This window comes from Sciurus carolinensis, chromosome 3 (assembly GCF_902686445.1).
Source record: "Sciurus carolinensis chromosome 3, mSciCar1.2, whole genome shotgun sequence".
In the NCBI taxonomy this organism is placed as follows: domain Eukaryota; kingdom Metazoa; phylum Chordata; class Mammalia; order Rodentia; family Sciuridae; genus Sciurus; species Sciurus carolinensis.
Genome location: NC_062215.1, coordinates 124,882,185 through 125,026,363, shown reverse-complemented (window position 1 = coordinate 125,026,363; position 144,179 = coordinate 124,882,185). Strand labels below are relative to the sequence as shown.

At 33.9% G+C, this 144,179-nt stretch overlaps 1 protein-coding gene across 4 annotated transcripts; it reads left to right on the top strand.

Annotated features, from left to right (window-relative positions):
* Window positions 1-45,145: 45,145 nt before the first annotated feature.
* Window positions 45,146-121,653, top strand: Lnpk (lunapark, ER junction formation factor). Of its 4 annotated transcripts, XR_007107894.1 has the most exons (15): window positions 45,146-45,196; window positions 51,106-51,194; window positions 54,154-54,194; window positions 54,914-55,101; window positions 64,852-64,910; window positions 73,811-73,851; window positions 80,413-80,496; window positions 80,580-80,631; window positions 101,047-101,259; window positions 109,020-109,125; window positions 110,303-110,373; window positions 111,369-111,539; window positions 112,912-113,137; window positions 113,228-113,310; window positions 119,135-119,185. XR_007107894.1 is itself a non-coding variant. In XM_047547022.1 (14 exons), the coding sequence occupies exons 2-14, from the start codon at window positions 51,188-51,190 to the stop codon at window positions 119,141-119,143; spliced, it is 1,125 nt and encodes a 374-aa protein (XP_047402978.1). In that variant the 5' UTR covers window positions 45,146-45,196; window positions 51,106-51,187; the 3' UTR covers window positions 119,144-119,271. The 4 variants fall into 4 exon arrangements, 3 of the variants coding, with proteins under 3 accessions (XP_047402978.1, XP_047402977.1, XP_047402980.1); XM_047547022.1 differs by lacking the exon at window positions 112,912-113,137 and having other exon boundaries at window positions 119,135-119,271; XM_047547021.1 differs by lacking the exons at window positions 112,912-113,137; window positions 113,228-113,310 and having other exon boundaries at window positions 119,135-121,653.
* Window positions 121,654-144,179: the final 22,526 nt, after the last annotated feature.

Genomic DNA, 144,179 nt, shown 5'->3' with positions numbered 1-144,179 from the left:
ATACATTTATTTTTAGGATTATTTGTTAAATGTCTGGTTCCTGCACTGGACTCCAAGCTATGTGAGAGCAGAGACCATGACTTTTCCTCAGCACAGGTCCTTTGCTAGCACATAATATGCATGCTATAAGCATGTGGGAATGAATGAATGGATTTGTCTTGACTCCTATTCAATACTAAGAACTCTGGGCATGGGATGTAGCTCAGTGGTAGAGTGCTTGCCTAGAATTACACAAGGCCCTGTGTTTGATTCTCCAACACCCATTCCCCACCCACACACAAAAGAATAAATTAGCCAGGTGCAGTGGTACATGCCTGCAATCCCAGATAATCAAAAGGCTGAGGCAAGAGGATTGCAAGTTTGAGGACAACCTGGGCAACTTAGGGAGATGCTGTCTTAAAATAAAAAAGGCCGTAGATGACTTGATGGTAAAGTGTGCCTGGATTCAATATCCAGTACACCCTCGACCCCCAAAAAAGAGAATTGTTAACTTCAACTAGCTTCAGAATTGACATGGTACTGGGGAGGTAGGAGATAAAAATGAATACTAAGCTTGGGGCTATGTTATAATGTGACCAAAAACTGGTAAGAGCAACAGAAAATATACTCCAGGAATTACATGGATTAAGAGACTCAATGTTTTTGTGAATGATACTGTCAAATGCCAGTTCTGTGTAAAAAAATCTTGTCATTGTAATGATATTCATCCCGGCTCTCTTATTATCAAGGTTATATCTCAGAACAGAGAAAATTTTAAATGCACTTAAACAGTCCAGGACTATCTTGCTCTTCTTCTAATAAATTACATGTCCCAGAAATGCATAGTCAAGGAACTGAGGCAATAAAGAGATTTTTATCTGGTCTAAAGAAATTATCATCAAACAATGGAACTCAGGTCATTCAATATTTGCATTTTGACTCCTGGCTGTTTGAAATTTTATTTTCATATTGATTTTGGTTCAGTTTTCAAATAAATGAGTTTAGGAAAAATCAGGTTTCAACATTTCAAAATATTCATAACACTAAAATGTAGGTCTACTCCATCTCATCAAACCTCAGCATCTGGTTAAAGATATTTGGAGAATCCATTTATAGAACATCAATTAAAATAGTTGAATTATTTGGTCAGTTTTAACACAATTTCTTCCTGTTTTTCAGTGGGAAAAACTCTCATTATTTCATTGGTCTCAGATAGACAAAGAAGTGTTTATTGACCACTATTTATGATTTTTTACTCACATTTTAACATAGACATATTTTTGTGCTATTGTACATGACAAAGTATCATGTTTCAATTTTTATTAGAATATGTGAAGAAATTTATATTTACTTTGATTTCATATAGTCTTTTATGTGTTATGTCACTTTGTATTTACAGAAACTGAAAATTTTAGTTCAGTAGTAGTGCTATAGAAATTCAAGATTTGAGTGATATTTTCTCCATAGGGAATCTTTTATTAGTATTTGATATGGAGAGTGTGGGCTAATCTATTAAATACAATAATTTCACTTTGTTAGGCAATCTTCAGGTATAACTACTTATTTGAGAAAATAATCAATCCAAAGGGCTCCTTTCTCCTCTTGTCCTTAACCATTATTTGTCCTTAGTATTGGTTAAAATTTATAAGGCTCCCATTATTTGAAGAAATAAGGACCATATGTACACTTAAAAAAATAAAAACACCAGGACATTACATTACAAAAGGTGTATATATATATATATATATTTTTTTTTTTTTTTGATTGTGTAAGATGTAGGTAAAGCAAAGAGGTAGATTTTTGTGTATTTTAAGAATTTGTTGGACTGGGATATAGTTCAGTTGGCAGAATTTGTCAGCTTTTTGTAAGTATGGTGGGGATCACGTTTATATCTAAATTTTATTTTTTTCACAAAACACTACAGATATCTTTGAAATCATAACCTTCACAAAACCAAAGCAAGAAATTGGTGTTTCTTGAAAATATTTTATTTTATTTTGTTTTATATATTTATTTATTTATTTTTGTGGTGCTGGGGATTGAACCCAGGGCCTTGTGCTTGCAAGTCAAGCACTCTACCAACTGAACTATGTCCCCAGTCCAATATTTTATTTTTGAGATGCTCTTGGCTGTTTTCCAAATCCAAGTTGGGTCTTTAATATCTTGTTAAGAAAATGAGCTTAGTGTGGCAAGATAAAATTTAACTTTAGGACTGTGTCCCAGTCCTATGTTAGTGGTGACTTTGTGAAACTATGGGAATAACAAATTAAGTTGCTTCTATATTTGAATAACACAGAAATGCTTCTGTGATTTTTTAAGTGTGTGGAGTTTCCCACAACACCAAGAAAGTAGTCCTTCATCAGTAAAGACCAACTGGGTGTATTCTAGTTCAGTTCAGTTCTGATGCTGTTTACCTGGAGACAGCATCAGTTTCCACAAGTCAAAGGCCCCAAGACTACCCTCACCCCCACTTCAGATGCCAATTACAAGCCCAAGGTTGTGGGTTGTTTTAACTGTGCTTCTGACTGACTCTAAATTGAGATTCCCATAACCCCCTTCTTGCCTCCAATTAACGTGATAGAGTGCCTCAAAGAACTCAGGGAAATACATTTCCCAGTTTATTATAAAGGATATTGCAGATGATCCAGATAAAGAGATGCATAAGCCAAGATATAGGAAAAGGAACACTGAGCTTCAATGCCATCTCCAGGCACATTACCTTCCAGGGACCTCCACATGTTTTGCTATCTAGAAGCTCTCTGGTTCAGACTTTTTTTTTTTTAAAATACAAAAGTTTGATTATGCAGGCATTATTGGTTAAATCATTGGCTGTTAGTGATCAACTTAACCTTCAGTCCCTCTCCAGTTTAGAGCTTGGGGGTTGGAGCTCTAAGTTCCAATCCTCTAATTCTGCCTTAGTCTTTCTGGTGACCACACTCTGAAGTCATTTGTCAACTCATTAGTATACAGAAAGATGTTTGTCACTTTGAAGGTTCTAAGGATTTGGGGAGTTGTATTCCAGGAAATGGGGACAGGACCAAACAGATATTTCACAATATCACACTTCAGGTAATGGCCTAGTATTCCTTCCTTCCTCCCTACCTACCTATCTTCCTTCCTTCCTTCCTTCCTTCCTTCCTTCCTTCCTTCCTTCCTTCCTTCCTTCCTTTCTTCCTTCCTTCCTTCCTTCTTTGTTTTTGTGGCACTGGGGATTGAACCCAGGGGCGCTCAACTACTGAGCTACATCCCTAGCACTTCCACCATTTTTTGAGACAAGGTCTTGCTAAGTTGCCCAGACTGGCCAAGAACTTGTGACTTCTTGCCTTTGCTTTTGGAGTAGCTGGGTTTATAGGAGTGCATCACCACTGGCTTACTACCCAATATTTCTGTGCCTCTGTTTTTCCATCCATAAAATATTTTTTAGTAGGTGCTCAATGTTTGTTGAATAAGTGAGGGAATGGATGAATGAATAATAACAAAAACTTACTGAGCGCTTTATGTTCATTGTTTCTAAGCCCTATGAAGCAGATGTTGTTTTTAACTCTAATTTAGAATGGCTATTATCAAGAACACAAACAATAATAGATTGTTGGCGTGGATGTGGGGAAAAAGGCACACTCATACATTGCTGGTGGAGTTGCAAATTGGTGCAGCCACTCTGGAAAGCAGTGTGGAGAATCCTCAGGAAACTTGGAATGGACCCACCTTTTGACCCAGTTATCCCACTCCTCAGTTTATACCCAAAGGACTTAAAATCAGCATACTACAGTAACACAGCCACATCAATGTTTTTAGCAGCTCAGTTCACAATAGCTAGATTGTGGAACTGACCTAGATGCCCTTCAACAGATGAATGGATAAAGAAACTGTGGTATATATACACAATGGAATATTATTCAGCCACAAAGAAGAATAATATTATGGTATTTGCAAATAAATGGATGAAATTGGAGAATATCATGCTAAGTGAAATAAGCCAATCTCAAAAAACCAAAGGCTGAATGTTTTCCCTGATAAGTAGAGAATGATATATAATGGGGGTGGGGGTGGGGGTAGTTAGAGAAGAATGGAGAAAGAAACTTTAGATTATGTAGAAGGAAATGAGAGGGGTGGGGTATGAAAAATGGTGGAATGAGACAGACATCATTACCCTATGTACACGTACGATTACATGAATGGTATGAATCCACATTGTGTACAACCATAGAAACGAAATGATGTACCCCATTTGTGTACAATGAATCAAAATGCAGTCTGTAAAAAATTAAAAATATAAATAATTTTAAAAAGTAAAATAAACATTTTTTTAAAAAAGAAGAAACTTGAATTTAATGAACTTGCCTCACATCATCAACTTGCAATGAATGAGATTTGAATCCAGGCTTTCTAAGGGGGAAAGTCAGATAAAGGCAACTGGCAATACTCCAGCAGTCCTTTGCCTGGTGAATTTGACTCTGCCTTGTAGTGTCACATCACACTGAAAAGGAACTCAGCAGGGCTGGAATCTCTCACTGTGTGGTTTCTAATCTTGAATGAGGAAAACTCTTACCTTTTGTATCTTGAAGAGTGCAAAACTAAGGTCCTTCTAAACCAAAGTGACAGGGTAATCTACCTCAAAGTATGTACTACCCTTTGACCCCTTTGGGGATAAATGAGGGGCATGGAGCTAAGTTTTACTGCTCTCTTGTTCAGAAATCTAAATATAACACTCTCAAAGAGAGATTTGAGTCCTGGTGAAACCAATGGTCAATGGATGCTTCAGACTCAGATGTCCATGCTCTGCTGCTGTTTATTGAAGCCACGGATGGTATTCTAATTAATATTTAGAAAGCATATGCATGGACATTGAGATTGAGTTTATATAACTCTGAAAACCTTCATTTCATTTTGCAAACAACCAGTGCCACTTAGTGACCTTGCTATGTGGCATTTGAAATGAGATTCTGTGTTTTTCTCTGATTTAGAAATGTTCCATATTTTGGAATCATATGGAAATCTTATTATATAACAAACACATTCTAGGACATAAACAGAACATTTTTATAAAGCTGCAGTTAAGTGAGAGTGACTCTAGTAACTCTGTGTCAGGGTACCTTGTGCGTCTCCAACAAAATTGGAGCTTTGACTATGTGTGTGAAAGGCCAGGGGATCTCCCAACCTATGGGTCCGATGTGAGAAGCAGCACAACTGAGCCAGGTTATATTTTCACTAATCTACTTTAAAAATACCTTTTTAAAAGTGTGGGATGAAGGCTGGGGACATAGCTCAGTTTGTAGAATGCTTGCCTAGCATGTATAAGGCCCTGGGTTCAATTCCCAGCTACACACACACAGACACACACACACATACACAGAGTTCCTATCCCAAGTAAGCAAAGAGGTTGAGATAGTTAGGGAGTAGAGAACTGAAAAGAAGACAGAGGAACTCAATTTCTGAGCATTTTCTTTTCTTTTTCTTTTTTTGCCTAAAATCACCCATCTAAAAGTGTTTAATGCATCATAAACTCTCACAGGTACTTATCAAAATACATAAGATATTTTTAGTCTCCTTTCCACCTTCCCTTCAAAAAATTATATTAAGACTGATGCAAGCCAGTAGGAAGTAAAATACTCTGTTAATTTTGGAAGCCAACCATATGTCATCTTATACAATAGAATGCTGTTTTAATGGCTCTCTTAATATCCTGTGGTGTCTGAGTATTGGATAACACACTATCTTTCTGGTTTAATTGTGCATTTCCTTGCTTCCTTTGATTTCTGCCTGTCGAAATAAATATTCTAATGTTGATGCGTATACATATTAAAAAGCTTAATGGTTAATAATGGAACAATTTAAGATGCATTAAATATTTTTAGAACTCCAAGCAAAGCATACACAAATTTTTAAAAATTCTCAATAGGAACTTCTAAAGTTTACTATGTAATAATTTATTTTTCAAATTAGATTTGAGAGAGGTTTTTGTTTGTTTGTTTCCAATAATAGGTATTGAACCTAGGGATACTCTATCAATGAGCTATATCCCCACCCCTTTTTATTTTATTTCTTATCTTGAGACAGAGTCTTGCTGCAGTTGCCCAGTCTGACTTCAAAGCTGCAATTTTTCTGCCTCAGCCTCCCAAGTAGCTGGGATTATAGGCATGTGCCATCATGCCTGGCTGAGATAGGTTTTAAGGTGGATTATAGGCATGTGCTTGCCACCATGCCTTGCTGAGAGATGTGGAAAAATGGAGAGAATGAGCTCTGAAGAAAAGTGTAAAACTGTTAAAAAACAATAAATGGAATTAAATTGTTAACTCATAAAACTGAGTGCCATAAATATGTACCAATGAACATTTATGATGTCTTGGCAAAATTTACTTGCATTTACTCCTTAAATGGCATTCTGTTCTTTTCCGTCAAAAAGGCAAATACAAGTATTTACTCCTTACTGCCTTGTGCAAAATATCTAAATAACGGCACTTTAGCAGTTTAAAATACATTTAAAATGTACATATTTAAGATACTATGTTCATGGAATCAAAATCTAATAACAATGTCTAAATGTTTAATTATATTGCTGTTTATTAGGAAAAGTTGAAAAGATGAGAAAATTTAAACCAATATTAATACTAGTACACTTAAGAATGAGGACAAACATAATTCTTCCTTGTAATACCAGCTAGGCCAAGATCATCTTTCTTCCTCTCCACCAGCTTTCTTATTTCCTTGTTGAACTTAAAAGAAACTGTTTTATTGGGGGCAGGTACCAGGGACTGAACTCAGGGGCACTCAAACACTGAGCCACATCCCCAGCCCTATTTTTTATTTTATTTAGAAACAGGGTCTCACTGAGTTGCTAGTGCCTCACTTTTGCTGAATCTGGCTTTGAACTCATGATCCTTCTGTCACAGCCTCCCCAGTTGCTGGGATTACAGGCATCTGCCACCGTGCCCAGTTTAAAAGAAAATTTTTAAAGAATTTCAGGATAATGAAATGTCTATTGACTAATTGAATAATTGAAGAGTCTGAGTAACAAAAAATCAATTGCCACACATATGAAACTTTTAGTTCTGAGTTATATTTCAAAGAAATAGAATTAAGATGATCTTAATATTAAGATTAAATCAAATGCTTGCTTCTAGCAGCACATATACTAAAATTGGAATTATACAAAAAGAAAGCCTAAATAAAACACAATTTTAACTGCTCTGTGGTTTAGAAGGCAGCTTCTTTGTGCAGATTCTTAGGTCATCCACAGGAACCTAAGTTATTATTAATGACTGCAAATGATTTCGGTTATTTAGCTTATGGTATTGGCTTTGATTCTACTGTTGACTCCATATACCTCCAGTGAAATAATTTAGAAATTCTCAAGATCTTCCTACAGTACACTAGTTCCTTCTTTTGCCAAATATTTTCTTCAAAATTAAAAATCACAATAATTTATTTACTAATTTAATTCTGATTTAATACACTATATTATTAACTAAAATCATGATATTCCATTTAATATATAATACTACTACATATATTAAACCAGAAGTAAAGATTTCTATCTGATCTAACTATATGTTTTGGAATCAGGTAAATCAATGTGAAATTACATTCATAATGCTTATGATTGGATTCTGCCTTGAAGTTAAGAGTCGAGTTTAACTGGAAGATCAGTGAGGTGGGCATATCCTCTTGAACTTTTCAGTTTTTAAAAATATGTATCATGTATTACTGTTTTGAAAGAAAACAAAATAATTAGCATTTTATAATATTCTATTGGTTTTACCACAGGCAAGATGACTTATTTAAAAAAGTATCTTGCAGAGTTGAATTATAATTTTATTTAGTTCTTTTATAACTTTTTCCTTTTATAGTGACTTTCAGTTGCTAAAATTTAACTATATCTAAAAGAGGTTAAAGTTGTGATCATCGATTGTATAAGAACATTATGACCAATATTAGAGAATCCTGAAAAAATTCTTTAATGTTTTGGAAAAGTACAAACACGTAAGAAATAAAAAACAAAAACAAAAATGAAAACTTATGTTTAGGAAAATATACATAGTTACCAGTTTCACAGTGGTTCTTTTAAGAGAGTTGACATTTCCCACATTGGAATACACAGAAAACAGGTGTATGCCTGCAGGGGAGTTTATTTTCCAAGTTGACTTAATAAAACCACAATGTATCCATTTATATTTTATTCATGGGAAGACACAGGACATGCATATTATTGTTAAGTTTAGGACAAAAGGAAAAACCAACAATTCAGTGGAATTATAAAGGCTAAATTATTTTAGATACTTGATTTTTGTACCAGGAGTTGAGATTTGGAAACTGATGACATTTTATTTTATTTATTTAAATTTTGCAGTACTGAGGAATGAATCCAGGGCCTTGCACATGCTAGGCAAGTCATCTACTACCAAGCTATATGCCCAGTCTTTTAATTTTAATTTTGAGATAGGATCTCACTGAATTGCCCAGGCTGCTTCAAACTTGCCATTCTCCTGCCTCAGCTTTCTGAACAGCTGGGATTACAGGCGAGTGTAACAGCACCCAGCACATCAATTTTTTGTATTGGTGGATGGGCAGCGTAAGTATGACAGTCATATAATTCTTACTTAGTTATGTCTCTAAATTTATTAGAGATTTTTGATACAGATATTACATTGACTTCACCAATGAGATGACGTTGTAAGAAAACTTCCTAGTGAATCTGGCTTAGTTCTGAATGTTTAGTCAAGTACATATATATCATTGAAGCAGTGTACTTTTTAATTGAGTTCTTACCATGAGCAAACATTTTGCATGAGTTATTTCACTCAATCTACATAAAATCTTTATTAAAAATCTCTAGATGCTCTACTGTATTGAATAGTAGGTCACATTTTTTTCAAGGGTTAGTTTTTCCTGTACATTGTTAATTCAGTTTTATTTTCTATATTTCCTTATATTTTGCAGACTGGATTCCAATATGTACAGTGATACTCCAGATCTTCAAAAAGAACTTACATAATAGAGCATTTCACATTTCTAGTTTTTTGTGGAGTTTTGTAATATCTATAGTCCTTACATCATCAGGATCCTGATAAGATCCTGATTTCATTCTTATGCCCTTTTTCGTAGAAAAGAACAGAATGCCAAGAAACACTGCTAATATACCACTCACTTAAAAAGAGTTAAAATCAGAGTTTGTTTTTGTAATAAAACCATCAGCAACATGGAAAAACTGCTTCTGATGAAGGAAGTAATGAAGGGGAAAAAATCAGCTAAGGTCTACAGATATAATAATTACTCTATTTGATATGCCCTGGACACCTAACAATTTCTGTCATATTATTTTCTGTTTATTAATTTGTTGTTTTTCACTGTTCAAAATTTCAGACATTCCTCTTTTGTCATCTCGATTACTTTATAATCTCTCCAGGGAAGGAACTTATCTTTGTGGGTGTTTTTTTTTTTTTTTTTTTTTTCTTAAGAGTAAATCAGTACTTCATGAAAGTGGACTGAGGAATATCGAAATAATTTCTGTGTTAAGGGAATTATTAACACCACAAAGAAACAGAAATTTAATTTTGAGCCAAAGTAACAAGATACAATTCTAAACTTATAATGTTCTTTAAAATGTGTGTCTCTTTAAGAGAAAGAACAAAAGGATTAAATTATCAACACACTTAGTTTTTCATGGGAAAAATCATGAGGAAGAAAACATTCATTAATTTTATAAAGGTAAATTCTGATATGCTATTGCACGGTAAGATGACTATATCAGCAATGTGTTACATATGCCAAAACCTAGAAGAAAAGATTTTGAAAGTTTTCACCATAAAGAAATGATAAATATTGAGGAGATAAATATGTTTTACCCTGATTTAAACAGCACACAAGATAGACATAGCAAAATAGCATATGGTACATGTTTATAATTTTTATAATTTTATGTATCAATTAAAAATAAATTTGAATTTAAAAAGTAAAAAGAAAAGAACATTTATATAGGTGAAGTCTCAGGTTGTGGGTAGTAGATACTTCACGGGTCTCAGATGTAGAGTTTTTAAAGTAGAAATATAGCACAAACACCTTATTGTCATGTCTTGTGACCCAGAGTGTCACACTGGCTTCCTAGAAAGTCATTAGAGTGTTCATTTGTGGGTATGTTACTCATGAACACCTCAAGAACAATGGTTTTACTACATAATTTGTCTTTGTGTATTAGACTTATCTGTAATTATTTGCAATGACTGTAGATTCATTATTTGAATCTAGAAAATCTAGACTAAACCTTTTTTCACTAGAGGTAACCAAGGCATAGAAAGAGTGAGTGGCTTGGGGCTGGGGTTGCAGCTTGGTGGTGGAGTTCTTGCTTTGCATGCACAAGGCACTGGGTTGGATCCTTCAGCACCACATGAATAAATAAAATAAAGGTATTGTGTCCATCTACAACTAAAAGCAAAAAAATTAAAAAAAAAAAAAGAGTGAGTGGCTCTCTGCAGCTGTTGAACTGTGAGTGGGACTCTATCAGATACAAATGTTACCTTTCTTATTCTTTGAATTATTTATAGGTATTATGCTTGTAAAATAGCAAAGTAAAGTTGTTTCCTGTGATATTAATTTCTGGTGACTTACAACTAGGTAAGTGGGAAGAAATTTAGCATTAGTCCCACATGGAAACAATTCAGAATAGAATTTCCACATGGCAGACAGATTTTAAAAATATTAACTGGAGGAAATTATTTTAAAGAAGAAGTAATTCTTTTTTTACCCTGATTTAAACATTACGCAATATTTCCCTAGGTATAGCAATAGCCTACTCTGATTTAACAGTGATACTTCTAGAAGAAAGTGATGTTACTTTCTCTATGGGAACAAGAAGATTCTGAAGAATGTGGTATCCACTCTTCTTGCTGAAGAAAGAAGTTGAAGTGACCTGGTTGTTGGAATTTCATTTGCCCACTGAAAATACAGACAGTATAATGCCAATAAGACCAACTTAGGCATCCTTGGTCTTTTTTTTCCCTGGAAGAGAAAATGACTCATTTTCCTTGTCAATTTCTCTGAAACTTCCAGTAGCTTTTTTCTCTCTACTTAAATCTAATCTTTTAAGATAAACACCAGATTCAGCTAGCAATAAAACATGCCTCTCAAGACCACAGAAAAGATGTATGGGTTCTATGGGTGGGTGTTTGATTTATAATTCAGACAGACTCTCTGGTGTGGTTAATGATTGAAGTAAGGTCTTCTGATAATGGCTAGGATAGTCTTGCCTCTTTTAACAGTCCCCTACCCTACACTTTACCAAAGTACTTGCTGAATTTCCTGAAGCTGGGACAGCAATTAGGTCCATAAAAATGAAGTTCATTAATGAAAACTAATTGAAAATTAATTCACCATGACTCCAGGGAAGTGCTTGCATTTAAAATGTTGTGTTGTTAGCAAGCAAGTCTCTAATCATCAGAGCATGGCAAAATACTTCAGAATGACACACAGGTTAATGAGGTGGTGAAGCATCGGAAAAAACAAAGTCTTGTAATATTAAAATACCCACCATGCTTAAAATGCTGCCTTGCCCCTCCCTTCTGACTTCCTTTTCTGCCTCATTCTACCTTCTTATTTTATTATCATGAGACAGAGCAGATGCCATATTATTATCTCTTCCCTTAATAAATCTTTCCCAGAGTAGAATTTTTACAATAATTCTCCAAGTTTTGATTACTAAATAGGAACTTTACAAATGCCAGTTTGTCTACTACACAGACCTTAAGGAATTTCTCTCTTTCTGTCTGTCTTTTAAACTTTTTATTGTGGAAAATTTCAAACATATACAAAAGAGCTAATGCTATAGTGAAAGCTCCCCACCTCCCAATTCAACAGTTATCTCCAGGAACTAGTTTAAATCACATTTCAGTAAAGTTGAAGGAACAAATATTTATTTGGGATACTTCCTTTCTCACATGATACATATTGCATCATGATCTTTCTCACTCAATTAAAAAATATTTATTAAAGGTATCATATGTACAAGAGGGAACCTAAAGGATAAGCTATTTATCCTTTGAAAAATCTTTCTGTAGCTCTTCTGAGTACTCCTGTAGGGTTCTTTTGAGGACTCTTTTTATGCTAGTTTTTAATTTTATGTTTATATTTATGGACTTAAAATATTTTTTAGAGTTTTAAAAATTTTTAAAATTTTACTTATTCTTTTTAGATATACTAACCATAATGTATTTTGGCATATTATACATACATGGAGTATAATTTATTCTAATTAGGATTCTATTCTTGTGGTTGTACATGATGTAGCATAACACTGGTTGTGCATTCAAATATAAGGATAGGAAAGTTACGTCCAATTAATTCTACTGTCCTTCCTATTCTCCTCCCCTCTCCCTTCCTTTTGTTCTCATTTGTCTAATCCAATGAACTTCCATTCTTCCCCTCCCCACCCTCCTTGGATTTAAAATTTTTATTATTAAAATTTTACTGTGCTTTTGGTCACTTCAAGTGTGATTGTTCTCCATGGAAACATTTGTTTTCATTTTCCTTTTAACATAATTCACAGTTATGTCTGATATTAAAGATACTTGTAATTTGGTATATGAAAGAATCTGATGAATCACTATCTTTCCTCCCTATTTTATTAATTTTGAAAATAAGAAATTAAGAGAAGAATTTTGAAGACTTTTTTTTTTTTCTCCATTTGTTTGTTATCAGAGTCAAGTTGCATTTGCTTTATCATCAATTCTTTTGGCAAATTTCATGTCTTGACTTTTCCAAAATTTATTATTCAAGTATTTTAACTTCAATCTCAACCAAAAATAAAGAATAAATACATTCTCTTTGCTATATTTTTAAGAAAGTTTTAAAACATTTCTGAAAATCTTTTGTACTTTCAAGGTATAGAGCTTGTTTATTTTGTGTTGCTAGGGATTGAATCCACAAGGATAGAGTTCAGATAGATTTAATTTCAAGGCAGAGAAAGGTTGCATTAAAACCCCTTTCTTCACATATTCCTTATGTATATGAATTTAATTATTTACTTCTTACAAGTCATTGTGGAAGAATTCTGGGATTTTTTTGTATCTTGTTTTTTAAATTTCTTATTTATATAGAGTTCCATATTACATTATTCTGAAATTTTTGACAAAATGATTAGGCAAATATCTACCAAGGATATTGTTATAGTATTTTGAAACAAGATATTTAAAACAAAAGAAAATCTTGCAGAGTGAAGAGTTAAACAGTTTATGAAAATACTTAGCACTGTGCCAGTTATATAGGAGATTGGTTTGGGGTGAATTGTGAAATTTTTTTGGTACTGGGATTGAACCCACGGGTACTTTACTGCTAAGTCCCCAGTCCTTTGAGATAGGGTCTAAGTTGCTGAGACTGACCTTGAATTTGGAACCTCCTGCCTCAGTCTTCCAAGTAGATAGATTTCAGGCATGTGCCACTGTACCTGGTTGTGACTTTTCTTTTTTAATTTAGTTGTTATGAAAAGTTCTTGTGAACTTCAACTTTTTCTTCTTTTGGTGGTGCTAGGGCTTGAACCCAGGGCCCCATGAATGCTAGGCAAATACTCTACCACTGAGTTATATCCCCCAGACCTGTGTACTTCAATTTTCAAAAGATTCGACATAATCCTAGCATCCATGATCTTGCAAGTACTAGAGTCAATTTCCAAAGGGAAATAGAGACATAAAAAAGACATCCAAGGAGGTTGCAGTTGTGGCTTAGTGGTGGAGCACTTGCCTAACATGTATGAGGCATTGGGTCCTTAGCGCCACATAAAAATAAATAAAGGTCAAAAAATTTTTAAAAAAGACACCCGAATTACTTCAATTAGGACTATGTGTATTAGAATTACATGATATGTTTGGTCAGATATTTTCTTTCCCTGACTGAATTTATTCTAACAGTTATTAAATTAATTAGTTTTTTTATGTATTTATTTTGTAGGGATATGGGGGAGAGTACTGGGGATTGAACCCAGGGCACTTAACCACTGAGCTATAGCCCAGCAATGGTTATTGATTTTATTTATTTGTTATTTCCACAATCCCACAGTGCTGGGGATTCGAACCGTGCCTCCAGCATGAGAGGCAGGCATTCTACTAGGTGGGCTATATGGCCTGCACCTGGTTATTGATTTTAAGGAATATTATGTGTCTATTTTGTTTCTTCCTTGTCCTGCTCTGGAATGTGTATATATGCCATACTTAGTGAAAAGCACAAAGCGATGAATTAGCAGGAAGCAGGAACAGGAAAGGAAGTAGACTGTTGAACTGTAGAGAGGAGTCCAAGACTGAAGGCAAGTAGCAGCACATAAAGTTGTCTTCTCCTTTACAGAAACATGAGCATATATACAGCATGTGTGGCATCTGAGCTTTTGCCAGGTGAAATATATGTACACAGCATTTCTTGAATTTCTGCATGAATCTTTATGTCGTAAAAGTCATACCCATTTTTGCATATCAAAGTCCTTGGCATTTGCCCATACAGGGAATTTTAGGATATAAGGAAAGCACTTGAATGACAGTATTAAAGAAAATGTGACTTTTCCTTTATTATTATTAACAAGTAGTCAATTAAATATCTCTCATTTTCCTTAGATAATTGACAATGGAACTTATAGTTAAGACTTGATCTCGTAAAATTTTTTTTACTGGTAAAAATATGAAAAAAATCCTTGGCTTAATTTGAGTTTGAGCATTTCAAAGCTGGTATTTGCAAACTCTGAAAAAAAGAGCTTTTCATTAATCCACGATTTTGGAAACAGTTACTCTTAACCTACAACCACATACAAATACAAAAATCCTAATGGGACTATTTTCTTACTAAGCCCGTAACAGTTTACATTCACCTAATGGCCTCAGGTTATGAGCAAACTACTCAATTAGAGAATTTAGGCTGGTTGCCCACATATTTTAGAGCAAATTATCCCTTCACAAATGCAGAACCCTCTATATAAAACGCCTAACCAGTATTTCCTGTAAAAAAATACTATTCCCTAAATTCCCACCTTGAACCTACTAAGAATTTCTTTTTTTGCTAGGGCAAAGATTTTATGGAAATATTTGTTTTTATATCACATACCTTACTGTTGGTCTTCCTGCTGGCTTGTGTTTTGACCTTAAAGTGGCTAAGAAATTATAATCAAAACACTTCTAAATAAGACATTTCTTTTCTAAGTACCTTTGCTAAGTACTTAAGCTGTGAATCTTAAATTGGAAGGTGTAGAATCCTGCCAAATCTTTGATAACAGATCTTCTGCTTGGGGGGTTAAATGAATTTCATGGTTATCCTTAACACATACTATTTCTTCTTATGCTTCTTTCATTTAAAAGGGGGCCGGTGCTTCCAATCTATAAACACCCATTAAAAGTTCTCCACCCTTTTATACTTGACTGCTGGTCTTAATTGTCTGCAGATGGGTGGATCACTGCATTTTTTTTTTTTTTTTCAAAGGTAGAGATTTGCAAAATTTTAAACGGGCCTAATAAAAGTTCTAAATCAAGACTCAACATCCATTAAAGGGATCCACGCGTAAATGGGAATAGAACTCAGTGGAAAAGTATCTTTTGCTAACATTTTCACCCTTATCTAGGAAAAAGTGTGTATCATTGCCAGTGTGCTATATGGAATCAACACAAACATGCTTTATTAGAGGGCTATTTAAAAAATTAATGTAAAACTTTGGAAGTAAGGAAAATAAGTGTTTGTAAAACTTTATTATTTTTTATTTTCTAATAGTGGATAGGTAGAGATGCTATGTAACTTATCCTACTTAGAATTTTTCACTGGCCATCACATTTTATTGTGTTTGATACAAAATCTTAAAATCTGACTACTTCCAGTTCACCTTCTGAATTATTATTTTCTATCCTGGTAAAATTCCTTTTTCAAAAAATTAACCTCCATTCCCTCAATTTGTAGTATTGCTTGTGACTGAGAATAGAATCCAAGCTTGCTGTTCTTGGCCCTGTGGTATTCTGGCTTATCTTGCCTAAGGGACTGACAGTTTATCTCAGATTCTACAGTTTCTTCCATCCTTTTTTCACTAGCTTTCCCCCTCAGTCGTCCTTTTCATTAGCCCACCCTGATGGCTGACCACTTCCAATCCATAAATTAAGCAGATGGAAAACACAAAAGTGTGCTTCTTTTATCTCTGAAAATCAAACCCATCACAAACTTAATTTAGTTTGATTTTCTTGGGTCTAAAATAAAACATTGCAAGTAGCACAGAATAGAGCTAGAATCCCTGCCCTTAAAAAACAGCCTTATGTAGTCACCTTACAGTGGAGGATGGAATGGAATTGCTTTGGACTATTTTATTCACTTTGGCTTTGAGCTGCATAATCTGTACCCAGGAGTCAAATCAGGGTTTGAACATCTGACAAGTACATTTTCCTTATCTTTTCTCTAAGCACAATGAACAATTCATTTTATTTTGCAGGAATGGTGCTTCCCTCTTAAGTCCAATTTTAATATACTGATTAAGATCACATCTTTTATTTTTTGCTTAACTTATTTATATGTGACAGAGAAGCAGAAATTGGGCATCTAAATAGAAAGCAAGCAAAAAAACAATTTGAGTTATGTTCCTTCAGCTTCCAAAAATACATTACAAGCTCTCAACAAAATTTTACTTTTTAAAAACCCATCTTAATATTTGTTATCTTTTTCAGAATAAAATACGCTGATGCTTTTACATGTGGATCTTATTATGTGAATAGCTGTCTAAGCTTGCTATTGAACATAATCATATGAATTACGAACTGTGACTTTATTTCTTTTATAATCTTTGTAGTTCTTGCCATTGCTTTTACATGTCTATGTCTGGCATTATGTAGCTTTGAAACTATGCCAAAAATATTTATTGTCTTATATCTGGCATTCTCGTACTATGTGCTTGAGTTTGATTTCCAAGCTGGGCAAAACTTATTAGCAGATACAGTTTTTGACATTTGTGTGAAAAAAAATTCTAAATATTTTTAGTAACCCCCTAAACTATAGTCTTTGCACTCCTTTAAACATGTATGGAATTGAAATTTCAGTACTTGAGTTATCTCTTTTTCTAGCTTTAAGTAATTCTACTTCAGAGACAAAGTAGGAAAAGTGGAACAGATTAACAAAAACAAAAGGAAACAGAAAATGAAAGAATGAATTTAACTGCAAACTAATATATTCTGAAATCTTTACATAGGTGGTCTGGGTGAAATATTTCCCTTGTATGCAAATCCCAGAGAGCTGGGGCAGGGTCCGACTGGCACTACCTAGTGCTAATACTTTGTGGTTGCATGAACACAATAATGGTTAAAAGCAAAATAAACATGAATAATCTTGTTACTAATATCTTTGCAGCTTGACTAATAAAATTCTTTGTAAAAGTGTTATGAAGATACTCAGTTCTCACCCTTGGGTTTTATATCCCGGACTCCATCACTGCATTATTTTTTACTATGTTCAGGCATAGCACAGTGCTCTTCATGTAGTATTCTATCTAGATATTTTTGTGTACTACAACTAGCATAATTTAATGTGTTATTAAAGTATTGTTAAACTGTTAAAAATTATTTTCTAAAAGAGAAAAAATATGACTTTCATATAAGCATAAACACCTATCAAATAGTTTAAGGAGTAATTAACTAGTGAACCAGTGAAATGTTATAACTAATTCAAAGAACCACATACAAGTGGGCAATAAGAAATGCTGAAAATAGATGCAAATACATTTATAAACAGATGCAGAATTGATCTATGCATATAGCGATAATCAATTGCATACTACTGGATACAATTTACTTGCATTTCTATAGAAAAGAATAATTTGGATTATCCATTTCCTATAATTTATAGAATACAAAGTAATAATACTTGCACCATATATTGAAAATTAATATAAAATTTCCTGTATTTATATATTCATTATTTTTTTCAGTCAACAGTTTTTTGAATACCTATTATGTGTCAGACACTGTCTTTAGTGCTGGGGATTTACAATGGTGATCAAAAACAGTCCTCATAGATCTATTGTTAGTAAGGGAGACAATGATCAAATGATAGCAAAAATAAATGTATAATTGTAACTGTGATTGGGATCATAAAGAAATCTTCCGAACTCTGAGAATGTACATATGCTGTAATTTTAAGGCAAGTTAATTTTACTTTAAGTAGCATCTGTATTTCTGATTTTTGTATTAGTTAAAGGTGACACTTTAAACTAGAAACGTATTGTAATGGTTTGGATCTGGAATGTCTCCCAGAGTCTTGTTTTGAAAGCATGGTCCCCAATATTTCAGAATGTGGGGATTTTAGGCAATGATCGGATCCTGAGGGCTCCGACTTCACTTATAGCTTAATAGACCACTGGGAGGTGGGACCTAGTTGGAGGAGGTGGATTACTCAGGACATGTCCTGGAAGAGTTTGTCTTCTCCCTAGCCCCTCCCTCTCCTCTGCTTTTTGACTGCTTTGAATGGAGAAGTTTCCTCTGCCACTATGATGTTCTGCCTCACATCAGGCCAAAAGCAAGGGAAACAGTCCACCATGAACTAAAACCTCTGACACCAGGAGCCAAAAAAAATATTTCCTCCTCTAAGTTGTTCTCATTAGGTATTTTGTCATAGAAAAAAAACCAAAAAACCATACCTATCTTTAAAATTCTATCTTACTGAGTTAATTACTCATATAAAACATAGTAATTCTGCAACACACAAATGAGTCTAATATTGACATATTTTAATATGACCGTAAAAATACTGTGAAACAGGTGTGATGGCATAGGCCTGTAGTCCTAGTTACTGGGGAGCTTGAGGCAGGAGGATCACGTTTGAGGCCAACCTGGGCAAGGTGGTGAGAACTGTCTCAAACAAACAAACAAACTGTGAAACATAAGTTTCTGGCTAATTTGGTTTGGATCATTGAAAAGAATCATAAGAAAGTGGAAATTTAATTAGCTAATCTTTGCCAGTTGCTCCTTCCAGAGTTTTACCGTCCCTTTCCCATCTCCTGCTCCCAGATTTTATTATGGTTCTTCAGCCAACTCCCTTGAACAAAACCATTGTGTATGATATATTGACCCTCAGGAGGATGCATTGTTCAGTGTCTTAGTTGCTTCCAAATCCACACTGTACTGTATTCTGACGTGTGCCATCTGTTGAGTTGTGTGTGGCATGAAGTGCTACTGAGCATTTTGGTTGCACATTGACTGCATTCGCTTAACTATACTACATTTATCTTAAAAGATTCAGTTAGAAGATATACTTTCATGAGAACTAAATTTGATAATACAGAATATGAAACCAATGCATTCACTTTTTGAATAGGTTGGAGATATCCAAATCACAAAAACTGAATTTATATGCTATAAAAGAATGTGACTCTAGGAAAACAATGAAAATACATATTCTAGGGCTCTTTTCATAGTAGTAGTGATAGCTCTGAGCTTTCATATTTGTAAAAAAAAACTCCTTTTAATATTATGTGTAAAGTCACTAAAAATGATCTAGCACCTTCTGTCATACTTTAATCCTTTATATTGTGGTTTAGATTAGGTTTCCTAGAATTAGACCATCAGATGAGGATTTTGTGCTAGTGACCTATTAAGAAAGTTCTGAATATGGGTGTAGCTTAATGGCAGAGTTTTTGCCAGCAAGTGGGAGACTCTGAGTTTGATTCTGAATACACACACACACACACACACACACACACACACACACTCACACTCACAATGTTCTCCAGGAGAACTTTCCAGTAAGGGAGTGTGTATGTGGAAAGCAAACCCAGAAAAAGAAAAGAGCCAAGCAAGATGAATCTCAGGTTAGTGCCCCAGAGCTAGCTTCAGCCTGTGTCTACAGGGACCTCTGGAATTTAAGTTATGCCTCAGAGTTGTCCTGAGCAGAGCCTAAGGGAGCTGGTCTTTCATACTCCTGTACCCATCAGTTCCCTTGCAGGTGATTTGAAATACCCCCCAAGCTCTTTCCTGTGTTGGCAAAATGGGATACAATGTCCCAAGGGCATCCTAAGAAAAATAGCTTAATGTTTGCTGTTGGAAGCAGAAACACACAAAGAGGTAAAAAGGGATATAAGGTTATTGGGAAGAAATATCCAACATCCTGTCTGCTCCCCTCTACTCCTGCTCCTTGTCCTTTTCTTCTGGGTGGTTAGACTGCATCCCAGCTTTCCTTGCCAAGTGTGGCCAAGCAACTGTTCTTTCTGGTAGAGTGGAGAGGAGGTGATGAATACCACTTCAAAGACTGAGGAAGCCCCATCCATACTGTCTTTCTGCTCTTTGCTGTCTGGAACTCAGGTTGACCCAGCTCTCTTGTGGAGATAATGACAATGAACTTAGGATCATGATGCAACATGATAGAAGAACTGGGGTCCCTGAATGATTTCATGGAGCAGAGCTTCTTAATGATCCAGGACATTCATTTTGGACAATTAGGTAAAGTAGACAAATCTTTTTTTCTAACCACTGAATTATTTTGTGTCTCATTATCAGAGGAGCCTAATCTTTTTTCTAGTTACTACAAAATGTTTTATTTTTATCATAATATTATTTGGTATCATAGATCCATTTTTGTACTTTATTTTGATTTCTTCTACTAGAATATATACATTATATGAGAGCAGGAGATTTTTGTTGTTGTAGGCATCCAATATGAAATTATTTAGTGAATAAATGAAAATGTAGGGCTGGGGGTATAGCTTAGTGGTAGAGTACTTGCCTTGGAATGCTTGAGGCCCCAGGTTCAATCCCCAGTACTGAAAAAAAAAAAGTAATTCTACCTTGCAATGTTGTTCTACAATAATGAAAATAAAATACATTACAAAATTAAATAACTTATTATAATTCCATGTTAGGAGTGATATATAACAAATAGAAAAGCTTACATGAAAAGTAATCCAAATAATTAATGAGATAAAATACTGATATATTAAAAATGGAGAGAAGATAAATTATATACTCTGAAAAAACAAGGCTGAAAAACACCTTGGTAACTGTCTTTGTGTATTGGAGAGGTGATTATAAAGAGGTTGCTGAACAACTATTTTCCATGTCTGTAGAAGAAAAACTAGCAGGAAAGAGTTTAAACTGACCTGACAGTAATAGTGATTAAACATTAGAAAAGGCTCCAGAGTAATACTGCAGAATCACTGTCCCTGGTGAATTTTAAGGACAAACCATCTGTCTTCGACATTTTAGGCAGAGCCTTGCAGGAATAGAGAGACCTGGATTAAATGACTCCTTGAGCTAGCTTTCTTTCAATTCTAGGACTCTGTGTCACTACATAGGGCATTCAGAGCATCTGGTGAGCACATCTTTCACTGCATTGACCAGTCTGACTGATTACTTGGCAGGTCTTATCTATAACTTGAGAAAGTCATTTCTCTGGGTGAGGTTGCTGAGTTGGGGAGTAAGAAGAAAGACTATCCAAAATAATGATATTAAAAATATATTTTTGGGGGCAGGGGTTGTGGCTCAGTGGTAGAGTACTTGCCTAGCATGTGTGAGGCACTGGGTTTGATCCTCAGCACCACATAAAAATAAATAAATAAATAAATAAATATATATATATATATATAGTGTCCATCTACAACTAAAAATATTTTGTAAAAATATATTCTTTACCTCTAAGATACTAAATAATTCTCACACAATCAATAAAACCTGAAAAAGTCCTAAGACTTTTGATATATTTCAAGTGCTGTGTTTTATTTAGATTAACTTCTATATCAATGATGGAAATATAGCAACAATGTTGACAGTGAAATTCCACAGAACAACAACAACAACAAACCAAAAAGATCAACAAATTGCTTCAGCAACTTAACAAGACTTTGTCTCAAAGGATGTAGCTCAGTAGTAAAGAGCCCCTGGGTTCAATCCCCAGTACAAAAAAAAAAAAAGATTTATTTACATTGATGTTGTAATACTAGCAACAATGTAACAATGTCATTTATGGATACTGCATTACATTTTATACTGTTTTTTTTTAATTAGTCACTAATAATCATGTTAGAAGGTCCCTAAAGACAAACCTTTATTATAAGAGAGAACTCCTAAGTCTTAGAAGTTTGGAAGATTAACTTCTTTTTTCTGGTACCAGGTTTGAACCCAGGGTGCTTAACCACTGAACCACAACCCCACCCCTTTTTATTTTTTATTTTGAGACAGAGTCCAGCTAAGTTGCTGAGACTGGCTTTGAACTTGGGATCTTCCTGCCTCAGTCTTCCCAGCCACTGGGATTATAGGCTTGTGCCACTGTGCTAGAAGGTAAACATTTTCTTGATTGGTACTGAGACAAACATATTTTGGGAATTTCCAACTTTATTAATAAAAATTAATTTAGTGAAATTTTAAAGGTTTGTTATAAACCAAAGATGAAATTTTGAATTCTTCCAGAAGTGGTGGAAAAATCCAGATTTTATATTTTAAGCTGATCTACCATTTTATTTATTTGTTTTAATAGTACATGCTATAAAGTTACAACTCAGTAGGAGGTTTTTATACATTGAGGAGGAAAAAATCTAGCCAAATTTAGAAGGAAATCATTGACTGTTCTTCAAGGAATAAAGCATGAAACTAAATATTGTTCTTTTAAACACACAAAGTGATATTCAACCTCACTCATAATTTTAAAAACACAAATTAAAACTATGGTATCCTTTTTGTTGTTTTTTCTGTGGTGCTGGGGATGGAACAAAGGGCCTTGTGCATGCTGGACAAGCACTCTACCAACTGAGCTATATCCTCAGTTTCTACAGTATCCTTTTTTTTTTTTTTTTTTTTTTTTTTAAACTATCATATTATTTAAAAAAAAAAAAACTGATCAGAAACTGTGTCACCCAGGATGGGGAAAGAAGCACCTTTCTGGTGGGTGTGTAATTTAGTCCAAGTTCTGTGGAGGGTAATTTGGCAATACCCATGAAAATTATGATTGCATGTATCAGTTAACCCAGCAATTTTACTTCTGGCAATTCTTTGATACAAATGTATACTGACACACAAAGAAATGGCATTCCTTGCACAAGGTCGCAGACTGCTGTGCTGTTTGGAATAGTGAAAGAATAACCTAAGTGCCCATCAATAGGAGACTAGTTAAAAAAGACTATGTCCTTTCAATCAAATACAATACATCCACTAAAAAGAATGTGAAAAATTCTTAACATATGCAGAATAGTGCACAGAATCAACTATTTTTTGTCTTAAAAAATAAAAGGGCTGGGGACGTAGCTCAGTGGTACAATGCTTTCCTAGCAGGTGAGAGGACCTGTGTTTGATCTCTAGCACCAAAGGAGGGGGAGAGATAAAGAGAGAAATAAATACATATATCTGAAAAGCTATATATATATCTTATATCTTATTTTGAGGAAGGAGTGGGAGAGTAATTCAATTTTCATTGTGCACGTAGTCTTTTGAAGTTTTAAATTTTGTATCATATGCATGTATTACCCATTCAAAAAATAAACCAAATTATTAGAAAAGAAATATGGACAATACAACAACTCTTTTATTCTTTGAAGATTTATTTACATTTAATGTAAAATTATCTTCAATGTCAGAGTGTAAAATTAATAATTCCAAAGTAGACTCAGCTAACATTTTCAATATGGGTTATAATTGATATTTAAAACATAAAAACACATCTAAAAACATTAAAATATTGCCTTGTATAAATCTCACAAATAATCTTTATCTTTTATTTTAAAGTGTGAGGTCTTTGAAGATAGGAATATTATACTTTTTCATCCAGGAGGAAAGAACTGGAAAAAATGAATTCTTAAAAGAGTTGCTATTTTAATTATTAAAATAATATTTGTTATGCATATTTAAAATCTGATATATATTTACATATGACATAAATATATATAAATGATAGATATAAATTGATATATATATTTTGTTCTCTTTAATTATACATGACAGTAGAGTATAATTTGACTTATACAAAAATGAAGTACATCTTATTCTAATTAGAATCCCAGTCTTGTGGTTGTACATGATGTGGAGATTCAACGTGGTGTACTCACATATGTACATAGGAAAGTTATGTCAGAATCATTCCACTGTCTTTCCTATTTTGTCCCCCTTTCCTTCCCTTCATTCCCCTTAGTCTAATCCACTGAATTTCTATTCTTCCTCTCTCCCTCTTGTTGTATGTTATCATCCAAATATCAGAGAGAACATTCAACTTTTGGTTTTGGGGGATCAGTTTATTTTGCTTAGCAGAATAATCTCTAGATCCATCCATTTTCTGGCAAATGTCATAAAGTCATTCTTTTTTATGACCGAGGAATATTCCATTGTGTATCTATATCACATTTTCTTTATCTATCCATCTGTTTAGGATACTTAGGTTGTTCCATAGAATAGCTATTGTGAATCGAGCTACTATAAACATTGATGTGGCTGCTCAGGTGATTCCTGTGTCCCAAGGAATGGGATAACTGAGTAAAATGGTGGTTGGAATGCCAAGCAATCTCCATACTGCTTTCCAGAGTAGTTGCACCAATTTGCAGTCCCCACATCCTTACCGACATTTATTGTTACTTGTATTCTTGATAGTTGACATTCTGATGGGAGTAAGATGGAAACTCAGTGTAGTTTTAATTTGCGTTTATCTAATTGCTAGAGATCTTGAAGTTTTTTCTCATATATTTGTCGATTATTTGTATTTCTTCTTCTGTGAAGTGTCAGTTCAGTTCATTTGCTCATTTATTGATTGGTTTTTTTTTTTTTTTTTTTTTTTTTTGGCATTAAGTTTTTTTAATTCTTTGTATATCCTGGAGATTAATGCTGTATCTGAGGTGCAGGTGGCAAAGATTTTCTCCCATTCTGTAGGCTCCCTCTTTGCACTCTTGATTGTTTCCTTTGCTTTGAAGAAGCTTTTTAGTTTGATACCATTCAATTTATTGATTCATGATTTTACCTCTTGCAATTTAGAAATCTTGTTGAGGAAGTTGGTTCCTAAGCCAATATAATGATGTATTGGGCCTACATTTTCTTCTAGTAGGTACAGATTTTCTGGTCTAATACCTAGGTCTTTGGTCCACTATGAGTTGAATTTTGTGCAGGGTGAGAGATAGAGGTTAAATTTAGTTCCGCTACATATGGATTTCCAGTTTTCCCAGCACCATTTGTTGAACAGGCTATCTTTTCTCCAATATATGTTTATGGTGCCTTTGTCTAGAATGAGATAACTTTATTTGTATGGGTTTGTCTCTGTGTCTTTTATTCTGTTCATTGGTCTTCATGTCTGTTTTGGTGCCAGTACCATGCCATTTTTGCTACTATAGCTCTGTAATATAATTTAATGTCTGGTATTGTGATACCTCCTGTTTCACTTTTTCTCACTGAGGATTGCTTTGGCTATTCTGGGCCTCTTATTTTTCCAAATGAATTTCATGATTGCTTTTTCTATTTCTAGAAATAGAAACATCATTGGAATTGTATTAAATCTGTATAGCACTTTTGGTAGTGTGGTTATTTTGATAATATTAATTCTGCCTATCCAAGAACATGGGAGATCTTTCCATCTTCTAAGGTCTTCTTCAGTTTCTTTCTTTAGTGTTCTGTAGTTTTCATTGTAGAAGTTTTTCACCTCTTTTGTTAGATTTATTCCAAGTTTTTTTTTTTGGAGGTTATTGTGAATGGCATTGTTTTCCTAATTTATCTTTCAGCTGACTCATCATTAGTGTATAGGAATGCAATTGATTTATGGGTGTTAATTTTATATCCTATTACTTTGCTGAATTCATTTATGAGTTCTAGAATTTTTTTTTTTTTTTTTTCAGTGCTGGGGTTCAAAGCCAGGGCCTCCTGTAGAGAAGGCAAGTACTAAAGCTATACTCCCAGTCCTGATGTTCTTTTCTTCTTTCTTTCTCCCTTTCCTCCTCCTCTTCCTCTTCTTCTTCTTCTTCCCCTCCTCCTCCTTCTCCTTCTCCTCCTCCTCCTTCTCCTTCTCTTTCTCTGTCTCCTCCTTCTCCCCCCACCTTCTTCTTTTTTGTTGTTACTGGGAATTGAACCTAAGGGCATTGTACCACTAAGCTATACCCCTAGTCCTTTTAATTTTTTTTTTTTTTTAATTTTGAGACAGTCTAGCTAAGTTGCTGAGGCTGGCCTTAAATTGAGATTCTCCTGCTTCGGCCTCCCAAGTAGCTGAGATTAAAGGTGTGTATGAGACAGACATCATTACCCTATATACATGTATGATTACATGAATTGTATGAATTTACATCGTGCACAACCATAGAAATGAAATGATGTACTCCATTTGTGTACAATGAATCAAAATGCAGTCTGTAAAGAAAAAATGGTGTGTACTATCATGCCAGGCTGGTATTTATTTTCAAGTGATCTAAAGCAAGTATCAGTTAATGCATCCATCAACTGTGCATAAGAGTATTCCTTATAGAGCATATCTAAAGCAAAATATTTGAAGTGTTTTATTCCATTATCTCAGAAAGTCATAATTAAATTTTGGCTAAATAATTTAGATGGAAAATAAGAATGACTTATTGACATGTAGGTGACTGCCCATAAGAAATACAAAGCCTCTGGAATATGCTGAATGAGTCACCTTGCCAAATGGCTTCAGTGTAAGTGAAAACATAGTAGATAATTCTAGAGTGAAGTTATCACCAACAGAAATTTTTTTAAGATTTTCAACAGGAAGCTATTTTTAATACCACAAAAAATTTATGAGATAAAACAAAGAAAATTTGCTTTTATTAATCTGTTATGTAGAACCAAACTTAATCCTATGAAAATTAGTATTGGAGGTGTTGAAGATGGAATCTGTAAGAACAAATGAAAGTGAAAATAATAATTTAACTTTTTTTCCAAAATAATTATAGAGAGAAATTAATCCAAATCCTCCCCTCAACTTTTGATCACCAGTACCAAACTGATCCATATTGAATACTGAGACAAAAAGAAAAATTAGTAATACTGATTCTGTCTTTACTTAAAACTTTGACATTTTGTTTCACAGATTTTTTTTAGCATTGATTAAAAATATTGAATTAAAAAGTGATTCATATCGATTAGTAATTTTTAAAATACCCCCTTATATTTTGTGCCTCAGTCATTTAATCCTACTTCATTTTAATCCTGTTTATCATTCAAATAATAAAATTATGTGAGGAGAGAAATAAATGATTTAAATAAGCCTCTCTTGAGTAGTCTCCAATATTGTCAATATTTTCAGTATATTATTGACAGAAATTAAAATGACAAAATAATTGTATGAAATATTAAATTAAAAAAATTCTGTCAGCTCAGCAAGGTATAATTCTTATGTTTTATAGATCAAGAAAATGAGACTCAGAGAAATTAGTAATTTGCTTATGACACAAACAACACTTCAACACAGCCAACATTGAAACCCGGACTATCTTACATAAGAGCCCAGATATACTAGATCTTTTCTCAAGGAATTATTGGCGTTGGAATCAAGCTTTGGAAGAAGTGTCTGAATTTGCCAGAAAGAGAAAAAGGAACATAACATTCTAGGCAATGAGAGAAATTATGAATTAAGCATGGAGGTAAAGTTCAGAGGCAGATTTACCCTGAAGTTAAAAGGAAGTGGGAACTCTAATGTGTTTAAAACATCACATAATTTTGCAAAATTTGCCCATGAAAGACATTTTAACTCCAATTAGTTGAGGATTGCTGACTCTTTCCATCCTGGCTTTCCCTTCATCACGCTTCCCTTGTATGGGTGGCTTTGGAACTGCTCAGGTATTTTAGGGATCCAGTTAAGAGGTAGTTGAGGACTGGGAATGTATCTCAGTGGCATAGTGCTTGCCTAGCATGCGCTAATGCTCTGAGCTCAATCCCCAGTATGGGGGGAAGGTAGCTACTTGGAGATATGGTACTTTGGTTCCAGTGGGACACATTTACATGTTTTACAATCACTTTTTTGGTTATTTAGCTTTCTCAGGGTAAGAAAAACTTCTAGGGATACTCTACTTGCTCAGTGTGTCTACTTACCTGGCATTGTGATATGTTATGATTGGTAGTTGGATAGTGGGAATAACTTTGTAGTAGAGTAGAAACAAAGTTGCAATGTAGGGAACCAGAAGTTAGTCTGCAGAAAATACTTTCATATTCTGAGTGAAATTGTAAGAGGTGGACTGGATTGAGTTTACATTAGCATCTAGTAAAATTAAAAGTTCATTCCTATCAAGAATATACTTAATATGTAGCATATGCAATTATATGTCTTACTTATTTTTTCTTTTTTGATAGGAATTATGTAAAATAGAGTTTATCAAAATTCCTGTGTTTGAAGGGCAAATACTTTTAGAAATACTAAAAAAATGAACATTCTGTTCAGGTAAAATCATGTTTTATGTATCTTGATGTATTATAAGGTATCTTAGCCTGATATTTCTTATGTGAAAAAGTTTGGTGGTTCAGGGGGAAAGGAACACAAAATTGCCACCAACATGTGAACAGGTACAGAAGAATTCTAGTGTAAAAATTTCTGCACAAATTTATCAATAAACTAATGAATGTGATATGGGTGATTTGATGACATAATTTTCCAGTTCATCACAAGTTTTAAAAAGGCATTTGAAGCTAGGTGTGTAATCCCAGCGATTTGGGAGGCTGAGGCAGGAGGATCGCAAGTTCAAAGCCAGCCTCAGCAATATAGCAAGGCCTTATGTAACTCAACAAGACCCTGTCTCTAAATAAAATATACGAAAGGGCTGGGAACCTGGCTCAGAGGCTAAGCGCCTCTGGGTTCAATCCCTAGTGAAAAACAAAACAAAACAAAACCATTTGAAATGTTCCTTCATCACACTGTTTTAACTTCAAGCTTATTTCGTATATCTTCTCAGAATTATTGATTATACTAATATTTAAATATTCTGGAAGAAACTATTCTTTTGGAAACCAAAATTTAAACTGAAATTCAGAAGATTTGCAAAAGTTTTAAAATATCAAAAATTTTCTGGTTACAATGGAATTATTTAGAGTATGCTAAAATTCTGTCAAAATCATGACAAAAAGAAGGATTTCATGATGACAAGACAATATAGATAATTAAAATGACAATAGAAGAAATAAAGATTAGGAGACTCGAGACACTCCCAAAGAAGAAATGGAAAAAAAAAAAAACTTAAGAAATATGAAGAGATAGTATAGCAATTTGTATGGTCAACAAAGGTAAGCAGCAGTTATGTGTTGATGATTTCATTGACTTTTAATAAGGTCGTGGTCATTCATTATAGCCTACAACAAAAAGTATTAATGTCAGTTAAAGACAACTTTAAAAAAAATTTGATTTCAATTGTATACATACAGAATCAAACAATGTAAAATGGGTATATTGGGCGGGGGATCTAGCTCAATGGTAGAGAGCACTTGCCTAGCATGTGTGAGGTCCTGAGTTCAATCCCCAGTACTGTAAAATAAAAACAAACAAAAACCAAGGTGTATTGGTCTGTTAGGGCTGTCCTAATGTAATACCGTGGGTGTTTTTAAAAGAGAAATTTATCTTCTCACATTATGGCGAAGTCCAAGATCACGGTGCTGGCAGGGATGGTTTCTCCTGAGTCCTCTCTCCTTGCCTTGCAAAGGGTCATTTTCTCAATGTGTCATCATATGGCTTCTTCGTGTGTATTCACTTGGTGTCTCTTTTTCTAAGGATACTATTGAAATTGGGTTAGGGTCCCACCCTTAGGATCTCATTTAACATTAATTATCTCTTTGAACACCCTATTTCCTCAAGGGTTAGGGTTTCAACCAATGAATTTTTGGGGGACACAATTCAATCTATAACAACGGACAAACGAAAAAAAAATAGCCAGTCTTAAGAGATTCTAGCTATCTGATTCCAAAGTAAAAATGTTCACAAAAAACTGGTTTTTTAAATAAATTATTTTTAACAAGACAAACATTATATTTATATTTGTATTGAGAGAGTTTATGTTGTGAGCTTTTGGACTGAAAGAATATAGTGGAAGAACTCAAAATCTTTGACTATTACATGGAGCACAAGAAGGCTGTTTTCTTATATTACCTATAAATCAAAGAACAGATAATAACATTTCTTATTATTTTGAAGTTTTGTAAAGAGTAGCTGAGGCTATTACATTTAAAAGGGAACTATCAGAGGTTATTGATGAAAATAATGATCACTATTCAAATAATGAAAGTTTAATGGAAAGTCTAGAAAAATTAATTTAACTCATTTTTGTTTGAGAATTTGGAAAGATGTCCCAAAAGCAAAAACAACAGTTTATGAAGAATGAACTCAAATAAGGGGAAAATATGTGCATAATGAAAGAGTTAACAAATAAACAAGACCCCCAACTACTGCTTTATTATGATAGATCCTATGTCAGATGTGACCAACACTGATTACTTAGCCATTATTGTACTCTACTGCTGTGATCAAAAACTTTATGAGTGGTTTTTAATGTTTTCATCAACTGAAAACTGACCCATATCTTTATTCAAAGATGTAGAAAAAAATTTTTGGACACTAGTAACCTGCAGTTGAAAACATTCATGGAGAATTGTCTAACAATGTGGCTGCTATGAAAGGGGAGGAAAAGAACTCCCAGCACTCTTTAAAGATATTAATAAGTGTGCAGGATGTACACCATGTGCAGCCCATTCCTTTAGTCTGGTGAGGGAAAAAGTTTCTCCACAGTTGTTAACCACATTGGCATTTTATGATAGTTACTTTCTTTTCAGGTTCCTCTCATAAATGGAGTATTTTAAATACACATGTCAACTTGGATTTTTGAAAAAGTTTAAGTGTAATAGAATGGGTTACCCATTATAAATCTGTTCAAGCCTTGTAATACAAGGGTCAAGAACACTTAAAGATTAAAAAATGTATTTTTAAAAAATGTGGAAGAAAACCTCAATACAAAAGAGTAAAATGCTTATTCAGAAAGTTAATAAATGTCAAATACATCATTTTAACTGCAATTCAGAAAGACATTTTGGAACATTTCAGTAAGACATTTAAAGAATTATAATCATCTTATTTGAATTATATGAAGGGGATGTTTTGTGGTCATTTAAAGTATATATTTAGAAAGAACTGAGAAAAATTCAACTAAAAATTAATGGAATATGAAACAAAAGCAGAAAAGATGAATAATGACATCAGTAGAAATTATCTGACAGACAGATGTACATTTTAACTAAAAATGGATTTCAAATCATACCTAATGCAGGACTTTACTAGAAGGGATACATTTCAAATAGAAGCAATGACGAGGCTCTTAGATGATTTGGTAATCCAATTAATGAGAGGAAGAAATCCTATGAACACATTGAAAAAGGAATGAAATTTCTTCTTGATTTGACATAAAATAGTTACAGTGAAAAAAAAGTGATATAAAACTCACGTTATTATAACAAGAACATCAGGCATGGGTAATAATTATCATTGACTTAAAAACTATTTCAGATTAATTGCTGCACACAAATCTTAGAGCCCTGAAGTCTTACAGTACATTTTAAAATCCCTGATTTTTCCCCCACATTTGATAGCTATCTTAAACATTTCCTAGTATTAACACAGAACTGACATATTTTCCTAAACTGTCAGTAATGCAAAACAATTTAATAAACCAAACGATTGGATGATATTTCTACTATTTATAGAAAATTATATTACAAAATCATTGTCAGATGACGAGGTGATCAAAAAGTATACAAGCTGGGGGCAGAGGGGATAGCCCAGTGGCAGAGCACATGCTTAGCATGTGTGAGGCCCTAGGTTCTATCCCCAGCCCCCCCACTCCCCAATAAAAAAAGTATGCTGGATGAATTCTGATGAGGCTAAGATGAAGTAAGCTCACTAAGGCATACCTCTGATGATTATAACTAAAATCTCTAGACAAAATACATACAGTAGTGATCTGAAAAGTAAACAAAAGTGGATAAATAGGGCAGATGAGTCTGAACCTAGAAGTATTAGGTGAGATTCCCATTTTTTTCCTTCTTTTTGCTCATGGTTTAAACCAAAGATGGGTCCCTGGTAGAGGTAGAGCCTCCACACTGGATGGCTACAACTCTGAGAGAAATACTAACTTTCCGTCCAGAAGGTCAGGAAAAGGGATCTCTGTGGGTCAGTGTAGAGGTATTCTTTTTTTTTTTTTTTTTTTTTTTTTGTCTTTTTTGTCTTATTGAAGGCAGGCCGATAGTGGAGCCAAAGCAGTGTGCTCCCTGGCTTTATGTCCAGAGAGTTGAGGAAAGGGAACTTGATTGGCTAGAGTGTTTCTATTTTTAAACTCTCTTCCCCTCCACTCTGCCTTGCCCTGCAGGTGGGCCCAATTGTGGGAACTGCAATTTGGACAGCTAGGAGTTAAAAAAGATATCTCATCTTTCTGGCCAGAAAATTAATTTCTGTGGACTAGAGAGTATGGGACAGGACTCCCATAGCACAAGAAATAAAAGCAAGAATCAACAACTGGGATAGATTCAAACTAAAAAGCTTTCTCTCAGCAAAGGAAACTATCAGCAATGTGAAGAGAGAGCCTACAGAGGGGGAGAATATCTTTACCACTCATACTTCAGATAGAGCACTAATTTCCAGAATCTATAAAGAACTCAAAAAACTCTACACCAAGAATACAAATAATCCAATCAACAAATGGGCTAAGGAAATGAACAGACATTTCACAGAAGAAGATGTACAAGTAATCAACAGATATATGAAAAATGTTCAACATCCCTAGTAATAAGGGAAATGCAAATCAAAACTACCCTAAGATTTCATCTCACCCCAATTAGAATGGCGATTATCAAGAATACAAGCAACAATAGGTGTTGGCGAGGATGTGGTGAAAAAAGAACACTCATACATTGCTGGTGGGATTGCAAATTAGTGCAGCCACTCTGGAAAGCAGTGTGGAGATTCCTCAGAAAGCTTGGAATGGAAACACCATTTGACCCAGCTATCCCACTCCTTGGCCTATACCCAAAGGACTTAAAATCAGCATACTACAGAGATACAGCCACATCAATGTTCATTGCTGCTCAATTCACCATAGCCAGATTATGGAACCAACCTAGATGCCCTTCAGTTGATGAATGGATAAAGAAACTGTGGCATATATATACAATGGAATATTACTCCGCAATGAAGAATGATAAAATTATGGCATTTACAGGCAAATGGATGAAATTGGAGAATATCATGCTAAGTGAGATAAGCCAATCTCAAAAACTAAAGGACGAATGATCTCGCTGATAAGCGGATGAGGACATATAATGGGGGGTGGGAGGGGTTAGCATTAGGTTTAGGGTTAGGTTTAGGGTTAGGGATAAGGAGAGTGGTAAGAATGAAGGAAAGAAGGACTGTATAGAGGGAAAAGAGGGGTGGGAGGGGTGAGGGGGAAGGAAAAAAAATAATCAAACATCATTGCCCTATGTAACCGTATGATTACACAAATGGTATGCCTTGACTCTATGTACAAATAGAGAAACAACATGTATCCCATTTGTATACAATAATAAAAAAAAAAAAAAAAAGAGAGAGAGTGTGGGAGGAAATCCTGGAAGGTATTCTATTGATAAATCAGGGTAATGCCAGGTCTCACCTGAGTTGCATATGTTTGGAACAAATCCAAAACTGCATAGCAAAGTCTTTGAGAAATGATTTAGAAAGCTCCAAGCTCAGACAAACAGTATGTAAGTACATAAGACAAACACAACATCCTAGCAAAACAAAACAAAACACCCCGAACTCGTTGGACTGTCGAGGGGAAAGATGAAACTTGCTTTCCTGAACTTAAACAGGTTGATGCTTGCTAATCAAACTGTGAGGTTTGGAGAATCAATTCGACCATGCAAATATTCAATCTGAGGGTGTAGTTCTCCAGAATGTCAACTCCACCTGAAACTTCTGGTATCAATTTCAAGCTCAGGGAATTCGCCAAAGCAGACTCAGTTTTGATAATGCACTAGAAGGACTCACAGAACTCACCCTGAAGGCTGTAATGCTCATGGTTATGAGCATATAGGGAAAGAATATAAATTACTACCAGTCTAACAGAGAGATGGCAGACATGAAGTTCCAAACATGAAGCTTCTATTGTTCTCAGGTTGTGTTATCCTTCTTGCATCAATGTATGACAATATGCATGAAGTGTTGCAAAACTGGGAAGCTCCCTGGAGCTTTGGTGTCTAGAGGTGTGTGTGTGTGTGTGTGTGTGTGTGTGTGTGTGTGTTTTGTGAGGGTGCACTTTATTATGTAGGCATGATTGATTGTCTACATGATTGAACTCCGTCTCTAGCCCTCCCCTTCTGTAGAGGTTGGGCTAATATTACTTGGCAGGCAGTGGGTTCACTATGACTCAACTTGTTAGCATGAACTATTCTTGTATCCCCAGCACTGAGTGGTGGGTAGGGACCCAAAAAGGTCAATAGATAAATTAAAATAGAATACTAAAACAAAAAATCAAAATAATCAAAGTGAGACAGAAAAAGGTGAACAGGTAAATATAAAAAAAGAAGAACAAACATAAAATAATAAAATGGTAAACTTAAATCCAACATACAAATAACAATCTAGAATGGAAATGGTATAAACCAGGGGTTATCACACTTTTTCTATAAAAGGATTAAATAATAAATATTGTAGATTTTGCAGGCCACATAAATATTAGTCCTTTTCTTCTTCCTCTTCCTTAAAAAGTTAAAACCACAAAGCGACCATAAGATGAATTTTGTCAACCTTATTCAACAGATCAGTTAAAAAATAGACATTGTATAATACATCACCTCAGACTTATTAGGATGGCTAATAAAAAAACAACCACCACCACCAAATGATAATGAGTATTGGTGAGGTTGTGGGGAAACTGGAACCCTTGTACATTGTAGGTCAGAACGTAAATGGTGCAGCTGCTATGGAAAAGTTTGGAGATGTCTCAAAAAAATTAAAAATAGAACTACTGTATAATTCTAGCAATCCCACTTTTTGTGTACACTCAAAATAATTGAAATTAGGATCATAAAAAGTGGTATCTGAATTCCTACATTTATTGAAGTATTATTTTCACAATAGCCAAGGTATGGAACAATCCCAAACATCTATTGACAAATGAATGGGTAAAATAAAAAAATACATACACATACGAAACCTAAAGAGAGGAGGAAAATCTATCATTTTTGACAACATGGATAGACTTGGAAGACATTAGGTCAAGAGAAATAAATCACAGAAAGAAAACAACTACCTGATTCCCTTGAGATATCTAAAATAGTCAAACTTATAGAATGGTAATTACCTAGAGATGGAGGAGGGGGGAAATGATGAGTTGATGAAGCTACATTTATGCAAGATGTATAAGTTCTAGAGATTTTCTGTACAATGTAGTGCCAATAATTAACAATATGGTATTATGCTCTTAAAAGTTTAAGAGAGTACATATGTGGAAGCTAGACTAAAATAAGGGAAAAAAAGGGGTGGGAATCTCATGAAAACAGAAGAAAGATCTACAGAGCAGAGAAAGGGGATTGAGGGGGAATGGAGAGGGATGGGAAAAGAGAGGAACAGTGGGATGAAATTGACAAAAATATTCCTCATACATAATATGATATGCTACAGAAAATTTCACCTTAAGTATATCTATACAGTGCTAATTAAAAAAATATAATTAAGTAGAAGAAAAAACAATAGAGCAGAGGGAGGGAATCGGGGAAGGAGAAGGGAAGGGAAAGGGGAAGTACTAGGGACTTAAGTGGAGCAAATTATATTCCATGCATGTATGATTATGCCAAAATGAACTCCAATATTATGTATAACTATAATGCACAAATAAAAAAATTAAGAGAGATTGGAAGTTTTCTATAACATAAGTATGTGTAAAGAAAACGAATACCTTTGAATATGTATCACTTAAAATTAAGGTTTTTTTCCATATTATAACTCAAAAATTCCTGTTATTCACAATTCAGCTGCATATAGGTCTGTATGGAATTTAATTTATATATAAATGTTATAAATGGAATAATATAGATTGGAAATGAGATTTCATGCCTATTATTTGGTGAAATCATTTCTTAAATTTTATAAGAAATCATTGGTACAGTGACAGCCTTGGTGGCACAGGACTGTAATTCCAGAGATGACTTGGAAGGCTGAAGCAGGAGGATCAAAAGTTAGAGGTCAGCCTGGGCTGTGAGAACCAGTATCTGGAAAACAAAAAACAAAAAACAAAAAACTCTGTGGTAGAATGATCCTTGGTTCAATCCCCAGCACCTGGAGAAGGGACAGGAAGAACAAGAGGAAGAGAAGAAGAAGGAGGAGGAGGAGAAAAGAAAGAAGAAAAAGGAGATGGAGACACAGAAGGAGAGGAAGAGAAGGCAGAGGAGAAGGAGAGGAAGAAATGAATTGTATAGTTAGAGTTTCCAGGTGTCTAATTTCAGAGATTTACCAAGTAAATCAATTCTACATTCTATAATTCATGTATTGATTCAACAATCTTTTCTCTATGTTTTCCATCAGTTTTCATCATTTCTTAGAACTTTGTTCTTTACTTCTCTCTTCATTTTCCTTCAGACTTTTGCAATAGGAATCTTCAAATCCCAAGCATTTTCTAATACTTATATTTTCATGGTACTGGAAGTGAAACCTAGGACCTTGTACATATAGAATGTCATTAAGTTGCCCATTTTGGTCTCAAACTTGCAATCCTCTTGCCCCAGCCTCCCAAATCCCTAGGATTACAGGTGTGTGCCAATCTGCCTGCTTCCTGTTCTCTCCTTTTATAATATATCTTTCTTGTAACCAGTCTACCATTGGTGACCACTTTGTAAATCACAATGACCTAGTATTTTTCCTGTTAGCTACTGCCTGCACATGTTTTACTAAGCTCCTCAGGGCAGGAAACCTGTCTTCTATATTTTATGTTTTGTAAAACTCCATGCACTCTATGACTCTTATTAACAATAAATCTCATATGAGTTAGCTAATGCTACATCTTGTTTTATGTGTAAGTTTTACATGCATACTAGACAAGACTCAAGTTTCACCAACCACCTGATTTTCCATGTTTATCATAATTTTTTAGGTAGCCATTCAATGTTACCTTTTGGAGTTACTGGGCACCAAGCCAAGAATATATTTGGGAAACTTGCCTAGCTTATATATATTTTTTTCTTGGAATGATAGTTTTTTTAATTGTAAGAAGGAAATGTTCCTCTTTTTCAGTAACTAGATTGAGATCACATATTTTGAAACAGATCTTCATGCCAAGATACATTGTGTTAATTTTATTTTTCCATGTTTTTAATTGATACATTATGACTATACAATATAGTGGAATTTGTTACATGTTCATATGTGAACATGATATAACAATGTAATTTGGTCAACATTCCCCAGTACTTCCCTTTTGATATAATTTTATTATGCATTTCAGGCACAGTGGTCTCTGAAATTATGCACTATTTATGATAACAAAACTTTGTTAGACTTTGTATATGTCAAAATCAAAATGCATTAGATATTTTCAGACTTATTTCACTGAAATCTAGACTTTTTGTGCTTTCTAAAAATTGGAAAATGGAAAACACATTTTCCACATATTTACTTCACAGAGTGTGATGGGCGAGTCCAAATCTAAAGTGAGCAAGCAGAGACTGAGGAGCCACACTGGTGGTTCTGCTGCACAGGATGTAAGTAATGTTATTTTCCTGGTATCATTCTACTTAAAGGCCTACCTGATGAGCTACCGAGCAGTGATTGAACCCAGGAGTACACTACCATCAAGCTATATCCCCTATCCCCATCCCATTTTAATTTTTTATTTTGAGATAGGATCTTGCTAAGTTGCCCAAGTTAATTTCAAACTTGTGATCCTCCTGCCTCAGCCTCCCAAGTCACTGGGATTATAGGCATGTGACACCATGCCTGGCCCCAGTAGTACGAAAGGTGCATATTAGTTTTCTTTTCCTTCCATAACACTTCTTCATGAGTGTAAGAGCTTACAACACCCACTCATTATCTTATAGCTCTTGTAGGTCAGACACAGTATGGATCAGCTGGTTCTTTCTGGAGCCTCTAAGGAAGGATTATTCAGTTTGTTAGCAGAATTGAATTTTATGTGCTTGCAAGACTGAGTTCTCCATTTGCTTGCTAGCTGGCAACTGGCTGAGCTTCTAGACGTTGCCGGTATTCCTTTGTTCATGGTCCTTTTATTCTATTTTCAAAGTCAACAATGATGCATCAAATCCTTCTCACAATCTAAGTATCTCCAACCTCATTTTCTGTCTCATCTTTTCTCTTCAGCTACATTTCTCTGATGAACTTCAAGCTGGAGAAACTCCTCTTTTTGCAAGGGCTCAAGTGGTTAGATTGGGCCCACCCAGATTATCCAGGATAATTCCCTTTTCTAAGTCTATAACTTTCATTTCATCTGTAAATTTCCTTTGTACAGTACTTGGATTAGTGTTTTATTGACTAGCCAGGGGTGGGAATTCTAGAGGGACATCTTTAGAATTCTGTCTATGTTAAGGCATGAGACGAAAATGAGAAAAAAATTTTGGAGAACATATGAAGACACTTGAACAAATGTAGTATGCCATATTCCAGAAAAGTAAGGTTCATGTGGAATAATATTGCTCTTCCTGAAATTAACATACGTGAAGAAATTTTAGTAAAAATTCAAATGAGTTTTTTGGGGGAGGGTCTTAAAAACTGATTCCAAAGGCAAGAAAAATAAATGAGTAAGAATAATGACAACTGATCAGAAAAAACAAAGCATATTCCCAACTCATTTTATGATATTAATGAGCATAACTTTGACACAAAACCCAGAGAAAGACATTATCAGAAAGAAGAATGACAAGTCAGACTCATTTGTGAAAGCCCTCCCAATCTTAAACAAAATATTAGTATATCAAATCTAGCAATATATAAAAAGGATAATAGATCATGGAAAAGAATACCAAAGTCAGAAAAAAAATCCACAATGTATGACTACTTGTTTTATGACCATGTGCTGTGGTTTGGATAAGTGTTCCCCAGAGTTGTAAGATTTGGTCACCAGTCTATGTCTATATTGGGAGGTGGGGCCTAGTGGAAGAAAGTTAGGTCATTGGAGCTATGCCCTTCAGGGGGATGTTGGGACCCTGGTCCCTCTTTTTCTTCTTTCTTTTGCTTCCTAGTCATCATGAGGTGAAGAGTTCCTCTGCCACACATTCTCACCATGATGTATTCCATTGCCACAGGCCCAAAAGTTATGAGCCAACTAAGGAGTGAAATCTCCAAATAAACCAATGAAGTCAAAATAAACCTTCCTATTTTAAGCAGATTATCTCAGTTATTTTATTATAGTAATGCAAAGCTAACACATCTTGATAGTAGCGTGGAGAGCATCTTTAAATTAATGGTACTGGTTTAATTTTCCACATGGAAGGGATAAGGAACTATAGATGCCTCCCTTTCTCCATGCATAAAAAAACAAAAATTCTAGAACAAAATTTAGAAAGCAAAACAATAAAATTTTAGAAAACAATATAAATGTATTAGTGACATAGGTATAGGAAGAGATTTCTTAAGTAGGATACAGATAACACTTATCATAAAGGGAAAGAGTGGTAAGTTGATTCCACTGAGAACTTTTTTCATCAAAAGACATTAAGAGAATGAAAAAATAAACTGCAAAGTGGGAAAAACAAATATATTATCTATAATCAACAAAGGATTTGTTTCCACATAACAAAAGAAAACAAATCAATAAGAAAAATACAAATAACCTAATATGTGAATGGGAACAGACTTGAATCATGACACAATGCTTACATGAAAAGATGCTTTTCTTCATTACAAATCAGGAAAATGCAAACCAGAGCCCCAATACACTGGTATTACATATCTATTAGACTGCCAATCATTAAAATGTGTGAAAATATCAAGTGTTAGTGAGAATGTGGAGCAACAGAAATTTTTATGTTGTTACTGGTTATATAAATTGGTACAGTCATTTTGGAAAATTTTGGTATGATCTTATAGCATTAAAGATCTACATGTCCTACAAACCTAGAATTATATAAGAAGGTAAACACAGATTTCTATCTGTGTTTATGTGCTTTGGAATGTGTGTGTGTGTGTGTGTGTGTGTGTGTTGCTTATGATAACTGAAAGCAAGAAACAGCTTATATGCCACGAATAGTAGAATAAATTATGCTATATCTATGTAATAAAGTAACATCCAACAATGCACATCAATAAACTGCAGACATATCAACATGAATAAATCTTAAAAGACATAAGGTTGAGCAGCAAAAAATTCAAGACATAGTAAAACATACTTATTCTATGATTGTATTTACATAGAACTCAAAACCAGACATAATTAACTATATTGTTTAACGCAGAGTAATTAGGCAGTAATACTGTAAACAAAAGCAAGCAAGCAAATATGGTAATGACATGATAATGGCTATCTCTAGCCACTTGAAAGTTATAAGGGAGGGGGCACACTGGAGCTATTGAGGTGTTGATAATGTTCTATTTATTGGCACAGCTGGGTTATTATAGTGTGGAATAGTACACTTCTATCTTATGAACTTTCGTTTGCCATCACCAAAAAATAATTCTGATCTTCTTCCTCCATACTTCTCATTCTTCCCCTAGTAAGAAGAATCCACAATGCCTCACACAGACAGAGTCATTACAGCAAGGCCATCAAGAACAACTGAAGGGATGCAGAGTAAGCCATTGTGGCAGAAACATTATTTCGTGTTGAAGGTGTTTGAATTCCTGAAATCCCTTATCTACCTAAAAGCAAAGCCTCCTAAAAGAACTCAATCGTCATAAATCCCCTCCTGGAAGTAACTCTAATATTCTCTTCTCAGAAATTGGTATCATGCCCAGACATTGTTACAAAAATATATCTTTCATCTTTTCTCCTAATGGCCCATTTATCATTCCAAAAAGTCATTTGTTTTTCCATAGGTGTCCTTTCTCTTCCTCCCCCTCCTTTGAAGAAGTTTTCCTAGAAGTGCCTCCTCTGCCCCTCTCCATCCCTTATTAAGGTGGTGTGCAAGCCCAAATTCTAACCACCTCTTTTGTGTCACATTTCTTTGTGAATTCCTATGTGTGTACATATCTAATTAGAATTTTTTCTTTGCTAGTCTTGTTAGTTTAATTTTGCAGGTCCCTAAAGAAAGAACCTAAGAGAACATAGGAAAAAAAAATCTCCCTGACAGAGCTCAGTCTTTAAAAACATTTCCAAAGTAGGTTCTCAAGAAAAAAAAAGCCTTGTCAAGATGAGACAGCATTTGACCCCATTTCCCTTCCAGCCCTGGCAAGTGTTTTCCCTTGAAAAACACTTGAATTAAAGAAGAGTGGAAAGATAAGGTGCTGGAGCATAATACTGAATAAAATTCTGGAGTTAAGGAGTGAAGGGTGGGCCTTGATGGAGTAGGGGAAAAAAGACAGTACGAGTGGTTGAGTGTCACTTCAGTGATCAAGGCAGAAGGGCTGGGCTAAGAGCCAGGAAAACTTTTATCAATTCAGGACTGCCTGCTGCCTAAATATAGTACCTACCCAGCAAAGAACATCCACTTTCTTCCTAGCTGCTTGGTGTAGAGGGCCTAGGATACCTCTGCCAAAGATGAAGAATAAAGATAATATCATCTTTCTTTCTCCATTCCTCCTATCCCTTCTAGTTCTATAAATTTTAGTTCGCAGGGCCCAAGAGTCTATATTTTAAAAAGCACCTTGGTGATTCTCACGTCATTAGCTTCTGGCACTGGAATGACACTGCCAAGAGAAACCTGGCAATAAGAATCACCAGTGGCACTAGTTAAAATACAAATTTCTAGATCCCACACCAGACAAGAAGAACCAGAATCTCTGGGGTGGGGGAGGCTTAGAATTTGAATTTTTAATAAGGATCCCTGGTGATTCTCAGGGAAGTCTGGGAAAGTGCTCTAGAGACTTTTACTTTTAAATTTTCTGTTCTTCCAAAATATTGAAAAACAAAACATCTTATAGTAAAGATAGTTGATTTGGAAAAGAATAATTACCCCCAAACAGGTATTTAACTCTAACATATTGGTTTTCTCCAGTCCAATATTTTAGTGTTGCAGATCCATAAATCCAACTGTTTGCATCTTCCCTTGAAGCCACAAAAACATCTTAAACTCAATGTCTTCCAGTTGAAACCATTTATCCCCAAACCTGGCTCTTCTTCAGTGTTCCCCATTTCTCAATGATGACATTAGAGCCCATTTACTGGGCCCACCAAAAATCCTGAGTCATCTCTGATTCCACTCTCTTCAATCACTATCTCATCCTACCATATTTAAATCTGTCACAAAGATCTTCCATTTACTTCCTGAATTCTTCCATTTCTCCTGCTTGTCTCAATTTCCTTGTTCTATCCCAATTCACTTGAACTACATCCAAACCATTCACCACTCATAGATTCTAATCAGTCCAACACTGGGCATTCTTGTGTTCTCACGCTGCTGCTGAGATGTTTTAAAAAACACAGATTTGATCATGTCAAACTCCCTTCTAACCTATGCTCTTGAAAAACAGATTTTTAAAATACATGACCTTGCTTAACCCTCATACTGAAGCTCTCTTTCCTTGAAATCTGTACGGGTCACAATGACTTCCTTTCAGTCCCTTAGGCTTGCAGTGTTCTCTTTTGACAAACAGCCTTCAAGAGATATTTCCTTCCTCCATTCTTCAGTTTCTTATCCTTCAAATCACCACTTAAATGTGCCTTCTCAAGGAAGCCTTCCCTAACCCCTCTAACCAGATCAGTGAGTGCCCCACATGGAAGGTCTCATAATACCCAAACTGAACTACTTTGTTGAATTAGACCACTTAGTACTCCATTGATCAGGGCAATTTGCTTCCTCTCTCAAACTGTTCTCTGGTGTTCTTTGGATTTCACTTCTTTATTCTAGAATGATTTTAGACTTAGTGGGGGATAATTAACATTTAGACTCTGCTAAAGCAGCACAATCATTGGCTGCTGTTGTCTTTTCTAACACCTTGGACTTTAATCTCTACTATAGCATTTATTTACTGTGTAATTTTTTTTTAAAGGTCTCTCCCACTGTGTCCAATACTTAAGGACAACTGTTTTATGTCTGTCTCTTTAGTACTTAACACAGGGACTTGTCCATGAATGTTTGGAACCACCCTGTAGCCTGTACTCCAGTCATATGGTTCATATGTTGATTTCTCTGCCTATAATTAATGGTTTTTCCTCAGTATTTATTTGGCAAATTCTTACCTCTCTCCTTTGTGTGTGTGAGCTGGAGATAGAACTTAGGGCCTTGGGCATCCTAGGCAAGTGCTCTACCACTGAACTATATATTCTTAGACCAGATTCTTATCTCTTGATATAAGAGGCAGTGGTGTGTGTAGTGTTACCTTTAACAATGTACATAATCTACTTTTCAGTTTCCTCTTTTGAAAAATGATACTTACCTTAAGAGGTGGTTGAAAAGATCAAGAAAGTTAATATTTCTCTCTCATCCCTGGCCAGGCTAAAAGCCTTCTTTCCTGAGAGCAGTTCCCTAGGGAATTTTGCCTCAGGATTGGATTTTTGCATCCAACTAGCTCTTCTCTGTCTTCCCCATTATATCCCTCCACTCCCTTTACAATAGAGCTTGATGGCTGAATTAAAACTAGAGTACAAAACATTAGCAGTGTAAAAAACATCCTTCTTAGGAAAGGAGATCTTCCTGTGGTGAGAGATATCTACAGAGCAGCACAAAGTTTTAACATTTGAAACCAAAAAGAAAAATAAAATGGTTAAATTTCCAGGGCAAAACTTTCTTCTACATTTGTAAAGCGACTGACCAGGTGGGTTCTCTCAATCCTTTTAAACTTCGGTGACTAAAGATCTTAGTGTTGGGACTGGGGTTGTGGCTCAGTGGTAGAGTCCTGAGTTCACTCCTCACATAAAAATAAAGGTATTGTGTCCACCTACAACTAAAACAAACAAACAAAAAGAATAAAAACTTGGATCTTAGTGTTAAGGGCAAACAACCACCCTGAATCATCTGGTAGCTTCCAGAATAATTATTCTCACTAACTAGATACAATGTTCAATTTTTCTTACTTAACCCTTTTGTGTTATCAGAGTATAAACGTAGAATATGAAAACGATTATGCTCTTTGAAAATCACAGAAACTATTTTATAACATATGTAAAGTAGAAAAACAACATGAAAAATGTTTGCACACAGGGTAAAACATTATAGGGGTAAAACATGTTAACAGCTTTCGCTGAAGATTCCCTACTCTTATCCACGTTATCATATGCCTATCTCTGGATTTCGGCCCCCCCCCCCCCCCCATTCAATTATTTGTTATTGAGACATGTCTTTCCCAGTTAGCAGGAAGCATAACACTCTTTAAGAACGAATGTTTAAAATCTGAGTCCAATACATCCTAGGTGATTTTTTGCAGGCCTCGTACTAAGGCCTCTGTAGACTCCTTTTTTTTTTTTTTTTTTTTTTTTTTTTTGAGTGTTAAGATGAAAAACTGAACTTTGTTGTTACCCACGGGTTTGAAATTGCCACCTCACACCGGTGTGGAAAGCATCATCAAATGACCCTTTTTGACGTTCACGAGTGACAAAAACCTCAAGCAATCCTGGGGGTCTAGTATGCATTTTCTCCATTTGCTCGTTTGGGAATTGGCCTCTTTAAAGTTGCGTAGTGTTAACTTGCTCTGCTGCCGGTTGGATGGCAGTTGATACGGGCCTCTTCAGGACCAGACTTTTCCAGACGCACTCATCTCCACTCCTTTTGTCCTCCCCATTCTTGTCTTACGTAGCCGTCTGGACCACAAATACCAGTTTCATGGTTTTGATTCTCCAGCGAGACTCGGCAGAACACGCTTTAAAAGAAAAGGGAGCAGAGGAAGAGTAGGAATTAAATACATTGGTAAGAGTCGTAATAAATGGCAGTACACCCCTGCGATGCGACAACGAGCAGCCTACTGCTCTCGGAGGCCATAGGGCAAAGCGCCGCAGGCCAAACGCCCGACCCCTCCGCCTCAACCGCCCGCCCAGGCTGGTCACGTGACGGGGAGCGGCGCGCGTCGGCTGCGGCGCCGATTGGCTGGCTGCGGGAGCGCGGGGTTTGATGGGAAGGAATTGGCCGGGCCCAGTGCTCTGTCAGTGGCGGCTGCCTGCTCCGGAGGCTGGCTGCGCGGTGGCGGCCAAGGTTGGCAGGGGTGGACCCCAAGGCCGGGCTGAGCTCGTTTCACGCAGGTAGAGCGCTCAGGATGAGGGCAATTGGGAGGGCTCAGCAGAGGGGAGGCGCGCTGGTCGTTTCTCCGGGGACATAAGCTCCGGGTTCTCCCGCTTGTTTTCCCAGGTGCCCCCGCCCCATGCCGAGTGGCCTAAGAGCTCGGCGGCGGCGGCTCTTCTCCCTCTGTGGTTCGCGCCAACCCAGTGTAGTCGCCTCGCTCCCTTTGATTTCCCAGCACAGTGGCAGGGGTAGCCCTGGAGTGCTCGAGACCCGGTTCTGCCCAGGCTGGTTTCGTTAGCACTATTCTCGGAGATCCCAGGTAGTGACTGACTTGAGCCTCAGCTTTTGGCCCACCTGTATTGAGAAGAGCCAAAAGGTCCTCACACTAGCCCATCCTACGCTAAACTATCCGCTTTGAGTGTTCTGAATCACCTTTTCTTTTTCTGGACTTATGCGGAGGCCCCACGAGTTGGAAAGATCGGAAGGGATTGAAAACTGTCAGTGTCATGCTGCTTAACTCGCTTGTGGGCGTGGATTATGTGCTACTTAGAGAAGCGGCTCTACAAACCATTGTCATTGTTTGAGGGACAGCGGCCGGGTGGAGGGAAAGGACGAAGAAGCGTAGGTGTCATAGGCGTGGCCGAAAGAGAAATCAAATTTAAAGTACATCAATAGGTTAAAATTTTCAATGCTGTGTTTGCAAATTAGAGAGAAAAAAAAAAAAAGAGAAGAGAGGAGAGAGAGAGAGAGGTTTGGTGAACTCAGTTTTGCTCATGGTGTTCACACAGTGCTAAGTAAGACTTGTGACTCACTAAGTTTTCCATGTTACGCTTTACCCTTTTGGCTTCTGGTTTGTGGTGTTTAGAGTCTACTATTTTCTCCTTTCTCTGTGGCCTGGGTCTCACCATGGACAAAACTGTTAAACAGCAGTGTGGTGGATGTAAGTTGACTTAGTGTCAGGCATATATTCAGACTGGCAGGGGACCCTAATCCCTTGCCCTTAGCCATCCCTATAGTGTCTTCTTAGGAGAAACAAATTGATTTCGAATACACTTTCTTAAACAAGATTGATTATGTTGAAAGTTAGAATTTTAAAGTTTTGTCATTTGAGATCAGTTCAGTAATGCTATTCATCAACTTAAGTGTTTATTATTAATTCGAAAGATTGTAAGAAAAGGGAGAAGTTATGTGGCTATCAACAAGGTATGTTTTCATATATAAATACTCTAAAAGTATTTTTTTTGGGTAGTATTTAGTTCACTATGAAAATTTACTTACCATAAAAGCAATACTTAATAACTATATACTAAAGGTACTTTCAGAGATGTGCTTCTTTTCATTAATTTTTTTGGGGGGGTGATAAATGTGGTGGTTTCAGAATTATGTTTTCTATTAAGACATTTGAGAGTTAGAGTTTTAGAACAAATCACCATTAAATTTTTGTGTTTGTCTTTTAAAAATTTGTTCTTTTTAGATATACATGACAATGTATTTTGATATTATACATACACACCATTAATCTTAAATTGTATGCTGTTATGGAAGTGCTGTTGAGGGTGTCTATATAGTTTATATTGAAGTCTGGAACTTGCTAAATCAAACCTAAAACTAGACTTTACTTGCTATTTTCTCCAAAGATCTATAAGGTTATTTTAAGGGAAGTGTTTGTGGAATATTTTGCTTGAGTTTTTCATACTAGAGTAAATGAGAACAATAATACAATGTCAGGAAAATACAAACTAATTTTATTTTTCAATTTTTAAATTATTAAATAGGTGCTTTTTAAAATAAGCTAATAGAAAATGTGTTCCATTTAAGTATCACATGTGTTTTCTGGTATTGACAATGATAATGACTAAAATTTATTATACTCTTACTAAGTGTTAAACACTGTGCCAAGTGATAAATGATTTCATGTAATCTGTACATTAATTCTATGAAGTGTTGATATTTTCACCATTTTACAAACTGAGAATTAAAGAGTTCTAAGTAATTTGCCCCAGATCAATTAGCTAGTATGTAGTTGAGCTGTATTTTGAGTCCAGATCTATTTTAGTACATGTTTTAATGTGGTTTGAAGTGAGCTGAAAATTGAAGAAAAAAGATTTTAAATAATGATACTCAAACCTGAGTACCTGTTAAAAGAAAACATTCAATTAATGCTGTGAACATTGTTACCATTAAAAAACACATTTAGTTGCATCCAGCCTTAAGGTTCTATTGTGATATCTGAGTGGAAAGAGACTCTACATGTCTTGGGGAGTTCTTGGGGATAAGCCACTTGAGGTTGAGCCATTTGTCCACTTGAGGGCAAGGAAATTGATTTATGTTTCAGAAGGAAACACTAGGACTTATTTGGTTTCTATGTATTTTCCAAGTATTGGAAAGAAAGCAGAGTGGATTAGAAAACAGCAGTGACCATGGCAATAAAAAGTTTCTACCAAGTTTTGACTTTTTGTCAGGCACTATTGTAAATAGTTTAAGATATGTTATTTAAGCCTTTCACTAAGAGGATGACTTTATCCTTCTTTTGCCGATGAGAAAATTGAGTAACAGAGGTTAAATAATTTATTTGCCCATTGTTTCATAGGAAGTGATGTGCCATTGGAATTAGAGTTAAGGTGTTTGGGTGGAAGGGAGAGAACCAGTGGTTGAAAATAGAAGAATGAAATCAAAGGGACTGGGATTATGGTTCAGGGTAGAGGGCTTGCCTGGCATGTGTGAGCCACTGGGTTTGATTCTCAGCACCACATATAAATAAATAAATAAGTAAGTAAATAAATAAATAAGAATAAAGGTCCATTGACAACTAAAATTTTTTTTTAAAGTTGTGCTTTTTTAATTTTTTTTTTTTTTGGTTGTAGATGGAAACAATACCTTTGTTTATTTGTATGTGGTACTGAGGCACACCACACATATTAGGCAAGTGCTCTACCACTGAACTACAACCCCAGCCCTAAAAATTTTTTTAAAAAGTAAAAAAGAAATAAACTAGACAAAATATTTAATTATTTAATTTTGTTACACCTTTATGTCTGTTGGAAAGTACCACCATACATACGTTATAGTAAATCAACTTCTTTAACAAATACCAAAATTTGATAGAAACATTGCTGGAATAATGAGGGTTGACTGTTTCTTTGATTATGATTGTGAAAGCATGGAAATGGCATTTAATCACTCCCTCTAATATTGTTTTTATGTTCAAATTTAAAAGCACAATCCCCTGCCTTAGGAATCTTTGGAGCTAAGCCATAGTTTGTTTTATTAACACCAAAACAATTCTCCAAGCAAATAATTGATATCAAAATTGGTATTAATTGTGATATTTTATGCATATACTTCAAATTATCATCATTTAAAAAGTGATATGCAGTGTAGTAAAAGCTACACTTTAACTTTCTAGTACCAGTTCTGCTTGTAGCTAGAGCTATGTGACTTTGGTAAGTTATTTAGCTTCTCTTTAATACACATAGATCTGCAGTAAAGCATTAAAATTGAATCAAATAAAGGAATTGAGCTGCATGATACACTGTATTAAAAGAATCTCTTAAATTTTTAAAACACACACACACACAAAAGGGTCTCTTGTGTTGATAAGTTACTTTGCACATCAGTAGTTCTTTTTACCAATCATTTGAGAATGTTAGAAGTGCTCTCATATTTCATATATAAATATTTTTAATCTATATAAAGCTGCCTTTGTTTCTGATTTTGTATTATTGGGAATAACTGATGACTTTTTTAAAAATTCAAAACTACAATGCTGTGTCTGACCCTGCTACTTAATAGCTTTAAGATGCTACTTATTACTTCACTTCTGTGGGTTCAGGTTCTTCATTTGTAATATCTAAACGATAGAATTCATATAAAGCATGTTACATGTGGTTTGTAGATTAAAAATTATAGAGACAAAATCCTGATGAAGTGATAGTGATACTGGCATTATTTTCAAATACCAAAAATTCAATCTCAGGGTGATTGCTATAAACTTGAACTGGAAGAATAGAATTCTTCTACAAACCAAATATATAGATCAGTTGTGTACAAAACACTGTGCTAGATACCAGACACAATTCCAAAATAATGGGATGATGTATAATTTGAGAATATCTAGTTAAGTGGTTTGTCCGAATCTCCCCTCTTTTACCTTTCTTAGTGATTATTTTTAGCATCTTAAGAAGGTTATGAGATTTATTTAATATCTTGACCCAGAAAGTTTTACTTTTGTTAAGTTTCTGGGTTTCCCACAACCACATTTTAGAAATTTGAATATTGGGCTAGTATTTAAGGATTAATAATAACTCTTGAGGTCAATGTGGATTGTAATAGTCATTATATTTATATATTTTTAATCTTCAGAGTTTTTCAGTACAGGATATGGGTTCTTTTTTCTTTTTTTGGTGTACCAGGGATTGAACCCAGGGGTGCTTAGACACTGAGCTACATTCCCAGTCCTTTTAATTTTTTATTTTGGGACAGAGTCTTGCTAAATTGCTTAGGACCTTGCTAAATTGCTGAGACTGGTTTAGCCTCCCAAATTGCTGGGATTACAAGCATGCGCCACTTTTGCCCAGCAGATTACTGGTATTTTTGTCCTTAAAAATCACTTTGTAAATAAACATATTTTATAAATGGGCTCTTTGTTACTTTTATGAGAAACTCTTGAGATAGACATGTCTTATACTAGTTCCAATATATAAATAGTGTTGTAGTTCTTACTTGGTACTGATATTATTTTATGGTTAAGAAATTTGTCCTCAGTAACTCTGTGTGTGTGTGTGTGTGTGTGTGTGTGTGTAAATGTGTTAGTTTCACACATTGGCAAGTATATACCTCTAACCTGGTAAAAATTTATCAGTTTGAAAGTAGATTTTTACCATTTCAACTTAAAAGAATAAAAATTTATATAATTATGTACTGATAAATTGACTTAGGAAGGTCAACTAGATTGAGGAACTTATTTAAATTTCAGACAGAAATGTTTATTTGGTGTTGTTGAATGGTAGTGTTTAGTGGTAGGGACCAAAAGTCTGAAGATAGAGAGACTTTAAGCCATGTTTCTTTGCTTATTGGGTGAATCACTAAACCTATAAGGTGATAATACTAAAGGATATCCTGTGAGAAAGTTTTGATGTTATGAACTCCAGTTTACAGAAAAAAATTAGATTCAACATCATTAAATGATTTGCTCAAAGACACAGATAGCTTTGTAATCCTTATTTTCTTATTCAAAATCCACTTGTCTTTACCTGGGTATGGTGACCACAGGCCTGTTGTCTCAGCAACTTGGGAGGCTGAGTCAGGACAGTGGCAAGTTTGAGGCAGTGAGATCCTGTCTCAAAGTAAGAAAATAAATAAATAAATAAAAAGGGCTGAGTATGAAGCTTAATGGTAGAGTGCCCCAGGTTAAGTCTCTAGTATAGAAACAAACAAACCAAAGAAACACAAAAACACCCCACTAGTTGACTTTCTGTAATTATAAAGGGATGTTATTCTGAACATTATAAAACACTTGGAATTCCAAATAACTAATTTAGTTGGAAGATAGTTGATTGATAGAAATGGTTTTACTTAAGTATATAGAATGAAAGTAATATAGTAAAACTTTTGTTGCAAGAACAACATAAGGAACCTACATTAAAGAGCAGAAAAATCATAGTCATATGAATAAACTTCTGACATATTTTGTCATTTAAAAACCCTTTCTAGCTCTATTTTTATCTTTAAATATGTCCTCACTTTTGAAGAATGGATTTTAAAAGGTGGACTTTATCCCAATGACTATCTGAATTCAAGTTCCATGTAAGTGGAGGCCAAAAAAATTAATATTTTATCGTATTTTTAGGTGGTATTCCAACATCTAAATTTTATAGTGGGTATGCTGTATGTTTAACTTAAAATTTTAAAACACATGTTTTATTTCTAGGTGTGACTTCCTGTGGACAACTGATGATATTTATCATTGTGCCAAATTTCTACAAATAAAAGATGGGTGGATTATTTTCTAGATGGAGGGTAAGTTGCTTTTCTTTATTGCTACTTCTTAAGTCTGACATAAGTGTTACATCAAGCTACTTATGAAAGTCTTTGTGGTGTAGCCTTCAGTTTGATATTATCTATTCAATTTCTTTTAACTTTTTTTTTGTCTTCTGAATTACTTTTTAATTTGGACTTATAGTTCTATAGGTGTTTAATGTCTCTAACAATTATTTCACTTTGATTTATGAATTTATTTCTGTATTTGTGTGCAAATGGTTATCTTTTCTTGTTTATTTTCCCTACTGCCTAAATTTCAAACTTATTTCAAAGTCAGTTGAAATGAAGTATTCTATACCACACTTATGTTTTTTATAGATTATATCTTTTTACTTAAAACTTGTAACAAATATGTATTGAAAGCATACTTTTAGGAATTATGGGTTAAACAAAATTAGAAAGGTGGTTTGATTTTATTGACTAAGCCTTCAGAGTAAGTGTCTCAATTTTAGAGCTAGGAAATATGTTATATTGAAAAGTGCTCTTTTCAAATGGAAGAGAATAACCTACTTATTTCTAATAATGGGATCTTGCAATAACTTGGTATGTAATTTAATTTTTGACTATTGCTGGAACAATCCGTGTTTTATATTGGTATTAGCTGATCCCCAGTGTATGTTTCTTTATTTTTCCAGCTGTCAGATAAAATTATATGTTTGCTGTTTTGAAGTAGATACCTATTGTGAAATGGTTAAATATAGCTAATTAATATATGCATAGTTTGACACATGGTGATCTTTTTTTGTGGTGAGACTCTAACCTCCATTCTCCTCGCAATTTTTCTATAGTATATCATCATTAGCTATAGTCATTATGCTATATAACTGATCTCCTGAACTTATTCTTCTTGTAATTCCCTTGCAATTTTGTATGTTTTGACTCCCACAAACAAATTCTCCAAACTCTCTCTCTCCACCAATTTCCCTAGCCTCTGGTAATTATGATTCTGCTCTCTACTTCTACGAAATCAACTTTTTAAATTCCAAATATGAATGAGATGACCCCTTTCTTTAAAATCTTACGGTAGTTCTGAGGATCAATTTATCCTTTTTTTTTTTTTTTTTTTAGAAGGTCGAACCATATGAAATTGCTAATTCTACTACTTTGGCTTACCCAAATGACAGTTTCATATGATTCAACCTAATGTTAACAACTCTGATAGGAACTGCAATGAGTGTGATACACTGTGTTCTGTTCAGCTGTTGAGTATGTAATTGGTAAATATTTTCTCAAGTGGTGTATGAACCTTTTGTCTTGTTTTTATTCTATGTGGTGTAAAAATATCTTTGTTAAATAAGCTCTGCCATAATGAAGTATTCTTACATGCCCTTTAAAAATTTGATCTTTCAAAATAAGTCTATACTTTAGGAATTGGAATGAATGTAGCCTATTGTTTTTGACCTAAATACGAAGTGAACTTTTAGCAATAGTGAATTAGACAGTCCTTGGTTCACATTTTTTTTTTTTTTTTTGAGATACTGGGGACTGACCCAGGGTCTCTCTCAGACTAGGCAAGTTCTCTACCACTGAGCAATAACCCCAGCTCAGTGGGGTTTTAAATATGTGAATGCTTTTGAATAATATTTATGGAAGAAAATTTTTCTTGGGTAAAAATGTATTTCCCTTTGAAAGTATGTTTTGTTGAGTTAAGAATGGTAAAAGTTGAGCTATCAGTTGAAAGTCCTCTGACTAAAAAGAAAGTAGAAAAACGCTTATATTTTAAATCTTACATAGTTCTATTTATAATTATAATTTTCATTTAAATAAATCTCAGTTATAAATAAACAAAAATACATATAGCTTAACCAGATTTGAGAAAACCCTCATTTTTGGATTAGTATTAGAATATGTCTTAATTCTTTCTTTTTTTTTTTGGTGGTATTGGGGATTGAGCCTAGCACCTTGAGCTAGTCACATGTTCCACAACTGAACTATATCCTGAGCTTTTTAAAATTTTATTTCAAGATGTCTTGCTAAGTTGCTCAGGCTGGTCTTGAACTTTTGATCTTCCTGCCTCATGGATTTGCTGGGATTACTGGCATGTACTGCCACATCCAACTAATATGTTCTTTATTTTTTGTTTTTAGTATTCTAATTAGTTACGCATGACAGCAGAAAGCATTTTGACTCATTGTACACAAATGGAGCACAATTTTTCATTTCTCTGGTTGTACATGATGCAGTCACACCATTAGTGCAATCATACATGTTCATAGGGTAATAATGTCTGTCTCATTCCACCATCATTCACACCCCAATATCCCTTCATTTCCCCTCACTCCCCTCTGCCCAATCCAAAGTTCCTCCATTCTTCCTTTGCCTCCCCCTCCCCATTACGTATCAACACCCATATAGCAGAGAAAATATTTGACCTTTGGGTTTTTGGGATTGACTTATTTTGCTTAGCCTGATATTCTCCAACTCCATCCATTTACCTGCAAATGCCATAATTTCATTCTTCTTTGAAAATGAGTAATATTCCATTGTGTATATATACCAGTTTCTTTATCCATTCATCTATTGAAGGGCATCTTCAGTAATTGGTTCCACAGTTTAGATATGTGAATTGAGCTGCTGTAACATTGATGTGACTGTGTCACTGTAGTATGTTGATTTTAAGTCCTTTGGATATAGATTGAGGAGTGGGTCAAATGGTAGTTCCATTCCAAGTTTTCTAAGGAATTTCCATACTCCTTTCCAGAGTGGTTACACCAATTTGCAGTTCCACCAGGAATGTATGAGTGTACCTTTTCCCCCACATCCTTGCCAACACTCATTGTTGCTTGTATGATAATTCAGTCTGACTGGAGTGAGAGGAAACAACATGTTCTTTTGTGATTGTATAAATTAAAGTGTTTCTAAGTTTACAGTAATAAGTTTTATTATTTTTTTCAATAATAAGTTTTAATGCTGTCTCATTTCTATTTTTCTATAACAGACAAACCTTCAACTGTAGAAGTTCTAGAAAGTATAGATAAGGTAAGTTCTTTAGCTCTGAGGTATTTTAATTCATTTTAGATGTTAAGTATTTAGTATGTTATTTTGTGGACTGAATCTAGTATGGGATTTTAGAGATGATATCCAGTAAGCCTGAGAACTTAAATGTTCTTTCAAGAAGAATCCAAAGTTTCTCAGTGACTTATAAAGGTCTGTATCAAGTAATAGAGATGTTAGAATGAAATTAAATCTACAGCATATGGTATATTGGTAAAATGAAAGAGGTCTGCAACAATTTCAATCAGTCTGCAAAATTTTTATAACTTTTTATATTTTTTATCATTATAAAAAATGTTTATTCTCTTGGAATATTAGGAGTGATAAATAGAAATAATCTAGTATGGGTTACTATTTTAATTTTTATCAATTTTTTTATTGCTAGATTATTTTGAGGCCTTATATATGAAGTGTTAATACTTGTTTGACTCAACAAATATTTACTGATGTCAATTTCATTCTTTTAATGTTTACCAGTTATGTTCAAGATAGTCTTTAATTTTTCATTTTAAAAAAGTGATTTGTCAGAATAGACATAAATTTTAAACTTCATTTTTAGTTTTTTCTTATTCTGTTTTAAAATATCAGGGTATTATAATTCATTGACTTCTAATAGCTAAAACACCATTCATGTTAATTTTTAACAATTTAATTTTATATTGAAGTTTGAGATTTAATAATATGGAATAATTTTCTTTTAACAGGAAATTCAAGCATTGGAAGAATTTAGGGAAAAAAATCAGAGATTACAAAAATTATGGGTTGGAAGATTAATTCTCTATTCTTCAATTCTTTATCTGTTTACATGCTTAATTGTATACTTGTGGTATCTTCCTGATGAATTTACAGCAAGACTTGCCATGACACTCCCATTTTTTGCTTTTCCATTGATGTAAGTAAATTGTTCTTTTTGTTGACCTTTCTGTATTCTAATGAGATAGTTTTAATATATTTAGTCTTTATTATGAAATGGTAGTGTCTCAGGTTGAATAAATTTGGATTATTTGCAATTGGAAAAATATTTCTTTAAAAAGTAGAACAATTGTCTTGAAGCTTTATTTGTAATCCAGCATATCTGAGGGGTTTAACCTATTGTTACTGGTAATTATAACTCTATATGACAGTGTTTTATGATTCTCTAATAGATAGCTGTGATCCCCTAGAGGCTTTGAGCATGGAGAAGGTTTATAAAAACAATAGCAACTGTACATATGAATCTAATTACATTCCATTCTTCCCAGCTATCCTCCTTTTTTAGTCACTTCTTTAAGGCAGTTGCCTCTGAAATATTTTATAATATAGTACTTTACAGGAGATGTATTGTGATTAAGAATTTTGAGAGACAATTGAATAAAAAGTAAATTAAATCAACAAACATTTATGGGTATCAATTTTGTAGACATTGGATTATAATGGTGTTTGGTGCACAGAATACAATATTTCTTGACTATAGATTTTAGACTCAGTACATTAAATCAGACGTATGACAAATGCTATGAAAGAGAAGTACAGAATGCTGTGGAGTTTTGACAGGGCTTTAACCCAGTCTGGAGTGGAGAGAAGGATCAAAGAAGTTGGTATTATTAGTTTTCCATTGCTGCCACTAATTGAGTAGCTTAAAACAACAACCAATTATTATATCAGACCTCTGTAGGTTAGAAGCCCAGGCAGTTTGACTGGGTCTTTGCTTATAGTCCATGTGTCAGCTGGCTGGGGTTCTATCTGGCGTCTTTGGGGTAAGAATCTGCTTTTCAGGCTCAATCAGGTTGTTGACCAACTCTGCTGTCTCTCTTTGAGTTCCTGTTTTGCCCTGAGCTGGGAGAAAAAAAAGCTCTCTGCTTTTAACAGTTTAAGTGCTTATATCAGACCCATCAGGATAATCCAGGATAATCTCCCTATTTTAAAATCAACCAAGTAATGATCTTAATTACATCTGCAAAGACTCTTCACAGCAGTTTCTACATTACTGTGTGACCATGGGACTCGAGGTTGGAAATTGTTGGTATGTGGGGAAAGATATCTTTAAAATTCTGCTATAGATCCTCTGAGGAAGTGACATTCCCCCTGCCCCCCGGGCATACTGAAGATTGAACCCAGATCCTTGTGCATGCTAGGCAGGCATTCTACCCCTGAACTGAATCCCCAGCTTTAGGAAGTGATGTTTGAGATTGAGACCTGAGGATGAGTTTGTATATATAGGGTGGTGTGATGTGATAGGTAGAGTGTTTTAAGCCAAAGAAGGCTCTGAGGTCAGCCAGAATATAGTAGGTTTAAAGAACTGAAAGAAGGCCAAAGAATGGAATATAGAAAAAAGGCTGAGTAGTTAGGCAAATAGTATTTCATTGGGGGTCTTACAGTTCATGATAAAGATTTTAGGCTATATTCTAAAACTAATGGGAAGCCATTATAGCTACTAAGGGTACAATATGGAGAATAAATTAGAAGTGATTAAGAATGGATCTGGAGTGGTTATTATAGTTGATAAGTAAAGAAATAATAGATGATAATTTTACAAGAGTGGTAGGGTCGAAGAGAAGCAGATGGATTAAAAAAGATTGAAGAGATTTAGGAGGTTGAATTGATGTAATATGGAGAGGCTTTTGGAAATTGGTTGGATATGGGAGGGATCAAAGATAAAACTCGAGTTTATGTCTTGGGAAATTTGGTTGATGTAATGTTACTCATCTGAATAGGAAACAACATGAGAAGGACATGTTTGGTGACTCACTGAGAATAAAATACTGCATATTTTCCATATGGAGTTGTCAAGTGGATGGTTGGGTTTTAGTATGAAGTTTAGGAGAGAAAATTGAATGGGAATATAAATTTAGGATCTGGTAGCTTATAAATATTAATCAAAGCCATCATCTTTCCTTCCTTAAATATTAGACATCTGCATTGTGTTAGATATTGGGCTAGACCCTGATGATGGAAAAAGTAGTAATAAGATTTTTGCTCTTGCTGGGTGGGTGCAGTGGTGCAAGTCTGTAATCTCAGGAACTTGGGAGGCTGATGCTGGAGAGGTCAGTCCCAGCAATTTAGTGAGACCCTGTCTCCAAAATAAATAATAAATAAAGAACTGGGGATGTAGCTCAGTTGTAAGGCAAATCCCAAAATGATTTTTGCTCTCATGTAGCTTGCATTATTTTGGGGTTGGAAAGACAAAAATAAAGAGGAGCAAATAAAGAAACAGCTAATTTAGAGAGAGAAATGCAGCAAAGCAAATAAACAGGGTGATATGATAGAAATAGGCTACTTTAATAGTTCTGGAAGATCTCTTTTGAGGAAGTGGTATTTGAGTTGAGATGTAAAGCACGAGGAAGAAAGAACCAGGACAAAGTTGGAATTTATGAAGATTATTTATATCCATTATATAATGACATATATAGCCATAGATACATGAAAGTCTTATCCCCAAAATATTAATGGCAATTCTCTGTAGCTGGTAGAATTTTAAGTAGTTATTTCTCCCTATGTATTTTTGGGTAGTGTTTGAATTTTTTATATCATTATGTTTCTCATTTCCTAAAAACAAAAATCCAGGAGATAAGAGAAAATCTTTCCAGGGACAGAGAACCAAAAATGCAAAGGCTGTGAACCTGAAACAAATATGACTTATTTGAAGGGCAAAAAGATAGACATATTTGGAATGTATGATGGAAAGGAAAAATAATTTGAACTGAGCTTGTTTAATTAGGTAGGATCCACATCATAGAAAGTTAGGGTTAGGAGTTAGAATTTAATTTTAGATGAAACAGGAAGCTTATATAGTGGAAGAATAGCATAATGAAATTTGAGTGAAGAGAATCATGCATACTGCCATGTGGGGATTGGATAAGAGGAGGACAAGAGTAGAAATACCTATGAAACTATTATAGAAGTTTAGAGATGGCAATAGATCAGACTGCCATTAACTTTGGAAGTCAGCAGATTATCTGAAAATATTTTGGAGGTAAAACTGATACAATGATTTTTCTTTTTTGGGTACCAGGATTTAACTCAGGGGTACTTTACCACTGAACTGCACCTCCAGCCTGTTGATTGGTTGACTGATTGATTGATTAAGGATAGCTAAGTTGCTGAGGCTAGCCTTGAATCAGCCTCCTGAGTCACTGGGATAGTTGTGTGCCACCATGCCCAGCAAAATTGATAGAATTTGATGGGGGTAAATGGGAGGTAAAGGAAAAGAAGGAATCAAGGCAGATACTCAGGTGTTTGCTTTGAGATTTAGTGGAGGTAGGAGCTTTCCTTTGGGATGACTATAGTAAAAAAAAAAAAAAGTTTCATCTTGAGTGCTGGGCATATTTTAAAATGGGAGCTCCTGAAATCTGTACAAAGTTGAAAATAGATTTGTCTGTTTAAATAGGAGAGCTGAAATTGAGTGCATGCATAATATTGCAGAATAATTGTCCCTGCTAGTTTTTTTTTCTCCTTTTTCTTGTTTTTTTTTTTTTTTTTTTTTTTTTTTGTTTGTTTGTTTGTTTGTTTTGTTCTGTTTAGATGTTGGGCGTTGAACCCAGAGCCTCATACATTTTAGGCAAGTTCTCTATCACTGAACCATATCACCAACCCCTCTGCTAGTTTCTTCATTTTCTTAATTTTTAGAAATCTTTTAGTATTTTTTATTTTTATCATCCCAGGCATACTAGTGATTTTGTGATGCTGAACTCCTTTCCTTGTTTTTTTTCTTTTTCTTTTTTTATAAAAAGAAGGTAGGAAATAAATTTAAAAAGGGAATAAATATGAGATGTTCAGTTGACTTAAACATTTTTAAATGCTTTAGAAAAATTCTGCTTGACATCCATTTCTATATAGAAATTGATTTCTAATTCTAAAGGATTTGTTTCAGTTGTGGAAGAATGTCTTTTAGGGATCTCTACTCTGCTAATTCTAATGACTGTGTACAAGTTGTGAGCCATTGATCTGGTATTGATTTATAAGAATTTTTTTTGGCAAATCACATACTAATTTTTTTTTTTTTTTGAACGGTGCTAGGATTTAACTCATGGTGTCATGCTTGTTAAGCACCACTGAGCTACATCCTTAAACCTAATTATTTTTTAAAAGTAGAAAAATTTCATTTTTTAGAAAGCATAACTTTTAAATTTTGATCTATTTTGAGTATGAAGCTTTTTAAAATTTTTACCATGTCCCTGTGACTTGTGTGTCACCTGCAGCTACAATTTCTCAACTCGTTAAGCTTCAGGGCCATTTCTCACTTTATCTCATTCACATTTGTGACCTGGTTTTCAACTGTTGGAGCTTTTATTTCAGTAAGCTCTTCACTTTTGGAAGCACAGAGTAGTTATCAAACAAAGAATAGAATTGTCCTCCTGATTGATGATAATCAAAAAAGCATGAAATAGAATACAATAATGTGAAAGTGGATGTTGTAGTAAATAGACTTACCACAAGACTGTTTTGGCTGTGTATAATGTAAGTGTTGACCCATCTTGTCCCTGTATTTTTTTTTTTTTCTTTTGAAATAGTTTGAGAGCTGAACTAGAATTTACTTAAAGTATTGGAGGCAGAAGAAGCAACAAAATGTATTGCTTTACTCTTCATATTTTACATGGATTATGTAGCTTAGAAATCTGTCTGATCCTCTCCAAAATGGGAGAGCTGTCTATGCTTTCCCACTTTCCCAAATGCTTTCCTTGAGAGGTCATGGATCAGGACTAAGCTATTCTGAAATTGTCTTTTATGGTAGAATATTAATATTCTACATAAGATACTTTGAAATTTTATTGTATCTTCTATTCAGTATGTGATATGAAAGAACGTGGTATGATTCTGTTGTTTTTCTACCTTCCAGTTTGAATAGTCTATATTTTTCTGATCTTTTTAACTTTTACTGAAATTTAAATTATAATCTAAATGCCAGATTTATGTCATAGGATCATAAAGACTATAAATCATAGTGGGGGAAAGTTTGGGTTACAATTAGTTTTGTATTTATGCATTATATTGGCAGATATGCATTACTTTAGGAGTTGATTTTAAAATCTAAGTAAATGACCATCAAATTTTATCTCTACCATTAATTTTTTTTTTTTTTTTTTGTGGACTGGGGATTGGAACCTAGTTCTTTGTGCATGTTAGGCAAGAGCTGTATCACTGAGCTATACCCAAACTTACAAACTTTTACTCCTGGATACCTTATTTTCATAAATTTTAACCTTTTTAGGTATTCCATTAACTATAATTTCAGAGATCAAGTTCCATAAAAGGTCGACTTTCACAGAGGACTCATTGTATTTTTCCTTAAAATTGGACTTTGAGGGAGAAAATTTAAGCAAGGGAATTAAGGTAGAATTAAGTTTTTCTATTTCTTTTCTAGTATCTGTATTAAAATTGAAAAAACCTTAAGGATAGGGCTTTGATCTTGCATGGTTTTAGACTTCTGAGCCCCCAGAACCACAAGAAATAAAATTCCATTGTTTATAAATTATCCTGTCTCAGCTATTCTGTTATAGCAACACAAAACAAACTGAGACAATAAGTTGGTACCAGGATTGAGGTTGTTGCTATTACCAACACCTGAATTTGTGGGAGCAGCTTTGAAACTATTAATAGGTAGAAAGAAACTGGAATAGTTTTGAGGCAAATGTTAGAAAAGGCCCATATTGCTATGAATGGAGTGTTAAGGGCTATTCTGGGGAGGGCTCAAGAGAAGAGAATACCTGTAGAGAAAGTCTAAAACTTGAAATTATTTAAGTGGTTGTGAATAGAATGTTGGTAGAAATGTGGTTGGTAAAGGTATTCTGATGAAGTTGCAAATGGAAATGAGGAAGAAGGTACAGGAAACTGGAATAAAGGCCATTCTTGTTACAGTGCCAAAGAATTTGGCAGAATTGTTTCCATATCTTGGGCTTTATGGAAGGCAGAATTTAAGAGTGATAAACTTGAATATCCAGGGGAAGCTAAATAGATTACATTAAATATTGAGTCACTCTTGAATTCCAGGAAAAATTTCTACTTTCATGATTGTGATCGTTTAAACAAACACCTAAAAACCTTTTTTTTTTTTTTTTTTAATGTTCTTTAATGCTCTAAAATAGTTTAATATTGACATGATCTGTTCTCTATAGTTTTGGTAGATGCTATGATTTATTTATGTGGTTTGTTTTTTTAGAGAGAGGTTATAATATAAATTATTTTCTAGTGGCAAGTATGTGTTTGTATGTTTTTGTCTTAGTTACTATTTCTAGTTTTATTGTATCACTTTCAGAGAATGTTGAGTAATATATCTATTTTCAACTTACTGGATTTTTTTTGATGGCATGCTTTTGGTTACTTTTTGTGAGTGTTTCATAAACACTTGATGTATTCTGTTTATTCAGGTATGTAGTATTATTACTGAAAAGTACCTTATATTATAAAACTTTCTATATCCTAATAGCAATCTACTTCTACTTTTCCATTTATTTCTTTTTATTTTTTTAGAGTTGATTCTTTTTTATTTGATGTTTAGATACTTCCGTTATATCTTCATTGTAAACACATCCTTTTAAAACAATTTTATTTCATTGTATTTTATTTTTGCAGTACTGAGGACAGAACTGAGGGCTGCACATATGCCATGGAAATGCTTTAACATTGAGCTGCACCCCTAGTGTTGAAATAATTTTTAATTTAAAAATAATTATAGATTTCGTGATAAGTTACCAAAAAAAATACAAGCAGCTGTGAATCATCCTTTTGTCCACATTGTATATACTACCCGCTTAATTGTCATTTTGTAGTCCTCTTGATTATCAGAGCAATTGTCAGTCATAGTTCTTGTGTTAGGTAACCTGTATTTTTCTTATTGGCTCTAAAGTGTAGGAGTGGTGTTTAAAAGGAGGGGCACTGTGGCATAAAATATGGAAGGGTAGATTAACACTGATACTGTGTGACAACACTATAGAAGATATAAGAAAAAACATAGTGTACATAGTTTGTTACCTCTGTGGTTTCAGACATCCACTTGGGGTCCTAGAACATATTCTCTGTGATTAAAAGTATAGTACTTTATGGGACTTTTCTATTTTAGGAGGCTTGATGAAGGGTGTGCTTAACTTTTTTGTCTTCAACTCCTTTTCCATCGATAAGGGCAATGTTCAGTATCTTTTTTTATTGTTTGGGTAGTTTTCCAGGTACCATGTAGGAATCCACTACTTACTTGGTATTTTCATATAAAAGTAAATCATCACAATATAAGAAATGTGTATTAGTTATCTATTACTGTGTAATAAATTCTCTCAGAATTTAGCTTAAAACAACAAATGTTTATTATATCTCAGTTCCTGAAGGGCAAGAATGTTGGGAGTAGCTTAACTGGGTGGTTCTAGCTCATAGTCATTTGTTTTTATATGAATTGGAGTTAAGCTGTTAACTGGGGCTGCAGTATTCTCAAGGTTTAACTAATTTGCACAATCACAGCAGATAAAGTTATTGCAGAAACTTTTTTTCTTCTGTTGGTATCCAATCTCCAGTTATAGTGCTAGAGATACTGTTTTCTTTTCTTTTTTTCTTTTTTTTTTTGCCAGCATCAACATTGTCTTTTGCCTGATTTTCTTTATTCTGAGCTTTGACTATTTCCTTGAGATCTTTTTCTTTTCATCAGGTCATATTTTATAAGTCTATGTTTAGGTTCATTTTTCTATGCATTATCCAAAGAATCCTAAATTTTGGTTGTTTTGCCATCTCCAAAATAGGTTCTGAATCCAAATACAAAGATAATATCTGGTGTAGTCTTATATACATTTTGATTAATTTTTCCTGTGTTTTCTTCTCAGCTCTCACATATACACAGTTGTTAGCTACTTAGTTTTTTTGCTGGGTGTCTAGCACACCTTTGGTCTTCACCATACAGACTATTCCATAGACTTCCTTGACTCCCTCCCAACCCCCCACTTTTTGTGGGGATTGAACCCAGGGGTGCTCATCTACTGAGCTTACATCCCTGGTCTTTTTTATTTTTAATTTTGAGACATGATCTCAAGCTAAATTGCCAACATTGGCCTCCAACTGGGGATCCTCCTGCCTCAGCCTCCCAAGTACAAGGGATTCCAGGCATGTGCCACTGCATCCAGCTTCCCTGACTATTCTCATGGTAACTGACTTTTATTAGAGCAAGTAATCCAAGAGAGAAATAAGAATGAATGAAAGAGGAGGCCTCATGTGGAAGCTACAAGACTTTTATAAATTTATCTTGAAGTGACATATTATTACCTCTGCCATATACTGTTGGTTACACAGACTGGCACTGGTAGGAGAAGACTACACTAAGGTCTGAATATAAGGAGACAGGGATCACTGGTGACCAGAATATCTGATGAGAACAATTTTTGTGAGCAAAGGCTTATTTTGGGGCTCACTGTTTCAGAGGTCCCAGTCAATAGAAGGCCAGCCCCATTCCTTGGGGCTTGAAGTGAGGCAGAACATCATGGTGGAAAGGTGTGGCTGAGGGAAGCGCTGGGAACATGGCACCAAGAAGGAGAGAGAAAGAAAGGGAATGCGCGTGTGTGTGCGTGTGCTCAAGCACTCCTTTCAACAAGGACCAAATATATACCCCAAAGGCATAACCCAGGGGACCTACCTCCTCCAGCCGCACACTACCTACCTATGGTTCCCATTTAATCCCCATCAGAGGATTATTAATTCACTGATTAGGTTAAGGCTCTCATAACTCAAATCTTTTCACATCTAAACTTTCATTGTCTCACACATGGGCTTTTGGGGGGGATACCTCATTTCTAAACCATAATACTCCCCAAAATAACAAGTGTGTTTTAGAGTGGAAAACTAATTTTCATACTTATATTCTGAATGTATATCCAGAATACTTATATTGTATACTTATATTCTGAATGTAATATATTTTTGTTTAAAATGAGTAATGTTTGTATATATTCTATAGAGAAAAAAAAATTTTTTTTTGCTGTATTTATATTGAATTTAAGAGAGGACCTTGACTAGTTTATGATTAGGATTATTTTTTGAGTTTCTTTTAATTCTTTTAATATCACTTGATATCTTACTCTAAGGCAAGGCCTCACTTATTCTCATACCATCTTTAGAAGGAGGTATTTAGCTAGATTGTCTTAGTAAGTTCTTATTTGAAGGTAAGTTTTTTTGTTGTGTATCTTTCCCCAGATAGCTTACTCTATTGAATAGAGAAGATTCCTCCAATTTTAAATAGTAGGAAAGGAATAGCAACTTACTTTAATGTAATGCTGTTAACATTTGTAAATGTAAAACATGCTTGCCCTAATACATGAGAAAAAGATGGAAAAATATTTTGGAATGATACTTGGTATGAAAAGATTTTATAATATTGTTCTTATTCTTTTAGGGGTTTCATGGACCCCTTTGGAACTGATGAAAGCAATGATTTCTCTAGAGAAATGCATTCAGGCACACCAATGCAGTTTTGCAATTCAGGGGCCCCTTTAAAATGTCCATGGGTTTCAGGTTGAGACCCCCTTCTTTTAAAGCTCAGGTACACTTCTAATGCTACATGACAGAAAGCAGCACATTTTGATTTTTATTATATAAAGGGAAATAGTATACCTAACTGTGGAAATACATGTTTTTATTTTATATGGTTTCTAATTCACCTAATGATTTTTGTTTCTGAATTTTGCTTCTCCTTTAGCATCTGGAGCATAAGAACCGTGCTTATTTTCTTCTTTTCCAAGAGAACAGAAAGAAATAGTAAGTTTAAATTCCAAGTTTTTATTAAAAAAAAAAAAAAAAAAAAACTATTACATAGGTACCTATGGTTTGTAAGGCAGGTTGTGAAATGATATATTGAAATGTTAAAATGTGGTAAACATTGAAGAATTTTTACCATAAAGCATAAGCAATGTTAAGAATAATCTGGATGGTTCTATTGTTAATTTGTGTTATTTCTTATTCATTCAGAATTTTTTTGAACAAAACATTTCTTTAAATTGAGATATTATATTCACTAAATTCATCTTTATAGGAAACATTGGTATAGAGTAAATTATACTACACATCTTTTGACTTGTTCTGTCAATTGTACCTCTCTATTTCACTTCACAGCCCCTTGACTTTTGTTTTAATTGAAATGTACAAAGAGTGATAAAATCTGCTTCTGTATATGTCCTATAAAGATGTTAAATTTGAAAGATTTTTCAGGTCTCAAATGCATGAATTTCAAGTAACCAGTGGTAAACATGTTTCATTTTAAGTTAACTTTCTATATGATGTGCTTTTCATTTTTTTTTAAATTTTAACTTTTCACTACACAAAATAGACTTAATAGTATCTTGAACCCTCATATACCTATAACTCATCCTAAATAATTATCAGCTCATGGTTGATCTTGTTTCTTTTTTATCTTTACCCACTTCATCACCTGTATTATTTTGAAGTATATTCCAGATATATCTATCTACAATGGACTCTTAAAAAATATTAAATACAATGCATTATCATACTTAGAAAAGAATTCTTAATATCATAAAGTATTAAATTAAAAATATTAAATTTCTAATTGTTTCATGAACATCATTTGCTGTAGAAAATATTTTGTCTGTTTGAGCTAGGATCCTAATAAGGTTTGTACAAATACAAGACTCTGAAACTACCCTCCTTGCTCATGATCTCTCTTCTACCCAGTTTACGGCCTGTGGTGTAAGCCAAATGACATTTTTTCTTTTTTTTTTTGCAGACACCCTTGACTCTTTTGTCCCTTTCCACATCCTATTTATCTGGCAAACCCCATCCTGTTTACATATAATTATATGCTTAATTCATATTACAACTACTACTTAATCGTGTCAGAACAGCTAAACTTGTTAGAGGAAAATCACACAGCATACTGACCAGACTCATTTTAAATAGACTGTAGATAACAAGTATACAACACTGGTTCTATTATAGTTCCCTAGTAAATTCACTTTTTCCTATTGAATCACTTCTGCTGACAAATAATCCTACTTCGGTACAACCATGGGAAGGAAGGGACCTATCCTGACCCCATGTTCCTTTTAAATTATCACCTATTTCTCTCCTTCAAAGTAAACTTTCTTAAACAGTTTATAGTTGGTAGTTCTTTTCTCCCCACACCTATTGCTTCTCGACCTGTTTTGTTGAGGTTTTGTTTCCCCCACTTTTTACTGCAGTGGCTTATTTCAAGGTTGCTAATGATCTGTTTCTTGTCAAAGTTAGTTGTCAGTTTTCTTTTCTCATTCAACTTGATATCTTAATAGTAGTCAAATTAATTTGGTTATCATCTCTTATTCTTAAAACATTTGTATCTTTAAGCTTTTTTTTGACATTTCACTGATCATTTCTTTCTTAGTTTTATTTGCTTGTATGCATCTCCTCTGCTGAATTTCTATCTTTGGCATTTTCTTTTTGGTAATTTGTTTAGATACATGTTGTCCAATAGAGTATTCTATAAAAGTAGTCTGTATTTACTGTTCAGTATGGTGTCTGCTAGTTATTTCTCTTGAATTGTGGCTAATGCAGCTGTTCAGCCTGTAGCTGAAGGCTTTTATACCTAGTTGTGTAATTGACATTTCCACTTGGGTATCTAGTAGTCATCTCATACTTAACATAGCCAAAACAGAATTATTATTGCTTTTCCCCTTTACTCCCACTTTCCCATATGTGTTCTTCCCTCATCTTCCCCATCTCAGTAGACAGTTATACTACACAATTTTTTGTTAATATCTCCATTAATTAGGTTCTCCAGAGAAACAGAACCAATAGAGGATCTATTTGTCTCTGCCTGCCTACCTATCTACCTATCTAAAATAAGGAATTGCTTTATGTGATTATGGAGGCTGAAGTTCCAAGATTTTTAGTTAGCAAGCTGGAGATCCAGGAGAACTAATGATTTATTTCCAGTCTAAGTCTGAGAATCAAGAGTACCAATTTTATAAGTTGTAGTCTGAAAGCTGGCAGGTTTGAGACCCAGGAAGAGCCAGAGTTTCATGTTTAAGTCTGAAAGCAGGAAGAAATGGATTTCCCAATTCAAGGTAGCTAAGCATAGGGAGTTTCCTTTTACTTTGGGAGGATCAGCCTTTTTGTTTTATTTAAGCTTTCAACTGGATGAGGAACACCTCATTTTAGGGAAGGTAATCTGCTTTACTAAGTCTCCCAAATGTTAATCTTGCTTCAGAACACCCTCAAAAATATCTAGAATTGTGTTTGACCAAATATCTGGACACCCTGTAGCTCAGTCAATAAACATATAAAATTATCATACTTTATTTTTCTTTCATATTCATTTATATTACTAGCAAGTTGCATCATCTTTACCTCCCAAATTATCTTGAATCTGACCAATTCTCACTGCTACTATTACAGTTCTAGTTTAAGCCATTGTCCTCTCTTCTTTGTGCTATTGCAGTAGCACCTTCACTAGTTTACTTTTTTTTTTTTTTTTTTTTTTTTTTGCCAATACTGGGATTGATCATAGGGCCTTGCACATACTAGGCCAGTCCTCTACCACTGAGCTACATGCTCAGCCCTTTTTAAATTTATTTTTGAAACAGGGTCTAGCTAAGTTGCCCAAACTGACTTTGAACTTGTGATTCTCCTGCCTCAGCTTCCTGAGTAGCTAGGATTACAGGTGTATACAACTGTGCCCAGTCCTTAATTGGTCTATTTTTTTTTTTTTTAATATTTATTTTTAGATGTTGATGGACTTTTGATTTATTAATTCATTTATATGTGGTGCTGAGAATCAAACCCCCTTACACATGCTAGGCAAGTGCTCTACCACTGAGCTACAACCCCAGTCCAACTAGTCTATTTTTAAGGTGTAAAGCAGATCTTGTGTTTCTTTTGCTTAGAGTTCTCTAATGACTTTTTGGTTATAATCAGAATAAAATCTGAATTCTTCCCCTGACTCTATGATTTATATTCTTTTTTCTGACTTTATGTTCTTTCACTTTCCTTTTTTTCACTTTTGCTTCAGTTATACTGATCATTTTCTGTTCTACAAACAAGTTTTCTGAACCTCAAGTTCCTAATTTATAAAATGGGAACAGAAATATTGATTTTGGCAAGACTGTTACAAGTATCAAATGTAACTATGTGAAAGCACATAAAAATTGCAAGATGTCATACAGGTGTGAACTGATGGTACTGAGTCTTCTTTTCCAATCTTCATTCTTTTAGTTTTTTACACTGAGTTAGGACCCAGTACAATATTGATTTGAAATGGAAATAAAAGCTGTCTTTATCTTGTTCCTGATTTCTGTGGAAACACCTTTAATACTTTATCAATAACTATGACATTTACCCTAATATTTTAAAATATTGCTAATTTTATCAGATTAAGAAAATTAATCTTTTACTGCTTTCAGTGATTTTTAGTGTTATAGTAGATGATGATAGGGTAGGAAGAAGTTTAAAGCAAATATGCTCTCTGACTTTCAGAAATAACAAAATAGCAAATGATATGAAAAAATTTATTTCTAAAGAGTCCTCAGGAATACTTCATTATGGAAAATACATGTTTGAATATTTTAACTTATAAACAGTCAAATCTGAACATGGTTATTATATAAAAGAATCACACTTTTTTTTTTTTTTTTACTTCAAAAATTTATTTCCAGGGTCCTTTATATTTTTTAAAACCTCACTAATTCATTAGAATAGGCATTGCATGTACACTTAAAGCAGGTTTATAAAAGATTATCTTATATTCTTACACATTTTTTAAAAACATAATGTCAGGTACATGGTATATTTTTTAAAAATTGAGGTTATTAGTTGTATCCTTGTGTATTGTTTATTAGTTTTAGTTCAAGTTGAACCCAGTGTAGATTAAAAGCAGGGATTGGCAAAATTTTAGCCTATGAGCCAAATTCTGTCCACCACTGTGTATAGCTTGTGATCTAAGAGTGGTTTTTACATTTTAGAATCTTTGGAATAATTAAAAAAAACTATAATATTTTGTGATTGTGATCCAATTTTATGAAATTCAAATTTTAGTTTTTATTGGAACATAACCATGACATTCATTTATGTGTTGTTTATAGAACTCATTCATTCTACAGTGGCAGAATTGAATAATTAGGATAGACTGTGTAGTTCTTATCACATTATACTGTTGTAGGGCAAATCATATCTCATTTCAGATTATTCTATGACAAATCACAGTGGTACACTTATAACTTGACAGTATTTTAAGTGCCACATGTATTTGGTGTACTATGATAATTTTATTTATTTTAATTACCATGCATATTTACCATGTGAAAACAAGAAAAGAAGAGAAAAGTAGACTTTGAGTGTTTTTTAGGACACAATGGAATGTGGACTGTGTTGTTATCAAAATGCAGAGGCATTATAGTTGTGCTGAAAGAATATAGTATGTATTGATACTACCATACTAAGTATTCATCATGATGTTCCCAACTCACAGAAAAGCAGTGCTCATAAAAATTAGAAAATTGAAAATGGAGTATCTCATTATAGTAGAATTTATTCATAAAAATAAAAAGTGAAAATGTGGTTCAACTAAAGTAAGTTTCTAATTGGCTTGTTTCTGAAGTATGGAAAGCCATTTACCAATGGTGAGTTAATTATATTGGTTTGATTGCAGAAGAAATGTATTCTGAAAAAATCTACTTAAGACTAGTAGCCTTTTGGCAAGCACAGTTGCTTGGAGAATTGAGAAAATTGGGAACTGTGTGAATAGTCAATTAAAAAATGAGGCAAATGATTTCAAGTGATCTTCCTTGACTCTTTATGAGTTGACAGATAATACTGATATAGATCACTTGTAATTTATTTGAGGAATCATCTCTTACCTTGAAGTGGCTTCTATAAAAATTCTGTGTAGACCAACTTCAAGTGAAAATATTTTCAAAGAAATTAAGAAGACAATAATTCAATCTGAAGTGGAATTTGCTAAAATGTGTTACAACTATTGATGGTAAAAATATGTATGAAGCAGAAACAAGCTTAGCTGGACAAATTTTCAAGACTCACAAAACTGAAAGGCATTTAAATTCTGTGTTTATTCATTGTCTTACTTTGCAGAACCTATTTGAATCAGTCATTGTGTTACAGTAGTTCGTTTGTTAAAGATTTATCTTTGTTTAGATCAGAAATGAAGGCTGAATATTTTGACTTGCCCTACCACACAGCAATTTGTTAACAAAGCAGTAGTAATGTTTTATTGTGAGATTTTGAACTCAGAGCTTACTAATTTTAGAATGAGATCTGTTTTTGGCTATTGCGTTTGAATATTGAATGGCTTTGGAAATTAGCTTTTACTGCAGACTTGATAATGGTTCTTTTTTGTTGTTGTGTTGGTGCTGGGAGCAAACATGGCTATGCACATGTGGTTTGATCAAATTTTTTGCTGCTGTGACTAAAAGATCTGACCAGAACAATTATAGAGGAGGAAAAGTTTATTTGAAGGCTTATGGTTTCAGAGGTCTTAGTCTATAGAAGGCTGGCTCCATTCCTCAGGGCTGGAGGTGAGGCTGAACAGCATGGGAGAGTTCGGCATAATGATCAGGAAACAGAGAGAGGGACTCCACTGGCCAGATATAAATATATACCCCAAAGTCACTCCCCAATTCCTGCCTCCTCCAGACACACCCTAGTACTTCAGTTACCATTTGGTTAATCCCTGTCAGAGGATTAATTTCACTGATTGGGTTAAGACTCTTACAACCCAGTTGTTTCTCCTCAGAACCTTCTTGCCTTGTGTCACACATAAGCTTTTGAGGAATACCTCATATCCAAACCATAACAGCATGTTAAGCAAGCATTTTGCTGAACTACAACCCCAGCCCTGTTTATTTTATTTTGAGACTGAGTCTCCTAAGTTGCACAGGCCGACCTTGAGCTTGAATCCTCCTTCTTCAACATTTCAAGTAGTTGGGTTTTCAGGCATGCCCTACCATGTCCAGGTTGATAATGGTTCTTAATAAATTCAACCTAAGATTGCAAGGCAAGAAAATGCATACATGCAAAACCTGTGCTGAGACAAGTCACTTCAAAAATAATAACATTGTAATGACAAAAAGTAACTTTTAAAAAAAGTGCTATGAAAAGAAAAGAACCAGGTTTTCCATTCTTATACAGATTTGCAGCAGATGCATTTTCTGTGCATTATCTGGTGTTTTTCAGATCTCAGTGAAAGTGCAAAGGAAATTTCTATATTTATAAATCCATTTAATTGTCTGTTTGAACTTCTACTAGTCTTTGATTGGAAGTCATTAATTTGCAGTGTGATGACGTGCTGAAAGACAAATATTAAGTGTAATAGACTTTTATATATGTATTCTATATGATGAATATGCTCAATTAAGATCATATATTCCTGGAGTGATATCCATATTTGGCAGTACCTAGCTATGTGAAATTTTTAAAAATCAAATTTGTAAAATCTCATTACAGATTAGCATTAAGGGGTCAACATATGTAATCAATTATGATGATAGAGAACACTGACCTTGAACCTCAATTAAATGAATGGTTATTCCCCATGTCCCAAAATTCTATTCTTATATTGATCTATTTTACAAAAAATTGTTATATTTGAATATTCTTAAAATATTTGTGGATTTTTTTTTTTTTTGTTGTTGTCTCTTTTGCTTTAAAAATACTCAAATTTGCCTTTTGGCCCATATGGCCTAAAATATATACTGTCTGAACATTTAAGGAAAAAGTTTGCTGACTCCTGAATTAAAGGATAGATACTTGTGTTGGTCTTATCTAACTAAAAATTGATGTTTTATTTAAAGATATTGGCAGATTTTTCCTCTTTAGTAATATCTGTTAGGACATGAATATATTTTGAAAGAATCATGTAGTAAAATCATCTTTTTATATGTTTGTGTTTCTTTGAGTTATTTTGGTGTTTGCTCCCCAAAATTTTAGTGAAAGGATAATAATTTTATTTATGCATTTAATTAGAAATTAGAAATAATTACTTAGATCCCATTTGATAAAATGTTTAAATCAAGTCATAACTTTTCTTTCCATGTTTATATATGTTAAATATATCTAGAGGAAAAACTAGAAAATTAATTTGTTTCTTAAGAATTTTTTTCATTTGTTCTTGTTAGATATACGTAACAGAGTATTTTGACATACATACATGGAGTCTAACTTATTCTAATTAGGATCCCATTCTTGTGGTTGTACATGATGTGGAGTTTTATTGGTCGTGTGTTCATACATAGGAACATAGGAAGATAAGGAAAGTTGTGTCTGATTCACTTTACTATCTTTTCTGTTTCCATCTCCCCTCCCTTCCCTTTATTCCCCTTTGTCTAATCCAGTGAACTTCTCTTCTTTCCTCTCCCTTCCTTATTATGTGTTAGCAATCAAATATCAGAGGGAACATTCAGTCTTTGTTTTTTTGGGATTGGCTTATTTCAGTTAGCATGATAGTGTCCAGTTCCATCCCTTTACCTGCAAATGCAATAATTTTATTCTTTATGACTAATATTCTGTTGTGTATATATACCACATTTTCTTTATTAATTCATCGGTTCTTTGGGTATAAACCGAGGAATGGGATAGCTGGGTCAAATGGTAGTTCTGTTCCAAGTTTCCTAAGGAATCTCCATACTGCTTTCGAGTGGTTGCACCAATTTGCAGTCCCACCAGCAACATATGAGTGAACTTTTCCCTCACATCCTCACCAACACTTATTTATTTATTTAAAAAAATTTTTTTAAGTTGTCAATGGATCTTTTATTTTTATTTATTTATATGTGGTACTGAGTATTAAACCTGGGGCCTTACACATGCCAGGCAAGTGCTCTACCACTGAGCCACAACTCCAGCTCCACCAACATTTATTGTTACTTGTATTCTTGATAATTGACATACTGACTGGAGTGAGATGGAATCTTCAGTGTAGCTTTAATTTCCATTTCTCTAATTGCTGGAGATGTTGAACCTTTTTCAACCATTTGTATTTCTTCTGTGAAGTGTCTGTTCAGTTCCTTTGCCCATTTATTGATTGGGTTATTTGTTTTTTTGGTGTTAAGTTTTTTGAGTTCTTTGTATATTAATGCTGTATCTGAGGTAGATTTTCTACCATTGTAGACTCTGTTCATATTCTTAATTGTTTCCTTTGCTGTGAAGAAGCTTTTTAGTTTGATACTATTCCATTTGTTGATTCTTGATTTTATTTCTTGTGCTTTAGGAGTCTTTTTGAGGAAGTTGGTTCCTAAGTGGACATAATGGAGAATTGGGCCTACTTTTTCTTCTAGTTGGCACAGGGTTTCTGGTCTAATGCCTAGGTCTGTGATCCACTTTGGGTTGAGTTTTGTGCTGGGTAAGAGGGGTTAAATTTCATTCTGCTACGTATGAATTTCCAGCACCATTTGTTGAAGATGCTTTTCTCCATTGCATTTATGGTGCCTTTGTAATTTATAATGTAGGCAAAAATATGAAATATGTATAGGTAAATTTTTGAAATATGAATGAAATATGTATGAGGTAATTTTTGTCTCTACAGATTAGGTACATATAGAGAAATCCTAAAACAGAAAAGTTTTCTTGATTACTTAACATATCATTTGGCATGGTTTTTTCTCATATCTAAGTATCTTAATATCTAATTTAACTTTGATTTAAATCTTTTTTTCTAGATGAAGCACTGGATGATTTAAAGTCCCAGAAGAAAAAAATAGTAAGTTAATTTTTATTTAAAATTAATTTATTTAAACTAATAAGTTAGAACTGGATAATTAATGTTTATATGTTGTAACTTAATGACTCTCCAAGGAACAAGTGTGCTTTTAGATAGCATTTTAATGATGAAGTTAAATTATGAATATTTTTTTCTAGTTAGATGGACTTTTGAGATTCTGAGAATCTGTGTCAGTTGGAAGCTGAGAAGTAAGTAAATAAATCATATTGAAGAACTAAATGAGGCAGAGAAGGTAAAGAGTTGGCTGTCCACATAGTTTATTACAACCCAAAATGAACTAAATAGCTACATATGTCAGTTCTTCAATTTTCTTAACACCATAAGGTCAAGAGAAAGGAATGAAGATTGGTCATAAGAAACAAATTCAACATGAAGAGCCTAAAATAAGGAGGAAGAGAAAAATAAATTTTTTTCTTTAGCATTTTCTTCTTTCTCATAGCAGTACTGATCACAAGGAAATCTATTGTAGGCAGTTAAATGCCTCCTTTGGATGGTTTACAAAGAAGACCAAGAGTATATGTATTTAGAAGTTGATTTAGAATAGTCACTAATAATGATTTGTTCTTGGTATTTGACTTGGTGGTTTCACCTGCTTTTTTAAATGTTATTTTTGAATTATGTAAGTGATAATTGATGATAGTATTATGTCATGTGGAAGCTTATTTAATCAATTTTAATTGGATATAAATACATTGTCTTGTATGTAACAAGTTGTGTTCATTAGCTTTCCATCATTATGAAAAAATACCTGAAATAACCAACTTACAAGGTGGAAAGTTTTATTTTGGCTTATGGTTTCAGAGGTTATAGTCCATGGTCACTTGACTCTGTTGGTTTGGGCCTCTGGTGGCACAGAATATAATGGTGGGAATACATCATGGTGGAGGTCTGTTTACCTCATTGTGGCCCGGAAGCAAAGAGAATAAGAAGAAGGGACTAGAGTTCCAATATCCCCTTTACAGGCATGCCACCAGTGACCTAACTTCCTTCTAGTTGGCCCTTTCTCCTAGAGGTGCCACTGCTTCCCAGTAGCGTCACAGACTTGGTGGTCACCGACCCTTAACATGTGGGCATTGGGGGTACACTCCAGATCCAAACAAGTAATCATTTTGTATGAAACAAAAATTATGAAGGTTAACTTTAGCATTAAAAATTGTGAATTGGTAATAAAAGACACTAGTTGAGAATATTAAACAATTGAAAAGTAAAGGAATTTCAATACTGAAAGGATTCCTTATGTTTATCTGATTCTTTTTAATGTTTTGTGAGCTATTTATCACAATTGCATTGACAGTTTGGGTGGTCCTACTTTAAATTATAGAAGTATGTATTAACAAATTAAATTTTATCATAGTTATGTATGTATGTATCGGTCACACATAGAATACAGTATTCTCTGAAGTTTCAGACATTCACTCGGAGTTTTGGAACATATCCCTTGTAAAGGGGGAACTACTCTAGAAAAAAACAAGGAGAATGACAAAAAAAAAAAAAAAAAAAAAAAAAAAAAAAGAGAGAGAGAGAATGTCTTAGTGATGAAAAACAACCCAATGTCACTAGTATCCCATGACCAGAAAACACAATTTTGAAGAACATGTGATTGACAGAAATCTCTTAAGAGTAGCAGAGCTGACTTATAGGATTCTGTGAAAGGGCAAGACAAAGCCAAGCTATTTACTACTTCTTTAATAGCCCTTGAAGGAATCATGGCATAATAGATACCTATAAGTCTGGCAACAGTTGGGAAATTCAGGGTTCAGTACCTCTGTATATTTACATGATTCTAGAAGCATCAGCATTACAGAATAGTTCAGTATGACATTTATCTTGCACTATGACTAAAAAATAGGTTGGCTCTAACTCACTGTATTAATAAGAGAACATAATTTGCATTGACTTACTTGACTGTTGGTTATAATACTGTTGCTATTGGGAGCTAATCCCTGGTCATTACTGCTGAAACCCTTAACAGAGATACTTTGTTGGTGTAGCTTTTGTTATACTTTAGAACAATAGTTGTTCAGGTTGAATTAGCAAACTAGTGATCATGCTAGCAGTAAGAGGCAAAAGAAGGACATTGTTTTTCAGCAAAAGATTTTATTGATGTTTGGTTTTAAATATTATACTTTTGGTTTTAAAAATACTTCTATTGTAAGAAATACCTGCAGGAAATATAACATCAGTCTAAAATTATTGAAGTCTCAATCCTTCTTTTTCATTAATTAAATTAATACAAATTTACATTGTTACTTGGTACTTTATTAAAGGTGATTTCCTAAGGAATGCATTTTTTTTGTATTTTTTTTAGTTGTCAATGAACCTTTATTTATTTATATGTAGTGCTGAGAATTGAACCCAGTTCCTCACACATGCTAGGCAAGTGCTCTACCACTGAGCTCCAGCTCCAGCTCTAGGAATGCATCTTTTTAATCTGAGTAGATATATGATAAAATTAGAAATTTATGAAAGTGTAATTTGTAATGACGAATATGAATTATCAGTTGATTAAAAAGTTGAATTACTTAGAAAAGTGAGTAGTATCTTAATATCTTAAATTTTAAGAACTTAATGTTAATATTTACTAATGAAAATAAGACTAGGAATTAATCTTGAGTTATTCTAAAAGTTCCCAAGTCTGGGTATGTTCATTTTTACTACTCCCCTATTTGGTGGTCCTTTAAAATTTTTTTGTTTTTTTCCTTTTGAATCACTAAGTAATCTGTGGAATATATAATCCTTCTGTATTCATGATTATTCCTTCAAAAGAATCTAAAGTCAAGATCCATTAGTGCATGAATCAGAATTAACCTCTTTAAGTGACTTCATCAGTGTTCTGTGCTTTTTCCAGAATAGTGTTTCCATGTGGTAATTCCTCTCTGGCATTTGTCAGGAAATTTATGTTGTGAATTTTGAGAAAAATCAGTTGAGAAATGTGGGGAAAATTGCTGTAGTCATAATTCTCTGAGAATTTAAGTTTTATCAAGTAAATACAGATGTTACGTGTTCAAAGGAATCTGCAAATGTCATTTAAAAGCAAGAACAAAAAATGCTGCAGGCTAATGTTAAAATTTCTGGGTGTAGGACAGAAGCATGTCAAAGGAAGTAGCACAATTTAGTAGTTGTTCTGGCTTTTGTGGCCATATTGTAACATGCTTTTATGACCCTTTCTCTTCTTAATGAAGAGTCAATCTTACAAATAATTCTTAATAAGTTTATAAACATAGTAAAATTTAAGTAAATTTTATGAATGATATTCCATGAAATAAGTTTGGAAGCAAAAAGAAATTCATAAATTGGTGGTTTCAACCCGTGATTCTGTGTAGGTCTGTTAACCTCACTAGACCTTGTTTCAGATATTAACTTTTGTATTATTCAATAATATTTGCTCATGTTTTGAGTGTTCATTGTAGACTACAAATTAACAGAAGAGAATACAAAGAGAAAAGATGTGGAATACTCATGACATTAGAAAATGATATAAAATCTGAATTAGTAAAAACATCAATTTCTACAGCAAATTAAAATCAGAGTAAGCAGATGCTATTTTCATCATTATAATGAGTTTATATGATATAACATGTTCCCTGATACTCAGAGTTAAAGATGCTTTTGGATGCACTCTTAATTTGACCAATGTAAAGTGAAAGATATCTGGCATATTTGTCATGAATCAAAGATTTAGAATATTGGATAGGGCAATTAACACTTTGTGTGTTTTAAAATTTCAAGAGTTCTAATGTCAAGAACTAGATAATCCTAGTTGCAGAATTATCTTTCAAGATTTACATTTTTTTTTTTTTTTTTGATACCAGGGATTGAACTCAGGGTTGCTTAGCTAATGAACTACATCCCCTGCCTGTTTTTATATTTTATTTTGAGTCTGGCTTTTACTGAGTTGCTTAGGGCCTTGCTAAATTGCTGGGGCTGACTGTGAACTATCCTCCTGCCTCAGCTTCCTGAGCTGCTGGTATTACAGATGTATGCCACCATGCCCAACCTTAGAAAAGTTTTTGACATTTATTTTGTGTTAGTATTCCTTTCTTTTAATGTTTTCTATGATGATGTGACTGTATCAGGTATAAGTAATTTTTTTGTGTTATTGAAATATATAATCTTGTCCTAATAATGATGCTTCATAATAATCTACAATGCATTTGTTCTGTCTTTTAAAATAAAAAAATCCATGAAACTTTAAGTATAATTGTATCAAAGAAAAAGGATTCAGTCTTTGTTATCCCATTCATTATGTTTAAAGTAAAATAATATGAAAAGTACAGAATAACTCATGATTAAAGAAATTTCTATGAATTCCAATTTCTAATTCCCAAATCCTTGGATTAATATGTTGGGTACTTAGAAACAGTGTTTGTTTCAGATCCATTCTGAATAACTGATGTTTCACTGAAAATTATGTCAGTGTTTTATACACTGTTACAGACTCTTTCTGTTACCTTATTTAAATTGTTTGACAGTGCCATGAAGACAGTATAAGTTATACAAAAGGAGAAACAGACTCACCAACTTGCTCACAATCTAAGAAAGAACAGAAATGTGCTTTGAACCCAAATCCTGTTTTACAAGGAGGGGGAGGGTGCTGGGGATTGAAGCCACTGAACTACATCTCTAGCCCATGATCTAGATTGTTCTGACTTCCAAATTTCAAGTTCATATTCTTTTCACTGATCAGCTTCTTTGTATTTAAAAATCTTAAAAACTTAAAATATGGTGTGTGTGAATTAAAGTATTATAAGTTTTTGTAGGAAGTAAATGCAAAAGAATGTATTTTTACCTTTTAATACTTTTAAAAATGATTTAATATAAATAGCACACACACACACACACACACAGATACTCATTGAGTAATCCACCAAAAATTGCAGCCATTTGTTGAAATAGCATTTTGGTCTTGAATTTTGTTTGTAATTTTAAAGACCACAGTTGTATCTAATTTTCTTTTTAAATCTATTAGTAGTCTTAGTCTAGAATTGTGCCACCAAAATCAGTAGCCATTTGCTACATGTGACTATTTAAATTTATGTTATTTAAAATGAAATAAAACTACAAATTCAGTTCCTTGGTTACACGAGCAACATTTTAAGTGCTCATTTATCATATATAGCTTAGTGGCTTCTATTATGCCAGTACATCATTCCATAAATTTCTACTGCATAGCACTAGTCTAAAACATCAGGAATTTAGTTCTTTTATATTCCATGTAGATTATGTTGATTTTGGGATATATTTTATGACACCATCTCTCTACTTCCATTCCTAGTTTCTTCCCAACTCTAAAGTGAAATTACAAACATTTCTTTTACATGAGAAAATTCAATTTGCTTATCTTGAATTTATTATAGTTTTCAAGTAATTAGGAAAATATTTTAGTTTCACTAAACAGGTTAATAAATCATTCATGTAAGTATTTAGCTTTTTAAATGTTGAATTGAGTGTTTAATGAGAAATCTATTAACAGCTATTGTGGCAGCATATTTTTAACTGTGTTTTAACTGTCTCGGTTGCATTTTAAAATAAGTGTCCTTTTGAATGAATATGATGTTTTATGATTCTCAGTGGTTAACAGTGGTCCCTGAGAAGGAAAAGGTCCTGTTCTAATTTTTCCACAAGAATTTTATCTTACACCTTTGGTATTTGACATAACTATGTATGTCTTGTCCTAAAGATCAACTTTTTTCTGATGTTGGGCTAAAATGATACTTTACTAGTGAGTACTTTTAAAATTAAACCATTCATTAAGATATAAAGAACTGGAATGCATTGTATATAACATTCTATAACAATGAAGTTATTTCAATTATAGATCATGTGGTGAACATGGAATTCAGTACAGTTTTTACTTAAATTGTGTTCAATTTTTTCCTCTAATGTTTGAATCTTAAAAAAAAAAAAAAGTAGGGGAATGGGGGTGGGTTTTAGCTTTTAAAGTCATTTGAGTAAATTCCATGGCTGTTCTCCCAGTTAGTAAGTTTTCACTGCATTTGCAGCAAGTTAATTGCTTCTGCTAATAAATAATCTAAAATCGATGCTGACAGCAGTTAATTGGCACAGAGATTTTATTTTGTAAAGCTCTTGGCTAACGACCTTCTTTAAATTAATAGCATTAAGTGCTTTGAGGAAATAAATCTGAGGAATTGCCTGTCATTTGCTTGTCATGTCTAATAACTTCCAATAATGATGGCTGATAGATTTTTGCACATTCCATTATTGAAGTTGGTGCATGTAATTATTCTCCTCATTATATGTAAACAATTAGCAATATTTGGTATTTCCTTGCAGTAAAGCTGTTAAATACAAGTAACATATTAGAGATTAGAAGCCATTTTAAAATCTAGATTTTAATTATTTTCAGGAAGTCTTTAATTCTGTCTGGATATATTATGTGCTGGGTATAAGTAAAAATAGAGTAGGGGTTTAGCTCCTTCATTTTAAGACTAGCACTTGAATTTTTTTGAATAGAACTTTAAAAAAATTGTACTGGGTGTGTTTTAAAGTGTGACAATTTATGGAAAATTTTGTTTGTAGCTTGAAGAAGTCATGGAAAAAGAAACTTACAAGACAGCTAAATTAATTCTCGAAAGGTTTGACCCAGATTCAAAGAAAGCAAAGGTAAGACTGTGATATCATTAATATTTTACTATAAATTGTACATTATGATAGATGTACTATAATAACATTATTATAATTGATAGGAGTTTGAGCCGCCATCTGCTGGAGCAGCTGTAACTGCAAGACCTGGACAAGGTAAATAGCTTTGTAGAAACTGCTGCTGCTGTTGGAAAGATCCCTGTTTACCCAAGTGAGTTCACAAGTGTGTTGGTGGTGTGTAAAAACTCATGTGGAATGCTTTTATGTTAATTTACACTTTGTAATTTGAGATACGACTTAGGACAGAGAGCAATCATTTTATTTTATTTTGATTTTTGTGGGAATATGTTGGTAAGTTAGGATTTTTAATATCTGTTGAAATTAAAATATATAATTGATTTTAACCTTTTGAAATTTAATAATTTCACCAATTATTTGTAAGATTTCTCCCTTTTTAGATAATACTCTCTTGAAATGTGTTATGAAAACCCTAACATTTTAATTCTTTAATTAATTGATTAATTATTTTTGTGGTACTGGGAAGTGAACCCAGGACCTGGCATATGATAGGCAAATGCTCCACCACTGAGCTACACCCCCGGAACTATTATTTATTTTTGAAGAATATAATGAAGATCTTGTCAAATTTGGAATTTCTTCTAAGATAGCACTTTTATTTAGGAAAAGAAAATAATTTACAAATGGAAAAAGAAAAGTTATATTCTACATAATGTGGCTCTTCCTTTTTGAGGTTTTATTACCATGGTATTAATCATTACTATTACCTTAGTAAGTGTTTTATAATATTTTAGAAGTCATTTTAAGTGGTTCCATAAAATATTTCTAAGACTGGTATGTGAAAAGATATTTTTGAGTTTTTATTGGTTTTCATCTTTGTTCTTTTTTCAAGAATCTATTCAGTAGAGTTTGTAAGGCTTTTGTTGCAATGTAAGATTATATTACTTTAAAATATTTAACTGCCATTCTTATTTTTAATAAGAATTTTAATAAAAATTTAGTTACAATTCATTAGCATTATACCCATTTGTAATGTTATAATGGCATTTAGAACTTTGAAAAGTAAATCTCCTTATAAATATCCACAAGACCATGGTTATAGTTTTAGGGTTTCTAATTGACATGAATATGTGGAAAGAATTCTACCCTCCCCTTCCATCTTCCATAAGTAGGATTTTGTTTTATAGAAATATTAGCCTGTTTTTTTTTTCTTTTAGACTCTCTTTTGACAAAAAATTCACATGTAATTAAAATAAATTATGTGTATACTTGCAGTGAAATTACTACTTTCATACTTTAAATTTTTCTACAATTTATACTTTAAAGAAATTTTCAAAACCTGGCCTACAGACCAGGTTTCCATAACTTCTGAGGAATTTTTGTATATCTAGTTTTAATTTTTCAAAAATATTTTTTGATTGAATTCCTAGAAGCAGAGAATTGTTTCCAGGGGTGGGAAGAGGATGGGGGAGATGGGGAGAAAGGGTCAAAGGATAGAACATAATTTCAGGTGAATATAATTTCTAGAGCTTTAATGTACAGCACAGTGACTATAGTTAGCAATACTGTATTGTATACTTGAAATTTCCAAGGAGGAGAGTATATCTTAAGTGTTCTAATTACACACAGGAAAAAAGATAACTGTGAGATAATGAACATGTTAATTAACTTGACTATAGTAATGATTTCACAATATGTAAAATATACTTTGAGTAAATAAAAGTAACCTTGATGAACGTGTTTTGAAAATATGATATTTGCAGAAACCTGGTATTTTGTTTAAAAGTCTGTTAATATTAAAAAAGAACAGAATTATGATTTCCTTTACTAACATTCTGTAAGTATTAGTATTTAGGCACCTAAGTTATTTAAATTCATCTTTCCGTAGAAACTTTTGAAACCCAAATACGTGTTTTCCTTTTGATGTCCTATTGTAATTATGGAAAAATCATTGCTGGTCTGACTGGTTTGGATTCCTGTGGCACTGTTGGCTTTTAGATATTCTTTTAGGGAGAATTAATATTTAGTTATAATATGGATGAATTATTCATTAAAAATTCAGTTAACTCATATGTGTAGACAGCCAGGGGAATATAGAGATGAATATAACATGTTTCTTGACCATAAGAAGGTTATGATCTTTTTTTTTTTTTTTTTTTTTTTTAATATTTCTTCTGTGGTGTATTATTCTAGTGTCCTTCACTCTTCCAGGGGTATAGTAATAAACTGCTGTTTTGAATTTTTTCTTAGCTTTTAAAAAATTCTAAATTTGGGATTGTAGGTCAGTGGTAGAACACTTACCTAGCACGTGTGAACACTGGGTTTGATCCTCAGCACCATGTTATTAAAAAAAAAAAAATTTTTTTTAGATTTTAAATTTTATCACAATTCCATTCTACTTTTAAAGAATTACACCTAAGTTTTATTGTTTAATCATGTTTAATAGCTTTTAATTTCCTTTTGTTTTTATAGGTGACTTAGTCATTGATTTTATGTTGAAGTCTGGGTTTCTGTGAGCTTAAAGTGAAGTTTGTCTTTGCTGAATTGTGCATTCTCTAATTTTTAAAAAAAATTTAGTTCATTTTTGAACTTAACAAAGTGGAAAAAAGTACTAAAAAGATGTATATATGTACATATGTAGACCTTGAAGAGCTCGGCTTTTCAAAATGAATCTAATAGTGGTATCCTTATTTTACTAGCTCTTTTGCATGATTATTGAACCAGAACTGATTCATGTGTAGTAGGCATCTTTTGTTTATTTTTTATCACTGACTTGTTAATGATATATACTATACTTAGATTAATTATAAAATTTGAGACTAGTATTCTTTGATTTGCTTAGGTTTTATACATTAAAAGGAGTATCATGTTTACTGGACAACAACCCATTTCTTCCGACCCCCCATCCTTTAAATAGATTTTATAATGTTTAGATTTACAGACCAATTACAAAGATAGTGCCAAATTCCTATTTATTTTTATTCCAAGTTTTCCCATTGACATCTTATATCATGGTGGTATATTTGTAGCAGTGTGATATATTATTGTTAACTAAATCTATAGCTTATTCAGATTTCCTTAGTTTTACCTAATATCCATCTCTGTTCCAGGATTCCATCTACATACAACATTATATTTAGTTGTATTGTCTCAGACCTCTTTTGGATATGGCTGTATGAACACATATTAAATAGAATTATTTGCTGCTTAGATGCTTCATATTTATTCTAGTTCTGCAAAAATTGTAGACTAAAAGATGGAAAGATTTTATATCTCATTAGATTAAGAAGTAATAAAGTTTGTATTTAAATGAAAAATGAAATTTGCCAGTGTAAATTCCTGAGTAGCTTCCATAGAATAAATAAATATAGATATTTGGGGATGATGAAAATTTATTAATTTCTTTTCAAGGTTTCAGTTGAATATAGGACTAAACTTGATTTTTATGTACTAATTTTCTAAAATTTTACGATTTTTTTTTTTTTTTTTTAGTTTTACAGATTGCATTTTGATTCATTGTACACAAATGGGGTACATCATTTCATTTCTGTGGTTGTGCATGATGTAGATTCATACCATTCATGTAATTATACATGTACATAGGGTAATAATGTTTGTCTCATTCCACCATTTTTCATACCCCCTTCCCTCTCATTGCTCTCTATGTAATCTAAAGTTCCTCTTCTCTTCTCTCACCCCCTTTTGATTTATCATTTTTTCCCAATAAATGTTTCCCAAGTGTCTGCTATCTGCCAGAGGATCTGGGGATACATTAGCGTTCTATTCTTTATCATCTCAATTTGATTCCCTTCCAAAAAGTGCTCCTCTTGTAGTTTCTAAAATCCATCTTTCTAGTTACTTAGGCCAAAGTCCTTTAGGTCTGTGGCTCCTTCTCAGACTATATCCAATCCATCTCAAAATCTTTTGGGTTCTACTTTCCACATATATGCAGAATCTGACTTTTTAATCTACTTTAAACTGGCATTAGGGGGATTAAAATAAGTTTTGAAATAAGAAAATTTAATTTTTTAAAAGAAAATATGTTCAGTGTTACTAACCACGATCCAAGCTATCTTCAGTGCTTTCTACGTTACTCCAATAGCTTCCTAGTCTTACTGCCTCCACCTTTGCTCTCTTGGAGCTTCTTCTCAAACACTAAATTTCCTTTAAGACATATATTAGATCATGTCAGTCCTCTGCTCAGAACAAAACACTTCCAAAGTTAAATGCTATTGGTAATGTAGAGGCCCTTGGTGACTTTAGAATAGGCAGTTTAGTGCAGGGATAGGAACAAAAAAACTGATTAGAAAGGATGGGAGTAGAAAAGTTCAAGACAGTGAGAAGAAATGAGTTCTTTGAGTGAAAGGGAGTGAAGAAATGGGTGACTAGAGGGGGATGCATTTTGTGTGCATGGGTGAGCATACTGTGTGAAAGAATTAATAGCATATTTATGTGCTACCAGGAATGGCCCAGAACACATGAAAGAATCTGTGACATAATAGGGAATGGGGACAGTTAAATGAGACCTCTCCATGAGTAGGTGAAAGGAGGTGTGATCTAGTTTACAAATAGAGAACTTAGATTTTAATAGGAGTGTGGCAGTTATTCTTGAGTAATAGGGCAGACTGAGAAGATGGGCAGATACAGTTAGGTAGAGGGAATTGTTTTCAGAGTGTATCTGATTTCTTAGGAAAGTTGAGGTTGCGGGAGATGTAGTTTGGGAGCTTGAAGAAACAGTATGAAATAGTTCTCTGGGAAAGTGAGAGAATAATTGGATTTGAGAGATGTAGGAATGCCAGAGTGCCCTAAAGACTGCTTCAAATCAGAGGTCATGAATTTAAAGCATGACTGTGTGTGTTTTTTATGTTCTTTTTATGGGTGCAGGCATGGAGTAGGCAGGTGGTTGGTTTTAACCAGGGTTGAGATTTTGACTAATGAATTAGATAAAGTGATAAAGGGGCAAGGCAGGGAGGAGAAGTTCTATGCAAGGTAGTGATTATAACAGTGAATTATGGAATCCAAGAAGATCATGAGGGAAGGAAGGAAATGAGAGGGGGAGGATGAACAATAAAAAGGTGTTCATAATATTAATATAGGAACCTGAAAACTGCATCTGCAAATGTGGACCAAAGTTGTTTGTGGTTTTTTTTTTTTCCCCTCCCAATGGCTCTTCAGTTTAAAATGGGTTTTATATTTTTAAGCATTCTTAAAAATAGCAAAGAAGCATATGCCATAGTTAGACCTTTTATGGTCTGGAAAGCCTAAAATCCTAAAACCTTCATCCCTTAGGCCTTTTTATAATAAGTTTGCTGACCCCTTAATAATGAATAACTAATGAAAACAGATCCTTTTGGAAATGTAGAAAATAAGCTGGAAAGACAAGAGTGGTTTGAGAATGGAATACTTAAGATATGAATAGTTATTGTTAGTGCCAAGGTTCTAGGACTAATAGGAACAGAGAAATGAATGGAGGAGGAGAATGGTCAGATTATTGGAGTTTGCCATTGCAAGCTAAAAATGAATACTTAACAGACCATCTTTCATGGTCAAAAAAGGAAGCCATTCTCTTCTCTTTATATGTAGCCTGTACCTTTAATAAATGAAATTAGCAGAAGTCATTTGTATTGTGCCATAGCTGTATCTGAAGTCAATTAGTTTAGTATTATAGAAAAATTAAATGATTTTGGCAAATGGATTACAGCTTCTTATATAAATAGGTTTTTAAACTTTATTCACCTGTGTTCCATAGCTATTTGGAAAGTTAAAGAAGAAATCATAAAACTTTTTTTTTTTTTTGTACCAGGGATTGAATCCAGAGGCGCTGAGCCACATCCCCAGCCCTTTTTTATATTTTATTTACAGACAGAATCTTGCCGAGTTACTTAGGGCATCACTAAATTTCTGAGGCTGACGGGGAACTTGTGATCCTCCTGCCTCAGCCTCCTGAACCTGTGGGATTATAGGTGTGTGCCACTGTGCCTGGCACTCTTTTGTTCTTTATGACAAGTGGAAGAATGCTTAATGTTTTGCTGTTTTTCTCGGATTTATGTTTGAAAAGAGATTCTGGAAAACACCTTATAATAAATTCACTTCTTGGATGCTCTAAGTGTCAAGTCTATACTATTATAATTTTCTATTGTGTAACAAACTATCCCAAAACATAGTGTCTTAAAATAGCATTAATTAATTTTACTCATGAATTTACAGTTTTTTCAGGGTTTGGTAGAGGCAGCTTATCTCGTAAGTTGTGGCTATTTTATTGGAAGATTTACTATCCAGATGTGTTACTCACATGGCTGGCAAGTTGGTGCTAGATGTTGTTCCTCCATATGAACCTCTCTTTGGGTTCACTTGGGCTTCATCACATAGTGGCCAGATTCTCAGACCAAGCAGCTCAATAGATAATATATAATTCTAGAAATTGTCACAGTTGGATTTTCTTAGTCAAGCAGTCACAGAGCATAGATTGAAGGGAAAGGCACGTATACACTTTCCATCCCAATTTTTTTGGGAGACAAATTAGGTTTTGAAGTCTTATTTTAAAATTACCACATGGATCTTAATACAGATAACAAAGGCATTTCTTTTTTTTTTAAATTCTGTTTTAAAAAGTTTGTCCTAATTAGTTATATGTGATAGGACAATGCATTTTGGCATAACTTCTCATTCTTCTGGTTTTACATGATGTAGGATCACACTGGTCATATACTCAGATATGCATGTAGGGTATTCATGTCCAGTTTGTTCTGCCATTCTTCTTACCCCCATCCCTGCTTCACTCCCTTCACTCCCTTCTGCCTAATCCAGAGTACCTCTATTCTTCCCTCCGTGCTCCTTATTGTGAATTAGCATCCCATAACAGAGAAAACATTTGGCCTTTGGTTTTTTGGGATTGGCTTATTTCACTTAGGTTGATATTCTCTATCTCCTTCTATTTACTGACATATGCCATAATTTCATTCTTCTTTAAGGCTGAGTAATATTGTATTGTGTATATATACCACAATTTATTTATCCATTCATCTGTTGAGGGGCATCTAGGTTAGTTCCATAGTTTAGTTTAGCTATTGTGAGGTTGAGCTGCTATTAGTAGTGATGTGACTATGTCAGTGTAGTATGCTGATTTTAAGTCCTTTCTGGGTATAGACCCAGAAGTGGAATAACTGGGTCAAATGATGATTCTATTCCAAGTTTTCTGAGGAATCTCCATACTGCTTTCAATAATGGTTGCACCATTTTGCATTCCCATAAGCAATGTATAATGTACCTTTTTCTCTATATCCTTGTGAACATTTATTGTTTGTATTCTTGATAATTGCCATTCTGATTGGAGTGAGATGAAATCTTATAGTAGTTTTGATTTGCATTTCTCTAATTGTTAGAGATGTTGAACATTTTTTCATAAATTTGTTGATTGATTGTATATCTTCTTCTGTGATGTGTCTGTTCAGTTCCTTAACCCACTTATGGATTGGGTTTTTTTTTTTTTTTTTTTTTGGTGTTAAGTGTTTTGAGTTCTTTATATACCCTAGAGATTAATGCTTTATCTTAGGTGCATGTGGTAAAGATTTTCTCCCAATCTGTAGACTACTCTTCACATTATTGTTTCTTTTGCTGAGAAGAAGCTTTTTAGTTTGTCCATCCCATTTATTGATTCTTGATTTAACTTCTTGGCACTTAGGGGTTGTTAAGGAAGTCAGATCCTAGCCTGACATGGTGAAGATTTGGGCCTACTTTTTCTTCTAGCAGTCACAGGGTGCGTAAGTCTTTGATCCACTTTGAGTTGAGTTTCATGCAGGGTGAGAGAGAAAGGTTTAATTTCATTTTGTTACAGGTGGCTTTCCATTTTTCCCAGCACCATTTGTTAAATTGGCTATCTTTTTCTCTAGTGAATGTTTTTGGCACCTTTGTCTATTTATGTGGGTTTGTCTCTGTGTCTTCGTGTCTGTTTTGGTACCAATACCATACTGTTTTTTTTACGATAGCTCTGTAGTACAGCTTGAGGTCTGGTATTGTGATGCCTCCTGCTTCATTTTTCTTGCTAAGGATTGCTTTAGCCATTCTGGGTCTCTTATTTTTCCAAATGAATTTCATAATTGCTTTTTCTGGTTCTATGAAGAATGTCATTGGGATTACTGATTTTAAGTCCTTTGGTATAGACCAAGGAGTAGGATAGCTGGGTCATAGGGTGGTTCCATTCCAGTTTTCCGAGGAATCTCCATACTGCTTTCCATAAAAGTGGCACCAATTTGCAGTCCCACCAGCAATGTATTAGTGTACCTTTTCCCCCACATCCTCACCAACAGTTATTGTTACTTGTATTCTTGATAATTGCCATTCTGTAACAAAAGCATTTCTATTCCCATTTTTCAGTTTTCATCTCATGACATCATCACCATGAATCCTTTCTTTGTCTCATCGTTGGATTTAATCCTTCTTGGATTCTCTCTAGTACTTTGTTGACTCCCTTTTTTGACACTTACTTGTATTAAAGTTTTTAGTGACTTTGTCTTGTCTTTTCTTACTGTCTGTATATGCAACTCTGTATCCTCTTTCAGTGGTGCTTATCATAGTATTTTAGTAATAGTGGTTGCTTAATGTGTTGAGTTGAAGGAAAGAAAAGAATTTTTTAGAATTCTTAAATTTTGTTTAAATGTTGTAAATGGAATTTTGATGAACTGCAGGGTGCAAGTTGTTTAAAGTTGGTAGGTAAGAAGATAACCCAGACCTCAAGTGATAAAAAAGGAAAAATTGAGACAGAACTGTAAAGTAAAATGTGTTATTCTTTCTTGAAATACAGAACAAACAACAAAAAGGTAAACTCAACTAAAGCTTGGCAAGTGGCATGTATTAGCAGATTTTCTTTCTTTTTTTTTTTTTTTGTGGGTACTGACGGTTAAATCAGGGCCTTGAGCATGGTAGGCAAATACTTTACCACTGAACTATATTCCTAGCCCTTTATTTTGAGACAGGGTCTAGGGTCTTGCCAGATCTTGGGACTGACCTATGACTTCCTGCTCAACTTCCTGAGTACCTGTGATTATAGACCAGTGTCACTGTGCCCTGATAGTAGCAGATTATCTGCTTAAAGTTAGCCTTTTTTTTAATTAAATTTTTTTTTTTATTTTTACAGACTGCATTTTGATTCATTGTACACAAATGGGGTACAACTTTTCATTTCTATGGTTGTACACAATGTAGATTCACACCATTCATGTAATCATACATATATATTAGGTAATACTGTTTCATTCTACTATCTTTCTGTTCCCCACCCCCTCCCACCCCATTTTCCTGTACACCATCCAAAGTTCCTTCATTCTTCTCTTCCCTGCCCTGCTACCCCCCATCATTATATATCATCATCCACTTATCAGAGAAAACATTCGGTCTTTGGTTTTTTGGGCTTGGCCTATTTCACTTAGCATGATATTTTTCAACTTCATCCATTTACCAGCAAATGTCATAATTTTATTATTCCTTATGACTGAGTAATATTCCATTGTGTATATATACCACAGTTTCTGTATCCATTCATCAATTGAAGGGCATCTCAGTTGGTTCCATAATCTAGCTACTGTGAATTGAGCTGCTATGAACATTGATGTGGCTGCATCACTGTAGTATGCTGATTTTAAGTCCTTTGGATATAAACCAAGGAGTGGGATATAAGTCCTGGGTCAAATGGTGGGTCCATTCCAAGTTTTCTGAGGAATCTCCATACTGCTTTCCAGAGTGGCTGCACCAGTTTGCAACTCCACCAGCAATGTATGAGTGTGCCTTTTCCCCCACGACCACGCCAACACTTATTATTGCTTGTGTTCTTGATAATAGTCATTCTAATTAGAGTCAGATGAAATCTCAAGGTGGTTTTAATTTGCATTTCTGTAATTACTAGGGATGATGAGCACCTGTATATCTTCTTCTGTGAAGTATCTGTCCAATTCCTTAGCTCATTTATTGATTGGGTTCTTTTTATTTTTGGTGTAAAGTTTTTTAAGTTCTTTATAAACTTTGGAGATTAGTACTCTGTCTGAGGTATATGTGGAAAAGATTTTCTCCCACTCTGTAGGCTCTTTTTTCACATTATTGATTGTTTCCTTTGTTGAGAAAAAGCTTTTTAGTTTGAATCTATCCCATTTATTGATTCTTCCTTTTATTTCTTGTCCTATGGGGGCCTTGTAAAGGAAGTCTGGTCCTAAGCCAATGTGATGGAGATTTGGGCTTACTTTTTCTTCTATTTGGTGAAGGGTGTCAGGTCTAATTCTTAGATCCTTAATCCATTTTGAGTTGAGTTTTGTACAGGGTGAGAGATGGGGGTTTAATTTCATTTTACTGCATATGGATTTCCAGTTTTGCCAGCACCATTTGTTAAAGAGGCTATCTTTTCTCCATTGTTAGTCTTTGGCACCTTTGTCTACTATGAGATAACTGTACTTATATAGGTATGTCTCTGTGTCTTCTATCCTGTACCATTGGCCTACCTGTCTATTTTGGTGCCAATACCATGCAGTTTTGTTACTATTGCTCTATAGTAGAGTTTAAGGTCTGGTATTATATCTCCTGCATCACTCTTCCTGCCCAGGATTGCTTTGGCTATTCTGGGCCTTGTTCTTCCAGATGAATTACATGATTGCTTTCTCTATTCCTGTGAGGAATGTCATTGGGATTTTAATTGGAATTGTGTTAAATCTGTATAGCACCTTTGGAAGTGTGGCCATTTTGATAATATTAACTCTGCCTATCCAAGAACATGGGAGATCTTTCCATCTTCTAAGGTCTTCTTCAATTTCTTTCTTTAATGTTCTGTAGTTTTCATTGTAGAGATCTTTCACCTTTTTGGTTAGATTGATTCCCAAGTATTTTATTTTTTTTGAGGCTATTGTGAATGGAGCAGTTTTCCTCATTTCCCTTTCAGGTGTTTCTTTGCTTATGAATAAAAATGCTTTAGATTTATGTGTGTTGATTTTATATCCTGTTATTTTGCTGAATTCATTTATGAGGTCTAGAAGTTTTCTGGTGGAGTTTTTTGAATCCTCTAAATATAGAATCATGTCATCAGCAAATAGTGACAGCTTGAGTTTTCTTTTCCTATTCACCCTTTAATTTCTTTGGTCTGTCTAATTACTCTGGCTAGTATTTCAAGGAGAATGTTGAATAGAAGTGATGAAAGAGGGCATCCCTGTCTAGTTTCAGTTTTTAAAGGGAATGCTTTTAGGTTTTCTCCATTAAGAATGATGTTGGCCATGGGCTTAGCATAAGTAGCCATTACAATATTGAGGTATGTTCCTACTATCCCTATTTTTTCTAGTGTCTTGAGCATGAAGGGATGTTGTATTTTGTTGAACATTTTCTCTGCATCAATTGAAATAATCATATGATTCTTAACCTTAGGTCTATTGATGTGATGAATTACATTTATTGATTTGCGAATGTTGAACCAACCTTGTATCCCCAGGATGAACCCCACTTGATCATGGTACACTGTCTTCTTAATATGTTTTTGAATTTGATGTGCCAGAATTTTGTTGAAGATTTTTGCATCTATATTCGTCTATAGATACTGGTCTAAAATTTTCTTTCCTTGATGTGTCTTTGTCTGGTTTGGGTATGAGGGTGATACTAGCTTATAGAATGAATTTGGAAGGATTCCCTCCTTTTCTGTTTCCTATAATACTTTGAGGAGTATTGGAATGAGTTCTTCTTTGAAGGTCTTGTAGAACTCAGATGAGAATCCTTCCGATCCTGGACTTTTCTTGGTTAGTAGACTTTTGATGGCTTCTTCTATTTCATTGTTTGAAATTGATCTGTTTAAATTGTATATGTCTTCCTGGTTCAGTTTGGGAGGATCATATGTCTCTAGAAATTTGTTGATGTCTTCGATATTTTCTATTTTGTTGGAGTACAGATTTTCAAAGTAGCTTCTCATTATGTTATGTATTTTAGTGGTGTCTGTCATGATATTTCCTTTTTCATCATGAATTTTAGTAATTTGAGTTTTCTCTCTCCTTCTCTTTGTTAGTGTGGCTAAGGGTTTGTCTATTTTGTTTACTTTTTCATAGAACCAACCTTTTGTCAATTTTTTGAATTGTTTCTTTTGTTTCAATTTCATTGATTTCAGCTCTTATTTTAATTATTTCCTGTCTTCTACTGCTTTTGGTATTGTTCTGTTCTTCTTTTTCTAGGGCTCTGAGCTGTAATATTAGGTCATTTAGTTGTTGACTTTTTATTCTTTTCTTGAATGTGCTCCATGCAATGAATTTCCTCTTAGTACTACTTTCATAGTGTCCCAGAGATTTTGATATGTTGTATTGTCATTGTCATTTACCTCTACGAATGTTTTTATCTCCTCCCTCATGTTTTCTGTTATACATGCTTCACTCAGTAGCTTATTATTTAGTCTCCAGACTAAAAGCGGTAACTTTTGCTTTTTATTTTGTCATTGATTTCTAATTTCATTCCATTATGATCTGATAGAGCAGAAGGTAGTATCTCTGTTTTTTTGCATTTACTAAGGGTTGCTTTGTGTTATAACATATGGTCTATTTTAGAGAAGGATCCATGTGCTGCTGAGAAAAAAGTGTATTTACTCATTGATGGATGGAATATTCTGTATATTTCTGTTAGATCTAAGTTATTGATTGTGTTATTGAGTTCTGTGGTTTCTTTGTTTAGTTTTTGTTTGGAAGATCTATTTGTTGACATTGGTGTGTTAAAGTCACCCAGAATTATTGTGTTGTGGTCTATTTGATTCCTGGAACTGAGAAGGATTTGTTTGATGAACATGGATGCACCATTGTGAGGGGCATAAATATTTACAATTGGTATGTCTTCCTGATTTGTGGTTCCCTTAAGCAGTATGAAATATCCTTCTCTATCCCTTCTGACTAACTTTGGCTTGAAGTCCACTTTATCTGAATAAGGATGAAAATTCCCGTTTTTTTACTGAGTCCATGTGCATGGTCGGTTTTTTTCCTATCCTTTCACCTTTAATCTGTGGATTTTCTATGAGATGAGTCTCTTGAAGGCAGCATATTGTTGGGTCTTTCTTTTTAATCCATTCTGCCAGTCTGTGTCTTTTCTTGATGAGTTTAGGCCATTAGCATTCAGGGTTATTATTGAGATATGATTTGTATTCCCAGTCATTTTGGATTAATTTTGGTTTTTAAGTTGACTTGGTTTCTCCTTTGATTGGTTTTTCCTTTAAGGTAGTTCCTCCCTTTGCTGACCTACATTGACCATTCCTCCTCATGAGATATTCTGTAGCACAGGCTTTCTATTTGTAAATTCTTTTAACTTTTGTTTATCAAGAAAGGATTTTATTTCGTCTTCAAATCTGAAGGTTAGTTTTGTTGGGCATAGGATTCTTGGTTGGCAACCATGTTCTTTCAGAGCTTGAAATATGTTGTTCCAGGCCCTTCTAGCTTTTAAGGTCTGGGATGAGAAATCTGCTGACATCTGTATTGGATTCCCCCTATATGTAATATGATGCTTTTCTCTTGCAGCCTTCAAAATGCTATGTTTATTTTGTATGTTAGGCATTTTCATTATAATGTCCCTTCATGTGGATCTGTTGTAATTTTGTGCATTTGGTGTTCTGTAAGTCTTGTATTTGACTTTCCATTTCATTCTTCAGATTTGGGAAATTTTCTGATATCATTCCATTGAATATGTTGTTCATTCCTTTGTTTGTATCTCTGTGCCTTCCTCAATCTCAATAATTTTCAAATTTGGTCTTTTCATGATGTCCCATAATTCTTTTGGAGGTTTTGTTCATGATTTCTTACCATCTTCTCTGTTTGGTCAACTTTATTTTCAAGATTAAATATTTTGTCTTCATTGTCTGAGGTTCTGTCTTCCAAGTGATGTAGTCTATTGGTGATGCTTTTTTTTTTTTTTTGAGAATCTCTCTTTATTGAAATGATCTTTTGCTTCCTGCAATTGCTCCTTCAACTACTTATTGGAGTGAACATTCATTGCCTGCATTTGCTCTCTTATCTCATCCTTTGCTTCATGAATCATTTTAATTATGTATATTCTGAACTCCTTTTCTGACATTTCTTCTACCATGCTGTCACTGGATTCTATTAATATAGAATCTAGGTTTGTTTGGATCATTTTCTTCCCTTGTGTTTTCATGTTGTTCATGTATCTTCCCCTCTAGCAGTGCAGATCTGGGGTATTTGTTTTCCCCTGTAGGTTTATAGTGACTCTATAGTTTTCCAAGACCTCTTCTTTAAGGGGGAGATCAATATTAGCAGCACCCAGTACAGAAAATATGCAGCCCTAAGTCAAATAACCCCTATGAAGATGTTAACAATATTGTCATAATAAACAGAATGAGTTCAATTATTATCTATAGTATAACAAATAGATTTGCAATAAGGTCTGCAGTTTCTAATGGAGGACAAAGAGATGGGGAGAAGTGTAGGATGTAATTGTTAATGGGATAAGAAAAGAGTTTATAGAAGTTGTAGATCATAGAAAGAGTGAAAGTGTAATCAAAAGAAGTTGGTTGTTAGCATGAGAAAAGGGAGAAAGAGACTCTGAGGAAACAGGTAAATAAAAGGAAAATAAATCAAGAAAAGTAAAGAAAACTTAAAATTTTTCAAAAAGGAGAGAAAAAAAAAAAAAGAAAAAAAATAATCTACACTATAACAGTCATATAGTATTCAAAACTCCCAGTCTTCTGTAGTCTGATGCATGAGAGGTACCTGACAATGAACTTCCAGTCTCCAGCAGGCATCTCAGGATGGGATTTGCCCCACCTAAAGATGGGTGCTTCCGCTTCTAGGATAATCCAAGATGGCTGGTCTGGCTTCCAAATGTGTTGACAAATGGGGAGCTGCAGTTCGTGGTGTGGGCATGGTTGGCCGGGGTTCCTGGAGGCAGGGTGCAGTTGGTTGGGCAGGGGTCCTGAAGACGGGGCTTGGTCAGTCCGGTGGGGGGTCCTACAGGTCCTGGCTGTTGTCTCAAGATGGTGGCAGTCAGATGTAACCAAACCTGCAGGTACAGTGACAGTGGACTTCCAGGCAACAGCAGGCAGCTGGCGATCCACTGGAGGTCTGAGGTTGTTATGCTGGCTACTGGTGAACAATAAGAGAAAGCACCCAGAAACCACTTTGGACGCAGGAATTCATGCAGGAGATTTTATTAAACGAACAGGCAGAGTGTTTCCCTGCAGGGTGAGAGAGAGAGAGAGCGAGAGCGAGAGAGAGTGAGAGAGGGAGCAAGAGTGAGGAGGAGAGAGAGAGAGAAAATGGTGGGGGAGCTCTTCTTAAATAGTGGAATTTTGCTGGCTAATAACAACGGACCAATGACTGACTTGGGAGTTCGCAGGCTAACAATCTGGACCAATGACTGAGCAGGAGGTTCCAGGGCTAACAATCTGGGTTGTAAAGTGGTGTGGGGAAGGCAGAATAATGGAGGCAGCAAAATAGCAGATCAGATGCCAATAGACCTCAAGTTAGCCTTTTTAATTGAAGTTAGGCTGAGATTCTCAATGCAGCAGTCAACACAGATTCAACTGATTCACAATTTCAATTCCATTCGATTTCTTTTGACTGTAACAGCATATTTACAAGTTCTGGGAATAAGTGTGTGGATGTCTTTGGGAGAACATTATTTTGCTTTTTATACCATGTAAGTTGGGTAACATGCAGTTAGAAATTTAAAATTGAAAAGCAGGAGAAAAGTAGATTCATTTCATAGACTTTTAAAATTCTTACTGTGCCAGTTACCTTGCACAGGTCCTATAAAGATGCAGTTTCTGCCTGTTAGTTCTTGGTTAAAAGGGGTATAAACATGTAAGTAAAACAGTCTTCAGGGTTACCAAGAATCACGCTAAGGTAGAAGGTAAATCATTATAATTTTCTATTAGAACAGAGTTGGGAAAGTACTCTTTAGTTATCCAGGATCACTACCTGGGCAATAACAGAAAAACAACTCGGTACCTTGAGGGACTGCAAATAGATCCTTGTCCTTGAAAAAGGGAGGTAGGGTTCATGTGAAGGAGGGATCAAACAATTAAAGACTTTGTATACAACATTATGTGGTGGGACTTTATCCTATATGCAGCATGGAAAGCCACTGGAGACTTTAATTTTATTTTTTGTTGGTGCTAGGGATCAAACCTAGGGCCTTGTACATGCAAGCAAGTGCTGTGCCACTGAACTACACCCCCAACTTCAGGTTTTGAGTTTTAGAATGAACACTTTTTCTTGGTAACATGAAGAATGGATTGAAAAGAGAAGAAAGCTGAGACATGGATATCAGTTAGAATATCATTTAATATGGACAAGAGATAAAGGCCTGCACTAAAATTACAGCAATGTAGTTGAGTGGGAAAAATGATTTAAGAGATAACTCAGGAGTAGATTGATAGGACTTGAAGGCAATTAGATTTGGAAAATGGTGTGCGGGAGAAGTGAGGATATCATCTAAATGCTTAACAAGACTTTGAGACTTACTGCAAAAAAAAAAAATGCTTTGTGGAATCATTTCCAGGTGAGAATCCACAAGTGACTCATTGACTTGGTCCTTCTGAAATTGTTAAGCAGATTATTTGTAAAAGCGTTAAGCCAGGAATTGATGTTGAAGTCACAATTGCATATGCCTAGATCAGTATTTTAAGAAAAAAAGGAAAAGAAAAAAAAAAGAGAGAAATAATTATACGGTAGAACATTCATTTCAAGAATTATTTAATAGTAAACTAGAGTTTTATACACTTCAATCTTAAATTAATCATTTTTACACTTTTAACAAGGTCACAAATAACTTTTGGAAAACATTTAGTGTTTAAATTAATGTATTTATATAGATTTTTATTTTTTATTTTTTGTGGTATATAGAGCTTGGGGCACCCTAACACTGAGCTACATCCCCAGCCTTTTATTTTGAGACAGAGTCTTGCTAAGTTGCGGAGGCTGGTCTCCAATTTGCAGTCCTCCTGCCTCAATCTCCTGAATAACTGAGATTGCAGGTGTGTGTGCCACTATGCTTGGCTGTATGTATTTTATTTATTTTTTTACTTTTTTAGTTGTAGATGGACACAGTGTCTATATTTTATTTATGCAGTGCTAAGGATTGAACCCAGTGACCCACACACTACCAAGCACTCTACCACTGAACCACAACCCCAGCTATATGTATTTTTAAATAATTGCTTTAGAAATTGTAGATTGCTTAGCTTTTGATCTATTGTAATGTCTGGAACATTTAGATTTACACTACTGATACTAATAGTTACACTTATCAAGTACTTTTCATGTGCTCTGTCTAAGCTCTTATGTTTTGATTATCTCATTTACTGTTTGCAAAAACCATAAGAGGTAAGCATTCTCATTAGGAGGAAGCTGAACTGAGAGATCTCATTAATTTGGAAAAGACTGCATGCTCAAGAACTACAGCAGAGTGGAGCTAAAATTAAGAAAGTTTCAACAAGTCCACTTTTCATAACAAAGCTACTTTATCATTATTTTAAACTTTGTTGCTGTTGTAGTCAGCTTTTTTTTCTGCTGCAACAAAAGGACCTGACTAGAACAACTGTAAAGGAGGAAAGGTTATTTAGGGGCTCATACGGTTTCAGAGGTCTTAGTCCATAGAAGGCCAACTCTGTTCCTCTCTGCTCAAGGTGGGGCTTGAGGTGAGGCAGAAGAGTGTGACTGAGGGGAAGCGGCTCACATGTTGATCAAGAAGCTGGGGGGGGGGGAGGAAAGGGGAGAAGGGGGAGGGGAGGGGAGAGAGGAGGGAGGGAGACTCTCCTCTCCAGATACAAAATATATATCCCATAGCCACACCCCCAATGGGCCACTTTTCCAGCCACACCACACCTGCCTCCACTTACCACTCAGTTAATCCCATATCAGAGATTAATTCACTGATTAAGTTAAGGCTCTGATCTAATCATTTCTCCTCCATACCTTCTTTCATTGTCTCACAGGTGAGCTTTTGGGGGAATACCACATTTAAACCATAACAGTTGCCTTCCTTTTTTTTTCTATAGCATAGTTTTAAAAAATAATCTCATTTTTTTCTTTTGCTTAATTTTGAATTTAAAACCAATGTAGACATGTCCTCATACTTGGCAAGTATCATTTTTGTTTAATTGTTGATTGATCATTGATGAGAATGTTCAAACATTCTCTAGTCACAAATTGACCTTATAGAATACTCCTTATGATATTTTGCCCGATTGATGTGTAATGCTTAATAATTTTCTTTTGGAGGATTGTATTTTACATTTTAATATAGGAAATACTGAATATAAACAATAGTCTGCTTTGTTAAGAATTTTGTTTTTAATATAAGAACATTTGTGAATGACAGGTAGCTAAAAGTAGATAAATCTTAGCTATTCTAAATTGAGACTACAGAATGTTTCATAATATATTACCGAGTATAGATTTGTCACTGTATTTCTAGCTATTTAAAACTATTGATAATTGCAATCCTTTGTTACTGGTGTTTCTTTTGAAAATGATGACATTGTTTCCCCTTTCATAACTCTTCTATAACGTTTTTTTCTCTTTGCCTAAATTTAGATTTAGAAATATTAAGCTAAATCTTTTTTATGGACCACTAGATATGATGTTATTTGTTAACTAGTTATAGACCTCACCTTGACAATTGATATTAAAAGAATATCTCTGCTAATTTTCACAGGGTAAGTGTTCATTCAGAGGAAACAGTCTTAAGTCTTTATTCAAGAAGTGAAAGGATAACAGCTACTTTTAGTATAGTTTGATATATGCTAAATTTTTATTTGTCTAAGTAAAAGTGTACATTTTGGAGGTATGCTTTACCTGAAAATTAGCTGAAAATTATAGTATTTGATGGCTTATTTTTTTACAATTTAAATGATCAAATGTGATTTCAGTAACTTGTGCACATTTAATATTTTTCTTAATGTGTAACTGCCTGTTAAGGTATTCCTTGTGAGTGAAAATAACTAATATACAGGAGATGATAGGATATGATTAGTGCAGGTAATATCTAATATTTTCTGCATAAACTACATGGCAAAATAGCAAAGTATAAAGATGGTTCCAGTATATAATGATAATGTGCTTATAATTTATTATTGCAGTGGCTTGGTTAGAAACTGAATTATGAACCAATTGAAAATTTGTTGGTTCTAGTAATTAAAACTGAAATAATTTGAAAATGACTTAGTGTAGGTGCTGAGGGTAGAGTGCTAGCTTTGGATGGGCAAGGTCCAGGGTTCATTCCAGCTCTGCAAAAAATGAAAAAGAAAAAAGAAAATTCTTAGTTGTGTGAAAACACTGAGTATTCAGTAAATGTGAACTATCAGTGAATGGATATTATCTTATTTAATCCTCAAAATAATTTTGTGGGTTAGCTATATCCTAATTTTACAAATAAAGAAATAGGTTTATGAAAGTAGTCCATCTGAGGTCACGTAGCTAGAGCCAGGTCTTAAGCAAACCCTAACTGTTAAGGTCCTTAACTAGTAAGTAGACTAGTTTGTTGTGGACTGAGAGCTTACATGGGAGCTATACTTTTCAGTGAACTTTTCATGAAAATCTTTGTTAGAATTCAAATCTAAAGTGTTCATCTTTTTGAAGTGTACATGTTTACTCTTCATGCCAAATAAAACATAACTTCTTTAGTTTTAGCTCACTAATTCAGAGTTTGTAAAGATTTAATGTGATATATAGAATTAAAAAGTTATAAAGGGCTTCTTTGAGATCTTACTACTGATATTCAAATAAGGTATTAGATGGAATGGGGAATGTTAGAATTTAGTTTTATGTTATTGAGTCATGAAATATTTTCTGTAAAAGGCCAGGTAGTGAATGACTTAGAGAATCATATAGTCTCTTTTGTAACTACTCAACTCTTTGAAAGTAACTGTAGACAGTATGTAAACAAGAGAGTAGAACTGTGTTTCAATAAAACTACAAAAGCAGGCGACAGCCTGAATTTGACACATTTGCAGACCTGTACACAGACTCTTATAATTTTTACAATTAAAAGTTAAGATTGTATTTATGATTAAACTTTATATGGAATACAAGTGTTCCTATATTAAAGTATTCGCAAAAAGAAATTTGCCAAAAAGTTAGCAATGTATAAAGGAGAATAGGAATGGTACCTAAGTAGTAAAGAATACATTTATTTATTTTTTCTTACCTTTTCTGTGACTACTTAGATATTCTTTTATAATTCCATAATATATGTAGTCACACTTCTTAAGATTTTTATTTTTGAATTTTAACAAACAAATCTGCTATTTTTTACTTATTCTGGTATACTTTCTTTTATTATAGTTAGGAAGGTTTACTGTAAAAAGACATGACATAATTCGTTGGTGATTTTAAGTGATAGATCAAGGTTTGTTGTGTAAATGTTCAGTTGTAGGTTCAGAATGTGGTACTGTATTTTCAGTTTACATTTTATAAATTTCTCATTACACGTAGTTTTGATCCTAGAATGCTTTTTGGTGCCAAATAATTTTAATAAGTGTCATTCATAGTGTTGGCTAATATGGTATATTGAATATTCAATATAGTATATACTTATGCTTCTCAGAGATTCGCCAGCGAACTGCAGTACAAAGAAACCTTTCTCCAACACCAGCAACCTCTAATCAGGGTCCTCCTCCACAAGTTCCGGTATCTCCTGGACCATCAAAGGATACTTCAGCCCCTGGTGGACCACCAGAAAAAACGGGTACTCCAACCCTATCATCAAATGTGTTACCCAGACGTCTTGGATCCCCTGTTACTTCAGTGCCTGGAATGGGTAAACAGAGCACTTAATGTTATTTACAGTTTATATTGTTTTCTCTGGTTACCAATAAAACGGGCCATTTTCAGACAGTATGGAAATGGCATTTCATTTGGAAATAGCAGAGCAGTTATCTGATTAAGCAGGAGTTCCATATTCAATTAGCCATAACTCTTTACAGCTGGCACCTTGTGATACTGAAACCTATTTCTTGAGCTCATTTAACTGTTATGGCTTCTTTGTTTAAATGGCAATAAAACTTTGTAGTATTCTGTAGTCAATAGTTTAGCATATCTTTTTATATTCAACTTTAGAATGACTTCAGATTTATATGTTATAGAGAAGAGAATACTTTTGGAAAGTATTTATGTTCTTTGCTAGTTCTTGCAATACATTTTTAAATATGACAACCTATTTCAGGAAGAATATTCCTGCGTTTTGTTTCCCAATGTTACTTTTGTTAGTATGGACTAGTAGATTTTTTCCACTCTTTTTCTAAGTCATGGAACCTTAGTATTTTCTGGTATACTCTTTATAGAGTTCTATTAACATTGCCTTTACTATTTTCTTGCATAGATCCTCTTTTTTCAGTGTGGTGAACCTGTAGAAGATTCCATTCTGGAGCATAACATATAACATATTACCCTGTGATTATTTTTGGAGTGTGGTTGGGACATGGAAGTCCACGACTTTATTTAGCACGATACATTATTTTACACAGAGTTGCATATTAGATTTTTGAATATGATAGTAAATTATTTTATTTTAAGATATTCAATTCTAATTTAGATTACTTTGGTATTTCATGGCTAGTTATGAACATATAATTTGTGATAATGTCAGGCATGGCAGTATTTGGTATCAGATAATCAGAGCATTTATGTAATAAAATCAATAAAAAAACTAAATATTACTTGTTATAATAGAGTTCTTTGCCTTTTTTTCCTTTAAAAACTATAGCATAAGATTTTAGAATAGAAAACTTATTTATTTATGGTATTTATAATATATTAATTTGTATTATATTAATATATGTGCATATTATGTGCCATATTTATTATAATACAAACATATCCTATAATATTAACTTTACATTAATATATAGGCATTTTAATCAATAAGATTATTTATAACATTTATAATTTATATATTTTATGTTTTATATCAGCAATTTATATTTATGATTTTTATATCAATTATATTTATAATAGATTTATAAACGATTATTTATAATTTATATTTTTATTTTTTCAATTTTTCTATTGCTTTTAGTGATATGAACAATAGAATTTATTTTGACATAATTATAAAAGCACAGAATATAATTTGCCCTAATTCAGAGCCCAGCACTTCCCCTTCCTCTGTTCCCAACCCTCTACTCTAGTTACCATTCTGCTCTTTACTTATAGTTTTTTTTCTTTAATTAGTGTCTTGTGGATATACATGATGGTGAGATTCACTGTGGTATATTCATATAAATACATAGGAATATTAGGTCAGATTCATTCCACTGTCTTTCTCTATCCCATTTCTTCTCCCTTGCTTTCATTCCCCTTTGTCTTCTCCACTGATCTTTCTTCTAGTCTTCTAATTTATTAATTCCCCCACCTTAATTTGGATTAGCTTCTACATATCAGAGAAAGCATTTAACCTTTGACTTTTTGGAACTGGCTTATTTCACTTAGCATGATAGTCTCCAGTTCCATTTTACCAGCAAATGCTATAAAATCATTATTCTTTATGACTGAGTAACTCCATTGTGTATGTGTATATTTATACATATATATCTATATAAAATTCATAATATTTATGTGGTTATTTATAACAATTACATATTTATAACATTTATAAATATAATTATAATTTATAAATAAATTTGTTTCTTAATTTTTAAACAAGATGATTACAAATGAAATGTATACAAATCATACGTTTTAAAGTAATTAAAATATAACTTAAATTTGACATATGATATCACTATGAGGCAGACATGTGTTTTGTGAAATTGAGAAAGGTTAAATTGATTGAAAAATCACTCTTCTTCCAGTTATTGGTGGGTAGTTTGAGATACCCATGATTTATAAATTAAAATTCTGGTTGCTTAATGAATTTTTTTTTTTTTTTTTTTTGGTATGAGTGTATGAATTATATACATTTGTGTATTTAATTTTAAAGAAATAAAAATTCAGCTATTTATATAATCATAAAAACTGCATTTTATATGTGAGGATAGGGCTATTGATGGAACAATGGCCTAAATTTCTTGTAGATGTAAATAAAACATGTTTGCTAAAGTTTCTAATTAGTTTCTTTGTGAAAGACTGTTTATATTGTACATTGCCAAAAATACGAATGAGTTAGATGATTTATTATAGAGAAGATTAATAATTCATTTTTTTCTTTATACCATATTTGTGGAAGAGAATCAATTTAATGTGTATTACCACAGGGCTCCCATATGTTTGAAAATTAATAACCAGCAGGTACTTGATAATTTGCCAACCTGTGTAAAAATGACCAGTATTCCTACAATGATTGCTTTTGATGTTTTATTAATTACTCTTGTCCATAATAGCTTCATAATGAGTATGAAGATACATTATTTTAAAAGTTATTAGTATGTAAGGACGTTAAGATATTTTTATGAAATCTGTAGGCTTATATATCCAGATTGCTTTGTGGACATATTCACTGAAATAATCTAGCAAGTTAAGTTGGTTTAAATGCTTTCAAAATCTAATGTGGGGGTTGGGGTTGTACCTCACTGTAGAGTGCTTGCCTAGCATGTGTAAGACCCTTGGTTTAATCCTCAGCACTGAGGGAAAAATCTAATTTTGTTTGCTTTTTAAGTTGAAATTTTGATAATGAAAGATGGCAGTATCTACATTCAAATTTATTTTTCAATGACAATCTTATTCCTTTAAGATATTAATATAGTATAACTACTCTAAAGTCAGTATGAAATACATTATAGTTTTTGTCACAGCCATTTTGAAAATCTTGTATTCTTGTATCACAAGACTTATTCCAAGAAGGTCCCATTTCGTTTCCGAGTTTTCTATGAGGTCTCTGCATCAACCTCCATTGCTACCTACTTAACTCTTATGTTCATCATGTCATGTTTCACAAAGGCAAATATCACATTTTATTTATTTTATTCTCTCATTTTCTTTTCAGTATTTTCTGTGTTGTCTCTCAACTCAGAGTATCTCCTATAAATAATTGTTTTCAGACACCATAGAGTCATTTTTTATAAAGTTTGAATGTTTAACTATTGTGTTTTTTTTTTTTTTTTTTTTTTTTTTTTTTTTTTTTTGCGGTACTGGGGTATTGTTTGTTTTTAAACAGGAAAAAGCCAAACAATTTATTTGTCTACAGACATGGGAGCCACATACAAAATATAGGATTCCTATTACTTTTATGTAATATAAACTATTACATAAACTCTTAGTCTTCTCCTCTCCACTCCCCATTAGGTTCTTCTGATATTACCTCATTCATTGCATAAATACAGCATATATCTCTTCTTTAGGTCTTTAATTTCTCTTAGCAGTATTTTATAGTTTTGTGTATAGGTTTTGCCCATTTGGGGACCCAGTTTGCATCTGATCATTTTGTATTTTTGGTGCCTTTGTAAATACTGTTATTTTATTAAGTATTTCTAATTGTTCACCGTTAGTATATAAATACTCAATTGATTTTTGTATGTTGTTCTTATATCCTATAACTTTCCTAAACTCACTTATTGGTTGTAGTAGCTTTTGTATAGATAACTGTATTTTCTGCTTAGTCACATTGTCAGTGATTAAAGAAAGTTCTACTTTCTCTTTTCAATCTAGCCTTCCTTTTATTAATTTCTCTTAGCCTGTTATTCTAGCTAGAGCCTTCAACACAATCTTGACTATAAATGACCAGAGCAGACATCCTTGTCTTAGTCCCATCTTGTTCTTGGGGGAAAGGCAATTACTCTTTCACCATTCAACATGATGTTAGTTTTGGGTTTGTGTTTGTTTTTAAATAAATAACCCTTTATCAGGTAGAGGAAGTGACTCTCCAGTTATTAGTAATAAATGATGGAATTTTTCTGCATTTATTGAGATGTTCATATTTTGTTTGTTTTGTTTTAATATCTGTTCATGTAGTGAATTATATTGATTATTAAATATTCAACTTCTTGCTTTCCTAGGATAGATCTCACTTGGTCCTGATGTTTTCAATTTGCTAACATTTGGTTAAAATGTTTATGTCAGTGCTCATTAGATATATAGGTCTATAATATGTTTTTTATTGTTTCCTCCTATCTTTGTCTGGTATTGGCATCAGAGTAATACTGGTCTTACAGTTAGTTTTTCTTTTCTTTATTTTTCTGGTTAAGTTTGTATGGAATTGGTATTCTTCCTTAAATGTTTGGTAGACTTTACCAGTTGAAGCATCTGGGCCTAGTGTTTCTTTGTGGAAAGGATTCTTCTTTTTTTTCGACTGAAAATTCAGTTTTTAAAAGAAAAGCTGTAGAATAATATCACATGTGAATATAAGATGCAACAGTTATTTTTTAAAAATATTTGTAGTTGTAGATGGACACAATATCTTTATTTTATTTATTTTTATGTGGTGCTGAGGATCGAACTCAGTGCTTCACACATGTTAGGCAAGTGCTACCCCTGAGCTACAACCCTAGCCCAAGATGCAACAATTCTTGACAAAATTTTAGTAAGTCACATAGACTTGAGTGAGATCTGGTAGTTTGGTAGTCTTTCAAGGAATGTTTCATCTAACTTTAGAATTTATTGCCATACCTTGTTCTTAATATTCCTTTTAATATTAGTCTGGTTAGAAGTGTGTCAATTTTATTGATCTTTTCAAGGAACCAACTTTTCTCTATTATTTTTATGTATTTCATTTTATTAATTTTCTCCCTGACCTTTCTTCTATTCTGTTTACTTTGGGTTTCATTTGCTCTCCCTTTTTAGTTTCATTCTTTTCTTTTGCTTTTTTTTTTTTTTTTTTTTGTACAGGGAATTGAACGTAGGGACCCTTAACCACTGAGTTACACCACAGCCCTTTTTATTTTGAGGCAGGGTCTTTTTTTGTTTATTTGTTGCTTGAGACAGGGTCTTGCTAAGTTGCTTAGGGCCTCACTAAGTTTCGTAGGCTGGCTTTGAACTTGCAGTCTTATTGATTGCAAGTGACCTCCTGAGTCACTGGGATTATTGGCATGTCCTACCATGTCTGGCTCTTCTTTTTTAATTTCTTAAGATAGAAGCTGAAGTCATGGATGAAGCCAAAGTCATGGATTTTGAACCTGTCTTCTTAAAATAGGTCCTTAGTGTTACAAATTTTCCTCTAAATACTACTTTAACTGTATATCAAAAATTTTGATTTTTTTCATTTTTATTCAGTTAAAATACTTTATAACTTCCCTTTAATTTTTGCTTTGATTCCTGGGTTACTTTAGATGTATATTATTTAGCCTCCAAATATTTAATGATTTTTCAGATGTTTTTCTGTTGCTTATTCCTAATTTCTGTTGTGGCCAGAAAACGTATTTTGTGTGCTTTGAATCTTAATAAATGTACTGAGACTTGTTTTATGTCCAAAACATCATGTGTTAGAAATGTTTTCTGTTTTCTTGAAAAGACCATATAGTTTGTCCCTGTTAGGTAGAGCAGCCAGGTATAAATAAATGTCAGTTAGGTGAAGTAAGTAGTTGTTCAAGTCTTCTGTGTGATTCCTGATTTTTTTTTTCTATTTGCTTATTTTATCAATTATTGAATAAGGTATTAATCTTCAAGTAAAATTGTGTATTTGTCTATTTCTTTTTGATTTTACTCATTCTTATAATCTATTCATTAAGAGGATATTCAGATCACATAAATTTAATGTAATTGTTTATATGTTTGGGTTTGAGTTAAAATTTCCATCTGACTTTTTTTCTATTTTTCCCTTCTGTTTTCTGTTACCCTTTTCTCATTTTCTGCCTTCTTTTGGGTTATCTTTTATGATTCCATTTAATCTTTTTTGCTGTCTTATTGGCTCTAAGACTTTTTTGTGTTCTTTTAATGGTCGTTTTGAGGTTTGTAGTGGATGTCTTTAATTTATCACAAATCCCCTTCAAATGATACAATACCGTTTCACAAATAGTTTTGAGAATCTAACAATTTGTTTGTGCTTCTTTTCTGGCCTTTGTGCTTTTATTGTTGTACGTTTTACTTCTATATATATATTATAAACCCCACAATGAATTATTATTTTTCCTTTAACTTAGTAAATTATCTTTTAAATGAATTCAAATAATAAGAAGTGTTCCTTGTCTATCCACATGGTAACCATTTCAGATGCTTCTCATTCCTTTGCATACCAGCTTTGTGTTTATTGTCAATTTCCTTCTGCCTGAAAATTTTTGTTATTTCTTATAAAGTAGTTTTTACTATGATAAATTATTTCATTTTGAGTGTATATTTTATATCTATGTCTGCTTGAGGTTGTCCCACAACTTACTAATGTTTTTTCCCTTAAAATTCTTTGTCTTTTTCTCTGTATTTCATTTTGTATGGCTTCTATTGCTACGTCTTCAAGTTCACCAATATTTTTTTCTGCAATATCTAAATTGCTGTTCACCTCTTCTGTAAATTTTTCATCCTCGACATTTTAGTTTTCATCTGTAGAAGTTGAATTTGGATGTTTTTAATTTTTTCCATGTCTACTTAACATACTGAATCTTTCCTCTAGATTCTCAAACATGTGAGAGATAAACATAATAAGTTTGTTAGTATTTTTGCTGACCAATGACCAATCAGCTCTCAATATCTGGGCCAGTTTTGGTTAATTTTTCTTATTAATGAGTGGTATTTTCTTGCTATGCATGGCTAGTAATTTTTGATCTGATGCTAGACCCTGTAAATTTTGCTTCATTGTATATTTTTTCATTCCTCTTCAATACAAAACTTCGGAATACTTTGCCCAATGACCTAACTATTTTAAACAGGCAATTTTTTTGGCCTATGTGAGTACTACTTTCTTTCATCTTTTTAGTTGGTTCTTCTAGTCTGAGGTAGTTTCCTCACATGCATGAGGTGATCAGTAATCTACCAAATACTCTGGGAGACCCTCTGAAGAACTTTAAGTGCTTTGTCTCTGTGTCATCTCCTTTCTTTGGTACTCTTTCACATGAACCTGAGCTGCCCTGGCCTCCCCAGAGTTCCAGTACTCTTTTCTCAACTCTAGGAACTGCTGTACTTCCCCTCGTTGTACCTTCCTTGCCCCAGTTCCTGGAAACCCTATAGGCAGTAAGCTGAGGCAATTGTTGGGCCTATCTTGTTTTAGTCTCTAAGGAAACATTAACCTACATTGCCCGATATTCGTCTTTAGTAAAGTCTGTTAGTTCTTACATTTTGCATAGTTTTTTTAGGAGGGGAGTTTAATCTTATCCTTGTTACTCCATTAGAATCAAAGTGAAGTCTCCTAATTTATTTTTATAGGCTTTTTAAGAGTTGGGGTGTTTTAAAAATTAGTTTGTACAGAACCTTACATAGTGTTATCTCTTAACTATGTTGCTGGTTTTGCTATAGCATACATTTAAATAGTTTTTTGGTAGTGTATTATTTTTAATAATTTAAGTGTTTTATGGAGATTTATAATAATTAATATTTTAAAATTTCGTTAAAATTTTCTAAAAAGAGTTCTAGCAAGCATACATAGTTCTTGGTAATTGAATTAAATTTTATTTTTATCTTTGACATATAAATTTTATTTGTACATATTTATTTATTTAATAGGACTTCATCCTCCAGGTCCACCCTTGGCAAGACCCATTCTTCCCCGAGAACGAGGTGCTCTGGATAGGATTGTTGAATATTTAGTTGGTGATGGTCCACAGAACAGGTAATGCTTGCTAGGGTCGTAGATAAAGGAAGATGAAAACATCAGTCTATATGTTATACTTTTGTGGCTTCCATTTCCTGATTTTTAGACATAATGGAGTTTTGTATAACCCTGCAAAATAATATGTGTTCAGCTGTGTTTTCCTAGGAGTTTGGACAAAGTAGTCTAAATAAAACCCATTTGAAAAACACTGAAATTAGCTCTCTCATAAGATTAATATTATAGAACCTGGAATTCTTTCTTTGAAATGTTTAAACTTTGGAGAGCACAAAAATAATGAAAACCTGGTAGGTCGTAAAAGATGGAAATTTGTAGGTGTCAGCACTAGACATGGTGATGGTAATTCTTTTGGTAACAATGAAAATCATTTACATGTACTTAGCACTTAAAGTTACCAAAATGTTTTTCCAATTATCTTACCTATAACTCTAGGAAAATAGATATGTGAGCAGAGCAGTTGTTTTAGTATAGACTTAAAACTATTCATTGGATAGTAGAGTAGATGTTTGACAACTTTATGAGTTAATATCATTTTAATAAAAGGGACCAGAGATTAATGTTAACTTAGTAAGTTATATGTTACTTAAAACAGAATGACTTTTGGACTAAGCCAAGTATTTGTTGAGTAGATAGATGTACAGAGAACAGAGAATAATTATAGTAGAAAATGAGGAAGATTTTTAAGTATAACAGAAAGGCATAGGGATCATGATGTCTAGAAATTAACTTTGGATTAAATTACACAAAATTAAATGTATTTCTTTATTGCAAGATTTTTCAGAGGGCTGAAAATATTTATTGTTAATCTCAATGAGGGTTCCATCTTTTCCAAACATATTTAACCACAGATTTGAAAACTGTCATCCCCAAGAATATTCATTGGGAAACGTTGAAATTTAAGTGTTCTGTTATCAGTTATGTTTCTGCTGATTTAGTAAGGATATCTTCAGTTTATTTTTAATTTGATATTTGAATTACCTTTTAAAATGGTTGAGATTTTGGCTTAGGTTAACTTTGGCTTTTAAGGAGTATTGTTTACGATTTTCTAAGTAGTATCTAATCTATTATAGCACGTTTAGCTGTTTTAATATAAATTAACCATAGTGGCTAAAATAGCCTCTCCCATGAACTTTGTCTGCTTTTATGACTGATATGTTCATTTTTCTTTTTGGTGTAGGTATGCCCTTATATGTCAGCAGTGTTTTTCTCATAATGGCATGGCTTTGAAGGAAGAATTTGAATACATTGGTAAGAATTATAGGGCAGTGAGACATAAATATTTTATTCTATGCCACTTCTTATGCAGTGCCATTTTATTTTACATTTTGTCTTTGTATACATTGGTTGGGCATATTGTCCTTATTTAATAGCCAGGAGCAAAGCAGGAAAGGCAACTGAGGTTTATTCTTCATATAATGTATAGTGACTAGGCCAGTTGTTTGCAAACTGTGTTTCAGAATCACCCAAGGTTTTTAAAAAATTATGATACCTAGAACCCACATGCAAAGAATCTGATTTAATTGATCCGGAGTCAGGTCTAAGCATCAGTATTTTCTTTCAAACTCCCAGGTGACACTTATGTGCAGATAAATTTATCAAATACTTGTGATAAATTATTCTTCTGAAATATGACATATCATATTTTGGGGGGCAAATAAGCAGGGTTCTAGATTTTAAAATATCTAATGATTCTCTTGACTAGAAATACAAATTCAGTAATATATTTAAATCATTAGTTGTATAGTTTTGCTGTTAGTTAACCTGCTACTTAATTTGTTATGCCTTTTCTGCTTTGAGATTAACATTCTCATTCTAATAATAATAGGAAGTATGCTTTAAAATTAACTTTGGTTAGAAAACTTACCATGATATTATTAAAATAGCATGAATTTGCTGGACGTGGTGGTACAAGCCTGTAATCTCAGCAGCTCAGATGGCTGAGACAGAAGGATCACAAGTTTAGAGCCAACCTCAGCAACTTAGTAAGACCCCTAGCAACTCTGCCAAGACCCTGTCTCAAAAATAAGAAGGGTTGGGGATGTGGCTTAGTGGTAGAGCACTCTTGGGTGTTCAATCCTTAGTACCCATAAAAAAAATAATAATAACATGAATTTCACATGGTATAAATAGCTTTTGATAGAGTTTTTGACTATTTGCAAAAGTAATCTTTTTAATTATCTGATTAGTCTTTGAACTTTCTTTGGTTTGTGATTTTCCTTAATTTTAAAAAAAAATTTTTGTAGCTTTTCGATGTGCCTACTGTTTTTTCCTGAATCCTGCAAGAAAAACTAGACCCCAGGCTCCAAGACTTCCAGAGTTTAGTTTTGAGAAGCGTCAGGGAGTGGAAAGTTCAACTTCACTTGGTCCCTTGCCATCAGGAAGTATGCTTTCATCAGAGAACCAACTCAGTGAAGGTATGAATATGTGAATTAAATTTTTTTGTCTCTTACTAACGTATGCTATTTAACAATATTAAAAGCATATTGCTTATAGATAACAATGGATTAATTTACCAGATTTTGCAGCATGCATATGTCAATTATTGCTCTAATGGCCTCCTATGTAAATGGTATGATGTGTTTCAGTTTTAAAATTGAGGTCATATTGTAATATGCAGCATGTAGCACCAATTAGATAAATGTTTTTTATCTAATTAGATAAATATTATTTCTCTAAAAACTGATTTGACTACTAATGTGTTTATGGAATCACTGAAAATTTTATCTGAGTAAATTAGATTAGTAGAATTATGAAACAATTGTTTGTAATTACAAAATAATTAGAAAATTTGTGATTAGATAAAGTAGATAGGTATCTATCACTTGAATTGGTAGATTACTGGAAAACAGGAAACTTTGGAATTGAAAAGTTGCATTTGTATTTTTTTGAATGACTATGTCAACAGAACTGTGTTCCATTGAAACAGTTTATAGAGGTCCATGAGATTTACAGTCTTTGATATAAATTCAACCTTATTTTATAGAAACAGACTTTATCAGAACTTGTATTTTAGAATCCATCTTGCAGTTCTGCTTTAGGAATTCTTGAAGTTTTGTGAAAAATTGTAAAGATGAGATAGAAGATCTGACAGTTAATTTGCCAACATTTAAAAAAAATTTTTTTTTAGTTGTATACGGACACAATACCTTTACTTAATTTTTATGTGGTGCTGAGGATCGAACCCAATACCTCCCATGTGCGAGGCAAGCGCTCTACCACTGAGCTATAATCCCAGCTCCTGCCAACTGTTTTTTGCTATCAATACTTTGTTAGGAGTCCTTTGTCAGCTAAAAGTTGTGAAAATGCTGAAATTATGACACAGACCATGATACTATGGTACAATGCAAACTGTAGAAAAAAATGTATATTAGTTCAGTTCACACAATTTATTTAGCAGTCAGTATTCATCCTTTTAATTTTTAGGAATTACAATTTACATGTATTTGATATCTTCTTCATTAAAGCATTAAGTATTGCAAAAATTGCTGTAACTTAGAATATTATATGAAGCAGTGAATTTTTAGATAATTAGAAGTTTTGTATAAGATTCAAGGATATTTTTAGACTTCAAAGAATGAACCTAAAATATATGTGTTGAATTAGGCTTGGCTTTTGGCTTACTAACAAATATCTAAACAAATTTCAATACAGATAGTTATGACAGAGACTTGTATACTTCCAACATTGAATCAATGCATTCATCTTCTCCAAGTCTACAACATCAGCTCCAAACACACTGTCACTGTCAATTTCTTTCTTTCTTTTTTTTTTTTTTTTGCTAAAAAGTCATGCTCTGAGCTGCATGCTGTTACAAACAAATCATCAGCCTTGCCATTGCAATTTCTTGGAACTGAAAATTAAAGGATTTCATACTGAAGATGCCTAGAGGAAAAAATGAAGTCTTTTCCAAGAGTAACCTTGCTTATGAAAGCTAAAGTGAATATTCAAAAGCCAGTAGTTGGGATTAAGAAAAGGAAGATAAGAAAAACCAGCCTGCGAAATAAAAATCTTGGTAATGGGTCCCATGCTTTATCTTCTCTGCTAAGGTCAAGAGAGTTAGCAAACAACATCCAGCTATACCTTTCCTTCTCATCTAATCTAGGAGGAACAATACCCCAGATGTCTCATTTTCTGTCTGAAATCTCCGGAATGAAGTCTAAATGTCTCAAATTCAACCCCAATAAGGTAATGTTAATAGTTGAAGATCAAACTTGAGGCAGGGTCTGAGTAGTAATACTTCTCTTTGGATTCATCAAAGTGGCCACAAGCATCTTTTTCTTCTTTGGCTTTCGGAAGACTGAAACTTTTCTCCAAGAGTCTTATTGCCACACTATGATACAATTACAAGTTCCAAGCTGAATTTCTTAAGTAATGGACTGGAAGTATTTCTGGTGAACAAGTGAAGCCGCATTTGTTTTGAATGCCAGTGGTGTACCCTTATAATTAAATTGAACTTTTAAAATAAGGCCATGTCATCTCAATTATTTGCTCTATAGCAACAGCCAATGTTAGTTGGAAGCTTAGATTTTTTATTTCTAAATTCTTCAATGATGTATAAAATTGAGGAATGAAAAAAACTTTCCCGCTTTAATTTCTACAATTGTAAAATATTGAAATAGCTTCTTGTTAGCAGCAGGAACTGGAGAGGTTAGATTATCAGATTTACAGATGGACTCACTCAAAAGGTAACTTTCTTCTGTTTGAATTCCTCTTTCAACAAATATCAATAACCATTTGTATGAATGATCTAGAATTAATAGAAGAACTTTTTTTTTTCTCCCAGTGTGTGACATAAGAGTTTGAAATTAAGTTTTGTCTGGATTTTGATATTAGAAGATTTTGCATTTAGGATAAGTCACAAAGCTTTTACAATCTCTGGACCACTCTTTAGAACAACATATGGAATTTTGGAAAACTTTCATCAAAGAGACCTAGAAGAAATTTCTTGCATTAATTGCTCATTTAAATTACTAGATTTTTTTTTTTTTCTTTCTAGAACTGTGTATCCAGATGTTTTGGTAACAGATAAAAAGAGCACAAGAAATTAGGGATATGGATTATCTTTTTATCTGAGAGCATACTAGATATGGTATGCCAAAAATGAACTGCTTTTAGATTCCTCAGTTTTTTTATGATTAAATGGTAGTAAAGTAATAGTTAAATTTCTGCTAAGTATCATTAATGTGGTTTATTATAAAGTTTTGCCTTTGATAAAAAAATGTGCTTTCTAAAATACTTGATATGTAGCATTCTTTTTGTTAGATGTGGTAATCATTAGAGTACTCTGTTTTTCTATATTGTTAGTATGCTATTACAGTGATTTTTATTTTTATTTTTTTGACTAACATGTTTACAGTTTTTTAATATTGGGTTTTCATTGCTCCGTTGTGTTTGTGTAGGTCTCATGTAATTATTTGAGAAGTCTTCATGTAATTACTTTAGTGGAAAATAGCTTTTATTCAATTGGATTAACTCACTAATAATAAAACTCATGGCATCTAATCAATACTATTAAAAATAGTAAAATTTATACAAAATGAAATTCATCTTAATAATCTGATTTCTGTTTTCTTTCTTTTATGCAAATACTATTATCATTAGGTTATGTGGAATGAGGGAAAATTCTGTTCCTAGTTTTGTTATGATGCTATAGGAAATAGAACTATTTGATAATGAAAATTTTATTGAATTCTGTGTATTTATCAGATCCTAAAAGCTTATGTCTTTGTTTATATTTAATTATGTTCAGTTTTCTAACATGTAACTTGCCTATAATATATTCTTGTTCGTTTGTTTAAGATATAGAGATCTTTGAGCCTTCTGACTCCTTTTTTCCCCTAAAACACCTTCACCTAATAGTTTTAGATTGAGATCACAGCTTAATAATAAAACTTTTAACTTGAATACTAGCTGTTTTCTCATAAGTGGTTATGATTTAATTAAATTATATTCACTGAGTCATTGGATTGAACTGGGTTTGAAATTCATGCCTTTCTTCCTTCAATATAAGTCGATGGTTTTCCTGAAGGCAGGAAAGTCTTATAAAAGCTGTCTTGTTCAAAGATAATTGTCAATTTTAATTTAATAATGTTCTTTGGGTAAGATTATATTCTACACATATAGTGGTACTAATATTTCAAAAATATGTCAAGGCAAAAATAAATATTTATATCTAAGATATATATAAGATTTATTTATATAAGAAAATTATCTTACTATAAAGCTCTGAGGTTTAATTATTAAATTTATATGTAATTTTAATGTGTTAGGCAAAAATAAATGAGTATTATTTAATTTTCTTACAAAATTATTATTTTAAGTACGGGGATAAAAACCTAAAGGCATTATGATGTTTGTACCTGTTTTTGCATGGTTTATAGGTAAAGCAGTGTGTATTTGTTATAAAATTTTACATTTAACTTTATAAATTTGAGTTGTCTAGCTGAGGTTGAGGCTTTGTCCAAAGAACTGGTTGCTAGTTGTAACCATTTGGTAGGAAAAAACTTCTCTTTCAGGAATATTGGGGTGGGGGCGAAGGACAAGAGTAGAGAGAAATTCTGTGGATCATATTGTGGTATAATATTGCTTGGCATTATAGATGTTGAAGTTTATTTAAACATTTCTTATAGATAGAATTAGGTCATTAAGGTAATTGTTACCAGCTCTTAGTCTTAAACTGGTCACACAAGGAAATGTAGGCCTGTTTATTTAATATTTTAGTATTTTGCTGCCAAATATAACATCTTGTGTAATGTATTTATACTACTAAGCTATTTTAAACTACAACTTCATAAAAAAAATTACTCTTTGTATTAGACTAGGTGAATGATGCCCTCCTATAGAAATAAGTAGTTTGGCACATAAAATAATCTTACTGTTAAGCTCTGAGGTTAATTATTAAATTGATATGAAATTCTTTGTCAATATATTATATACCTAGTTCATTTAGATATTGTTTGTATGAGTTCTTACAAAATGGAATTGACTTCTAAACATCAAATACCTATCTCGTTTAGAATAACTGAAGTCTGCATTATAAGGCTTGTCACATACCAGTTTTTTGTAACATTATTATCTTAAGACTGTTTTCCTGCAAATCAACCTGTATTGTCAGCTCTTTGTCGCTTTGACCAAAACACTGTACAAAACAACTTAGAAGAGGTGAGATTTATTTTGGCTCACTATTTCAGAGGGTTGAGTTTATGGTTAGCCAGTTCTATTTCTGAGGTGAGGCAGAATATCATGGTGGAGGGGCACAGCAGAGGAAAGCTTCTCAGCTCATGGCAGCTGTGAAGCAGAGAGATAGAGGGACTGGGAGAAGATAAATCCTTCAAGACAAGCACCCAGTGACCTATTTCCTCCAGCTAGATTCCACCTCCCAGTAGTTTATTCAGCGGTCAGTCTTCATGATCTGATCACTTCCTCAAAACCCAACTATGAACCTTGCTTCCTTGGGGACCATGATTTCAACACATGAGCTTTTGGGGGACATTTCAGTTCCAAACTATAATATAATCCCAGGGAAGAAAAGTAGCCATTAATGGGCTCTTTGATCATTCTCAAACCCCTCCCATTATTTCACTAAATTTTTAGTGTTCTGTATGTTCTCTGAAATACAATATTGCCTGGAAACTTTGTCATGTTTTCTAATTGTGCCAGCTCATTGTATTTCTTAGATTTCATGTGTTACAGACATTTAAATTTTTCAGTATCACAGTTCCCCTTTTTGTATTAACTGCTTTTTTTATGAACCCAGAATTTTTAAATTGACTGACTAGTAGAGAATGTCTCTGAAAATAGTAATATCAACACTCTAATATAATAAACCTTGAACTTTGATACCATTCCCATTTCAGTACAGTATTGACACAGTTTGTCAGCATATGATTTTGTGGGTCATATGTTTACTTAAACATGTTTATTGATGAACTACATCCTAGATTCTGTCTTTTCCTTTTTTCATTTTGAGTGACTTTATTAGTTTATTTCAGAAGGCTTACTAAACATACTGGAAAGTTCTTGCCAAATGGGTATTGCTCTACAGTCAGAGAGTTGAGGAAAACCATGACTCTTAAAATTCTACCCTGGATAATTTCTGTGAGGGTGGAACATGGTTGGCAATTCCTGGAGTTTTCTACAGAAGAACTTGCTTGTCTTTGTAGCAAAAATAATTTGTACGTGTCCATAGAGTTTCATTTGCTGTTTCTGCGTGTTTCTTTTCTGCCTTGGAGCATTCAAAAAACAAAATTTGAATGACTTACTGCTTTTCTACATTGGAGTTTTGTTAAGATTCCCAATGGTGCAGTGATACTATTTTAAGTTTCATATTAAAATACAAGTAGGATTTTTATGATATTTGTCACGAGTATGATTTATGAACATTCCCCACCACTTTTTGTGATGATATGAAATTATTATTTTTTAATTATTTATTTTTATTTTTTACAGTCTGCATTTTGATTCATTGTACACAAATGGGGTACATAATTTAGTTTCTATGGTTGTACATGATGTAGATTCATACATTCATGTAATCATACATGTACATAGGGTAATGATGTCTGTCTCATTCCACCATTTTTCATACCCCCCTTCCCTCTCATTTCCCTCTACATAATCTAAAATTATATGAAATTATTTTACATTAAGACCTCATTAAGTTGTATGTCAATGACTCTGGAATGTAGACCTTTTATTCCATATATAAAAAGGAAGAAGTTGGTTATAATTAATTCTGTAAACCAGAATCCAGTGTCCATGTGTTTAAGAAAATAATACTTTTTAAAATATTTTTTAAAGTCCTAGCATAGAGCATGTGAGAAAGGAATAATTGGTCTTTATTGGAACTGTTATGGTAAAACCATGAATTTTTAAGACTTCCAGATTAATGTGAGTACATATAACATAATTTATTTGCAGAACTATTTTATTTATTTATTTTGCAAACTTTGGTTCATACCATTCAAGGAATTTAACTAGGACTTTTTACCAAGTAGACTGGCCTTCCCACCAGATTTTTTGAATTGGTAATAATTATAGTTCATCATAAGGAATCTTCAGTAAAGTAGAAAAACTACTTTTTTTGCTTAGTTTATATGGTTTAATTGTATTTCTCTTAGCAAGAATATTAATTACTGTTTATTTCAAAACAAAAAAGAACACCTCGAAGCTAGATTTTTATCTTTGTCTTAGATATTGGGTAGCCCAAAGCTTGTCTGCTCCTGTTATTCCTTTCCTCCAGCCTGTTTTTTAAACTTTAAAGAGTTACAGACAATTTAATTAATAAAATTATTATTATTAAGAGATTTAAATTAATAACACTAAAAAAGAGAGTTTAAAAGGAGTACATTTTCAGGTAGAGACCAAGACAGTTCATGCTATGGAGACAAGATTGAAGAAACAAAACAAAACAAATAACCACCTTATTTTCTCTCCCTAGCATGCTAGAGAGATAGTGTATTATAGCCCAGAAGTTTCAATACTAAAGACTTTGCTGAGAGAGATGGGGAGACTTGGCATGACTTTGGAGAAAAACATTGCCTGAACACATACATGCATGTATGCACATACACAAAAGTACACATTTATACATTGCTTACAGAGTTTCTTGGGTACAGGGGAAACAGTGTCTTCAGGAAACATAACTCATAACCTGGGAATTTATACATATGCTTGCTGGACTGTTGTCTTACACCACGTAATTTTGTTGGAACTTTGAATTTTAGACATTTAACTTAAAAATGTATCTTTAGGAGTTTATTTTGTATAAAAATATGTGAAATATGATTATGGACTTATTCAAATTTTATTTTCCTTTAGTTATATTAATTCAAATTGTATCCTATAGAGAGTTAAGTACCTCTTTTAAAAGATTTTAAGGGTAACATTAGACCATTCTGTTTTCCGTGTGTGTGTGTGTGTGTGTGTGTGTGTGTGTGTGTACACCTTTTAATTACTTAGAAGTTTTAACATTTGGGTATTCTGAAATCTTGAATCTTTATCTTTTCAGAACCTTTAGGAGAACAAGATGTTCTAGATAATAATACAGAGCAAACAGATGACAAAATATCAGCTATAGAGCAGACAGACCAAGTGATTGAAAATGCATCTGGCTCAGAAGAACCAGAGGAGAAAGAAGAGACTGAGAATGAAGAAACCTCAATAAATGAAGCCAAATCAACAGTTACCAGAGCTGATTCTATTTCTAATCTTGAACTAAGTGAAGAATCTTTGATAACAAAGTAGTAAATGCTTCCACGTGCCTTCAACTGGATGTTTGTAGTCTTATTGATGTCAGTTATTGCTTTTTTGGTGGTACTTCTTAAAATTGTTTTGCCCCTTTAACTATATGCTTGATATAATTTGAATTCAGATTGCCTAGCAATTTCAGTGTGTCAGAGTTTAATACTGGATATTAAAATTAAAAGCAACTGATATCAGTTAAATAAGATCCTTCTGAATATATAAAGGTCCACACTCTTTAGACAGCTTTTAGATATTTTTTTTGTCTATTCTAAAAGTAAAAAAATATAGCATTCTTGTTTTCTATATGTATAACCTATAAATAATATCTATTTTGACATAGGAAGAACTTTGATTAGGAATAAGTTCTCTAATAGTGTTTGTTTTAAGGAATGAAACACAAGATTTTGAGTACTTTATCATTAACAACAGAAATAATTTTAACTTGAGATATTTGCCAGTGGGGAGGAAATGTCTACTTGGGTTGTTTACATTAAGTGATATGAAAGTTATAACTGTAACTACATAGGCATTGGTACGAATTCTCAGATAAGAATGCAATTGAACAGTCAAGTGCAGTGTTTCTTTTAATGTCTTTTATTTTGCAGCTGGGCCAAAGGCACATGATGTATATAATTAGTTTATGTTTACATATTAACATATAGGAAATAATGTCTGCACTTGACTGTACTTGAATTCTTAGTATTATTTATACTTGTAAAATAATGATGATATATAAGTGAATTTTGTGCTCTTGTGTGTATTTTGTTAAGGAAAATAAAGATGATCTGGCAGCAGTTTCTTTTTGTTAAGTATCTGGACTTCAAATAGTATCTTGGTGGATGACTTGGCTATCTGAAAAATCTTATTTGGAAGAGCTCACAGTATGATGTCTATATTCTGCTTAGAACAAATAATTATTAAGCATTTGTTCAGACTTGTTGCCTTTCAGGTTCAGAGAAATAATGACATTTAGAGTTTCTAATCAGAGGTTAGGTTTTTCTGATTCAGGACACATTAGGTCATTCGTAGATTTTAACTTTGAGAGACAAGAATGTTTTGTGAGAAGAGCAATTAACTAATTGCTGATAGTTCATTCAATGAAATATGTGTACTAAGCATCAAGTGAGAACAAATTTTGACCCAGAATGAAAATACTTGGGCCTTAAATACACTGATTATCTGTTACAGCTTCCTTTCAACCTCTCTTCTCCAGTATATAAAAAAAAATTGAAAATCAAATTATTATGCCAAAGGGAGGAATATAAGAAGATATGTGTATGGCTAATGTTTTGGGTGTATACGGTTTATCAAAATTGAATAAAACTTTTTGTATCATTTAAAATTCATTTTTATGATTTAATATTGCATATCTGACAGGTATTTCTAATGAATCTAATCTGTTAATTATCCAAGGCATCTTAGTATAATGGCCACAGTTTTCAGGCACATGGAATTGGACTTAAATTCCGGCTTTGTAATCTTGGGCAAGTCACCTAAACTCTCTGCAACGGTTTTCTCACCTTTAAAATGGGAAGAATAATATCTATTTTTCAAAATAATTTATATTACATGCTTAGCTCACTGCCTGATAACTAACAGGGATTGAATGAACCCAGGTACTCTATCACTGAGCTACATCTCCATCCCCATTTATTTTTTATTTTGAGATAGGGTCTCACTCTGTTGCCAAGGCTGGCCTTGAGTTTGCAATCCTCCTGCCTTGGCCTACTGAGTAACTGAGATTACAGATAAGCACCACCTTGCCCAGTTAATTAATAGGTATTAAATAAATGGTAGCATTCATTATTATTGATAACCTTGTAAAATATGAAAGGAGGGGCCATAAATTCTTCCTCTGGCAGATAAGGAGATTAGAAAATAATATACTTTAACAGCTCAGAATGAAGTCAGTTTCTGCATTAACTTTTCTTCATTGTGTGTATGTATAAATATAAATTAAAGAAATAGGAAACCAAAACTATACAATATACTCTTAAAAAACGAATTTCACCAGTTTTTTGGTATGTTACTGGCCCATTTGCATTTTATTAGCACCTTGCAGTTATAAAATATTCAAATTCTGATGTATATTGCTTGCAAATAAGTACTGCAGAGAAATGTAGTTTAATGATGAACCAAGCAGATATTATGAGAAATATCTTTGAAAGAAATATGGAAGAAAGTTAAAAGGGGCATTAGAAAAATAAATGCAGCATATAATGAGCTTATGATTGTGTATCTTTTAAAATAGAAAAGATTATTTTGATATTGCAATAAACAATGTTTGAAAGATTAGTGTAATATCCCACTTCTGATTATGAAGACTAGTATATAAGTGAGGAAAACCAAGCCATTAAGTACTGTCAGCCAGAATGATCTTAACCTCCTTATTTACAAATGTCCAACAGGTCGTTGTCTAAACTCTTCTTACCATGTCCTCTGTACTTTCCACAAACGTGGTCTGGCTTTTCTCTCCTTCCAAGCCCCATCCTTGTACTGTAGCCACATTGCCTCCTCCTTTGAATTTTCTGGACATGCTCAGATCTTCCCTTTAAATCTCAACCTAATTTTCACTCCTCAGCCAGCCTCCTAAACTCCCTATCTGAAAACTCTCTCTGCCTTTTACTGACATGTCATTCTGTCTCTACTCACTGTCCATATCACAATTTCTATTTTATTTGATGCTCCTTTACTCTTTTATCTTCACATCATAAGGTCAGTGTATGCAAGGATCTTTTCTTACTCATATCTATATCTTCAGAGCCTGGCATAACTCTTGACACATTTATTATGTGAAATGAATAACTTCGTTGCTAAATCCAGTGAAATCTCTCAGTTCTTAACTAATTTTCCTGCTTGGCAGATATATTGTAGAGCACTCCCTCTTCTTTGAAACGCTTTTTTGCCTTTGGATTTTGACATATCTTACTGCCATTTTACTTCTCTGGTCTTTTACTCTCAGTGTCTCCTTGTTGTTCCCTAGGTTCTACCTTTTATCATTTCTTCACTGCATATTCTTTCTGTAGGAGCTTTCATCGGTGCCATGGATTTAATTCCTGTCTGTCAGATCTCTAATGTGGTCTGTTGCCTTCACTTCATAGTATGCATTCACCCATCTACCAGCAATGCCTCTAATAATCAATAGGTTAAAAAATGAACACTCTTCTTCAAGCCTTTTGTGTTTCTCATCTTTTAGCACCGCTATCCAAGCCAGAAACTAGAGTAGGTACACTCATCCCTATTTCCTATATCCAAACAGTTCCTGTTCCTGAACATCAGACATCCATACCATAAACATCATTTCTCCATACCATTCACGTTGCATTAATAATTAACATTTGCATTCCCATTCAGCCTGGCAATATGCCAACTGCTCTCTTTGTATTATTTATTTGTTCTTTGGCAACAAACCTATGAAGATTTTTGTCTCTGGATTATAGAAAACAGTTGTATAGAGAATAACTTGCTCAAAATTATACACCTGGTAAGTGGACAATCTGGGATTTGAATATTGGCAAATGACTTGAGAGGGATTTTTTAAAAAAATTTGATACTGGGGATCAAACTGAGGGTGTTGCACATGGCAAGCACATGCTCTGCCATGGAGCCACCCTGAGCACTTGGAGGCTTACTCTTAAGGAGCATTGTATTGCCTTCTAATTCATGCTCCCCTCGTCTCAGGTTACTAAAAGCTGCTTCTTAACAGGTTTCCCTGTCTCCAACCTTGCCCACTTGCTGTCTGTTCTGTGCACAGTAGCCTAAATGAGTTTTCAGAAATGGAAAATGAATCATGCTGCATCATTGCTTAGACTCTTTGATTCCTCATGTTTTGGGGATGAGGTCCAAACTTACTAATATGGCCTACAAAGCTCTGGGTAATTTTGCTCCTAGTTACCTCTACAACCACTGCCATCATCATCTTCCACCACACACACACACACACACACACACTTTGTATTTAACTATAATAGTGCTTTTTGTGCTTTGCAAAATTTTCCTATCTCTCAACCTTTATTCATCTCTTTCTTGGCCTGAGATATATTCCTACCCAATAGATACTGGGGCCATCAATAAATAGTTGTTGAATTTGAATTGTTTCAGTTAGAAATCAAGTTTAAAAGGGCTGGGGTTATGGCTCAGTGGTAAAGTGCTTGCCTGGCACATGTGAGACAATGGGTTTGATCCTCAGCACCACATAAACATAAATAAAGGTGCCTAGCTACAACTAAAAAAAAGATTATTTTTTCAGTACCTTAGCCAACATTTATTTTTCTTTATCTTATTGTTTGTTCTACTTAGTTTTACAGGACAGCAGAATGCATTTTGATTCATTGTACACAAATGGAATGCAACTTTTCATTTCTCTGGTTGTATACGACATAAAATCACACCATTCATATAATCATACATGTGCATAGGGGAATGATGTCTGTCTCATTCCACCATCTTTGCTTCCTCCTGCCCCTTCCCTTCCCTCATTTCCCTCTACACAATCCACAGTTCCTCCATTCTTCCCTTACCCACCCCTCCCCCATGCCCCCCTGTTATGTATCAGCATCCACTTATCAGAGAAAACATTTGGCCTTTGGTTTAGAATTTTTTTTTTTTTTTTAAGAAATCATCATCCACTTATCAGGGAAGACATTCATACCTAAGAATTAACTCAGATTTTACTTCCCTGTTTTGGGCAACACTGAACAGTAGTTGGACTTCTCTCCTCGGGTGGCCTGGTGCAGAATTCCTTCTTCCTGGACCAGCCAGCCCTAGAGAAACAAGAGGGTGAATCTGAAGAAAAATGAGTTTGCTTTTTCTGAGTTCTCCAATGAGAGAAGCCACCCTTACTTGCCAAAGTGAGTAGAAAGATGCAGAGATATTGGGATCATCATACTAATCAGATTCTCCCTACAGCTATGTCTGTTAGATGTAATGGTACAGGAAAATGAGCATGGGCAATCTTTCCTATCTAGCAGAGTCTGCAAGTACTGTATGAAAAATAACTGCTACTCCTTTATTGTAATAAATATTGCCTCATATTACAAATAATAGAATAATAAGATTTTGATAAATCTGTTGATCTAAGATTTTAGTAAATGGAAAAAAAGATTGTACATAGAAGATGAATTATAGGACAGATAAAAGAAACTTTAGGGAATCACACCTGTCTTTGGAAAATTAAATATCAGTTTGCTTATTTCTACTAAAAAAAAAAGACAAATCAAGTTTGGAAATTTTGTGACTGATTAAACTATGCTTTTATGCTAGAAATTGGTATTTCTCATCATGCATTTATTGTATGCATTAGACATTCACTATTGTTATGGAGAACATAATTGAATCAGGACTGGCAGCTTTTAGGGTGTGCATGTGTGAGAGAGGGATAGAATGAGGATTATGGTTTTTATTAAATATTGTATGCTGTTTTAGAAATGTTAAATGACTTGTACAGTGGCCACCTCAACCAAGCCAGAATTCAGATCTCAACTCAGTGCAGGGTGTTTTATATTGAATGACTATTTTATTTGGGGTTTGGACCCAGGGCCTCATACATGCCAGGCAAGAGCTCTACCACGGAGCTATGTCCTGCCCCTTTTTATTTTATTTCGGGAGATGATCTCACTAAATTGCTCAGGCTGGCCTCAAACTTGAGATCCTCCTGCCTCACACTCCAGAGTAGCTGGGATTATAGGTGTGCACCACAACAACTAACTTGAATCATTAATTTTATACTGCCTCTCAATATTGGTGTTAGAATTTAAAATTGCCTTAAGATATAATCAGTTTACTTCTCTACGTCTAGCTGATGGTAACTGCTTAGCTAAGTTAAAACTTTTTTCTTACAATGGTAATTTACAGTATTACATTATCAGTTGGATTTATGTCAAGATCAATTAAAGGGTCAAAGAACAGGGATAATTTATGAATTGTGGGTAGTGATTTTGAAATGTTCATGAACAGAGCTCCTTTTGAAAATTGGGAGAAAATAAAATAGTTATTATCTGACTTAACTTTAATTCATTGTAAAAATTTGATGAGATATACTTTATAAATTCTCAATGGACATTAAAAATAATTCAAGTACCAAGATGAACCAAGGTATAGATGGTTGTGAATTGATCTGTTAAATCTTAACAGTTTTGTAATTTGAATTGTTTTAAATTTATTAAATCTCAAAATACATGAATTTTATTAGTCAATAAGAAAAGATATTCAGGCTCTGAATTTAGACAAATATATAAATATAGAAAAGTATATTTGTTAGGAAACAAAAATTAAAATGAATACAGAATTAAAATTTTATTAAATTGTTTCAATCCACAATTATTAATTTATCTCAGTATAATTTCTTTCCTCCTCAGAAATTAATGTACATTTTCCTTAATCCTATTTAAAAATATTTAAAAAATTTTTCTGAATTGATTGGATAAAAGGTGTTCCCCTCAATTGCTCTTTGTCAGTTTGCCTTTGTGTGAAATTTTGATTCCATTTAATTTTCCATTCTTTCCCCTTTAGAACTCCTGTTATATTATGGTTTAACCTATAATCTGAACTTTCAGAAAATACTATCTACTTATATAGTTCTATATTATTTAATGCTTTTTAAAGCAAATTTTCTGCTTTATGCATTTAAAAGTATTCTTACCTTCCCTTTTTTCTTTGGCTTCAAAATTGATAGAAGTTGGAAGTACACTGGAAAGATTAAAAAGCATTCTCAAAAATCTCCCTTATGAATTAAATTTTTAATTCTTAGACCAGGATTCTGTGAGAATAGGCCAAATTTTCAGCTGCCAAAGACTTTTACCAGATCCCTGGCAGTTGATTTAGGAAAACTGGGAAAAATCATTTATTTTCATGAAAATATTTCTATTTTAGTCTGATTTCGAAAGAAAGTGGGGAATGGACATTTTTTGAATACCTATTCTTGGTCAGGCACTGTGCTCTAGGTACTATCACACATTCTCTTACAGTTTTCCCAACGACTCTGTGAGAAAGAATTTGATCAGGCAGAGATTGACTTCATTTCCCAAGACTAATTTGTGGATGTTGAAAGTAGAATTAGAACTTAGAATCTTTAAGTTTTTGCTCTTTTCACTACCAGTGAGCACCTTCTTCTTTGGTAGCTGAAAGAAATAGGCTAATGCTCTTTTTGGTTTCTCAGATTTCTGTGATAACTCAAATGTCATTACTTCAGGGCTGTCTTTTTTCTTAATCTCATACTTGTCAGACATTCCATTCCCACACCCGCATCTTGAAATTCCTTTGTACTGTTATCTCCCAGACCAGACGGAATTTCTTGGAGCTAGAGCCATATCTGTTGGTGCAGGTATATAAAGGATACTAATTATCTGCTGAATAGGTAGCATATACATACTCAGACCACACAGAATAGGAAATATCAATGTAAGTGCAGATTTTATAGTGGAGAATTTTGAAAATCTCATTTAAAAAAAAATTACTGAGTAGGGAAAGGTCCAATAACTTGTTCCTCACAATTTAGGCAAATTCCAGTTTCTCTTCTTTGGGGATTCATTGACCACATTGATGTTGGAGTTTTCTAAAACACAAATCTTTAAAAATATTGATTTGTGTAATAGTAGACTCCTTATGCAGCTTGAAAGAATGTCTTTCAGAATTTTAATCACTTTTCCAGACTCTTTCCCACTATTCTCCCTTGAGCTCTGGCCACAGACAAGTATTTCATACTTCTGAGAGATATCATGTGCTGTTCTTTATTATGCTATTCTGGTTACACTTTCATTTCTTTAAGACTCAACTCTGTCTGTAACCTTCTATGTGGCATCTTGCTCAGCCTTCCTAATCAGTAACGTGCTTTTTTGTTCCATTATACTTTACATGTAACACAGAGTCCCCCAATCTCCTGTTACTTCTATCTGCCTCCATTATTTCACTGTGAACTTTGAAGATAGGCCATGTTTCTCAATTTATATCTTCTTTCTCTCGATCTCTTCAAACAAAACAACACAAGTCAAACTAAATCAAAGCCTGGTATGGTGCCTGCAAATGGAAGAGCGGATTCATGTAAATAAGTGATGGACTTGTCTTTGTCAACACCATTGGTGTGCTACTTCTGAGACTTCTACAACTAATGGAACTGGAACTATGAAGTCAGAAGAGAAATAGCTCAAAATATGAGAATGTGGAACCATGAACACATTGTGGAGGATTCATTTGTTTTTGTGTTCTCAATGTCCGACAGATGCTCAATGACATGAACAAACTGAGTTGGCGATGACCTAAGCCCATGTGATTGGGTGGGATTTCAGTTCAAGAGCTTGCCCCATCTTCACATGAGCCCATTACTTGAGTAGGGTTTCTAAATTGTGCATAAAATAATTTGGCTTAACACACTCTTTTTTGAAGATTCCTACATACCCTTTCTCTGCTTCCATATTTTGCTTACCATGATATGGATGTTTAAAAATGTTTTTTAATTTTTTAATTTTTACAGAATGCATTTTGATTCATTGTACACAAATGGAGTGCAACTTTTCATTTCTGTGGTTGTACACAATGTAAAGTCACACCATTCATATAATCATACAGATACATAGGATAATGGTGTCTGTCTCATTCCACCATCTTTCATACCCCCCCCACTTCCCTCGATTACGTAGAGGAAAAATATCTTTTTATATTGGTTTTTATTCACTATTTTATTTCTAACCCATATGATATTATGATCAACATTAATTTTGGAATTTTATGGCTTAAGATGCTACCTTTCTCACATCTGGATCGAATGGGGCTTGCATTCGAATATATACAAGCATGTAAATTTTGAATATTTGTTTTTTCAGTACATAGGTCATAAAAACTCAGATTTTAATGTTGGTTACTTGCCTCAAAAAGACAAAAGGAAATGTGTACTGTACATGACAAATACAATTGAAACTTACTAATGTATATTTTATGAACTATAAACTGTTACTAATTTTTTTTCCTAAATGAAACTGGCTACTTATGTCTTATAGTCTAGAGCAAGAATTCTAAATATTTTGCCTACCTACCAGAAGTTGACACATTTAAAAAAATTACAGTGGCTTGTTTTGTAAAAAATGTTTTCCCTAGAATCAAAAAAGAATCAAGTATATTTGAAATGAAATTTTATTCTCAATTATGTGTCCGTGTTGCCAAAGAATACATGGATCTTCAGAACTAGATGCTTTGGATTTTATAAAGTAAACAATACAGACGGAAATAAAATTTATATGCTTGAGACATGTTTTGGGTGGATGTTATAGGTTCCACCTCTTTTTTTTAAAGAAAAATTTTAATACAGTTTTATTCCACCTCTTTCTGTATGTCTTTTTTCTTTTGTGTTTTGCAGACCTGATTTTTTTTTTTTTTTGCATGTTTGCATGACCTTTCTTCTCTTCAACGGGCAATCTTCTATAGTTTGGTTTGATGAAATTAAATAATATTTATTTCAAAAACAACCATAGTTGGTCCAGTGTGGTGGTGCATCCCTGTAATCTCAGCTAGTTTAAGGCCAGGAGGCAGGAGGATTGCAAGATTAAGGCCAATCTGGGAAATTCAGCAAGATGGTCTTAAAATAAAATTTAAAAATGAACAGTAAGAAAACCAATTATGATTCTACTGAAAAAGAGTGGAAATTTTCTTTTTCCTGCTGTCTTCCCACCCTCCTTTCCTCCCCCTTAACCACCAAAGGAGAGAGCAGCAGCTGTTCAGTTTTAGTGGATTCTGATAAGACCAATTTATACCCCCAGCAAACAATTGTAAGCATTAGTTTGAATCTAGCATGACTGCCCAGTGCTCCTTGTGTAGACCAGGATGGCACAAGATTTACCAGATTGTGTGTCAGCACAGTAGTGCTGTATATTTGGAGTGGAAAAAGAAGGGTGGAAAGCAGAAGACTTGCCTTCTAATGAAGAAACTGAATTTCAAGCCACTCATTCCAGATGAGTAGCAGGAGGTATGGTGTCTGACACTTCTGTTTTTAAGACTGCATTCAATAGACACGTAAACAATTCAATTTGTGCATTATAGGTTTTATTGTCTTTAAAGAGTGATTTATGCCCTTATTTCTGCATTATCGTCCACCAGGTACTGCCCTCTGTAAGAAGGCCTGTGCTATTTAATTTTTTAGACCTTTGTCTTCATTAGTACAGCAATTTTCGCTTGTAATCATTGCACTAGACCTCATTGATAAGCTAGGACAGTATGAGATTCATAGTGCTGACATCTAACCTTGCCACTGGCTTCTTGACCCTTCTGCTTCCGAAACATGGGTTCATTTTTTTTTTTTAAACCCAAGGTAAAAGTCCATCTATTTTTCACACACATTGTGGGCAGTTTAAAGGTTGGTCAGAATCAAATATTGTGCTTTCAAATTTGATAATGTATGAGTACAGAAGGATGACCTTTGATGCATAGTCATACATCAACATGACATGAGCAGTAAATGCAGCAATTACCTTTACTACATTGAAATGGAGCCTTAGTTTTCATCTTCAGTGCAATTAATGCAAAACTAAAAGTGAAAAAAATGCATTTAAGTTTTGTTTTGAATTGTGTAGTGGTAAGAATCTTTGGAAATAGCCCTAATTTATACATTTATTTTCAACACATTTGGTTCATAGAAGATTCAATTGTTCACCAACAAAGACTGTTAATTGTTGCTCTGATATTAGGCAGATTGATGTAAAGCTATGGTGGTGTTTTATGAATAGGTTACTTTTGAAGAGGATTAAACATTGTTTGAGTAAAAAGAGTTTTACCATTTAAAAATCTATTAACATCTGTGCATACTGTCATCTAAAGGACTATTTAGTGATGACAAGGACCTTTATGTTGTGGGAACACCCAACAGCATGTAGCTTCTGCCACGGTCTATAGGACTGTTGCGTGGGTGTGTTCCTTTAGTTATTCATCTCTCCTTCCTTGAGTGCCTTCCACGTGGCAGATGCTGGCAATACAACATGAAGAGACATGGAGCCCTCTCTTGGGAGTTAATAGTGACATACTTGGTCTAATATGTCATTTCGATCTTGAAAAGTCCCAAGATGAAAATGCAGTAACTTCACTAAGTAAGTGCTAAGTGAAATGTATTTTGGATTTAAAAGCCAGAAGATAGGTTTGCATTTTAGCTCTGTATTTTCCAGCAGTATGAACTTGTGAGGAAGTTACACAACCTCCCTGAAGTTTCCCTTTCCTTGACTTTAAAACAGAAGAAGACACACAGGCGATTAATAAATATATGAAAAAGTGTTCAACATCTCTAGTAATTAGAGAAACAGCTCTAAGATTTCATCTTACTCCAATTAGAATGACTATTATCAAGAACACAAACAATACTAGATGTTCGCATGGATGTGGGGAAAAAGGCACACTTTTACATTGCTGGTGGAGTTGCAAATTGGTGCAGCCACTCTGGAAAGCAGCGTACAGAATCCTCAGAAAACTTGGAATGAACCCACCTGTTATCCCACTCCTCAGTTTATACCCAAAGGACTTAAAATTAGCATACTACAGTCGTGCAGTCACATGAATGTTTATAGGAGCTCAATTCACAATAACTAGATTGTGGAACCAACCTAACTGCCCTTCAACAGATGAATGGATAACAAAACTGTGGTGTATATATACACAATGGAATATTATTCAGCCATAAAGAAGAATAATATGGCATTTGCAGATAAATGAATGGAATTGAGAATATCATGCTAATAAGCCAATCCCCAAAACCAAAGACTGAATGTTTTCCCTGATAAGTGGATGATGATATATTGATGGGGGGGGGGTGAGAGAAGAATGAAGGAACTTTAGATTATGTAGAGGGAAATGAGAGGGAGGGGGATATGAAAAATGGTGGAATGAGACAGACATCATTACCCTGTGTACACGTATGATTACACGAATGGCATGAATCTACATCATGCACGACCATAGAAATGAAATGATGTACCCCATTTGTGTACAATGAATCAAAATGCAGTCTGTAAAAAATAAAAAAAAATATGTAGTTCACAGAACTGCTTTGAAAAGTGAGAGAAGCATCTAGACCAAATGGGGCCCAGAATGATAAAGCTCTTTTTCTGCTTCCCTTCCTTGTTCTCTCTAACTCAGTTTGCCAGTTTACTTTCTCTATAAATTCCTCTTTTTCTGATACAGATGTTGTTAATAGAAATTCAAAGAGCCCAGGGGTCTCTGGAAATTTTCTGCAGAATTTTGTGTGTGAATGCACATTTCTCCAGAAAGAGAATATATTGCTGTCATCTAATTTTCCATGAGACCCATGAGTCAGTAGAGGAGGAATGTTGTAGCATACTTCTAGGAGAATAAGCAAATATGAAAGATATTACTTAGCATTACTATAATGTTTGGATTAATGATTCAAAAAACAACAATTGAATCTCAAGTATCCTGTTTTTAGGCATTACAGAATCCTTTGAAGTACAGGCAGAAGCCAAACTGCCAGGTACAAAGGAAGCAATGCCACACTAGTGGTAAAAAGTAGTATAAAAATGTGTTCAGTGAGGGTCTTTCAGTGTTTTTAAACTTTTGATAGCTTTGCCAGTGATCACTTTCAGATGTGAGAATAGCTCAAAACTTGTCATTTGGGAAAGTGAATTTTGAAAATATGGGAGTATTGTAAGGAATCAAAAAGTATCATACTGGATCTGATATTACAAATATTATATTTCCACCCCTAACTTGTTCTTTAATTGTCCCCAAATCTTTTTCTCCCGGGAAGCTCCTGCTTATGCAATGATGCCATCATTTTGTTTTTCTCACCAGTATCTGTCAATTATTCTTTGTCCTGGTTTTTAATATTTGAAAACTAACACACAATGAGAGAGTTATTTGACTGTATTCTATCATTGCAATACATTGTTTTCCTTTCAGTCTTTATGTTTATAGATTGATATGTATACAGTTTCTTCTTAAACCCAAACAATTTGAGCGAGGCACTCCGTGTGGGATCACACTTGCTTCCTTTCAGTGGCTCCTTTCACATGTTACCAAACTTAAGAGACCATTACAGATACTTGGAATCATCTGAAGCTAAGTTGACATCTGCCATTGGGAAGAGATTGGAGCCCTTTAATTTACTTCTTACAGGCACTGAGTAACTGTCAACTGGTAATAACTTTCTCCTCAGACTCAGGCAGGTTGAGGGCTTGGATACCTAGTCTCACCCCTTTCCTTAATATCTTCTCATTAATTTCTTCTTCAACTTATGTTTTGAGCTAGAGTTTGTATGTTTGCTCTGTAGGTTGAAGCCCATTGCATTGTAAAATGAAGTTCATAGAGTTGGGGTAGGTGATCAAAGATCAAAATGTGCAGGAATGGATGGGGATGGTGTTTAATGCATTTACAATATTTTTGAAGTTTTAAAAAATAATGAAAGAACACTCATGTTTAATATTATGAGAAAAGTATACATAAGGTTACACAGTCTATCAGCCTAGTTTTATATGTGAGAATACAGAAAAAGGTGTGTGTATATGTGTGTGTACTTGTACATACATGTAACAAACTAGAAAGAAATAGTGTTTTCACTGCTTATATTTCAGTTGTAGATATGCATTACCTTTATTCTTATCTTTTTCAACTATCAGAATTTACTATTTATTGTTTATTGGTTTATTTTGAATTGACTCTAAATTTACTATTTTAAAATAAAAATTTCAAACTAGAATAATAATCTACAACAAATTGCTGTGTTACAAAAAGATTTCTAAATTCCAGTTAATAGTTCAGCTAGTTCCAAATTCAGAACATTTGTATGTGTGTGAAATCTTTTGGAAAAGAGTTGATTTAAGTTCAGCTTTAACATAGATAATGATGCTGAGCATGGTGGTGCACAACTGTAATCCCAGCAGCTCAGGAGGCCGAGGCAGGAGGATTGCAAGTTCAAAGCCAACCTCAGCAACTAAGTGAGGCCCTAAACAATTTAGTGAGACCCCTGTTTCAAAATAAAAAATGAAAAGGGCCGGGGATATGGCCCAGTAGTTAAACACCCTTGAGTTTAATACCTAGTACCAAAGGGGTGGGGGGAAGGAGAGAGAATGAGTCCGAGAAGGAAAAAAAAAATTTTTTTTCTGAGCAATAAAAACATAGGGACCATGGTTACCTTGGAAATAAAGAGAAAGGAACAGTTTATGAATGATATGCACCTAAAAATTAAGAATCATTCTCTTTCTTCTAACAGTTTAAATAAAGCCCTCAACTTGTAGAGTAGGATGAAAGCCCCCACACACATTTACATATTTTCTCCACCTCCCTTTATATGCACATATATAGACATGTACAGGTCATTAATTCCTTTAATTAAGAGAAATGAATCAAAGCTCTTGTCTTCTAATAAGTACTTGCTTTGTTATACTCAATATGGCACCATAATCTTTGATCTTCCCTTAATATATTTCTTTGGAAATCTCACTGCTGAATTCATATTGAGATGACTTTTTGGGATGGTCAGATAATTTCCTAATCTTAGTTTCTGATACGAATGTAAAAATGATCACAATACATGATGCATAATATATGTAAATGCAGTTTGGTCTAGAATTGTAATAAACAGCAATTACGGCAAAGTGTGATTCAAACTTTACAAATTGAGAACTTGTGTTAATTTGTAGTAGAGAATGATTTTCACTGTTTAGAAGATGAAACTTCAGGTAGATTTGTAGTATATTAAGATTTTATAGAAATATTTACTTAAGAGCTAGATATTTTAAATGTTTAATTATGTGTAGCAGTGTAAGTGGTAGCTTTCTGTTATGCTGGTGTCTTGTGGGGGGAACCATAATTGACTGAACACTTCATATATACCCATGTGGATGTATGATCTTTTATATGCACAGTGTCATCTGATCCTTAGAAGGAGTCTTTGAAATATATGATTTTCTTCTCCATCTTGTAGATAAGGAAACTGAAGTTCAAAGTTCAGTAACTCATCTAAGTTTACTCACTAAGTGGCAAAGGCAGGATTTGAATTTAGGTTGATCTGATTATCAAACCATGTTTCACTATATCATACACCTTCCATTCTTATCCATTTGTTAAAGTTGACTTTTACCAGAGATATTTTCTTTGCCTTATGTACTTTAAAGTGAACAAAATTCCCTGTAATAATGATTGATAGTCATATTTTTGTTCAGTATTTTGAAACAGTAAAGCAGATCTTTTGACTTTTTTTTTTGTGGTTGTTTATTTTGGGACAGAGTTTCCGTAAGTTGCCCAGGTGGGCCTTGAACTTCCAATCCTCCTGCCTCAGCTTCCTGAGTGGCTGGCCACTGTGCTTGCACGAGTTCACATTAAAGGCTGGTTCGTTTATACAAAGGATGCAGACGTCTTCCTTGACTGGATGTTCACTGAGGGACTAATTGTTTCTTAGGTACCTTCAACCTAGGATAGTACTTGGCAATATTATATGCACGTGCCAAGATAAAACAATGAAACTCACCATTCTGTACAATTAATATGCGCCAATTAAAAAAAAGATGAAGAGTGCCTGGCAAACAGCCAAGCATGTTTGTTGAATTGAATTGCTTTTTAACAGGACACTGCACCTGATATCAGATGTTCACCTCCGGAGAGATTTAAGGTTCTTGACTGAAATGAAGAAATCTTAACTTTGTATCTTCTTAGTCTTCTTTCCTATGACACATTGGAAGAAGCCAGGAAGGGTAGGGTAGGGACTGCTGCTACCCATGACTCCCATGCCCTTGAATTTGACCTAGAGGTACAGGTACTGAAAACAGCTGCCTTGCTTCACTTACTCTTTGGGTAGAAGTACTGGTCCCACAAAGGACCTGTAAAAGTGTCCTTGTCTGGCCCCTGTCCCCATCCTTCCTCGCATTCCTGAACAATCATCTTGTGCTCACCTGGCATCTTAGTACCTTACATGTCCTTCTGTTGAACTTGGGGTGACTGTCAATATCCCCTTTAGTTCTTTTGGGCTTTTCCATATGGTTTTCATGATTCCTGCTTCTCCTGCTTTGTGAGGGTTTTATTCACAAAGAACGTGCTTTCTACAAACATCTGCAAGCACATCTTACTGTCCAACAGTATTGGCAGATGTTAGATAAGATAGATAAGGAAGGAATTCAGTTCTGTGAGACTCAGGCCCTTCCAGGAACACACAGAGGAGAGTGATGAGAATGTGGGCCGCTGCAACAGCCCCCAACTCTGCTGACACCTCTCAGGAGAAGTCTGGGGCCATCTTTGTGGGTCTTTGCAGGGTTTAACATCTTTCCTAGCAGGTAAGGAACTCTTTTTCATGGGCATGTTATTTCTTAAACATTTGACTCAATTTTTAAGGTGGATATGTAGTAACCCTAAATGATGCACACACAAGTAAGTGTATTTTATAACAAATTTGAACACCCAGAGGTCACTAGTTGGCATTTTTACTGGTGGATACATTTCACAGTACACACTGTTCTGAATTCAAATTTGTAAAATAAACTTCTTTGCCTCCTAGTGCTTGCTATCTCTATAGGAAACCTCTATTCTCACTCCATTTTGTCTAGACATGGGTTCAGTTTTTCTTTCAGATCCAAGTCCCTCTCTGTTGTCTGGGTTATTGCATCAGGTACGCACCTGGTTTCCTCATAGTGCTTTCTCAAGAGCAGACCGAGTGACCCTGCTCACAGGATCTGAGCATATCCTCCTATTCAAAATTCTTCTCACTGTCTCCCATCTTATTGAGAATAAAGGCTGTCATTGCAATGGCCTACAAGGGCCTACACTTCTCATCCTCAGCCCCTGCTTGCTACTCCCATTCCCATTATCTAATCTCTTTTGGCCTCACTAGCTTCCTTGCTGTTCCTCCAACAGGCCAGGCACATACCTGCCTCAGACCCTTTTCTCTTGATGGCCTCTCTGTCTTAAGAATAGCTGCTTGTCCTGACCCTACCCCAGGTTTAACTCAGATATCAACTTGCCTTCTCTGACCTGATTGTACCCTCTTTAAAATATCCCTTCAATCTCTTCTCCTTTTTAAACACTGCCTAACATTTCACAGTCTAACTTCTCAATCATCACCAGCTTGCATTATTGTATCTAGCATACTGCATATTTTACTTATTTTCATCATTGTTTCCTCTCTCTCTGCCAGTAGAAATTAAAATTCGTGTTGTCAGCTATTTCTGAATGTTTTATTCCCTGCTATAGTCCCAGTACCTAGAAAGTAGTAGGTTATCAATAAATATTTAAACTTCCTAGAAATAATCCATGAGCTCCTGAGCATAGATAGGCTAGATTTTCCTGAGACTTCTGCAGGAGAGATGGACAAGATGGTTTATGTACAGGGGGGAGACAGAGTCTTCTTTCAATTACTCTATTCCTGAGAATTGTAACCAAACTATTTTAACTTAAGAGAGTTACTCTCCAGGGCCTTGGATCTCACTATAAACAGATCCTTTTTGGATCAGTATAACATTTAATCAAACAGACTAAGTGATTATGAGAATCTAAGAGTAAGATGTGCAAAAGTTAACTGGACTTTAGGGAACAAGAAATTTATAAAATGTATTTTAATATTACCTTCAAGTGCAATGACTTATATAAGCCTAGATATGTAACTGGAAAAAATTCCTTATTTTCCCTAGCCTCCAACTGCCAACCATCTATATCTACCACCATACCATCAATAAATAAAGTCCAAATGATGTCCAAATCTAAGCTATTCATTTCTTTCTCATCCCTTTTATGCTTCTAGACTTTTGGACATTTCTCAGCTTGTTATTGTTTGCCACTGGGGTAACAAGATAATAAAATGAAATTAAGGTTGTCAACATTATGACAATTGGTAGTGAATTGGGTGGAAGGAGATAAAACATTATTGGTCAAAATGAGAGAGCCCAAATGGATAGCAATAACAAACATAATTGATAATGCTTAATGCATTAAAATGGTTATTATTTAATGCCCAGTTTGCATTATTAGCACTCGTGTATTTCATTAACATACATAAGCAAGAGCAATAAACACATAGTAACTAATGAGCTTGCTTTATTAGCCATTTTGTAAAGTTAGTGAGTGGGTGTTTGTAAGGTTGATCTACTAGTAGTATATGTAAATGTAAACACCTCTGTATGCTACGGTGACATCTTTAAGTAATTGAAAGCTCAGGTGCAAAAGTTGTGTCCAGTCTTAAGACCACTATCAGTTAAAAGGTTATACCTTTTAATAGCTGAATAGGCTGCCCTCTCAGACATACCTCAGAGCAGAGAATTTATTATATAAGGTATAATCTCATTGGGTATGCAAGGTAAATAACCTCATTAAGAATGGAATATGAAGGAGATACAGTACCATTCAAATAGGGCAAAACGGGGCCAACAAGGTAGAACAAAAGGCAGTTATGGAAGTTACCCACTACTTTTATTTTGTGTCTCATATTTCGTGCTGAATAAAAGAGATTGTAAGGACTAGTTGTTTAAAATAAAAAAGAGCCTAAGAAAGAGCCCTGGAGAAATCAATTATTTTGCAGTAGAATAGAAGGTAGCTTGTTGGCCATGCATTAATTGAATAATCCCAAAAAGGTGAAAAATATTAACTACCATGAATGTATCTTTAGAGGGCTGTAAATGAAGAGGTCTTCTCCTGGATCTCTAAACCCCTATAGACCTGGGGCATATATTATTCAAAGGCATGGGTATCCCCTGATGGGTGACTTGATTAGCCTTCATCTTGTTTGAGAGCCTCCTTCTTCTGATGGAGTTTCAAAATCATTACCTTCTCTATGGAAGAATTTCTCTTCTACCTAAGGCAATAGGCAATAGTCTCCTACCAGGTAGCATTTTCATTTATTGTTCTCTACTTCAGTAACATCTACTGTTATTGCTATCTACTTACCATTTTAAAAAAAAATTGCTTTGGAGACTCCAGAATTAAATATTCCTAAAATGGAAGAGCTAGGTAGATGTTGGAGGCTTTATTGGTTCAGGCTTTTACCTTTCAATGGTTAAAGGACAAATACAATAGGACACTTAGATATCTTCTGTTTTTCCAAAAATACCATATCTATATTTGGGCAATGACTTATTTATTTATTTATTTATTTATTTATTTATTTATTTATATTAGAGATTTATAGGTCTATAAATTGGTTGGATTCATCCTGACAAACTCATACATGCATGGAATTTGATTTCAGTTCATGATCCTCCTTTTCCATTCCTCCTTCCCCTTCCATTTTCCCTTCCCTCCCCTGTTCTCCTTCCTCTTCTCTACTAGAATTCATTTCACTCATCTATTTGTTTATATTTGATTGGTTCTTTTTACTTATGCACAAAGGTGAAATTCCCTGTGGCATATTTATAAATACACATAATGTGATTTTTTAAAGAATTCATTCTGCATTACCTCCCCTTACCCATCCCTCCACTCTGCCTCTTCTTCTACATTATTGATCTTCCCTTTATCTTCATGTGAGCAATAACTTTTCAAGTACAGCCTGTTCTGTGTTTCTGTGATATGAATTAGTTGGTTGATAGAAGCAGAAGACCAGGATAACTGAGAAGTCATATGTTGGTCATACATGAGTTTTCTCAGATCATTAATGCTATGCCTCACATAGCAACAGTGGCTGAATGCAGCAAGCTACAGAAGAGCCTAGAATTTAGACCCTACAGCTAAACTAACTGAGGAGAAAGATCATTCTGTGAATAGTTTGGCTATGTGCTTTGTCTCAGAATGCATATTGTGTTTCTGATCTGTGGGTATTGTGCTCTCTTGTTCAGATTCTTCTTTTCCTCCCCGCCACACACACACACACACACACACACACACACACACACACATTGTGGTAAGGTAGTCGTCTTTCTTTTTAAGGTAAAAATTCCTGTGTTTATAGTATTTTTTATATTGGGAAGTTAATTCAACACTTTTGTGGGAATATTTTTGTTACAAAATTTTGAATGATCTGCTTCTAACCCCATTTTCCTATAAGTCCTGTAATTTTGAACAATGCAAGATATATATGTATCTCTTGTAGCTCCTCATTGGATGAATGTTAGTATGGCTGTTCTACCTGGCCATCTTCAGAACTTGTCCTAGGAGGTCGAGGAAGATCAGAGCAGAATCATCCATAAAGAGTATAATGGTAAGAGGTTACCAGAGCTGCCCCAAGACTTTTGGAAATTTAGAATGTTCATCAGTGTCAAAGTTCAGAAGCTGCATGACCTATGAGTCTCTGTGCACTGCTTTGACTCCCCAGGCCTCTTCCACCTCCAATGAATGAGAACATATACAATGCTGCCTTAGCATGGAACAGTCACTTTCATGAACTTTCTTGCAACTATTAGAAAAAAATTTTGGTGTCAAGAATATAGTTGTTCAGACATACTGAAGCCCCTTTCTAAACCTTCTCCGGTTACTTAAAAATTCTGAATTTTCAAGTGGGATTTTATGCTCTGTTCCCTTTCCCTGCCCCCACACAGCACTAAGACTCTTGTTCTGTCTTCTGACACTCAGCTCATAACTTATTGGGTAAAACAGTTACATGGACATGATCTTATGGGTACTCTTTCAATTCAATAAGTATACAGTGTATGGAGCACCTATTACTGCAAATGAGTTAATTCTGTATTGTTAACTCTCCCATGTCATGTATTTCTAGAGAACTTCTAGAAGAAATGCCTTAACCTAAGATGGCAACTCAAATGGAATAGGGACCCAAGTATTCCTGAAGTGTCCCTTAAGTAAAAGGACCAATCCTGATGGTTTGCTAGATGACCCATTTTGTGTGTTGTCTGCAAATGAGCTGGGAGCCAAAACTATAAAGGTGGAGACTGATGGGTGTACATACCTTGGAAACTATCTTCTTTTGTAACTTCTTATACCCATGATGACAGGTTTAATGACAGGTAGGTTGTAAGTATATACTTGTAAATATGTGTACAATTACTCCAGACAAGACCATGAAATCTTAAATGAACTCATCTGTGTCTAACATATATTTTTCTATGTCACAAAGCCCCAAAGTCAGCCGGGAATAGTGAAATTCCCATGAAATTGAATTGATCCTCAAATTATTGCTTAAATTATAGGACAGTAGAAACTTAAGAGCATATTAATGCTAATGGGAATTGCTTAGCTAATGCTGCACTGGACCAGTTGCCAAGCGCAAGAGGCCTGCTACAAAATAGCCATTATGCTCATCTTTTCATAGATGCATGATTTGTTTTATTCTGAAAACATTTGAGGTTGAAAGTTTTTATTCCATGCTTTATGAATAGAAGTGTAATGAGGCTGAAAACCAAAATAGTGCTCACTATTATGCATAAAAATAGAAAAAAAGAAGCTTTGGCTGAATGATGCCCATTTGAATCCTTTTTCTAAAAATCCAATTTAATTTTTTTTATCACTTGTCTCATTAACCCCAAGATTTAGAGAATCAAATGCTACTTGAGTAAAATAAAAGTGACGATGCAAAATATTTTTAAAGATTTAGTTTTTGCACTGATCTTAAAGGACTTAAATGTTCTTATATTATAAAACTATTTTGCAATATGTATGTGATTTATCCCTAAGTTTGAATCCACCTGTCTTAAATGTATACTGAGCTTTTATTTATGTTTTGAAAATATATCAGATAAAAAGCATAAGTGTTTCTGATATAATGTTTTGTCATCTCCAGCTAAGAAGATTGAAATCCTGAGAAACAATTTTCTGAAGAAATGAAATCGTCTGCCCTCCTGAACCCTGTGGGGAAAGTCGCCTCCCTGTTTGCTTGGAATATGAAACACTGAAACAGTACAAGTAAAACAGCCAGCCATGCCGTGCATCTGACATTTCTATTTGTAGTGTTTGAAATGATGTTTTAAAAAGATTTTTCTGGGGTTTTATTTATTTATTTAAGGAATAACTGGTAAAAATAATATTTGTACAATCTTGCTGATGGAAGATTTTTCAAATCAGATGTATTTATTTTCTGGGAAACTTGGGAGATTGCTCGGAAACCTTTCTATTGTAGAACTTCACAGAAAATATGCAAAGAGGAGGATTGGAAAGTGCTCCATAGTGGAAACATTTTGGAAAATATTAAGAGTATGCATCAAAGTCTTTATCAGCTGAATACTTAAAGGGGTCCTCAGTGGGTTCTTTGGGGTCATAGAATGAGTGAAAGAATACTGTGAAGAGAAAAAATCTTTTTGAAAGGCAAAAATGGAAAATATTGTTTATGTTTTAACTGCTATATTTTTCAAAGAGAAAATAGATATATTTAGAGTTAATAATCTCTGTATCTTGTCACCTCTCATTTCTCAGGTAATAAATGACCCCATTGGGCTAGATGGTTGTCTATATAATTGATCATTATTGTGGTTAAAAGTGATGATTCCATAAAATCAAAACCTGATTTTTTTTTTTTTTTTACAAGTTAACTAAGTATGTCCAAACACTTTTGGCAGCAAATCTTTGTTCTTAATGTAAGAACTTGGACTTAAGGAGAAGAGATTTTCCTTGTCCTTGTTTATGAATCTGATTAGATAAATCATATAAATAAGATTTTAGAATTTCACTGTGCAGATAAGCTATGTCATAAAATTATAACAGTATATAACTGAGCAAAACTACCTGTCAAAGGCAGTTTTTAAATAATGAAAGAAAAATCTATCTTCATATTTTTATTAACATTATTTTTCCTACCAAATGGTTTTCTAAGCTTGATTACTTACTTTAATCAATAACTTTGGCTCCAAATATTTTGGCTCATTCCAAAAGTCTAGGCTTGTCTTTAATGATAAAAATTTGGTAACATTAAGAATATTCAGAGGAATAGTAGGTACGTTGTGAAGGCCATGCCCAAATAGAGTTCCAGAGTTGCTCTGAGAAATGGCAGCCTCATGGGACTAAGTGCACTGTCCTATTCCAACAACTTTGAAGGCAAATCACATGTTTGGGTTTTAGGCTCTATTTAAAAATCAGTCGCATTACTGTGGAGTCATAGCTTGGGTACCATTTTTACTTGGAATTCATCTCTTTCAGTTTCTTTAAGAACTCAGGAAACTACTGGGGAACTGCTGTGCTCAACCACTTGGCAACATTAATTGAGTTGTCACCTTCAGGGAAGGGTTTTCTGATCTAATTTATGTGTTATATATATTAGAGAGAATTTCTACTTTTTAAAATAATGATACAGCAGCCCTTGTTTACATATTTTACATATGTGAATGTTTTAAGTTTGTGCTAGAACCTGTCTGACTCTAAGAGGCAGATTTCCAACTGACTTAAGAAAGAGGAAGATACCCTGGTAGGATACAGGTTTATCTCATGTGACCTGAATTCAGTCAAAAGAGGTATGCGATTATACCCTCAGCACAGCAGGATCTAGGTATTCAAATACCCTTGGAACTATTCTCTCCAACTTTCAGTGATATTTCTCTCTGCCTATTGGTTTTACCCCCACTCACTGGAGAACAATTCCTCTTTGTGGTGGAGGACACAGCCAACGATGCCAAGCCTCAGTTATAACACTTGCCACTGGATTCACCAGTCATCACCCTCCTCCCTCAGTTCTAGTTCAGTAAAGTCCAGACAAGCACAGTTCTAGATCCATAACTGTGGCCAAGGAGGATATGGACATGATGGTTCCTACTGGGATCACATGGTTGACAAGGAAGAGGGTTTCTGAGAGAAGTTCTCAAGGAAAAAAAAAAAAAAAAGGTTTGGGCCAGAAAAAAATAATAGTAGTTTACTGCAATTTCCAACCAGGAGTGTAAATGGCCCAGGAATAGAGTCAGTGTCTCAGGTATGATGTTCTGAATGCTCAATGCATATTTGAGACTGCCTTTCAGATAACTTTTAGGGTTTGAAACTGTTCTCCAAGCTATAAAATTAATGGGAACAAATCTCCCACATTTCTTCAATCTCATCTGATAAACTATCTGTGGTGAAATTGCAGTGAATTATACGGGCTGTAGAGTTGGGCTTCCTGAGTTGGAGTCTACCCTCTGACCTTGGGCGAGTTGCTTAACCCCTTGTGCCTTGCCTCCTTTTCCTTATATGTTAGATGGAGACAGTACCACCACAGAGAATATCTGAGGTCATTGAGGATCCAATATCTGTACCTGACACAAAGAGGTTGATAAAGACTAGCTGCTGTTATTATTCTCATACTTGTAAAACTATGTGTCTTTGCACATGTTGATTCTTGGTGGGGATGGCCTTTCTCGAAATCTATCAATGTGCAAAACTCCAACTGCTCTCAACCCAGTTTTGCTCCCCAGTTGTTCAAAGCATCTTAATGGCAGAAAACCCTGACATGCTATTTGTTAGGATGTTGATGCCACTTACCGCACATGCTGAGAGCACTAGGAGAGTGTGGACCAGGTTTTATACTCCATGTTTTAGCAGAGGAGATCAATTTTTAATGGGATGATTAACAATAAGGACATTTCAATTTTGTCTTCTTTGAATTGCTTCTGCCATTCTAGCTGGGATTCCTTCTTTTAGTCTTTGTTTCACTGAATCTTAACAACTCTTCCAAGCCCAGCTCAGGGGTTCTATTTTTGATTGGACATTCTCTGAGTGCTCAGCCAGGTTTGCAGTCTTAGCACACTTTCCTCTCAAGTTGCATGATACTCTTATATATTGTAGATATTGTTTTTCCTAAAAATGGAGGTATAGTCCTTCTAGTTACATCAAAAACCTCATTTAATCAGATTAATGTATATCTTTGCTTACATGGAGGTAGAATATATGTAACTGAAGCTGGTTTTAAAATTATCAGCTTAATGTATTTTTAAACAGCCCTGTGCCTTACAGATAGCAGAGTCCTTTTATTTATTACATTCTTAAACTTGTATTCTTGG

Bases quoted from the DNA above. Each gene is read 5' to 3' on its own strand.
- Lnpk (XM_047547021.1), top strand. The intron at 64,911-73,810 runs GTAAGTTTAAAT...CTTTTTTTCTAG, and splicing joins CAAGAGAACAGAAAGAAATA to ATGAAGCACTGGATGATTTA. The intron at 110,374-111,368 runs GTAAGAATTATA...AAATTTTTGTAG, and splicing joins GGAAGAATTTGAATACATTG to CTTTTCGATGTGCCTACTGT.